Source organism: Arachis ipaensis, chromosome B6, assembly GCF_059453495.1.
Source record: "Arachis ipaensis isolate K30076 ecotype BB chromosome B6, ASM5945349v1, whole genome shotgun sequence".
Classification (NCBI taxonomy): Eukaryota; Viridiplantae; Streptophyta; class Magnoliopsida; order Fabales; family Fabaceae; genus Arachis; species Arachis ipaensis.
The window spans coordinates 48,932,442-49,076,620 of record NC_142441.1 but is presented as its reverse complement, the minus strand read 5'-3'; the positions used below and the strand labels follow the sequence as shown (position 1 = coordinate 49,076,620).

The 144,179-nt window shown below is 38.5% G+C and overlaps 1 protein-coding gene, 7 non-coding genes and 1 pseudogene across 8 annotated transcripts; 6 read left to right on the top strand and 3 right to left on the bottom strand.

The window, feature by feature from the left end:
* Positions 1-6,676: 6,676 nt before the first annotated feature.
* On the top strand, positions 6,677-6,784 carry LOC148555489 (small nucleolar RNA R71). Its single transcript, XR_015888284.1, has one exon. It is a non-coding gene; the product is annotated as a small nucleolar RNA R71 (small nucleolar RNA).
* Positions 6,785-14,659: 7,875 nt separating this feature from the next.
* On the top strand, positions 14,660-14,767 carry LOC148555488 (small nucleolar RNA R71). The gene has a single exon (XR_015888283.1). It is a non-coding gene; the product is annotated as a small nucleolar RNA R71 (small nucleolar RNA).
* A 13,103-nt stretch (positions 14,768-27,870) lies between these two features.
* On the bottom strand, positions 27,871-92,578 carry LOC148555485 (uncharacterized; annotated as a pseudogene).
* Positions 74,900-75,006, bottom strand: LOC148555487 (small nucleolar RNA R71). Its single transcript, XR_015887983.1, has one exon. It is a non-coding gene; the product is annotated as a small nucleolar RNA R71 (small nucleolar RNA).
* On the top strand, positions 86,563-86,670 carry LOC148555486 (small nucleolar RNA R71). The gene has a single exon (XR_015886936.1). It is a non-coding gene; the product is annotated as a small nucleolar RNA R71 (small nucleolar RNA).
* A 10,925-nt stretch (positions 92,579-103,503) lies between the features above and the next one.
* Positions 103,504-103,611, top strand: LOC148555484 (small nucleolar RNA R71). The gene has a single exon (XR_015888269.1). It is a non-coding gene; the product is annotated as a small nucleolar RNA R71 (small nucleolar RNA).
* A 14,358-nt stretch (positions 103,612-117,969) lies between these two features.
* LOC148555483 (small nucleolar RNA R71) lies at positions 117,970-118,077 on the top strand. Its single transcript, XR_015888116.1, has one exon. It is a non-coding gene; the product is annotated as a small nucleolar RNA R71 (small nucleolar RNA).
* Positions 118,078-121,774: 3,697 nt separating this feature from the next.
* LOC148555482 (small nucleolar RNA R71) lies at positions 121,775-121,882 on the top strand. The gene has a single exon (XR_015886454.1). It is a non-coding gene; the product is annotated as a small nucleolar RNA R71 (small nucleolar RNA).
* Positions 121,883-125,307: 3,425 nt separating this feature from the next.
* Positions 125,308-133,732, bottom strand: LOC107624651 (uncharacterized). Its single transcript, XM_016327107.3, has 21 exons — positions 133,422-133,732; positions 132,780-133,316; positions 131,684-131,755; positions 131,381-131,585; positions 131,117-131,225; positions 130,172-130,264; positions 129,865-129,957; positions 129,643-129,735; positions 129,447-129,528; positions 129,311-129,370; positions 129,164-129,216; positions 128,879-129,042; positions 128,286-128,496; positions 128,129-128,186; positions 127,911-127,967; positions 127,551-127,796; positions 126,387-126,451; positions 126,239-126,295; positions 126,048-126,141; positions 125,762-125,902; positions 125,308-125,571 (listed from the first exon to the last, which is right to left on the bottom strand). Exons 2-21 carry the CDS (start codon positions 133,299-133,301, stop codon positions 125,452-125,454), a joined length of 2,595 nt encoding a protein of 864 aa, XP_016182593.1. The 5' UTR covers positions 133,302-133,316; positions 133,422-133,732; the 3' UTR covers positions 125,308-125,451.
* Between the last annotated feature and the right edge of the window lie 10,447 nt (positions 133,733-144,179).

Here is a 144,179-nt window from a genome sequence, read left to right as displayed (position 1 = left end):
AATTTTTGAATCAAAACATTAATTGATGATGTTATTTTCGAAAATTAGGAAATAAAGATAAGAAAAAGATTTTTGAAAAATATTTTTAAAATTTTCAAAAATAACTAAAAAATTGAAAAAGGTTTGATTTTTGAAAAAGATTTTGAAAAAGATAAGATTTTCAAATTGAAAATTTGATTTGACTCATAAAAACAACTAGATTTTAAAAATTTTTGAAAAAGTCAAATCTAATTTTCGAAATTTTAAGAGAGAAAAAGGAAAACATATTTTTTTGATTTTTGAATTTTTATGATGAGAGAGAAAAACAAGAAAAATCATGCAATGCATGAAAGTTATGGATCAAAACAATGAATGCATGCAAGAATGCTATGAATGTCAAGATGAACACCAAGAACACTATGAAGATCATGATGAACATTAAGAACACATTTTTGAAAAATTTTTAATGCAAAGAAAACATGCAAGACACCAAACTTAGAATTCTTTAATGCTTAGACACTAAGAATTCAAGAATGCATATGAAAAACAAGAAAAGACACAAAACATGCAAATACAAAGATCAAACAAGAAGACTTACCAAGAACAACTTGAAGATCATGAAGAACACTATGAATGCATTAAAATTTTCAAAAAATGCAAGATGAGTATGCAATTGACACCAAACTTATAACATGACTCAAGACTCAAACAAGAAACACAAAAAATATTTTTGATTTTTTTGATTTTCTAATTTTTTTTGTATTTTCTTTTAATTTTTTTCGAAAATCATTTTGAAAAAGAAAAATAAGGATTCCAATATTTTTAATATGAATTCCAGGAATCTTATGCTCTTTAGTCTAAAGCTCCAATCAAAGGGTCAGGCATGGCTTAATAGCCAGCCAAGCTTTAGCATGTAATCCAGACATGACACGCCTGACATTCCCTACATACATGGCTTTACAGCCAGCCAGGCTTCAACATGCTTCATGAAACACTAGAATTCATTCTTAAAAATTCTGAAGAAAAATATATTTTTGAAAACATTTTTATTTTAAGAATTTTTTTCGAAAACAAAGGAGAAATTTTTGAAAAATTTTTGAAAATTTTTTGAAAACAAAACAAAAAGAAAATTACCTAATCTGAGCAACAAGATGAACCGTCAGTTGTACAAACTCGAACAATCCCCGGCAATGGCACCAAAAACTTGGTATGCGAAATTGTTACTCAGGTTGTGAATTATTGTTCGAAATTGATTCCCTGGCAATGGCACCAAAAACGGATGCACAGAACCATGGTCTAAACATATCTTCACAACTTCGCATAACTAACCAGCAAGTGCACTGGGTCGTCCAAGTAATACCTTACGTGAGTAAGGGTCGAATCCCACGAAGATTGTTGGTATGAAGCAAGCTATGGTCACCTTGTAAATCTCAGTCAGGCGGATATAAAATAGTTATGTAGTTTTCGAAATTAATGCTAAAATAAGGATAGAAATACTTATGTAAATCATTGGTGAGAATTTCAGATAAGCGTATGGAGATGCATTCATTCCTCTGAACCTCTGCTTTCCTGCTGTCTTTATCCAATCAGTCTTACTCCTTTCTATGGCTGGCTTTGTGTAAGGATGTCACCGGTGCCAATGGCTACTTTCAATCCTCTCGGGAAAATGGTCCAAATGCTCTGTTACAGCACGGCTAATCGTCTGGAGGCATCACCCTTGTCGTTGGTTGCATCCTATTCCTCTCTGTGAAAATGGTCCGATGCGCTGTCACTGCATGGCTAATCATCTTGGAGGTTCTCGATCATACTGGAATAGAATTTACTATCCTTTTGTGTCTGTCACTACGCCCAGCACTCGCGAGTTTGGAGTTCGTCATAGTCATTCAATCCCAGAGTCCTACTCGGAATACCACGGACAAGGTTTAGACTTTCCGGACTCTCATGAATGCCGCCATCAATCTAGCTTATACCACGAAGATTCTGATTAAGAGATCTAAGAGACACTCATTCAATCTAATGTAGAACGGAAGTGGTTGTCAGGCACGCGTTCATAGGGAATGATGATGATTGTCACGTTCATCACATTCAGGTTGAAGTACGAATGAATATCTTAGAAGCGAAATAAGATGAATTGAATAGAAAACAGTAGTACTTTGCATTAATCTTTGAGGAATAGCAGAGCTCCACACCTTAATCTATGGAGTGCAGAAACTCTACCGTTGAAAATACATAAGTGATAATGGAGTTCATTGGTCTCGGCCCCAGAGGGGAACCGGAGTAACCAAGATTAGACCAGACTAGCTACGAATACAATGATAAAAAGTTCTATTTATAATAAACTAGTCACTAGGGTTTACAGAAGTAAGTAATTGATGCATAAATCCACTTCCGGGGCCCACTTGGTGTGTCCTTGGGCTGAGCTTGAAGTCTACACGTGGAGAGGTCATTCTTGGAGTTGAACGCCAGCTTTTGTGCCAGTTTGGGCGTTGAACTCCACTTTGCAACTTGTTTCTGGCGCTGGACGCCAGAATTGGGCAGAGAGCTGGCGTTGAACGCCAGTTTGCATCGTCTAAACTTGGACAAAGTATGGACTATTAGATATTCTGGAAAGCCCTGGATGTCTACTTTCCAACACAATTGGAAGCGCGCCATTTTGAGCTCTGTAGCTCCAGAAAAACCATTTTGAGTGCAGGGAGGTCAGAATCCAACAGCATCAGCAGTCCTTCTTCAACCTCTGAATCTGATTTTTGCTCAAGTCCCTCAATTTCAGCCAGAAAATATGTGAAATCACAGAAAAACACACAAACTCATAGTAAAGTCCAGAAATGTGAATTTAACACAAAAACTAATGAAAACATCCCTAAAAGTAACTAGATTCTACTAAAAACATACTAAAAACAATGCCAAAAAGCGTATAAATTATCCGCTCATCACAACACCAAACTTAAATTGTTGCTTGTCCCCAAGCAACTGAAAATCAAATAGGATAAAAAGAAGAGAATATACTATAAATTCTAAACTATCAATGAAACATAGCTCCAATCAGATGAGCGGGACTTGTAGCTTTTTGCCTCTTGAATAGTTTTGGCATCTCACTTTATCCATTGAAGTTCAGAATAATTGGCTTCTATAGAAACTCAGAGTTTAGATAGTGTTATTGACTCTCCTAGTTCAGTATGATGATTCTTGAACACAGCTATTTTATGAGTCTTGGCCGTGGCCCTAAGCACTTTGTTTTCCAGTATTACCACCGGATACATAAATGCCACAGACACATAATTGGGTGAAACTTTTCAGATTGTGACTCAACCTTGCTAAAGTCCCCAATTAGAGGTGTCCAGGGTTCTTAAGCACACTCTTCTTTTGCTTTGGACCTTGACTTTAACCGCTCAGTCTCAAGTTTTCACTTGACACCTTCACGCCACAAGCACATGGTTAGGGACAGCTCGGTTTAGCCGCTTAGGCCAGGATTTTATTCCTTTAGGCCCTCCTATCCACTGATGCTCAAAGCCTTGGGATCCTTTTTATTTACCCTTGCCTTTTGGTTTTAAGAGTTATTGGCTTTTTGCTCTTGCCTCTTGGTTTTAAGAGTTTTGGCTTTTTCTGCTTGCTTTTTCTTTTTCTTTCTATTTTTTTTCGCTATTATTTTTTTTTCTTTGTTTTTTTCTGCAAGCTTTGTTCTTTGCTGCTTTTTCTTGCTTCAAGAATCATTTTTATGATTTTTCAGATTATCAAATAACATGTTTCCTAGTCATCATTCTTTCAAGAGCCAACATATTTAACATTCTTAAACAACAACTTCAAAAGACATATGCACTGTTCAAGCATACATTCAGAAAACAAGAAGCATTGTCACCACATTAATATAATTAAACTAAGTTCAAGGATAAATTCAAAACTCATGTACTTCATGTTCTTTTGAATTAAAACATTTTTCATTTAAGAGAGGTGATGGATTCATAGGACATTCATAACTTTAAGACAAAGTTACTAACTACTAATGATCATGTAATGAAGACACAAACATAGATAAGCACTTAACATATAGAAAACAAAAAACAGAGAAAGTAAGAACAAGGAATGAGTCCACCTTAGTGATGGTGGTGCTTCCTTCTTGAGGAACCAATGATGTCCTTGAGCTCTTCTATGTCTCTTCCTTGTCTTTGTTGCTCCTCCCTCATTGCTTTTTGATCTTCTCTTCCTTGTCTTTGTTGCTCCTCCACCAAACTTAGAATGTTGCTCGCCCTTGAGCAAAAGAAGAAAGAGTAGAAGGAGAAGAAGAAGAAGATATGGAGGAGATGGAGGGATGTGTGTATTCGGCCATATGGGTGGGATTGGGTGGAGAGAAGATGTTGAATTTTGAAGGTAGATGGGTGTATGGATGTGAGTGGTAAATGGAAAACAGAAGGGATGACCATGAATGGAAAGAGAGAGGGTGAGGTAGGTGGGGATCCTGTGGGGTCCACAGATCCTGAGATGATCCTGTGGGGTCCACAAATCCTGAGTTGTTCAAGGATTTACACCCTTGCACAAAATTAGGCATGCAAAATGCCCTTGCACGCAACTTTGGGTGTTCAGCGCCAGGTTGGTGCCCATTTTGGGCGTTCAACGCCCATTTGTTGCCCATTTCTGGCGTTGAACGCCAGAACCATGCTTGTTCTGGGCGTTCAGCGCCAGCTCCTCTCCAGGGTGCAATTCTGGCGTTCAGCGCCCAGATGATGCCCATTTTGGGCATTCAGCGCCCAGATACTGCCCATTTTGGGCGTTCAGCGCCAGAACCATGCTCTGTTCTGGCGTTGAACGCCAGACAGGTGCTTCCTCCAGGGTGTGATTTTTCTTCCGCTGTTTTTGATTCTGTTTCTAAATTTTTCGTTTATTTTGTGACTCCACATGATCATGAACCTAAGAAAACATGAAAAACAAAAATAAAATTAGATAAATAAACATTGGGTTGCCTCCCAACAAGCGCTTCTTTAATGTCAATAGCTTGACAGTGGGCTCTCATGGAGCCTCACAGATGTGCAGAGCTTTGTTGAGACCTCCCAACACCAAACTTATTGTTTGGATATGGGGATTTGACACCAAACTTAGAGTTTGGTTGTGGCCTTCCAACACCAAACTTAGAGTTTGACTGTGGGGGCTTTGGTTGACTCTGCTTTGAGAGAAGCTTTTTCTACTTCCTCTCCATGGATGCAGAGAGAGATCCTTGAGTTGTAAACACAAGGTTGTCCTTATTTAATTGGAGGATCAATTCTCCTCTGTCCACATCAATCACAGCTCTTGCTGTGGCTAGGAAAGGTCTTCCAAGGATGATGGATTCATCCCCTTCCTTTCCAGTATCCAGGACTACGAAATCAGTAGGGATGTAAAGGCCTTCAACCTTCACTAACACGTCTTCTACTTGTCCATAAGCCTGTTTTCTTGAATTGTCTGCCATCTCTAATGAGATTTTAGCAGCTTGCACCCCATAGATTCCCAGTTTCTCTATTACAGAGAGGGGCATGAGGTTTATCCCTAAACCAAGGTCACACAGAGCCTTAAAGATCATGGTGCCTATGGTACAAGGTATTATGAACTTTCCAGGATCCTGTCTCTTCTGAGGCAATGTCAGTTGATCCAGATCACTTAGTTCATTGGTGAACAAGGGAGGTTCATCTTCCCAAGTCTCAATACCAAATAGTTTGGCATTTAGCTTCATGATTGCACCAAGAAACTTGGCAGCTTACTCTTCAGTAACATCCTCATTTTCTTCAGAAGAGGAATACTCATTAGAGCTCATGAATGGCATAAGGAGGTTCAATGGAATCTCTATGGTCTCTAGATGAGCCTAAGAGTCCTTTGGTTCCTCAGAGGGAAGCTCCTTATTGATCACTGGACGTCCTAGGAGGTCTTCTTCCTTGGGATTCACGTCCTTCTCCTCTCTTGTGGGTTCGGCCATGGTAATTAATTCAATGGCCTTGCACTCTCCTTTTGGATTCTCTTTTGTATTGCTTGGGAGAGTACTGGGAGGGATTTCAGTGACCCTTTTACTCAACTGGCCCACTTGTGCTTCCAAATTTCTAATGGAAGACCTTGTTTTATTCATGAAACTTACAGTGGCCTTGGATAGATCAGAGACTAAGTTTGCTATATTAGAGGTACTTTGTTCAGAGTTCTCTGTCTATTGCTGAGTGGATGATGGAAAAGGCTTGCTATTGCTAAACCTATTTCTTCCACCATTATTAAAGCCTTGTTGACGCCTTTGATCCTTCCATGAGAGATTTGGATGATTTCTCCATGATGGATTATAGGTGTTTCCATATGGTTCACCCATGTAATTTACCTCTGCTATTGCAGGGTTCTCAGGATCATAAGCTTCTTCTTCATAAGAAGCCTCTTGAGTACTGTTGGATGCAGCTTGCATTCCAGTCAGACTCTAATAAATCATATTGACTTGCTGAGTCAATATTTTATTCTGAGCCAGTATGGCATTCAGAGTATCAATTTCAAGAATTCCCTTCTTCATAGGCGTCCCATTACTCACAGGATTCCTCTCAGAAGTGTACATAAACTGGTTATTAGCAACCATGTCAATGAGTTCTTGAGCTTCTGCAGGCGTTTTCTTTAGGTGAATGGATCCACCTGCAGAAGTATCCAATGACATCTTTGATAGCTCAGATAAACCATCATAGAATATATCCAGGATGATCCATTCTGAAAGCATGTCAGAAGGACACTTTTTGGTCAGCTGCTTGTATCTTTCCCAAGCTTCATAGAGGGATTCACCTTCTTTCTGTCTGAAGGTTTGAACGTCCACTCTAAGCTTGCTCAGCTTTTGAGGAGGAAAGAACTTGGCTAAGAAAGCCGTGACCAGCTTATCCCAAGAGTTCAGGCTGTCTTTGGGTTGAGAGTCCAACCACACTCTAGCTCTGTCTCTTACAGGAAAAGGGAAAAGCATGAGCCTGTAGACTTCAGGATCTACTCCATTAGTTTTAACAGTATCACAGATCTGCAAGAATTCTGTTAAGAACTGAAAAGGATCTTCAGATGGAAGTCCATGAAACTTGCAGTTCTACTGCATCAGAGAAACTAGCTGAGGTTTCAGCTCAAAATTGTTTGCTCCGATGGCAGGAATGGAGATGCTTCTTCCATGTAAATTGGAATTAGGTGCAGTAAAGTCACCAAGCATTCTCCTTGCATTATTGTTGTTGGGTTCAGCTGCCATCTCCTTTACTTGTTCGAAATTTTCAATAAGGTTGTCTCTAGATTGTTGTAATTTAGCTTCTCTTAGTTTTCTCTTCAGAGTCCTTTCAGGTTCTGGATCAGCTTCAACAAGAATGCCTTTTTCTTTGTCCTTGCTCATAAGAAAGAAAAGAGAAAAGGAAAAGAAGAGGAATCCTCTATGTCACAGTAAAGAGGTTCCTTATTGTTAGTAGAATAAGAAAAGGAATAGGGGTGAAGAAAAATGAAGAATCCAAACACAAGGGTAAGGATAGGAGCAGTGAAGTGAGATGAAGAGAAGTGTTAGTAGATGAATAAATAATTAGAAGGAGATGAAGGGGAAGGATTTTAGAAAATTATTTTTGAAAAAGGGTTAGTGATTTTCGAAAATAGTTTTTAAAAAAGGTTAGTAATTTTCAAAAATTAAAATCGAAAATTAAAATAATTAGTTAATTAAAAAGAATTTTTGAAAAAGAGGGAAGATATTTTCGAAAATTAGAGAGAGAGAGTTAGTTAGGTAGTTTTGAAAAAGATAAGAAACAAACAAAAAGTTAGTTAGTTAGTTGAAACAAATTTTGAAAAGATAAGAAGTTAGGAAGTTAGAAAAGATATTTTGAAATCATTTTTTTGAAAAAGGTAAGATAAGAAGATATTTTTGAAAAGATATGATAGAAATTAGTTTTTTTTTTTGAAAAAGATTTGATTTTTAAAATCTCAATTAATGACTTGATTCACAAGAAATCACAAGACATGATTCTAGAACTTAAAGTTTGAATCTTTCTTAACAAGTAAGTAACAAACTTGAAATTTTTGAATCAAAACATTAATTGATGATGTTATTTTCGAAAATTAGGAAATAAAGATAAGAAAAAGATTTTTGAAAAATATTTTTAAAATTTTCAAAAATAACTAAAAAATTGAAAAAGGTTTGATTTTTGAAAAAGATTTTGAAAAAGATAAGATTTTCAAATTGAAAATTTGATTTGACTCATAAAAACAACTAGATTTTAAAAATTTTTGAAAAAGTCAAATCTAATTTTCGAAATTTTAAGAGAGAAAAAGGAAAACATATTTTTTTGATTTTTGAATTTTTATGATGAGAGAGAAAAACAAGAAAAATCATGCAATGCATGAAAGTTATGGATCAAAACAATGAATGCATGCAAGAATGCTATGAATGTCAAGATGAACACCAAGAACACTATGAAGATCATGATGAACATTAAGAACACATTTTTGAAAAATTTTTAATGCAAAGAAAACATGCAAGACACCAAACTTAGAATTCTTTAATGCTTAGACACTAAGAATTCAAGAATGCATATGAAAAACAAGAAAAGACACAAAACATGCAAATACAAAGATCAAACAAGAAGACTTACCAAGAACAACTTGAAGATCATGAAGAACACTATGAATGCATTAAAATTTTCAAAAAATGCAAGATGAGTATGCAATTGACACCAAACTTATAACATGACTCAAGACTCAAACAAGAAACACAAAAAATATTTTTGATTTTTTTGATTTTCTAATTTTTTTTGTATTTTCTTTTAATTTTTTTCGAAAATCATTTTGAAAAAGAAAAATAAGGATTCCAATATTTTTAATATGAATTCCAGGAATCTTATGCTCTTTAGTCTAAAGCTCCAATCAAAGGGTCAGGCATGGCTTAATAGCCAGCCAAGCTTTAGCATGTAATCCAGACATGACACGCCTGACATTCCCTACATACATGGCTTTACAGCCAGCCAGGCTTCAACATGCTTCATGAAACACTAGAATTCATTCTTAAAAATTCTGAAGAAAAATATATTTTTGAAAACATTTTTATTTTAAGAATTTTTTTCGAAAACAAAGGAGAAATTTTTGAAAAATTTTGAAAATTTTTTGAAAACAAAACAAAAAGAAAATTACCTAATCTGAGCAACAAGATGAACCGTCAGTTGTACAAACTCGAACAATCCCCGGCAATGGCACCAAAAACTTGGTATGCGAAATTGTTACTCAGGTTGTGAATTATTGTTCGAAATTGATTCCCTGGCAATGGCACCAAAAACGGATGCACAGAACCATGGTCTAAACATATCTTCACAACTTCGCATAACTAACCAGCAAGTGCACTGGGTCGTCCAAGTAATACCTTACGTGAGTAAGGGTCGAATCCCACGAAGATTGTTGGTATGAAGCAAGCTATGGTCACCTTGTAAATCTCAGTCAGGCGGATATAAAATAGTTATGTAGTTTTCGAAATTAATGCTAAAATAAGGATAGAAATACTTATGTAAATCATTGGTGAGAATTTCAGATAAGCGTATGGAGATGCATTCATTCCTCTGAACCTCTGCTTTCCTGCTGTCTTTATCCAATCAGTCTTACTCCTTTCTATGGCTGGCTTTGTGTAAGGATGTCACCGGTGCCAATGGCTACTTTCAATCCTCTCGGGAAAATGGTCCAAATGCTCTGTTACAGCACGGCTAATCGTCTGGAGGCATCACCCTTGTCGTTGGTTGCATCCTATTCCTCTCTGTGAAAATGGTCCGATGCGCTGTCACTGCATGGCTAATCATCTTGGAGGTTCTCGATCATACTGGAATAGAATTTACTATCCTTTTGTGTCTGTCACTACGCCCAGCACTCGCGAGTTTGGAGTTCGTCATAGTCATTCAATCCCAGAGTCCTACTCGGAATACCACGGACAAGGTTTAGACTTTCCGGACTCTCATGAATGCCGCCATCAATCTAGCTTATACCACGAAGATTCTGATTAAGAGATCTAAGAGACACTCATTCAATCTAATGTAGAACGGAAGTGGTTGTCAGGCACGCGTTCATAGGGAATGATGATGATTGTCACGTTCATCACATTCAGGTTGAAGTACGAATGAATATCTTAGAAGCGAAATAAGATGAATTGAATAGAAAACAGTAGTACTTTGCATTAATCTTTGAGGAATAGCAGAGCTCCACACCTTAATCTATGGAGTGCAGAAACTCTACCGTTGAAAATACATAAGTGATAATGGAGTTCATTGGTCTCGGCCCCAGAGGGGAACCGGAGTAACCAAGATTAGACCAGACTAGCTACGAATACAATGATAAAAAGTTCTATTTATAATAAACTAGTCACTAGGGTTTACAGAAGTAAGTAATTGATGCATAAATCCACTTCCGGGGCCCACTTGGTGTGTCCTTGGGCTGAGCTTGAAGTCTACACGTGGAGAGGTCATTCTTGGAGTTGAACGCCAGCTTTTGTGCCAGTTTGGGCGTTGAACTCCACTTTGCAACTTGTTTCTGGCGCTGGACGCCAGAATTGGGCAGAGAGCTGGCGTTGAACGCCAGTTTGCATCGTCTAAACTTGGACAAAGTATGGACTATTAGATATTCTGGAAAGCCCTGGATGTCTACTTTCCAACACAATTGGAAGCGCGCCATTTTGAGCTCTGTAGCTCCAGAAAAACCATTTTGAGTGCAGGGAGGTCAGAATCCAACAGCATCAGCAGTCCTTCTTCAACCTCTGAATCTGATTTTTGCTCAAGTCCCTCAATTTCAGCCAGAAAATATGTGAAATCACAGAAAAACACACAAACTCATAGTAAAGTCCAGAAATGTGAATTTAACACAAAAACTAATGAAAACATCCCTAAAAGTAACTAGATTCTACTAAAAACATACTAAAAACAATGCCAAAAAGCGTATAAATTATCCGCTCATCACAACACCAAACTTAAATTGTTGCTTGTCCCCAAGCAACTGAAAATCAAATAGGATAAAAAGAAGAGAATATACTATAAATTCTAAACTATCAATGAAACATAGCTCCAATCAGATGAGCGGGACTTGTAGCTTTTTGCCTCTTGAATAGTTTTGGCATCTCACTTTATCCATTGAAGTTCAGAATAATTGGCTTCTATAGAAACTCAGAGTTTAGATAGTGTTATTGACTCTCCTAGTTCAGTATGATGATTCTTGAACACAGCTATTTTATGAGTCTTGGCCGTGGCCCTAAGCACTTTGTTTTCCAGTATTACCACCGGATACATAAATGCCACAGACACATAATTGGGTGAAACTTTTCAGATTGTGACTCAACCTTGCTAAAGTCCCCAATTAGAGGTGTCCAGGGTTCTTAAGCACACTCTTCTTTTGCTTTGGACCTTGACTTTAACCGCTCAGTCTCAAGTTTTCACTTGACACCTTCACGCCACAAGCACATGGTTAGGGACAGCTCGGTTTAGCCGCTTAGGCCAGGATTTTATTCCTTTAGGCCCTCCTATCCACTGATGCTCAAAGCCTTGGGATCCTTTTTATTTACCCTTGCCTTTTGGTTTTAAGGGTTATTGGCTTTTTGCTCTTGCCTCTTGGTTTTAAGAGTTTTGGCTTTTTCTGCTTGCTTTTTCTTTTTCTTTCTATTTTTTTTCGCTATTATTTTTTTTTCTTTGTTTTTTTCTGCAAGCTTTGTTCTTTGCTGCTTTTTCTTGCTTCAAGAATCATTTTTATGATTTTTCAGATTATCAAATAACATGTTTCCTAGTCATCATTCTTTCAAGAGCCAACATATTTAACATTCTTAAACAACAACTTCAAAAGACATATGCACTGTTCAAGCATACATTCAGAAAACAAGAAGCATTGTCACCACATTAATATAATTAAACTAAGTTCAAGGATAAATTCAAAACTCATGTACTTCATGTTCTTTTGAATTAAAACATTTTTCATTTAAGAGAGGTGATGGATTCATAGGACATTCATAACTTTAAGACAAAGTTACTAACTACTAATGATCATGTAATGAAGACACAAACATAGATAAGCACTTAACATATAGAAAACAAAAAACAGAGAAAGTAAGAACAAGGAATGAGTCCACCTTAGTGATGGTGGTGCTTCCTTCTTGAGGAACCAATGATGTCCTTGAGCTCTTCTATGTCTCTTCCTTGTCTTTGTTGCTCCTCCCTCATTGCTTTTTGATCTTCTCTTCCTTGTCTTTGTTGCTCCTCCACCAAACTTAGAATGTTGCTCGCCCTTGAGCAAAAGAAGAAAGAGTAGAAGGAGAAGAAGAAGAAGATATGGAGGAGATGGAGGGATGTGTGTATTCGGCCATATGGGTGGGATTGGGTGGAGAGAAGATGTTGAATTTTGAAGGTAGATGGGTGTATGGATGTGAGTGGTAAATGGAAAACAGAAGGGATGACCATGAATGGAAAGAGAGAGGGTGAGGTAGGTGGGGATCCTGTGGGGTCCACAGATCCTGAGATGATCCTGTGGGGTCCACAAATCCTGAGTTGTTCAAGGATTTACACCCTTGCACAAAATTAGGCATGCAAAATGCCCTTGCACGCAACTTTGGGTGTTCAGCGCCAGGTTGGTGCCCATTTTGGGCGTTCAACGCCCATTTGTTGCCCATTTCTGGCGTTGAACGCCAGAACCATGCTTGTTCTGGGCGTTCAGCGCCAGCTCCTCTCCAGGGTGCAATTCTGGCGTTCAGCGCCCAGATGATGCCCATTTTGGGCATTCAGCGCCCAGATACTGCCCATTTTGGGCGTTCAGCGCCAGAACCATGCTCTGTTCTGGCGTTGAACGCCAGACAGGTGCTTCCTCCAGGGTGTGATTTTTCTTCCGCTGTTTTTGATTCTGTTTCTAAATTTTTCGTTTATTTTGTGACTCCACATGATCATGAACCTAAGAAAACATGAAAAACAAAAATAAAATTAGATAAATAAACATTGGGTTGCCTCCCAACAAGCGCTTCTTTAATGTCAATAGCTTGACAGTGGGCTCTCATGGAGCCTCACAGATGTGCAGAGCTTTGTTGAGACCTCCCAACACCAAACTTATTGTTTGGATATGGGGATTTGACACCAAACTTAGAGTTTGGTTGTGGCCTTCCAACACCAAACTTAGAGTTTGACTGTGGGGGCTTTGGTTGACTCTGCTTTGAGAGAAGCTTTTTCTACTTCCTCTCCATGGATGCAGAGAGAGATCCTTGAGTTGTAAACACAAGGTTGTCCTTATTTAATTGGAGGATCAATTCTCCTCTGTCCACATCAATCACAGCTCTTGCTGTGGCTAGGAAAGGTCTTCCAAGGATGATGGATTCATCCCCTTCCTTTCCAGTATCCAGGACTACGAAATCAGTAGGGATGTAAAGGCCTTCAACCTTCACTAACACGTCTTCTACTTGTCCATAAGCCTGTTTTCTTGAATTGTCTGCCATCTCTAATGAGATTTTAGCAGCTTGCACCCCATAGATTCCCAGTTTCTCTATTACAGAGAGGGGCATGAGGTTTATCCCTAAACCAAGGTCACACAGAGCCTTAAAGATCATGGTGCCTATGGTACAAGGTATTATGAACTTTCCAGGATCCTGTCTCTTCTGAGGCAATGTCAGTTGATCCAGATCACTTAGTTCATTGGTGAACAAGGGAGGTTCATCTTCCCAAGTCTCAATACCAAATAGTTTGGCATTTAGCTTCATGATTGCACCAAGGAACTTGGCAGCTTACTCTTCAGTAACATCCTCATTTTCTTCAGAAGAGGAATACTCATCAGAGCTCATGAATGGCATAAGGAGGTTCAATGGAATCTCTATGGTCTCTAGATGAGCCTAAGAGTCATTTGGTTCCTCAGAGGGAAGCTCCTTATTGATCACTGGACGTCCTAGGAGGTCTTCTTCCTTGGGATTCACGTCCTTCTCCTCTCTTGTGGGTTCGGCCATGGTAATTAATTTAATGGCCTTGCACTCTCCTTTTGGATTCTCTTTTGTATTGCTTGGGAGAGTACTGGGAGGGATTTCAGTGACCCTTTTACTCAACTGGCCCACTTGTGCTTCCAAATTTCTAATGGAAGACCTTGTTTTATTCATGAAACTTACAGTGGCCTTGGATAGATCAGAGACTAAGTTTGCTATATTAGAGGTACTTTGTTCAGAGTTCTCTGTCTATTGCTGAGTGGATGATGGAAAAGGCTTGCTATTGCTAAACCTATTTCTTCCACCATTATTAAAGCCTTGTTGACGCCTTTGATCCTTCCATGAGAGATTTGGATGATTTCTCCATGATGGATTATAGGTGTTTCCATATGGTTCACCCATGTAATTTACCTCTGCTATTGCAGGGTTCTCAGGATCATAAGCTTCTTCTTCATAAGAAGCCTCTTGAGTACTGTTGGATGCAGCTTGCATTCCAGTCAGACTCTAATAAATCATATTGACTTGCTGAGTCAATATTTTATTCTGAGCCAGTATGGCATTCAGAGTATCAATTTCAAGAACTCCCTTCTTCATAGGCGTCCCATTACTCACAGGATTCCTCTCAGAAGTGTACATAAACTGGTTATTAGCAACCATGTCAATGAGTTCTTGAGCTTCTGCAGGCGTTTTCTTTAGGTGAATGGATCCACCTGCAGAAGTATCCAATGACATCTTTGATAGCTCAGATAAACCATCATAGAATATATCCAGGATGATCCATTCTGAAAGCATGTCAGAAGGACACTTTTTGGTCAGCTGCTTGTATCTTTCCCAAGCTTCATAGAGGGATTCACCTTCTTTCTGTCTGAAGGTTTGAACGTCCACTCTAAGCTTGCTCAGCTTTTGAGGAGGAAAGAACTTGGCTAAGAAAGCCGTGACCAGCTTATCCCAAGAGTTCAGGCTGTCTTTGGGTTGAGAGTCCAACCACACTCTAGCTCTGTCTCTTACAGCAAAAGGGAAAAGCATGAGCCTGTAGACTTCAGGATCTACTCCATTAGTTTTAACAGTATCACAGATCTGCAAGAATTCTGTTAAGAACTGAAAAGGATCTTCAGATGGAAGTCCATGAAACTTGCAGTTCTACTGCATCAGAGAAACTAGCTGAGGTTTCAGCTCAAAATTGTTTGCTCCGATGGCAGGAATGGAGATGCTTCTTCCATGTAAATTGGAATTAGGTGCAGTAAAGTCACCAAGCATTCTCCTTGCATTATTGTTGTTGGGTTCAGCTGCCATCTCCTTTACTTGTTCGAAATTTTCAATAAGGTTGTCTCTAGATTGTTGTAATTTAGCTTCTCTTAGTTTTCTCTTCAGAGTCCTTTCAGGTTCTGGATCAGCTTCAACAAGAATGCCTTTTTCTTTGTCCTTGCTCATAAGAAAGAAAAGAGAAAAGGAAAAGAAGAGGAATCCTCTATGTCACAGTAAAGAGGTTCCTTATTGTTAGTAGAATAAGAAAAGGAATAGGGGTGAAGAAAAATGAAGAATCCAAACACAAGGGTAAGGATAGGAGCAGTGAAGTGAGATGAAGAGAAGTGTTAGTAGATGAATAAATAATTAGAAGGAGATGAAGGGGAAGGATTTTCGAAAATTATTTTTGAAAAAGGGTTAGTGATTTTCGAAAATAGTTTTTAAAAAAGGTTAGTAATTTTCAAAAATTAAAATCGAAAATTAAAATAATTAGTTAATTAAAAAGAATTTTTGAAAAAGAGGGAAGATATTTTCGAAAATTAGAGAGAGAGAGTTAGTTAGGTAGTTTTGAAAAAGATAAGAAACAAACAAAAAGTTAGTTAGTTAGTTGAAACAAATTTTGAAAAGATAAGAAGTTAGGAAGTTAGAAAAGATATTTTGAAATCATTTTTTTGAAAAAGGTAAGATAAGAAGATATTTTTGAAAAGATATGATAGAAATTAGTTTTTTTTTTTGAAAAAGATTTGATTTTTAAAATCTCAATTAATGACTTGATTCACAAGAAATCACAAGACATGATTCTAGAACTTAAAGTTTGAATCTTTCTTAACAAGTAAGTAACAAACTTGAAATTTTTGAATCAAAACATTAATTGATGATGTTATTTTCGAAAATTAGGAAATAAAGATAAGAAAAAGATTTTTGAAAAATATTTTTAAAATTTTCAAAAATAACTAAAAAATTGAAAAAGGTTTGATTTTTGAAAAAGATTTTGAAAAAGATAAGATTTTCAAATTGAAAATTTGATTTGACTCATAAAAACAACTAGATTTTAAAAATTTTTGAAAAAGTCAAATCTAATTTTCGAAATTTTAAGAGAGAAAAAGGAAAACATATTTTTTTGATTTTTGAATTTTTATGATGAGAGAGAAAAACAAGAAAAATCATGCAATGCATGAAAGTTATGGATCAAAACAATGAATGCATGCAAGAATGCTATGAATGTCAAGATGAACACCAAGAACACTATGAAGATCATGATGAACATTAAGAACACATTTTTGAAAAATTTTTAATGCAAAGAAAACATGCAAGACACCAAACTTAGAATTCTTTAATGCTTAGACACTAAGAATTCAAGAATGCATATGAAAAACAAGAAAAGACACAAAACATGCAAATACAAAGATCAAACAAGAAGACTTACCAAGAACAACTTGAAGATCATGAAGAACACTATGAATGCATTAAAATTTTCAAAAAATGCAAGATGAGTATGCAATTGACACCAAACTTATAACATGACTCAAGACTCAAACAAGAAACACAAAAAATATTTTTGATTTTTTTGATTTTCTAATTTTTTTTGTATTTTCTTTTAATTTTTTTCGAAAATCATTTTGAAAAAGAAAAATAAGGATTCCAATATTTTTAATATGAATTCCAGGAATCTTATGCTCTTTAGTCTAAAGCTCCAATCAAAGGGTCAGGCATGGCTTAATAGCCAGCCAAGCTTTAGCATGTAATCCAGACATGACACGCCTGACATTCCCTACATACATGGCTTTACAGCCAGCCAGGCTTCAACATGCTTCATGAAACACTAGAATTCATTCTTAAAAATTCTGAAGAAAAATATATTTTTGAAAACATTTTTATTTTAAGAATTTTTTTCGAAAACAAAGGAGAAATTTTTGAAAAATTTTTGAAAATTTTTTGAAAACAAAACAAAAAGAAAATTACCTAATCTGAGCAACAAGATGAACCGTCAGTTGTACAAACTCGAACAATCCCCGGCAATGGCACCAAAAACTTGGTATGCGAAATTGTTACTCAGGTTGTGAATTATTGTTCGAAATTGATTCCCTGGCAATGGCACCAAAAACGGATGCACAGAACCATGGTCTAAACATATCTTCACAACTTCGCATAACTAACCAGCAAGTGCACTGGGTCGTCCAAGTAATACCTTACGTGAGTAAGGGTCGAATCCCACGAAGATTGTTGGTATGAAGCAAGCTATGGTCACCTTGTAAATCTCAGTCAGGCGGATATAAAATAGTTATGTAGTTTTCGAAATTAATGCTAAAATAAGGATAGAAATACTTATGTAAATCATTGGTGAGAATTTCAGATAAGCGTATGGAGATGCATTCATTCCTCTGAACCTCTGCTTTCCTGCTGTCTTTATCCAATCAGTCTTACTCCTTTCTATGGCTGGCTTTGTGTAAGGATGTCACCGGTGCCAATGGCTACTTTCAATCCTCTCGGGAAAATGGTCCAAATGCTCTGTTACAGCACGGCTAATCGTCTGGAGGCATCACCCTTGTCGTTGGTTGCATCCTATTCCTCTCTGTGAAAATGGTCCGATGCGCTGTCACTGCATGGCTAATCATCTTGGAGGTTCTCGATCATACTGGAATAGAATTTACTATCCTTTTGTGTCTGTCACTACGCCCAGCACTCGCGAGTTTGGAGTTCATCATAGTCATTCAATCCCAGAGTCCTACTCGGAATACCACGGACAAGGTTTAGACTTTCCGGACTCTCATGAATGCCGCCATCAATCTAGCTTATACCACGAAGATTCTGATTAAGAGATCTAAGAGACACTCATTCAATCTAATGTAGAACGGAAGTGGTTGTCAGGCACGCGTTCATAGGGAATGATGATGATTGTCACGTTCATCACATTCAGGTTGAAGTACGAATGAATATCTTAGAAGCGAAATAAGATGAATTGAATAGAAAACAGTAGTACTTTGCATTAATCTTTGAGGAATAGCAGAGCTCCACACCTTAATCTATGGAGTGCAGAAACTCTACCGTTGAAAATACATAAGTGATAATGGAGTTCATTGGTCTCGGCCCCAGAGGGGAACCGGAGTAACCAAGATTAGACCAGACTAGCTACGAATACAATGATAAAAAGTTCTATTTATAATAAACTAGTCACTATGGTTTACAGAAGTAAGTAATTGATGCATAAATCCACTTCCGGGGCCCACTTGGTGTGTACTTGGGCTGAGCTTGAAGTCTACACGTGGAGAGGTCATTCTTGGAGTTGAACGCCAGCTTTTGTGCCAGTTTGGGCGTTGAACTCCACTTTGCAACTTGTTTCTGGCGCTGGACGCCAGAATTGGGCAGAGAGCTGTCGTTGAACGCCAGTTTGCATCGTCTAAAATTGGGCAAAGTATGGACTATTATATATTTCAGAAAAGCCCTGGATGTCTACTTTTCAACGCAATTGGAAGGGCGCCATTTTGAGTTCTATAGCTCCAGAAAATCCATTTTGAGTGCAGGGAGGTCAGAATCCAACAGCATCAGCAGTCCTTCTTCAACCTCTGAATCTGATTTTTGCTCAAGTCCCTCAATTTCAACCAGAAAATACCTGAAATTATAGAAAAACACACAAACTCATAGTAAAGTCTAGAAATGTGAATTTAACACAAAAACTAATGAAAACATCCCTAAAAGTAACTAGATTCTACTAAAAACATACTAAAAATAATGCCAAAAAGCGTATAAATTATCCGCTCATCACTTGCTTCTTACTGTTCTAAGACTAGGTGGTTAGGGATCTTCCACTCCTCAGTTGGTTGGCTTGGCATTCTTCTCTTATCTGGTTGGACAAATGTGTCCAACCAGATAAGAGAATAGTGGTGAGTATTCTCACCTGTCACGTGAAAAGAGTATTATCGTCGGCTAGGAATTTCACACAAAATAATCCCGTTGATAGTATAGTTCCCAACCGACAAGAAATACTCAATCAAAGTTTAATTTGTGTTTGGTTGTCACAAGTCCAACCCCAATATAAAAGTAACCAAAGCATTTAAACCTCGGGCGTCTTCTCAAGGAGTTTCAGTGAGGTATGCGTATTATTGGTTATGGTATCAAAACGGGTGGGGTGGTAAAAGTGCAAGAAATGTAAATCAAACAATTAAAGAAACAATTACTAAAGAGAGACATTCATGGCAAGGGTTGAGAGTTAAGCTTTCTATCCTAGTCATTAATGATCATACAATATTTATCAAGAGCTTATCTTATTTAGTCATCTATAACAATGGAAGAAGGTACAAAATTATCTTCACATGAGAGAAAGTTAAATAAGACTAGTTAATCTCAATCCAAAAGTCCTAATCAACCTACTAATTGAATTAGCAAGAGATTAGAGTCGACGGAAATAATATTAACTAACAACCCTAGATCACCAATCTAAATTGGGTATTAATGACTCAAGATTGCCTAATTTCTCTTTCCAAGCTAAGAATGCTCAAAAAGCTACTCTAACATCCAACCAAGTATTTTGTCAAACACTTGGAAGGCATAAAAGGAAAGCATCATAAATTGCATGAATTAATGAAATCTACTACTACCCAATATAAGAAATCAACAACAACAACTAAAGGAAGCAAAATTAACATGAAGTATCTCAAATTGCATTAAAGGAAATTTAAATTGACAAGAGTGTTCACAACATAAAAATGGCCAAAATAAGAAATTAATAAGAAGACATAGGAAAATCAAGACACTACAACAAGGAATTGTAAAGAAAATAAGATGACGATAAAAAATTAACCCTAGATCTAAGAGAATTTAACCTAATCCTAACCTAATTCTAGAGAGAAGAGGAAACTTCTCTCTCTCTAGAAAACTAACTAAAGGCTCATCATAATTAATCTAAGTGCTCCCCCCTTTGTCCAATCTTCAATTCTGCATGAAATAGTCTCTGGAATCAGTTGCATTTGGGCCTGGGAAACTCAGAAATTACCCCAGTGTTTTCACTTTAATGAGGTCACATGCGAGCTACGACGTGTACGCATGGGTCATGCGTACGCGTCGCTTGGCATTTTGCTTCTCACGCGTACGCGTCATGTCACGCGTATGCATCGCCTGGCGACCTCATCTCCACACGTGCGTGTTTGTCACACGTGCGCGTCGATGAATACACTCCAAATCCTTGTTTTTCCATGAATTCTCCACTTTGCATGCTTTTCTCTTCACTTCTTCCATCCCATACTTGCCTTATGAACCTGAAATCACTCAACAAACACATCAAGGCATCGAATGGAATTAAAGTGGATTAAAATTGGCAAATTAAAGGCCTAAAAAGCATGTTTTCACACTTAAGCATGTTTTCATAATTTATTAAATGTAAACTAACTAGATGCAATCTATCTACATGCAATCTATCTAAATGGATGCAATTACTTGGTCAAAATAAATCCACTTCCAAGAAAACAAATGTAAGCATAAGGGCTAAAGCAATCATAATCAAATCTAATCCACAATTGAATTGAGTTATTGAAAGATTTTACAAACTTGCAAGAAAAGGGATGATCATAGGTGAAAACATGTAATTGAGCAATCGAACCCTCACCGGATGTGTATCCGCTCTAGTCACTCAAGTGTATACGGTTGATTCACTCAATTCTCCCCTAATCATGCTTTCCAAGATTTGTTTTTCATCTAACAATCAACAATTATTTCATGCATGCATACAAATATCATGAGGACTTTTCCATAGGTTGTAATGGGGCTAGGGTTAAGGGAGGATGCATATGGGTAAGTGGACTAGAGTTTGAATCTTTGATTAACCTAAGCTTCCCACCTAACCTATATAATAACCTATAAAATTCTAAACAAACCTAACTACCCATAATCCTCACTTTCTCACATACTCATGCATTCTCTTTTGATTACCACACATATGCATTGATTATTATTGAACTTCATTTTGGGGCATTTTTCCCCTTTTTATTGCCTTTTTTTCTTTCTTTTTTTATTTTTATTTTTTTCTTTTTCTTTATCATTTTTTTCTTTTCAAACTAAAATATATACAAGAGCATCAATGCATATGATTTAACATTCTATGCATGAGCATGTATCTAATTCCCAAAATTTTGACAAAAATACAAAAACACTCTTTTATCCCAACCAATGTTCCCAACTCTCCCAAACTTGAATAATGATAAACACTCTCACTAGTCTAAGCTAATCAAAGATCCAAACAAGGGACATTTATTATTTTTCACTTCAAGGCTTGTAATGTGCTAAAATTAAGAACAAATGGGTTGAACATAGGCTCAAAATTGGCTAACAATGGATCATAAAAGGTAAGGCTATTTACGTAAGTGAGCTCAATGAATAATGGCCTCAATCATATAAGTGCATTCATACACAAAATAATGGACATATAGAATCAAACAAATCAAAGATTACAATTATAGAAAGAGAATAATGCACACAAGAATGAAAATAAGTGGTTATATGATGTAACCATACAATTAGGCTCAAATCTCACATGCTTGTGTTCTTAGCTCAAAACATGATCCACAATATATGTAATTCAAGCAAGTTCTAAAAATTTTTTTTTCAATCAATTGGGGGGTGCCCTATAAGTAAATTTTTTGAAAATTTTGTTATTTTGACTAAGCTTATTATATATATATATATATATATATATATATATCCTAAATGCAATGTTGTGAATGAGAAAGGTAAAAATTCCTTAGTTTAATTCCTTTTTCAATCAAACCAAATCTCATATGCAAAAAGGGTAAACTAAGCTCAATAATTCACATTTTTTCCAATCACAACTAATAAACTCAAATAACTATATATATACAAACCAAAGTGTAAAATGCAACAAGCTAAAACAAAAGTATCCAAAATAACTAATATATACAACAATCCAAAAGTGCAACAAAATAGAGTGCAAATAAAAATAAAGGAAGAATGTTTGAAATGGTCACCAAAATGAAAATCCGCCGACGATGGTGACCTCCCCGCACTTAGAAGAAAGCATCGTCCTCGATGCTACAACTCAGGCTGGGTAAGAGGGTCAACGTCCGCATTTGGCTGAGGCTATGGCTCTGGCTGTGGCTATGGCTCCACAAAAGTCTGCTGTGTTTCTGTGGGAACCTGAGTCTGTGTAGGTGCCTCTGCCTGTTGGGCCTCCTCCTCCTGATCTTCCTCCATCGCCTCAGACTGGTCGGAAGGAGTATCGGTGTTGGAGGGCATGTCGGCGCCCACTGATGCCAGCATCTGACTCAAGTGCTCCTAGCATCGCTTGTTGTGACGCTCACTCAGATCCATGCGCTCTATGACGTGCTGCACGAGTCGGTAGGTCAGCTAGGGTGCTGATGGTGGTGGTGCTGGCTTGGTAGATGCGGCTGGTATTGTAGAGGGTCTGGCTGTAGCTGAAGAAGAGGACAGCTCAGATGCCGCTGCTGTGGAAGCTCGGTCTCTACGCGGGGCTGGTGGTCTGTCCCTCACCCAAGTCCCCCACAGAATAACCTTCTCCTTTTGTGGACTGCTGGTGGTGACTCATCATCTGGAAGCCAGTGTACTCCAGCCCGGTGAGCAAGCTCCGTGACCGAACTAGGAAAAGGGAGAGTACCCTGATACAGGCTCGCCACATGAACTTCCTGATAAGTCGGGGAAAGTATAGCTCCTTCCCCTCAATGATGCACCCAATCAGGACTAGCATGTCAACTGGGATCTCAGTGAAGTAAGTGCTAGGCATGACGTAGTGAGCAAGTATCTGCTGCCATACCTTAGCCTCCTTCATCAAATAATCAAACCTCATCCCCTTATGATTCACTTCCGAGGGATCCATCTCCCAAGGGGCATCCGGCTAGGCAACCACACTACGCAATGCATCATAGTCAAAAGTCATGTTATGCATCTCCTCCTCAGCCCTCTGAAAAGCATCCTTGTCAATGACTTTGGGCTGACAGTAGATGATCTCCTTAATATCTGCCTCCGTGACCATGATCTGTCTGTCTCTAAGGTGAACCGCGTCAAGGGCCGCTCTGAAAAAGCTACAGTAAAACTCGCGGACCCAAGACTCGTTCACTTTGGCTAGCTTTCTATCCAAGAAAGACTAGCCCCGATCCCTAATTTGAGGCTCAGTGAACTACCTCAAATCAGATGGGATAGCTAGCTTCTCTCCAAGTTGAGATTATGTCGCTAAAAGTGCAGAAACCAGAGCTCACAGTACAAATTAGCAAACCTCTCTGGGTCGGCAGGAAGCAGGAGCTGATCTGCCTTCTCTTTATCATAGAGATGCATCTGAGAATAACTGGAGGTCGCAGAATCAGTGGATGACCGGGATCTCTTCCTTTTTCTAGAGGTGACCTTGGCTTTTCCCTTGCCTCTATTAGAAATCCTGAAAACATAAATTACAGGATATAGCACATTAAACAGCAGAGGAGTGGAAAGCAAGGATATAGGCAACGGACAGAAAACAGGAAACAGAGGAAAATTGAGACACATTCATGAAGTAACTCAAAGAAATAAATTCTTGGAGTGCAAGAAAACAGAATTCAAACATCAATCAGAACACAAACCAAGATTTCATGCAATGATAGTAAAGATGTTTGTTTGTTAAGCAACAACAATTATCATGCCCAAAGGAAAATAAAAGAGTTAGTTTGAAAATTAACAAGAAAAGTTAAAAGGTCAATTAAGTCAAAAGGTTAGACAAGAATGTTAAAAATCAGTGGCATGGCAATTGTTGACTTAACCAAGAGAAGTTCAATAGAATTTAGGAAACAAGCATACTCACATTCATGAAGATGATGCAAGTCATTGATGATGAAATATGTTATGCACAAAAGCACAAAAGAGAAATGCAAGTCATCATCAATGTGTTTTTATAAAGATTGGCGTAAAAGAAATGAAATATGCACTTGGTGTAACCAAAAGAGGGCTGAAAACATTTTTTATTTTAAAAGTTTTATACTTGTGGAAAGCACCAATTATCACAAATGCAAGAACCTCAATTAAGAAGACGACAAGTTTAAATCAAATGGTAAAATAATGGAAATAGCTTCATTGGTTAAAGAAGGTGGAAATTGAACTTGAACCTAGAGGCCTAAAGGTTTTGGCTTGAACTTGAAATGTTAAAAACACAAAGAAGGTTCGCATTGACTTAGTTAATCAAGGTTCTATTGACACAGAAATCCGTCAAATAGTTCCTTGATTCTGTCAATCACCAATGCACATGAAAGGAAACTAAAATAAATGCAGAAACGCTGGCCAGCCAATTCATGAAGTGAATTTGGAAATAATCAAATAGGGCTTAAGTCAAAATGTGCCAAATTCAGTTCACAATTGGAAATTACTAGCATAAGGTTTTCAAAAAATTTTGGCAACATTCCGGCAGTAAATTGAACGTTCCCAGATATAAACAAGCAGCAAAACTCAGCCTATATGAACTGACAACAATTTAAACAAACTCAGCAATCAAAATGTCATATGAACTAAGGTGCATAAGCAACATAGCATCCATTTCAATCCATATGAACCTAAGTTAGAATTAAACAAGAGCTAAACACGATAAATTCATATGAATTGGCATTATGAATCAGAACAACAGCAAACAACAGTAATACCCAAAATTGGCAGCAGCAGCAACATGTAAAAATCCCAGAGCATCAACATCATCATCACCCAACAAAGCAGTTATAATCAGCCATTTCAGTCAGCATGAATAGCAAAAATATCATACCTAAATCCACTAACCAAAATCCTAAAACTACCTAACCACCTAGAATCAACTAAACATGCATCTCTACTAACCTGATTGAGCAGAAATTAAGCAATACTAACTAAATTAGTTAGACAGAGCAAAACAAGCGCAGAAAGGGAAAACAGGGGAACCTAGAAGGGTTCGGAAGCAGAAACAAAAATGCAAACTGGAAGGGGAGAGGGGAGAGCAGTGCTGAATAATGCCGCCACAGAAGCAGGGAAGGTGGCTCGTGGTGGTGACAGCAGTTCAGAGCCGAACAGAGGGAGCACGAGGAATGGTTGCAGCGCAAGGGAAGCACCGGATTCTGTCCTGGTGAGAAAATAGGGAAAAAAAGTGAAATGGGGGAAGAAAGCAGTTGGTGGTGGTTGGTGGTTCACCGGCGGCAATGTGTGGCTGCGGCGGTGGTTATGGCGATAGGGGTGAAACGGACAGAGGGAAGGAGAAAGAGGAGAAGAAGTATTGAGGCATTTCGATATTGCAAGTCACTAGTGAGCATCGATGGTATTCATTTATGACAAGTATGGAGGTACTTTGCTTCTGGATAACGCGAAAGATAGAAACTCGAATATCTTGCCCATTGCGTTTGCACTTGTGGAAGAAAAAAATGTAGAATTATAGTCTTTTTTCTTGACCAACATATGACAATATGTGACTCTGCAAGAGGGTATTTTTATATTTCTGACAGACACAATGGCATCAACGCGGCTCTGGAGACAATCTTAATTATAAATTACAAAATTACAAGTAGAAATATAATCTTTAATTAATTTATAAGTTTGAAATTATCTTAATTTTTTAGTTATTTTTTAGATTGAATTAAGACAATTTAGTCTCAATTTTAATACGCAGTAATATTTCCACTATTTTATGTTACGTCTAAAATTATTATTCAAATTCAATTATATTTTTTCTTAAACAATAATTTATATCTATTATTTTTTTTCAATAATCAACTTTTGTGGCCAAAATTTAAAAGATCTATATCCTTAACTACGACAAAAAAAATAATGCCATACAAAAATTTCTTCATCTAAAGAGAAAGAAAAAGTATAGGTAGATAATGTGAATACTAAACAATATGAACAATGAATATGTCGGATGTTTAATTCAATAGGTATTTAGATTATTATGTTCATTATTTTTAATTGGATAGGTGTTTCTTTTGATTCGATTTACTCATGCACAGTTAACAATGACTGGATGTTCAATTCACTAGATGTGCAGATAGTTATCCTAATGTTAAGGTTTAGGAAGCAATTTGGGAATGTAGTGTTTTTTACTTTATTGAGTTAATTCTAGATTCTATTGTTCATATTGTTTACAAAAGTCATTGTCTGCCTAATAAAATTCAAAAAGAAAACACATTCGTATATAGTTATCGATTGTTACTTCAAATCAAAGGGAAAACCATGGAAAAGGGAGCAAGAAAATTATAACAAAACCCCAAAAAAATCATGAATAATTTTATATTTTCTCTTTAGATATTAACGTGTGTAACAAACTTAATAGGCAAATACTACAAACTTTGAGTATGAAATGGACATATTCACCAGTAAACTAAGCTAGAATCTATTTCTTACAATACTACCCTTTGATTGAGAGCTCTAGTAACAATCGAAAAAAAAGTGTGAGTTAGATTCATACATTGTAATAAAAATATTTCTTAACCCCTTTTTTTATATGCCAAAATTTAATTTAACTTTTCTTTTGTTTCTCAATTTTTCATAAATATAATAAGTAATGCCTTTTTTATTTGGAAAATTTTTAAACATGCCTAAGCTGCTAAGGCTTGAGTATTCACTTGCAACACGTAGTATGATAACAGTATTTAATTTGTCTGTTATAATTCAAACTAATGTAATACTCGACTAATGCATTATTGATGAAATATTTTTTTGTAGCCTGATTATGAATGTTAGATTTTTTATCGCATAACCCTTGTACATTATTGTTATGAAAAGACCACATTTCCAAAAAAGAAAGAAGAAAAAAATTGACTCCCGAATAGTTTTTCAAAATACACTAAGTTGATTATACATTTATTTGAGAGTCAAAATATTCTTTAGTAGGTACCCATACTGCAATATTAAATCCAAGGAGTTGGGCCATATCTTAAAGTTTGGTATGTACTATATCTTAGTTCGAGTTTAGATACGACAAAACGGTATTTAAATAATGTTGGACACTATATTTAGTTGAAAGTATAGTAGTAACAACCTAGTCCACCATATAGTCGACAAAATGGCCAAAAACTTCACCACACATAGGATGTAGAGATTTTATTATTGCGGAGAGAGAGAGAGAGTTTTTCAAAATACACTAAGTTGATTATACATTTATTTGAGAGTCGGAATATTTTTTAGTAGGTACCCATACTGCAATATTAAATCCAAGGAGTTGGGCCATATCTTAAAGTTTAGTATGTACTATATCTTAGTTCGAGTTTAGATACGACAAAACAGTATTTAAATGATGTTGGACACTATATTTAGTTAAAAGTACAGTAGTAACAACCTCGTCCACCATATAGTCGACAAAATGGCCAAAAACTTCACCACACATAGGATGTAGAGATTTTATTATTGCGGGGGGAGAGAGAGAGAGAGAGAGAGAGAGAGAGAGAGAGAGAGAGAGAAAAGCACCCAAAAAAATGTTATTCTTATGAACTCCGCTTGGGAGACAATGAGGAATCTTGAAAATATATACAATAGGCTGGTTATTTAGTCCAATAGAGGTAAAACCACTCCACAAATTACCCTAAATCCAAAAATTCTCATTCAGTTATTTTACAAAAACAACCATCCAAACCCTTTCACCATCAAATCCTTCATCCTCCCAAGACGGCAGCCAACGCCGTCCTTCTTCATTGACCATCTAACCCTCAGCGGCGTTTAGCTTCGACCCCAGTCCATCCGCCTCTATTGCGTGCATGTGTCTCCGTCGCCAGCAGCCAACAGCTCAGACGGACACCTCCTTCCCGTTGTGGGTCTCCGTGTCATCTGCCAGCCACTGCATGGAGGTAGGCCATCGTTATTCCGGTCGTGCATCCTTGGTTCCTAGCTCGCCACTCTCTCCCACACCTGTACCCATCTTGGTGGTCGCGTCCTGCCTCTGCCGCCCTAGCATTGTAGATCGCCGCACTCATGGACGCTGAACAGCTCAGCCCCCTTGCTGCAATGACACCCATCCCCAGCCATTGTCGACCTGCTACCAAAGGTTAGTTGCTGAATATGTTTAATTGATAAATTTGGTTTTACTTGTAACTAGATGTTCATGCCAAGAATTTGTTTTCTTTCTTCTTTAAGACCTCTGATTTAATTCTACTCTTTTTCACAATATAGTCTCCGTCAACTCTCTCCACCCCGCAAATATGATGGATGTTCAATTTACTAGGTATGTAGATGGTTATTTTAATTCTTAATTAGATGGTTATTTTGTTCGATTCAGTTTAAGTATATACAATTAACAAATGTTGGATAGTCATTTCACTAGGTAGTGTAACACCCTACCATATAGAGCTTTACACCTAGGATGTAAAACAGAGGTGGAGAGACGCTACGACTTCTAAAAGAAAGAATTTATATACATAATATAATGAAAAAAATTTATAGCTAGAAGCCTTTGAAGAAAAGTTCAAATAAAAAATGGTAAAACGAAAAAGTGCAACACTCACACTACGTAAATGATAAACGGAAAATATAAGAGAAGTAAATATAGGTATAACCGAAAGAGAGTTCCAAGGTACAAATATCAAAACTCAAGACTCGGATCGTGAAGATAAACCGGCTTGAGCACATAAGTATATAACATATATATAAGAGAACCCCAAAATAAGCCCACAATACAGAGTTATAGAACTTATTTCTCCAAAATAACCTCCAAGAGGAAGTTAATACATCAAATACATAAGCAGTGGAGATAAAAGTATCTACATATATACATACATCCAAAATAAAGTCCCAAAGACAATGATCTCTGCTATCAGAAGCTTCCGGTATGCCTCAGTGAAGTGCCTCATGTCCTGCATTTGAAAATCACAAAATATGTATGAGATGAGAACCGGAGGTTCTCAGCATGATAACGGTGCCCACATAACTAACATATAAGGTCCCGGAAAAGCCAAAGGCAACCCTTGAACTTCTGACAATAGATTAAAACTTAAAACTAACATTTAAAGCCATAAACAGGGTGAGGTATCTAAGGCTTCTTGGTTCCATCTCAAATCCTAACTTAACCCCTAAGCTCATCATCCCTTTCTCTAATCCTCCGAAACGCCGATGCACAGACAAACAAAGCAAACAAGGCAAGCACAAGTAGATATTCAAATATAGCAAATATAACAATTAAGCATAGATATTCAAGTAAGCAAACACAAGTAGTGCAAAACCAAACAAGTCACATAAATGGATATGATGCATGTATTTCCTACTGGCCGTGAGCTCACATGTCGGTTACTTTGCCCGAACCTGACACATTCGGTAGCTAACCCAGATATCGTCCTCTTGAAAATCGGTGGGCGGTACACCACCACGAACCTCGCAAGATCTTCAATTGGAAAAACAATACACACATGTGGGGGTAAACCACCACGAACCCTACAAAGCATTTTCATTTAAAAACATGTGGGCGGTAAACCACCACGAACCTTGCCAGGTCAAGCTCAAAAGGATTTCATTTTCAAATTCATTATAAATCATTCATTCATATACATAACACATTTACACACTTCTCATTCATAATTCACCACTGCTCAAACATTCTTCATCTCCAAGTTACCACTTCTCTCCACCTTCTTCTCACAACTCAACATATAACTAAGGTTTAGGGGCTAAAAGAGTGAAAATAGAGGTTTAGAAGTTCAAAATTACATTTTAAAACACAAAATTTATATTTGCTGAAACAGGGGAGTGCGCTTGGCCCATCATGCATACGCATACACATGCCCGCATATGCATACATGCCAGGCAGAGATGACCCTTCGCGTATGGAGGGGTTCGCGTATGCATACGGTGCAGATCAGTCAAAAATGGCTAAGTCTACTGAATTTCAGCTTTACATACCGAACTTCTGACGCGCATAACTTCCTCGTTTTAAAACATTTTTCATCCGTTTTTCGAATGACGTAAACTTCACAGACCCAATTTTCATATGAAATAAGTTTAAAACAATTTGGGAATCCGGAAGCAGAGTTATAGCTCGCCGAAGTTTGGCCAAAAAATTAACTTTTCACAAAATTTTCACAAGATTTCTAAACCTCAATTTTCATAACACTTCAATTCCATCCCTTTCTAAACTTACCAAACCACATCAACCCAAGCCCCAACATTACTCAATATACCAATTTTACAAGTATGGTCACTTCCACACAATAATTCATTCTCAACAATAACATAATCCATACCAACAACTTACGTATACGTATATATATACATCATTAACACCATCAACTTTCTCATACCAAATGACAACTACTTAGCCAATCCACATTCAATTCAACACAATATACTACAAAATACATCACCATTATCATATCCAAGTCCAATATACATCACCACCAATATCATTATCATAACATCATAATTATGATTGTTCAACACACACTCAAGGTTAGTTCTCATCATTCACATCTTCCAATTCCAACAATCAAAATCATGCAACACAAATAATGAATACCATCATTCCTCACCCAAGTTCAAGATACTCAACATTTACTTTAAGGTCACTAACCACTAATCATACATACATGCTTCAACCTATTTTATGGTTATCTAACCCATGTTTTCACAAGATATTATATTTTAGTTATGAGAAACCGAAATCATACCTTTGCCGATTCCTCGGTAAACCCATAACACCTCTCTTATATACCACACCCCAAGCTTTGAAATTCCAGCTCCTTTCCAAGCAAAACCTAGCCTCTAAGGCTTGATCACAAGCTTGCAAATTATCAAATCGACTCCAATCAACAACCAATTTTAATCTAACAACACAATTATCATCACAATCAATGTAAAGCTCACTAACTCAACATTTCAAAAGGATCTGAGGGTACTTACCTGACCCATCGCTCCAATGAGCAAAACCCGACAATACCCGCAAGTTAATTCGAACCTAAACACCGAAATTAAACAAAATTCAACATAGATACTCATTGAATATCAAAATTTGGGGAGGAGAGTTCTGAAACTAAGAAGTGGGTTTCATACCTAATCAAGGACTGGTCTTTGTAGAGCTCGACGCTGCAGTCGCGTCGCCGCAAACGGTGCGGCGATCGGTGCTCCGGATTGAAAGTTACGATGAATTGAAAATTGAAAAGGGGTTAGGTTTTGGTGGCTTCTTCAATCTCTCTTCTCAGCGCTGGAAAGGGAACAATGAATGGAAAATTGGCTGAAGTGAAGTGTTATATATGTTGGACCTTGGACTCAGTCCAATCGGTTTGGCCCGTTTGGCCTAATATTGGGCCAAATTCTTTAAAATTAGTATTAAAGTTCTTATTTTAATTAGCTCTACCTCATTAAACTATAAAATTCCATTTTCTAATTTTTCTAATTAATAATTAATTTATTAGCTAATTATTTACTAATTTGCAGGTTTTACAGGTAGCCAAATGATTATTTTAATAACTACGTGGATGGTTGTTTGATGACGATCCCACGACGGTGACGGAGGAGGGGATTACAGGGGTGGCTGCTGGCTGGCAAGGAAGAGTGATTTGGGAGTGAAATATCTGAAGAAGTTAAATCACATGCGGAGAGGGGGAGGGGTTTGCAGTATACGTAACTGCCGCTGTTGTAAATCCTTATTTTTTTTAATTCAAAGTGAGAAATTATTAAAAATTAATTAAATTAATTATTATCTGATCTTAATTTCCTTTTTTACTCCTATTATACACATTGTACACTAAACTTAATATCTCCCTATATTTTTTCTATTCTTATTTTCTTTCGCTATCTCTACATTCTTTCATTAGGTATTAAAGTTACAATTTGGTATTGAGAAAATAAAAATTTTAATATTATTCATGTGGATTACTTGTTAGTAAAGACTTGATGATATTTCTAAGAAATGTCTCTACACATGAAAGCTTCAATGCTCAGCCCAAGCACACACCAAGTGGGCCCCGGAAGTGGATTTTTACACTAAACAACCTAGCTTACTCATTTTCTGTAACCCTAGGTCACTAGTTGATTATAAAAACCACTTTTAGTGATTTATTTTGTACCTCATGACACTCTACACGTTTCATATTGTATCTTCTACGGCATGAGTCTCTGAACCCCATGGTTGGGGGTGAGGAGCTCTGCTGTGTTTTGATGAATTAATGCAATTACTACTGTTTTTCATTCAATCACGCTTGCTTCTATTCTAAGATATTCATTCGCACTTCAACCTGATGAATGTGATGATCCGTGACACTCATCATCATTCTCACCTATGAACGCGTGCCTGACAACTAACTCCGTTCTACATGCAATCAAGCTTGAATGTGTATCTCTTGGGTTTCTAATCTAAGATTGGAACCTTCGTGGTATAGGGTAGAATTATTGGCGGCCATTCCTGAGGTCTGGAAAGTCTAAACCTTACCTGTGGTATTCCGAGTAGGATCTGGGAAGGGATGACTGTGACGAGCTTCAAACTCGCGAGTGTTGGGCGTGTGATAGACGCAAAAGGATCAATGGATCCAATTCTAACATGATCGAGAACCGACAGATGATTAGCCGTGCGGTGACAGCGCATTTGGAATATTTTCACTGAGAGGACGGGAAGTAGCCAATGACAACGGTGATGCCCAACATAAAGCTTGCCATGGAAGGAGCCTTGCGTGTGTGAAGAAGAAGATAGTAGTAAAGCAGAGATTCAGGGGACAGAGCATCTCCAAAACCTCAACCTATTCTCCATTACTGCATAACAAGTATTTATTTCATGTTCTTCTACTTTTTACAATTAAATATGAGAATTATTGATATCCTGAATGAGAGTTACAAGATAACCATAGCTTGCTTCAAGCCGACAATCTCTGTGGGATCGACCTTTACTCACGTAAGGTATTACTTGGACGACCCAGTGCACTTGCTGGTTAGTTGTGCGGAGTTACAAAAGTGTGATTGTAATTTCGTGCACCAAGTTTTTGGCGCCGTTTCCGGGGATTGTTCGAGTTTGGACAACTGGCGGTTTATCTTGTTGCTTAGATTAGGAATAATTTATTTTTGTTGGTTTAGAGTCACTAAAGTTGAGTCTTTTATTTGAGTTAGTTTCATATTTTAAGTTTGGTGTCAATTGCATGCTTTTATTTTCTTTTAATTTTTCGAATTTGCATGTTGTTAGTTCTTTCTTGATCTTTGAAAATTCTAAGTTTTGTATCTTCTTTGTGTTTTCCTTTAAATTTTCGAAAATTTGTGCTTGATTTTCTAAAAATTTTAAGTTTTGTGTATTTTGTGCTTTTATTTACTTAAGAATTTTTCAAAAATTTGTTCTTGGTGTTCATCTTGATCTTTAAAGTGTTCTTGGTATTCATCTTGACATTCAAAGTTTTCTTGTTTATTCTCTTTGTTTTGATCTAAAATTTCTAAGTTTAGTGTCATTTTGTTGTTTTTCTCTTTCCTCATTAAAATTTAATAATTAAAAAAAAATATCTTTTCCTTATTTTACTCATAAATTTCGAAATTTTGCATTAATTTAGTCAAAGATTTTCAAAATTATATCTTTTTTTAGTCAAGTCAAAATTCTAATTTCAAAAATTGATCTTTTCAAATCTTTTTAATTTCTTCAATCATATTTTTTCAATCATATCTTTTTTTTTTATAAATTGCAATCATATCTTCTCAGTCATATCTTTTTAAAATAATTTTCAATCATATCTTTTTGATTGCTAATTCCAAAATATTTTTAATTAATTAATTAATTTAGTTTTCAATTTTCTTTTATTTCATTATTTTTGAAAGTTTTATTTTATCTTCCATTTATTTTGTTTTATTTTTTTCGGTTACTTTTAATTAAATAAAAACAAAAATTTAAAAATATAATTTAATTGCAATTCATATCAATTCCCTTTTCTCCATCATGGACATAAGTGGAAATGAACAGTCCAGAAGGACTCTGGGGTCATATGCTAACCCCATTACAGCTGCATATGGGAGTAGCATCTGTATACCTCCCATCAAAGCAAGCAGCTTTAAGCTAAATCCTCAGCTCATCATCATGGTGCAGCAAAATTACCAGTATTCCGGTCTTCCACAGGAAGAACCTACTGAGTTTTTGGCACAGTTCTTACAAATTGCTGACACAGTACGTGATAAAGAAGTAGATTAGGATGTCTACAGATTATTACTATTTCAATTCGCTGTAAAAGATCAAGCAAAAAGGTGGTTAAATAACCAACCCACAGCAAGCATAAAAATATGGAGACAACTATCAGACAAATTCCTGAATCAATTTTACCCTCCAAAAAGGATAACACAGCTGAGGCTGGACATCCAAGGCTTTAAACAAGAGGATCATGAATCTCTTTATAATGCCTGGGAGAGGTACAGAGGGATGCTAAGAAAATACCCCTGTGAAATATTTTCAGAGTGGGTACAGTTAGACATCCTCTACTATGGGCTTACAGAAAAAGCTCAGATGTCTCTAGACCACTCAGCTGGTGGATCTATACACATGAGGAAGACAATTGAAGAGGCTCAAGAACTCATAGATACGGTGGCTAGAAATCAACATTTGTACTCAAGCAGTGAATCCTCTATAAAAGAAGAGGCTAGGGCAGTAACTACTGATCCTAATCCTCAAGAACAGATTGTTGAACTTAATCAGCAATTACTCCTTATGACAAAACAATTAGCAGAATTTAAAGAGATTTGATAAACCCCGATTTTGTGGTTTATCTTGTGCTTAATTTGGGGAATTTTATCACCTTTTCTCACATTTATTCAATGAAATAGCATGATTTTGTAATTCTCCCTTGATTTGTGCTTAAATGTGAAAACATGCTTTTTAGGCCCTAAAATTGGTAATTTTAATTCACTTTAATTCCATTCGATGCCTTGATATGTTTGTTGAGTGATTTCAGGTTCATAAGGCAAGTATTGGATGGAAGAATTGAGGAGAAAAGCATGCAAAGTGGGAGAACTCATGAAGAAATGAAGGAACCGTAAAGCTGTTAAGCCTGACCTCCTCACACTCAAATGACCATAACTTGAGCTACAGAAGTCCAAATGAGGCAGTTCTAGTTGTGTTGGAAAGCTAACATCTGGGGCTTCAAAATGACATAAAATTTGCTATATGTTGCTTTGCGTATAGGGGAGCACACGCGCCATGTACGCGTGCGCACCGATGCTGCACATGGCCCATTAAAAGTGAAATCGTGGCCAGCGATTTCTGAAGCATTTTGGGCCCAATCCAACTCATTTATGATGCTATTGAACCCAAGGATTGATGGGGGAATGAACCAAGTAGTCATAGTTTAGTTTTCATCATGTTTTAGGGTAGAATTCTAGAGAGAGAAGCTCTCTCCTCTCTCTAGATTTTAGGGTAGTTTAGGTTTAATTTTCTTACATCCAATTTTCAATTCTTGTTTTGATTTAGCTTTCTCTCTTAATTTTTTGTTATCATATCTTAATCTTCTTAGTTTCTCTTGTTCATTTCCTTTATTTTGTCCTCTTTTATGTTTATGAACTCATGTTGGATTTGATTTATTTCAAATGCAATTTAATGTTTGATGTTCTTTTAATTGTTGATTTAAGTTGTGATCTTACTTTCCTTGCAAATTGTAGTTGGTAGATTTTACTATTTCTTGCCATTTATTATGCTTTCCTTTATTACCCACCAAGTGTTTGACAAAATGCTTGGTTGGGCTTTAGAGTAGATTTTGAGCATTCTTGGCTTGGAAAGAGTAATTAGGCAATCTTGAGTCATGAAAACCCAACTCATGTTGGTGATCTAGAGTTGTTAGCTAATATTGTTTCCATTGACGCTAATCTTTTGCTAATTTAATTAGTAAGTTGATTAGGACTTTTGGATTAAGATTAGCTAGTCTTATTAGACTTTTTCTCATGGAAGATAATATGATACCTTCTTCCAATGTTGGAGATGACGTAATAAGATAAATTCTTGTTTATATTTGTGGCATGATTAATTAGTTTTGTTTGACTTTCTCCCTTTGTGTTGGAGTTGACTAAATAAGATGAATTGATCATTGTATGACTAGGATAGAAAGCCTATGATCTCAATCTTTGCCATGAATGTCTCTCTTTATTACTTGCTTTCTTTAGTTATTTGCTTGATTTACTTTTCTTATCATTTAATTTCTTGCCCTCTCACCAATCGAAACCCCCTTACCCCTTCATAGCCAATGATTATACACTTCATTGCAATTCCTTGTGAGAGGACCCGGAGTCTAAATACTTCGGTTATAAATTCATTTGGGGTTTGTTATTCGTGACAAAACCATATTTTAATTTGATGTGAGAGTTGTTTGTTGGTTTGGAGCTATGCTTACAACGAAGTAATTCTTTTCTATAAGAAGAAAATCTAGACCAACAACAATTTTTCCTATCAAGATGCTCCAAGACACTAAAAATGCTAACAAGAATATGGAAGCACAATTGAATCAGACAAGACAGCAGCTATCTAAACAGATAACAGAAGAATGCCAAGATGTCCAATTAAGGAGCGGGAAGACATTGAATAAATCAGCTCAAAGTAGCAGAAAGCCAAGAAAGGAACAACTGACAGAGGATGACCAAACCACTACCCAAAATCCCTCTGAGGATAGCAAGAGCCTAGAGAGGAATAATTCTGGCATTCAAACGCCAGAAAAGGGTGAAAGATTGGCGTTAAACGCCCAGTGGATGCCCACTTCTGGCGTTCAAACGCTAGAAAAGGGAGAAAATTTGGCGTTGAACGCCCATCCAGCACCCAATCCTGGCGTTCAAACACCAATGAGGGATCAGACACCTGCAAGTACTGATCATAACCCCTCTAAGAAGGCTTCTCCAACCACCTCTGTAGGGAATAAACCTGCAGCAACTAAGGTTGAAGAATATAAAGCCAAGATGCCTTATCCTCAAAAACTCCGCCAAGCGGAGCAGGATAAACAATTTGCCCGCTTTGCAGACTATCTCAGGACTCTTGAGATAAAGATCCCATTTGCAGAGGCACTTGAGCAAATACCCTCTTATGCTATGTTCATGAAAGAGATCTTAAGTCATAAGAAGGATTGGAGAGAAACTGAAAAAGTTTTTCTCACTGAAGAATGCAGTGTAGTCATTGTGAAAAGCTTACCAGAGAAGCTTCAAGATCCAAGAAGCTTTATAATACCATGCACATTAGAGGGTACTTGCACTAAGACAGCTCTATGTGACCTTGGAGCAAGTATCAACCTAATACCTGCATCCACTATCAGAAAGCTTGGCTTGATTGAAAAAGTCAAACCAACCCGGATATGTCTTCAACTTGCTGATGGCTCCATTAAATATCAATTAGGCATCATTGAGGACATGATTGTCAAGGTTGGGCCATTTGCCTTTCCCACTTACTTTGTAGTGCTGGAAATGGAGGAGCACAAGATTGCAACTCTCATTCTAGGAAGACCTTTCCTAACAACTGGACGAACTCTAATTGATATCCAAAAAGGGGAAGTGACCCTGAGAGTCAATGAGGATGAGTTCAAGTTAAATGCTGTCAAAGCTATGCAGCATCCAGACACATCAATTGACTGCATGAGCGCTGATATTATTGACTTCTTGGTGGAAGAGATCAATATAACTAAAAGTCTTGAATCAGAGCTAGAGGACATCTTTAAAGATGTTCAGCCTGGTCTGGAGGAATCAGAGAAAATAAAAGAACGTCTGAAAATTCCTCAGAAAGAGGAGAAACCTCCTAAACCAGAGCTCAAACCACTACCACCATCCCTGAAATATGCATTTCTGGGAGAGGGTGACACTTTTCCAGTGATCATAAGCTCTGCTTTAAATCCACAGGAAGAGAAAGCACTAATTCAAGTGCTAATGACACACAAGACAGCTCTTGGGTGGTCCATAAGTGATCTTAAGGGCATTAGCCCAGCAAGATACATGCACAAGATCCTATTGGAGGATGATGCTAAGCCAGTGGTTCAACCACAGAGGCGGCTAAATCCATCCTTGAAGGAGGTGGTGCAGAAAGAGGTCACTAAGTTACTAGAGGCTAGGATTATTTATCCTATTTCTGATAGCCCTTGGGTAAGCCCTGTCTAAGTTGTACCCAAAAAGGAGGGAATAACAGTGGTTCACAATGAAAAAAATGAACTGGTTCCTACAAGAACAGTTACAGGGTGGTGTATGTGTATTGACTACAGAAGGCTCAATACAGCCACCCGAAAGGATCATTTTCCTTTACCATTCACAGACCAGATGCTAGAGAGACTAGCAGGTCATGATTATTACTGCTTTTTGGATGGCTATTCAGGTTACAACCAAATTGCAGTAGATCCTCAAGACCAAGAGAAAACATCATTCACATGTCCATCTGGAGTATTTGCCTACAGAAGGATGCCTTTTGGTTTGTGCAATGCACCTCCAACCTTTCAAAGGTGCATGCTTTCTATCTTCTCTGATATGGTAGAAAAATTTTTGGAACTCTTCATGGATGACTTCTCAGTATTTGGAGACTCATTCAGCTCCTGTCTTGATCATCTAGCACTTGTTCTGAAAAGGTGCCAAGAGACTAACCTGGTTTTAAACTGGGAAAAATGTCACTTTATGGTGACTGAAGGAATTGTCCTTGAGCATAAAATTTCGAACAAGGGAATAGAAGTGGATCAAGCTAAAGTGGAGGTAATTGAAAAATTACCACCACCTTCTAATGTTAAGGCAATCAGAAGCTTTCTGGGGCATGCAGGATTCTATAGGAGGTTTAAAAAGGATTTTTCAAAAATTGGAAAATCTCTGAGTAATCTGCTAGCTGCTGACACGCCATTCGTGTTTGACACAGAGTGTCTGCAGGCGTTTGAGACCCTGAAAGCTATGCTGGTCATTGCCAGTCATCTCTGCACCAAACTGGACATTGCCATTCGAACTAATGTGTGATGCCAGTGACCATGCCATTGGTGCAGTGTTGGGACAAAGGCATAACGAGCTTCTGCACGTCATTTACTATGCTAGCCGTGTTTTAAATGATGCATAGAAGAATTACACAACCACAGAAAAAGAGTTACTTGCAGTGGTTTATGCCATTGACAAGTTTAGATCCTATTTAGTAGGATCAAAAGTGATTGTGTATACTGACCATGCTGCTCTTAAATACCTACTCACAAAGCAAGATTCAAAACCCAGGCTCATAAGATGGGTGTTACTTCTGCAAGAGTTTGATATAGAAATAAGAGACAAAAAAGGGACAGAGAACCAGGTAGCTGATCACCTATTCCGGATAGAGCCCGTAGCAAGGGCGTCCTTCCCTCCTACTGAGATTTCTAAAACCTTTCCGGATGAGCAAATCTTTACCATTCAGGAGGCACCATGGTTTGTAGACATTGCAAACTATAAAGCTGTACGGTTCATACCTAATGAGTACAGCAGGGTACAAAGAAAAAAACTAATTTCTGATGCAAAGTACTACCTATGGGATGAGCCATACCTCTTTAAAAGATGTGTAGACGGAATGATCCGCAGATGTGTACCTAGAGAGGAGGCACAGAAGATCCTATGGCATTGCCATGGATCACAGTATGGAGGACATTTCGGAGGTGAGCGAACAGCCATTAAGGTCCTCTAATGTGGCTTCTACTGGCCTACTATCTATAAAGATGCCCGAGAGTTTGTGCGTAACTGTGACAGTTACCAAAGAGCTGGTAACTTGCCTCATGGTTACGCCATGCCTCAACAAGGGATCTTAGAGATTGAGTTGTTTGATGTATGGGGTATTGACTTCATGGGTCTTTTCCCACCATCATACTCAAACACTTACATTCTGGTGGTTGTAGACTACGTATCTAAATGGGTAGAAACAATTGCCACACCCACTAATGATACTAAGACTGTGCTGAAGTTCCTCCAGAAATATATTTTCAGTAGATTTGGTGTTCCCAGAGTACTAATCAGTGATGGGGGCACTCATTTCTGCAATAAACAGCTTTACTCTACTATGGTCAGATATGGAATTATCCACAAAGTGGCAACTCTGTATCATCCACAGACAAATGGGCAGGCTGAAGTCTCTAACAGAGAACTAAAGAGAATCCTAGAACGGACTGTAATTACCCGTATAAGGGATTGGGCAAAAAGCTTGGATGATGCTCTGTGGGCATACAGAACAACATTCAAGACTCCTATAGGAACCTCTCCATACCAGCTGGTATATGGCAATGCCTGTCATCTGCCCGTGGAACTGGAACATAAAGCCTACTGGGCAACCAGATTCCTAAACCTGGATGCTAAGTTAGCTGGAGAGAAAAGACTGCTCCAGCTGAATGAGCTAGAGGAATTCAGACTCAGTGCTTTTGAAAATACAAAAATTTATAAGGAGAAAGCAAAAAAGTGGCATGACAAGAAACTGTCATCTAGAGTCTTTGAACCAGGACAGAAGGTTCTGTTGTTTAACTCTAGGCTCAAACTATTCCCCGGGAAATTAAAATCCCGGTGGAGGGGACCATATGTGATAACAGGTGTGTCACCATATGGATATGTTGAGCTTCAGGATTTTGACTCTGATAAAAAGTTCATTGTTAATGGACAGCGAATCAAACATTATCTTGAAAGCAATTTTGAGCAAGAATCCTCAAAACTGAGGCTTGAATAAAACTCAGTCAAAGTCCAGCTAAAGACAATAAAGAAGCGCTTGCTGGGAGGCAACCCAGCCATTAGCAAGTTATTTGTTTTAAGTAATACTAGCAGAAGTTTGAAATAAATTCTCTTTAAAGATTAATCATCAAAATTGAAGGAATTCACATAGTCACAGAAGGATTCAGCGCAAAAAGTAGAGAAAAGGAGATTACTGGCATGAAAATGCCAGTAAGGAGCATTTTGGGCATTAAACGCCAGAATTGCAGCATCCTGGGCGTTAAGAAAAATGCTCAGTAACAAAGGATTTCTGGCGTTTAACGCCAGCCAGGGCACCTGGCTGGGCGTTAAACACCCACAATGTCCAACTTATGGGCGTTAAATGCCAGAATGGATACTATTCTGGGCGTTTAACGCCAGAAAGACAGGGGGAGAGGATTTTGTTTTCCACTTCAAAATTTTTCAAATTTTCATGTTTTGACTCATAATTTTCTGCATAAACATGTTTCCAACTTGCATCATTCATCCTCAATTTTCAAAAATTTTCTAAATCTCTTTTCAAATTTCTTTCGAATCCTTCCCAAATCTTCCTCTTCAAAAAAAAAAAAAAAAAACTCAAATATCTTTTCAATTTCTTTCAAAATCTTTTCAAACTCATTATATCATCTCTTATTTCTTAGATGCATGACCAAATTTTCAGATTTAACCTCTTTACATCTTTTTCAATTAAAAATCTCATCTTTTTCATATCATAATTTTATTTTCTTCCACTAATTATATCTCTATGTCATATCTCTTTCAAAATTTTAGAAATTCCTCCCCTCCTCTTATAAATACACATTCAGCCATCCCCTCCTGTCCACCATTCGAATTTGCCTCTTCTCCTCTCTCTCTCCCCTTTCCTTTCTTTTGTTTGAGGGCAAGCAAACCTCTAAGTTTGGTGTGTTTTTCTGTGATCACTGAGCTAAAACTCATCAAGATCATGGCACCTAAGGGAAAACAAACCAATTCAAGAGGCAAGAAAGAGAATACTTCAGAGAGTCTTTGGAATCAAGAGAGGTTCTTAACCAAAGAACATGCAGACCACTACCACAAAATAATGGGTCTGAGGTCAGTGATCCCGAAAGTTAAATTCAATCTGAAAGAAGATGAATATCCAGAGATCCAAGAGCAAATTCGAAACAGAGGATGAGAAATTCTAGCTAATCCTGAAACAAAGGTTGGAAGAAATATGGTTCAGGAATTCTACTCAAATCTGTGGCTAACAGATAAGGAGAGAATAACTGGAACTGCCTTTCACACCTACCAAACTATGGTAAGAAGGAGGCTTATTTACTTTCATCTGGACAAAATAAGAGAGGTCTTCAAACTACCTCAACTACAAGATGATCCAGAATCCTTTAATAGGAGAATGGTGAGAGTAGATAAAGGGTTGGATCAAGTTCTAGAGGACATATGCCTTCCTGGAACTAAGTAGATAACCAATTCAAAAGGTGTCCCAAACCAACTCAAGAGGGGAGATCTCAAACCAGTCGCAAGAGGCTGGTTGGACTTCCTTGGGCGTTCTATATTGCCTACTAGCAACTGCTCTGAGGTCACTGTCAAAAGAGCAATGATGATTCATTGTATCATGCTGGGAAAAGAAGTGGAGATTCATCATTTGATTTCTTATGAGATTTACACAATTGCAAACAAGAACTCCACTGAAGCCAAACTGGCCTACCCAAGCTTAATTTCTCTGCTATGTAAAGATGCTGGGGTGAGGATGGGAGTAGATGAATTCATCCCAATCGAACACCCAATCACCAAGAAGTCAATGGAAGAACAAGTGCAAGGCAACTCCATCAAAAGGAGGGCGCAGGAGTTCCTCCCTGAAATTCCTGAAATTGACTACTGGACCCGCCTAGAAGCATCTGTCACCAAGCTGCAAGAAGCTATAGATCAACTTAAGGAAGAACAACAGAACCAAAACTGCATGCTCTGCAAACTGCTTAAGGAACAGGAGAAGCAGGGGCGTGAGCTACAGGAGCTGAAGCGCCAGAAGCTCTCCCTTGAAGGACCAAACACCCCACAGACTGAAGGAGCATCCACTGCTCAAAATCAAGGATGTTGAGTCCTAACTCTGTGATAACTTCTATTATTAGGAATCTATTTTAAGAGTCATTTATTTTTCTGTTTTTAATTTTCGGTCTTCTATTATTATTGGCTTGCTCTTATATTTATTTTTGAGTCTTATTTTTATTCCATGATTAATAAAATTTAAAGTTTATGTCTTAAAGTTATGAATGCCCTGTGAATCCATCACCTTTCTTAAATAAAAAGTGTTTTTAATTGCAAAAAAAAAAAGAAGTACTTGAATTTCAAATTTTAAAACGGATTAATTATTTTGATGTGGTGGCAATACTTTTTGTTTTTCTGAATGAATGCTTGAACAGTACATATTTTTGAATTTATTGCCCATGAATGTTAAAATTGTTGGCTCTTAAAAGAATAATGGAAAAAGGAGAAATGTTATTGATAATCTAAAAAATCATATAATTGATTCTTGAAGCAAGAAAAAGCAGTGAAAAGCATTCAAAATAAAAAAGAGAGAAAAAGCAAGCAGAAAAAGCCAATAGCCCTTTAAACCAAAAGGCAAGGGTAATAAAAAGGATCCAAGGCTTTGAGCATCAGTGGATAGGAGGGCCTACAGGAATAAAATCCTGGCCTAAGCGGCTAAACCAACCTGTCCCTAACCATGTGCTTGTGGCGTGAAGGTGTCAAGTAAAAACTTGAGACTGAGCGGTTAAAGTCGTGATCCAAAGCAAAAAGAGTGTGCTTAAGAGCTCTGGACACCTCTAATTGGGGACTCTAGCAAAGCTGAGTCACAATCTGAAAAGGTTCACCCAGTTATGTGTCTGTTGCATTTATGTATCCGGTGGTAATACTGGAAAACAAAATGCTTAGGGTCACGGCCAAGACTCATAAAGTATTCAAGAATCAACACACTTAACTAGGAGAATCAATAACACTATCTGAATTCTGAGTTCCTATAGATGCCAATCATTCTGAACTTCAAAGGAAAAAGTGGGATGCCAAAACTGTTCAGAAGCAAAAAGCTAATAGCCCCGCTCATCTAATTAAGACTGATCTTCATAGATGTTTTTGGAATTCATTGTATATTCTCTTCTTTTTATCCTATTTGATTTTCAGTTACTTGAGGACAAGCAACGATTTAAGTTTGGTGTTGTGATGAGCGGATAATTTATACGCTTTTTGGCATTGTGTTTAGTATGCTTTTAGTATGTTTTAGTTAGTTTTTATTATATTTTTATTAGTTTTTAATTAAAATTCAGTTTTCTACACTTTACTATGATTTTGTGTATTTTTTTGTAATTTCAGGTATTTTTTGGCTGAAATTGAGGGACCTGAGCAAAAATCTGATTCAGAGGCTGAAAAAGGACTGCAGATGCTGTTGGATTCTCACCTCCCTGCACTCGAAGTGGATTTTCTGGAGCTACAGAAGCCCAATTGGCGCGCTCTCAATTGCGTTGGAAACTAGACATCCTGGGCTTTCCAGCAATGTATAATAGTCCATACTTTGCCTGAGATTTGATGGCCCAAACCGGTGTTCCAGGTCAGCATAGAAATTTTGGCGTCGAAACGTCAGAACTGGCATAAAAGCTGGAGTTAAACGCCCAAACTGGCATAAAAGCTGGCATTTAACTCCAAGAAAAGTCTCTACACATGAAAGATTCAATGCTCAGCCCAAGTACACACCAAGTGGGCCCCGGAAGTGGATTTTTACACTAAACACCCCAGCTTACTTATTTTCTGTAACCCTAGGTCACTAGTTGATTATAAAAACCACTTTTAGTGATTCATTTTGTACCTCATGACACTCTACACGTTTCATATTGTATCTTCTACGGCATGAGTCTCTGAACCCCATGGTTGGGGTGAGGAGCTCTGTTGTGTTTTGATGAATTAATGCAATTACTACTGTTTTCCATTCAATCACGCTTGCTTCTATTCTAAGATATTCATTCGCACTTCAACCTGATGAATGTGATGATCCGTGACACTCATCATCATTCTCACCTATGAACGCGTGCCTGACAACTACCTCCGTTCTACATGCAATCAAGCTTGAATGTGTATCTCTTGGGTTTCTAATCTAAGATTGGAACCTTCATGGTATAGGCTAGAATTATTAGCGGCCATTCCTGAGGTCCGAAAAGTCTGAACCTTGTCTGTGGTATTCCGAGTAGGATCTGGGAAGGGATGACTGTGACGAGCTTCAAACTCGCAAGTGTTGGGCGTGTGACAGACGCAAAAGGATCAATGGATCCTATTCCAACATGATCGAGAACCAACAGATGATTAGCCGTGCGGTGATAGCTCATTTGGAACATTTTCACTGAGAGGACGGGAAGTAGCCGTTGACAACGGTGATGCCCAACATAAAGCTTGCCATGGAAGGAGCCTTGCGTGTGTGAAGAAGAAGATAGTAGTAAAGCAGAGATTCAGGGGACAGAGCATCTCCAAAACCTCAACCTATTCTCCATTACTGCATAACAAGTATTTATTTCATGTTCTTCTACTTTTTACAATTAAATCTGAGAATTATTGATATCCTGACTGAGAGTTACAAGATAACCATAGCTTTCTTCAAGCCGACAATCTCCGTGAGATCGACCCTTACTCACGTAAGGTATTACTTGGACGACCCAGTGCACTTGCTGGTTAGTTGTGCGGAGTTACAAAAGTGTGATTGTAATTTCGTGCACCAACCCTATATGTCCAATGTTTAATATGTTATATGCATGCGTATGATTGAGGCCATTATTTGTTTAGCTCACTTATCCCAAATAAACCTACCCTTTAAATTACCTTTGTCCGCCACTTTGAGCCTTTTTATCCCATTTGTTCTATATTTTACCACATTACTAGTCTTAAGCGAAAAAAACAATTAAATATCCCAATTGAATCCTTGATTAGCTTAAGATAGGAATGGTGTGATAATTAAGTATGGAAAGATTGTAGGAACAAGGGTTTATAAGGGGATGCTTCATGATAAAATAATGGGAATTTGGGTACCTACTCATGTGAAACTATGAAAATTCAAAATCTATGTGCATTGATAAGTTATGTTTCTTTTTTCTAATTAAAAAAATCCAAAAATATTCAATAAATAAGTAAATAAATAAGGGAAAAAAATACCCCAATGTTAAGTTAATAAAAAATCAATGCATATGTGATAAAACTAAAGAAAGGTTGATACATGAGTATGTAATGCAAAAGTAAAGACTATGGGTAGCTAGGCATGAATTAGAATTATATAGAGTATATGTATGTTAGGTGAAAGCTTAGGTTAATTAAGGATTCAATTTATAAAGCTCACTTAACCATATATATATACCATTACCCTTACCTTAGCCCCATTACAACCTTAAAAAGACCTCATGATATTTGCATTGGTATGTTAAATATTGTTGATTGGTTAGGTGAAGAACAAATTTTAGAAAGCATGATTAGAGAAGAGTAGAGTGATTACCCTATACACTTGAGAGACTAGAGTGCATATACACCATCAGTGAGGGTTCAATGCTTGATTCTATTTTTCCTGCTTTCATGAGCTGTCTTCTTACAATGTTGCCTGTATTTACTATATGAATTGAGTTAGTGAAATCTAATTTATATTTGTCTTGAAGAGCTTACTTACTTTTAACTAAGTAGACAAGAAGCATATAGTTGCATTTATATATATATATATATATATATATATATATATATATATATATATATATGTATATATATATATATGTATATATATATGTATATTTATATACATTTATATATATATATGTATACATTTACTTTATATATATATATATATATATGAATTGAGTTAGTGAAATCTAATTTATATTTGTCTTGAAGAGCTTACTTACTTTTAACCAAGTAGACAAGAAGCATATAGTTGCATTTACATATATATATATATATATATATATATATATATATATATATATATACATTTACTTTATATGTATATGTATATATATATATATATATATATATATATATATATATATATATATATAGGTTGCATTGCATTTCATGAGTTTTACACGTCCCTACTCATTTACTTTATCTCCTTCAACTAAGCATGATGACATGCTAATGTTTAAGCGTGGGGAGGTTGGTAAACCATTATTTTATGATTTATATTGTGTTTAATTATGTGATTTTATCAATTCTTTACCCACTTATTCATATGATAAGCATGTATCTACAATTCCATCCCAAAATCACTCCATGATTGAAAACTTGCTTCCTAGAGATTTTTAATTATATATTTTAATTCTCCTTTATCCCATTCGATGCCGTGATTTGTGTGTTAAGTGTTTCGGCTTCATAGGGCATGAATGACTTGGAAATTGGAGAGGAGGCTTGCAAAAATGGAAGGAACACAAGAAATTAAGGAGATGACCAGCGAGCAATGACGCGAGCGCATGGCCCACGCGAAGTGAAGAATTCGCAGCGACGCGGACGCGTGCTTGACGCAAACGCGTGGATTGGAGTCTGCACGCACGACGCGGACGCGTGCCTGACGTGAACGCGTGACAAGGAAAAACGCTGAGACGACGCGAACACGTGGACGACGCGTACGCATGACTTGCGCGATCTGCAAAAATAACAGAATACGCTGGGGGCAATTTCGACCGCCTTTTGACCCAGTTTTTGGCCCAGAAACACAGATTAAACCTAGGGAACATGCAGAGACTCAACAAGCATCCACACATATTGAGATTCATCACATTAAGATTACACTTAGTTTCATATCTGAGTTTTGAGAGTTACATTACATTGATAGTTTTATGCTTTTGCTTGGATTTTTGGATGCTGAAAGTCATTACCTCCGTTGAAGACATTACTTTAGTTTGTTTCCTTATTCCTTTAATTTTTAATTAGTTACTCATTGACTCTATTCAATTAAGTATGTTACATTTTGAATTTATTAATATATGAAGTTATTTTTATTTTAATTAATTTTAATTCTCTATTTTAATTTAATTAATCATGTCTTCTCATATTTTTATGATTATTAATTTCATGTCAATGGAGTAGAATTTCTACTTGACATGGGGGTTGATTAAGAGGTGATACTTGAGTTGAGATGCTCAAGTGCTTGGTTAAACTGGACGTTCTTAGCTAACTTCATACTTACTAACACTAGACCTCCCCAAGGGAGAGGGCTAGGATTTGAGAGTAAGAGTTAGTTCAATCACCATATGTTTCCTTATTTAGTAAGAAAAAATCGAGTGAGAACAACAACCTTTTTACACCACACTTGAGAAGATCCCAACAAGGATAGAAGTTCCACTTAATTATTCCCCCAGTCAAGGCCTTTTATTCAGAGTATCAATAATTATTCTTAGTTTATTTTTATTACCTCAATTCACAATTATTTTTAATTGCTCATTATCAAACTCAACTTTCTGGGAAATTTCTAATTAATAAATTAGCACTCTTTCCTGCAACTCATTGGGAGATGACCTGGGACTCATACTCCCAGTCTTTTATTTCTAAAATTTGTGACAACCCTTTTTAAATTGGTGAGGCAGATCTTAGCTGGTTAAGGGCTATACGTGCAACGCTGTCTCTTAATTGAATTCTCTAAATTGGTTAACTTCTGCCACGCATCAAAGTTCACTATCATTAATCCATCAAGTACAACAGAGCTCCCTCTCCTAATGAGAGGGAGTTTAGCTACTCATAGCTTAGAGAAAAGTACAAGAGATGGAAGAGATGAATTGAAGTGTAAAGGTGAAAGTGTAAAACTAACTATCAATTCCCAAAACTAACTAGCCAACCCACCAACCCCCTTTTCAGTAGTTCTAGGGGGTATTTATACTACTCCTATCACTAGAATTAAAAAGTACAAAAGAGAAAAGAAAATTACAACTGAAAATAAAAGGAAAAACTAATAGAAATGCACCATGTTCCTGGCGTGTGACTGCGTTTGAGTGGTGTGCCACGCCTGGCTTCAAGTGGCACGCCCCCTTTGTCCAGCCAACCTGGTGTGCCACGCCTTCGAGCTCAAGTGGCACGCCCAGTGTCTTTCCTTCCCTTTTCCTCTCTGGAATCTTGAACTGGCGTGGTGTGCCCATATCTGGCGTGCCACGCCCGTAGTAAACACTTCATCCTTCTTCTCTGGAAAGTAATACTAGCGTGCCACGCCCTTGATGATGCTTCATTCTTCTTCTCCAGAAAGTAATACTGGCGTGTCATGCCCAGTAGCTGGCGTGGCATGCCCTTGATGCATGAATAGGTCCCTCTTAGTCCAGTAAAATGGCATGCCATGCCCAGCATTCAAGTGGCACGCCCAGTCTTCTTCTTCCTTGTAAGCTTGTGCTGGCGTGCCACGCCTTCGAGCTCAAGTGGCACGCCCAGTGTTAGAGTTGCATCCTCCCTTTCTGGATTAGTAAACTGGCGTGCCACGCATTCGATCTCAAGTGGCACGCCCGGTGTTGGTATTTGAACTCTTTAAGCATCGCATGCCACGCCTAGAACACAAGTGGCACGCCCCAGATTCAAGAAAGGTTGGCGTGCCACGCCTTTGAACCCGAGTGGCACGCCCAGTTTTGAGCCTTCAACTCCCTTCTTTGGAACAATGAACTGGCGTGCCGTGCATTCGATCTCAAGTGGCATGCCCAGTATTTATAATGGAATTGACGTGCCACGCCCAGCCTGGCGTGCCATACCCCCTTGTGGTCTTCAAAAGTGCTCTTTGAAAATTACAATTGGCGTGCCACGCCTAGCCCTAGCGTGCCACGCCCATAATAAAGCTCCAATGATGATTCTCTGGAAAACATAGTTGGCGTGCCACGCCTGGCCCTAGCATGCCACGCCCTTAGTAAAGCTCCAAGGGTCTTCTTCTGAAATTGTCAACTGGCGTGCCACGCCCATTGAATTTGCTGGCGTTTGTACCAAGTGGCACGCCCAGCACACACGCCCAGCACACTTTTCTTGTTTCCTTCTTCTTTTGTTGCTCTTTTTACCTGGAATTCAAACAAAACTCATTTCAAAGCAATGTACCATAATATTCATCATTTAACTCATGAAATTTCATTGATTGAATGAGATTACACTCTTTTTATGGTCCTTTTAGATAGGAGAAAGAGGTAGATGATGCAAGTCAACATCGAGCACGATGAAAGGGACCGACTTGTACTTATCTAGATAAATAAATGTCTTCCCGAATCTCTCTTACTATCTCTATCTCTACTAAAAGATAGAACCTAACAAACTTCCAAGTTAAAGGGAACGGTTATCCACCAATAAAGGTGGAACTACTCCAATGAAGGTGGTTAATAACTCTACTATAATACACTAACAATCCTCAGGTATATTCACATTCTAATCTACTAAAAACTTGCATAAAATCCTTGCTAACTTAAACATCGGAATCTCTTGTAGGTACCATCCCCCATCTCCTTACGAGGAACTCAGACAGTGATACCTCGGCATCAGAACAAGTTGGATGCTTCCCTTAAAGTAGCTTGGGCCTCACATTTAGGTCCAAAAGCAACCCAGTTTTAAGTAACCCTCGGAACATTGGCAACGTTGCCAGGAACCTGGAATTTGACCCCTAATAATGGTGGACAATCAGTATGAAGATGGCCACACGACGTCTGAATCAGAACCTGAGCCCCACCCAGATGACCTCATACTCGCAATACCTCCACCACGAGAAAGAATGCATGTTCCTCACGGAGAAGGGACATCGAAAAACCCCAGCTGAAGCGAATTCAATCAGTGGTGCATCTGCTAGAAGATTAAGAACTACCACATCCAACGGAGATATTAGGTGTAGTCCATGGCCATCGTGGACGACTAAAGCAATTCTAAAAAGAAGCTGAGCATCCACGAGAAGCAGAACGAGAACTACGAAGGGAGGTATAACAATGAAAAGAGTTGGAAGAAAAGCTCTTAAAATTGGAAGCTGATCTCCAAAGACCGAGCAATCGAGGGAAGAAAGCCCTCTAGGGGGTGAAGATCCATTCGTAGAAGAGCATGCGGACCAAAATTTCAAGGAATTTCAAAACCCCTGACATGGATCTCTATGACAGAGTGACCGACTCGAGGCACCATCTTAGCGATTTCAAAATTCAGATGTACCTAGCCGATGCCTCTGATGCTACTTGTTGTAAAAAATTCCAGATGATTTTGACCAAAGCCTCAATGAAGTGGTTTGATAACTTATCTCCCAAGTTGGTAACTTGTTTTGACAACTTGGCAAGGAAGTTTCTCACTAGATTCTCAATTTAGAAGGATAAGATGAAGCACGCCCTGAGCTTGCTAGGAGTTACACAAGAAGTCGGTGAGACCCTACGAGATTATATGGGAAGATTTAATAAAGCATGCTTGGGGATCAAGCTAGTTTGGCAGACATATTATTTAAACCCGCTTTTGACAAATTCGGGTTGGAAGAAAAGGATCTAAAGACATATCAAAGATGTTAAGCATCGACTACATCGTAGTTGACGTCACTTTAGCATATAATGCCCTAATAAGTCAGACAACCGTGAACCGACTTCTAGCAGTTGTCTCTACGCCTCATCTATGCATGAAGTTTTCCACTACGGAAGGAATTGCTACCATAAAGGGAGATCAAAAGCTAGCATGCAAATGTTACAATGAAAGCCTCAATTTAAAAAGCAGTCCGGGAGAAAAAGAAGTCAACACTATTGAGGTTGGTGATGTTCGAACTCAAGAGGAACTACGCCCCCAACCTGGAGGAAAGGTAGAAGTGCAAATCGTAGATCAACGTGAGAAAATAGCAAATATAAGGGCCACTAAAAAAGCAGCTCATTGACCTTCTAAGAAAAAATTTTGATCTCTTCGCTTGGAAAGCCTCCGACATCGCTGGTATAGATCCCGACCTGTCCAGCAAAAGTGTCAAAAAGTTGGGCCAGAAAGGACACAGGTTGTGGAGGAACAAGTGCAAGCATTATTGGAAGCCAGATTTATAAGAGAGATAAAATATCCACTTTTGCTGGCAAATGTGGTTCCAGTAAAGAAGCAGAAATGAAATTGGAGGATGTACATAGATTACATTGACCTTAACAAAGCTTGTCCTAAGGATTTCTACCCTCCTCCAAGTATCGATGCTCTGGTCGATTTAGCCTCAGGGTATCGGTACTTGTCCTCCATAGACGTTTACTTGGGATATAATCAAATCTCGATGTACAAATCGGACCAAGAAAAAACCTCATTCTTAACTCCTAAGGCTAACTATTGTTACGTAGTAATGCCTTTTGGGTTAAAGAATTCCAGAGTCACATACCAGCGACTGATGAACAAGGTATTTTCTAAACTCATGGAAGTATATGTGGACGACATGCTTGTTAAAATCAAGGTTGACTCGGCACTCTTGTCTAACCTCTTTGAGGTGTTTTATACAATAAGGAAGCATGAAATGAGGCTAAACCCCTCAAAATGCATCTTCGCAGTAGAGGTGGGAAAATTCTTAGGCTTCATGCTAACTCAAAGAGGCATAGAAGCAAATCTGGACAAGTGTAGAGCTATACTAGACATGAAGAGTCCGACCTGCCTCAAAGAAATTCAAAAATTAAATGGAAGGTTGGAAGATCTATCCAGATTCATGGCAGGGTCAGCATTGAAATCACTACCCCTATACTCGATTCTCAGAAAGGGGAAGCAATTTGAGTTGACTTCAGAATGCAAGCAAGCCTTTCAAGACTTTAAAGCCTTTCTGGGTTAATGATGAGTATTTTGGAGGAAAAATAATTTTCTCCCAAAACACACAAATCTAACCGGCAAGTGCACCGGGTCGCATCAAGTAATAATAACTCACGGGAGTGAGATCGATCCCACAGGGATTGATGGATCAAGCAACTTTAGTGGGTGATTAGTTTAGTCAAGCTAACATTGATGTGAATTGTGTGAAATTGTAACCAACAGAAAGTAAATGACAATGAATTTAAAGTTGCAGAATGTAAATTGGCAAGTAACTTAAAGAGCAAGAAATGTAAATTGCAAGAATCTTAAATGACAAGAAATATAAATTGCATCAAATGTAAAGGGAATTGGGAATTGGATTTGCAGAAATTAAACAAGGAAAAGGTAAATTGCAACAAGCAGAGAAGTAAAAGATGGATTTGATTGATTCGAAACCAAAACAGAAATGTAAATAAACATGAAAAGCAATAAACAGAGAATGTAAAATTGGAATTAAGATCTCAGGACCCAAGAGACTAGATAACCAAGTCTAGATCTCAATGCCTTCCTAGATCCAACAAGAACAATTGCAAGAGAAATTAAAGAAAAGTAAATTGTAGAAGCCAAGAGAAGGTGAAGTAGTAAACAGGAATGGAAATTCAATTGTGCAGAGAAAGTAAACAAGAAAATTCTCAAGGTGAGATTGAAACAGAATTTCTTCAATTCTCAACCCAAGATTCAAAACGAAATTGAAAACTAAGAGAGAGCTCTCAAATCCTAATGCTCCCTAGTGGAGCCAGCCTCCTCACAAATATGAAAATGATGCCTTATATAGGCTTTACAAAATGAAATGAAAATGAAATTAAAAACAAATTACAATTAAATGAAATTCCTATTTTATCTATTTCTTGTGCCTTTGAGTGATGATCATTTGGGCCCTTGCTCTTGATGGAATTGGGTTGATAAAGGCCTTGGTTGATTGTTCTTGGAGTTTGAAGAGGAACCGAATTGAACCGGGTTGAGTTTGCAAAAGTTGGACCAAAAGTTGGAGCTAAAGTTAGGGGTCTAACTTTGGCTCCAACTTTTCATAGCAGCCCACAAAACTTGCTGGTATGAACGTTGGTGCCAACGTTAGGGGTCTAACTTTGACCCTAACGTTGGCCTCCCTTATGCACATTTATGGCGCCAACTTTGTCCTCTTGTCATGTTGCCAATTTTATGCCCAATATAGACTATCATATATGGTTGGAAAGCTCTGAATGTCAGCTTTCTAACCCACTTGGAATCACTTCAATTGGATATCTACAACTCAAGTTATGATCATTTGAAGAGGGCATGGTCGCTGGCTTTGGTGTGCAGCGTTTGAGGTAACGTTAGCCTCAAACGTTGGCGAAAACGCCAGTTCTGGAGGCTAAAATGTATTGTCCACCCCATACTATTATACATTGTTGGAAAGCCCTGGATGTCTACTTTCCAATGCCGTTGGGAGCACATTATTTGGAGCTCTACAGCTCGAGTTATACTCCTTTGAAGGTGCAGAGGTCAGTTGGCCTCACTGCAGGTTGCCACCATGTTCGTTTATGCACATTGCGGGGCAGTTTTCCCCCTCAATTTTAGTGTCCACCATGCAGTTCCATATATGCTTGGAAAGCTCTTGATTCCTACTTTCCAATGCTTCTTGAATCACCTCATTTGGAGCTCTGTAGCTCAAGTTATTCTTGTTGGAAGTATACCCCTTCAAGCTGTTGTGGTGTGTGGCGCCAACGTTAGCCTCAAAGTTAGGGGGCTAACGTTGGCGCAAACTTTTGCTCCTCTCCCTTGTAATTCATGTGCCAACGTTAGCCTCCAAGTTAGGGGGCTAACGTTGGCGCAAACGTGGGATGGCCAGGGAGGAAATTTCAAGTTCCAAAGTTAGCCTCCAAGTTAGGGGGCTAACGTTGGGGCTAACTTCTTGCTTCCTGGTTCAATTTCACTTATTCCATTGTCCTCTCTTCACTCCTAGCCATTCCTCTTTGCTTCAACCTTTCTCCAAGCTTTCTTCACCTATCATTAATCAACCAAACTCATCAAAGCTATGCTCAAAATCATGAGATATTCATTCTTTCATAATATGCAACAAATATAGCATAAAACCTCATGAAATAGCATGAATTCATACATGGTTGATTAAATCAAAGGAAACATGAAAATCTACCCAATTGGCTTGCTTATGGATCAAGAAAGTGCATAAAACCTATTGAAACCAAAGGAAAAAGGCATAGAAAAACATGACATGATGACATGTCATCACAACACCAAACTTAAACCTTGCTTGTCCCCAAGCAAGAAAAGAATCATGCAATAAAGATTGACAATCCAAGGTAAGAAGAATAGCAACTCAATGTTCATGGTAAGCTAGTTTTCTAAGCATGCTACAATCACAAAAGAAATGTAAATGATTGATGCTTCCATCTAGCTCAATTTATGAAATCTTTCTTTTATATTTCTTCCTTGAAACAAGCTTTTGATTTTTTTATTTAGCTTCTCCTTTTGGGTGCTTTGCCCCATGAGTTGATAACAAAGCTACGACTTCTAAATGCTTTGTTTTCAAGTATTACCACTTGATACATAATCACCACAAGCATTTGATTAGAGGACTTCATTAAGCTCATTTTTCTTTTCTTTTCTTAACTCTCTAATCATTGATGCTCAGAGCCTTGAGCTTTGAGGGAGTGCTTTTGCACTTTGAGCCTAGCCTTGACTTCTAAGTGTTTTGTTTTCAAGCATTTGGCTTGATACATAAACACCACAAGTACTTAGCAAATAAATTGCCATTGGTACTCAGAGCCTTCAGCTTTCTCATTTTTTCCCTTTTTCTTTTCTTGCTTTATTTTGCATTTGCTTCTTCAAGGTTTTCATGATTTTCAAAAGATTTCACAAAATGTCCTAGATGAAAACTTCTATTAAATAAAATCCAATGCAATTAAGCAACAATCAAACATACTAGCTTACCAATACTTTTATGCACATGCTAAAATCTTCTTTAATGCCTTGTTTGTTTATGATCATGATTCTTTGTTGCTTTTGAATTCACAAAACTCAAGTTGGAAATCATAATGACATAGCACCATGTTGCAATTTAGAAATCAAACTATGTCTTTTCAAACACACATGCATACAGAGAAGGTAAAGACAATCATGCAGTTTATAGTGCTTGAAACAAATGAGAGGAAAAGGAACTTTACAACCTTGTAGTTCATCTTCTCTATTGTTGTCATTTTCCTCCCATTCTCCTCCTTCCCATACCAAACTCAGAATGCTTGCTCATCCTCAAGCAACTATTAGAACCGTGGCTATGGGGCTAAGATGTATCATGAATGTCTTACATAATGAAATGTTAGTAGCACATGTGTTTTAAGCAAGCAAAATTAAAGATAATAATCAAGGCACAAGAGACAGAGACATTGTGATTGCAAACTTAAGAAGGTGAGCATAATACTTTGCATAAAAGATAAGTAGCACACCAAACTTAGTGTGACACTTTCACTTGGAATTAATGCAAGTATCTTGTAAAGATTTGAAGCAAATTGTGTTGCATAGCAACACCAAACTTAGAATGCAATCCTATGTCCATTTATTTGAATTAAAACTAAGCAAATGAAACTGTTCTTTATTGAATACAATCACTGAGCCAAGAATCTGTCATTAATAAAGCTCTCTTGGTGATGTATTAATAAACACAGCAAATAAGCAAACTAAAATGGAAGCATTAAAAACAAAGAATTAACTAAAGTAAACAGAATAACAAAATATCAAACCAAAAGAAAATTAACACTGCAAAGACATTATGGTTATGCAGACAAGTGGTGTTGCTGAACGATTTGCATAGAAAAATAGGTGGCACACCAAACTTAGAATCTTGGTGTGTCGCTTTACATTTTTGATTTGATGCAATCATCCAAAAAGATTTGAAAATAATTTGTTGCAAGGCAACACCAAACTTAGAATGTAACCATATGCCAATTTATTGAATTTGAAACAAAACAAAGAATGAAAGCAAAGCAGAGAAGAGAATTTGTACCTACTGTTGACATGTTGTTTACTTTCTTCCTCTTCTTCCAATTTGTTAAGAGGAATGACTTCAAGAGAGGAGAAGATTCAGCTATTACCCCTTGTCTTGGTCTCTCCTCAGCAAGCTTTCTTTTGTACATGGCTTGATTGAGCTTGCTTGCTATTGGTCCAGGGGTTGGATTGCTTGTGGTTGACCTCCTCTTGAATGTTGTCCTTGGTAGTTTGGTCACAATCATCTTTTCGGTGCTTTTGTCAATTGCCTTCACTTCTTTGAATCCAAGTCTTGGTGGTTGTGTGATTTTTGGAGTTTTGTATTCATCCAGAGCCTTTTGTATTGGTGGTTCCATGAACTCCTCCTTTATGTACTTCTCTGCCTCACTTGAGTTTGGAATGACTTCTTCACTTTCTTGCTCCTCCACTTCCTCTTTTACACCCAACATTTGTTTCAATCGCTCTATCATGGGGGAGGTTTGTCGATCTTCCCAACATTTCTTCATCTCCTCGTCATACCTTTCAATCATGGATTCAGATGTTGAGGCATTTTGGTCCAGGGAGGTTTGTGAGAGTTGTGAGTTTTCATGTTCTCTTGTCATCTCAAGTGCAGTTTCAGGTTCAACCACCTCATTCTTCATTGAAAGTTCACTTGATGCTGTGGCCTCCTTATCTTGCTTTTCCACTTCCTCACCCACACATTTGTCTTCATCCTCACTGGTTGATGGTTCTAAGTTTCCCCTTGTTTGCTCTAAGGACCCATTTATCTGCTCGAGGATGGTTTCTTCCCAAGATGGGGATTTTGTGTAAAATTCCACTAGTTTTCTCTGTATTTCAATGCCTTCACGGTATTCCTCGTCTGTTAATTCAATGCCTTCAAGGTATTCCTCATCTTTTAATTCAAGAGATGAAGGTCGAGAGTAATTTTGGTGAAGTGAATGTGTTGTGGTGAAGTTGTGTTGAGGGGTGTGGAATGAGTTGTGTGATCGATGGGATGACTGGTATGGATTTTGGAGGAAACTTTGTGTTGAGGCATAATCAAGTGATGAAGAACTTTCAAATGAGAAACTGGGACGTGAGGGTGGATGCTTTTCCATTCTTTGGCGATGCTTCCATCTTCCATGAGGATAATGATATGAATCATTTTGTGGTGGTGGTTGGTATCCCATATGATTTTCTTTCTCATCTTGTGGTTCTGAAGCATAGCTCCATGAATTGGAGTGCCCAGAATTTGAAGTTTCTTGGTGATATCCCCAGCCATCATTAGAGATTGGTGATGGTGGGTGATATCCCATAGAATTTGTTTGATCATAAGATGAGTTGAACTCCATTTGAGTTTTGTAAAACACACAACCAAGGAAAATTGAAATTACTCATATCAGAGATGAGAATTTCTTAGTGAGGCAAAAACTCAAACACCTTGGTTTCACTTTGAAACAGAAAACAAAAATAAAGAAAATGCTTGATCTAGACTTCTCACCCACATAATCATTGTTGGTCTAATCAATCTCCGGCAACGGCGCCAAAAACTTGATGAGTATTTTGGAGGAAAAATAATTTTCTCCCAAAACACACAAATCTAACCGGCAAGTGCACCGGGTCGCATCAAGTAATAATAACTCACGGGAGTGAGGTCGATCCCACAGGGATTGATGGATCAAGCAACTTTAGTGGGTGATTTGTTTAGTCAAGCTAACATTGATGTGAATTGTGTGAAATTGTAACCAACAGAAAGTAAATGACAATGAATTTAAAGTTGCAGAATGTAAATTGGCAAGTAACTTAAAGAGCAAGAAATGTAAATTGCAAGAATCTTAAATGACAAGAAATATAAATTGCATCAAATGTAAAGGGAATTGGGAATTGGATTTGCAGAAATTAAACAAGGAAAAGTTAAATTGCAACAAGCAGAGAAGTAAAAGATGGATTTGATTGATTCGAAACCAAAACAGAAATGTAAATAAACATGAAAAGAAATAAACAGAGAATGTAAAATTGGAATTAAGATCTCAGGACCCAAGAGACTAGATAACCAAGTCTAGATCTCAATGCCTTCCTAGATCCAACAAGAACAATTGCAAGAGAAATTAAAGAAAAGTAAATTGCAGAAGCCAAGAGAAGGTGAAGTAGTAAACAGGAATGGAAATTCAATTGTGCAGAGAAAGTAAACAAGAAAATTCTCAAGGTGAGATTGAAACAGAATTTCTTCAATTCTCAACCCAAGATTCAAAACGAAATTGAAAACTAAGAGAGAGCTCTCAAATCCTAATGCTCCCTAGTGGAGCCAGCCTCCTCACAAATATGAAAATGATGCCTTATATAGGCTTTACAAAATGAAATGAAAATGAAATTAAAAACAAATTACAATTAAATGAAATTCCTATTTTATCTATTTCTTGTGCCTTTGAGTGATGATCATTTGGGCCCTTGCTCTTGATGGAATTGGGTTGATAAAGGCCTTGGTTGATTGCTCTTGGAGTTTGAAGAGGAACCGAATTGAACCGGGTTGAGTTTGTAAAAGTTGGACCAAAAGTTGGAGCTAAAGTTAGGGGTCTAACTTTGGCTCCAACTTTTCATAGCAGCCCACAAAACTTGCTGGTATGAACGTTGGTGCCAACGTTAGGGGTCTAACTTTGACCCTAACGTTGGCCTCCCTTATGCACATTTATGGCGCCAAATTTGTCCTCTTGTCATGTTGCCAATTTTATGCCCAATATAGACTATCATATATGGTTGGAAAGATCTGAATGTCAGCTTTCTAACCCACTTGTAATCACTTCAATTGGACATCTACAACTCAAGTTATGATCATTTGAAGAGGGCATGGTCGCTGGCTTTGGTGTGCAGCGTTTGAGGTAACGTTAGCCTCAAACGTTGGCGAAAACGCCAGTTCTGGAGGCTCAAATGTATTGTCCACCCCATACTATTATACATTGTTGGAAAGCCCTGGATGTCTAGTTTCCAATGCCGTTGGGAGCACATTATTTGGAGCTCTACAGCTCGAGTTATACTCCTTTGAAGGTGCAGAGGTCAGTTGGCCTCACTGCAGGTTGCCACCATGTTCGTTTATGCATATTGCGGGGCAGTTTTCCCCCTCAATTTCAGTGTCCACCATGCAGTGCCATATATGCTTGGAAAGCTCTTGATTCCTACTTTCCAATGCTTCTTGAATCACCTCATTTGGAGCTCTGTAGCTCAAGTTATTCTTGTTGGAAGTATACCCCTTCAAGCTGTTGTGGTGTGTGGCGCCAACGTTAGCCTCAAAGTTAGGGGGCTAACGTTGGCGCAAACTTTTGTTCCTCTCCCTTGTAATTCATGTGCCAACGTTAGCCTCCAAGTTAGGGGGCTAACGTTGGCGCAAACGTTGGATGGCCAGGGAGGAATTCATGTGCCAACGTTAGCCTCCAAGTTAGGGGGCTAACGTTGGCGCAAACGTGGGATGGCCAGGGAGGAAATTTCAAGTTCCAACGTTAGCCTCCAAGTTAGGGGGCTAACGTTGGGGCTAACTTCTTGCTTCCTGGTTCAATTTCACTTATTCCATTGTCCTCTCTTCACTCCTAGCCATTCCTCTTTGCTTCAACCTTTCTCCAAGCTTTCTTCACCTATCATTAATCAACCAAACTCATCAAAGCTATGCTCAAAATCATGAGATATTCATTCTTTCATAATATTCAACAAATATAGCATAAAACTTCATGAAATAGCATGAATTCATACATGGTTGATTAAATCAAAGGAAACATGAAAATCTACCCAATTGGCTTGCTTATGGATCAAGAAAGTGCATAAAACCTATTGAAACCAAAGGAAAAAGGCATAGAAAAATATGACATGATGACATGTCATCAGTTAACCCCCATACTTACGTGACCTATAGAAGGAGAAGAGTTTGTTTTCTACCTTGTAGTGGTGAGCCGAGCTATAACTTCGGCCTTGATCAGAGAAGATGAGAACGGATAGCAACCCGTCTACTTTGTCAGCAAAGCTTTACAAGGAGCAGAATTACACTAACAAAAGATAGAAAAATTTGCATATGCTCTTATCCTCACCTCCCGAAGGCTCTGACCTTATTTCTAGGCTCACACTATAAAGGTCTGTACTAATTAACCAACGAAGCACATTCTACAAAAGATGGACCTAGCAGAAAGGATGTTACAGTTGATGAGTGGATATTTTATATACTTTTTGGCACTATTTCCTTAGTGTTTTTAGTATATTTTGTTAAGTTTTATTATGTTTTAGTAGGTTTGAGTGCAAAAATCACTTTTTGGATGCTACTTTGAGTTTTTGTGGTTTTTCTATGATTTTATGTGATTTTTGGGTGAATTTGACAAGTTTTGGCAAAGTTTGATTCAGAGGCATAGAAAGGGTAGCAGATGTTGTCAGATCCTGACCTTCGTGCATTCAACCGAGTATTTCTGGAGCTACAGAGGTCCAATTGACGCTTTCTCAATGGTGTTAGAAAGCTAACTTCCAGAGATTTTCATCAATATATAATAGTCTATAACTTTCTTTGGAAATGGCTACCCAAACTGGGAGTTGAATGCCCAACTTACCCTCTCTTTGGCATTCAACGCCCCAAGAGGATCAAAGCCAGCGTTGAATGCCCAAGACTGGCGTTCAACGCCACCAAGGTTGCATCAAGGCAGCGTGGACACCCCCTAGTGGGCGTTTAATGCCCATTCCTCCAAGTTGGACGCCAAGCTTAACCCAAACACTCACCAAGTGGGTCCAGAAGTGGATTTTCGCACCTTAGCTTAGTCTATTTCATTTTTATAATTTTTAATTATTGTTAATTTCTTTTTAGGTCTTGTTATTAGTATAAATAAAAGGAAGATCACCTTAGTTAGGGAATTTTTTTATCTTCAGCTTCTTAGAACTTATCTTTTCTGTAAATTATGAGCAGCTAAACCTCCTAGGTTAAGGATAGGAGCTCTGCTCATTCCTATGGATTAGTCTGATTATTTTTCTACTTTAATATATGTTTGATTTCATTTTATGGTGTATTTTCGTTCTTCATCTTCATGAATATGGGGTGGAACAACAGTATGACCCCTTATTCTACATGAATTTTTTACGAGTCCTGACCCGGATAGTATTGAGCTATAACATGAGAGTACATCATAGGTTCCAACAAGTTACTTGGGCTAATTGGGATATGTGACATGAAATCTTGTTAGTTAGGGTAATTAACGTTCCTATGGCTCCAAGACTAGAATCATAGAGCTTCATTCTCCGATCCGGAAGATCTGACCTTGTTTGTGGTGTTTTCAGTAGGATCATCAGAGATTAAATTGCGTGAGCTTCACCCTCTACCAGATTGACTGACCTATTCGGGTGTTTGGTTTGGATCCGAGGAGATTAATGACCACAACCCAAGGCTTAATCACTCATCGTTAATGTAGTCAGTAAGAAGCACCAATCCGGCAGAATAAGCATCTCCGAGGCCTTAACTATTTTCTTACTATTGTTTCTACATCAATTCTTTATTTCTTTTGTTATTGTTTTGTTTATGCACCTACAACAATAACAATTAACTTTCTATTTGCCTGACTAATATCTACAAGATAACCACAACTTGCTCAATCCGGCAATCCTCATGGGATTCGACCCTCACTCATCTGAGGTATTACTTGAACGACCCAGTGCACTTGCCGGTTTAGTTGTGCGAGTTCATTTTTGCGCACCAAGTTTTTGGCGTTGTTGCCAGGGAACAAACCCGGGTCATTCGCGTGATGATAAACCCCAATTTTGTGGTTTATCTTGTGTTGATTTTAGGGGATTTTATCAACTTTTCTCACATTTATTCAATGAAATAGCATTATTTTGTAATTCTCCCTAATTTTGTGCTTAAGTGTGAAAACAAGCTTTTTAGGCATTTAATTTTCTAATTTTAATCTACTTTAATTCCATTCGATGCCTTGATGTGTTTGTTGAGTGATTTCAGGTTCGTAACGCAAGTATGGGATGGAAGAAGTGAAGAGAAAAGCATGCGAAGTGGAGAATATATGGAAAAACAAGGATTTGGAGTGCATTCATCGACGTGCACACGTGATAGACGCACACGCGTGACAGACGCGCACGTGTGACATGACGCGTACGCGTGACCCATGCGTATGCGTTGCAGCTCGCACCTGACCTCATTAAAGTGAAAACGCTGGGGGTGATTTCTGAGCTTTCTAGGCCCAAATCCAACTGATTCCAGAGACTATTTCATGTAGAATTGAAGATTGGACAAAGGGGGGAGCACATAGATTAGTTCTAATGAGCCTTTAGTTAGTTTTCTAGAGAGAGAAGCTCCCTCTTCTCTCTAGAATTAGGTTAAATTCTCTTAGTTCTAAGGTTAATTTCTTGTTTTCATCTTATTTTCTTTACAATTCCTTGTTGTAGTGTCTTGATTTTCCTATGTCTTCTTGTTAATTTCTCATTTTGGCCATTTTTATGTTGTGAACACTCTTGTCAATTTAAATTTTCTTTAATGCAATTTGAGATACTTCATGTTAATTTTGCTTCCTTTAGTTGTTGTTGTTGATTTCTTGTATTAGGTAGTAGTAGATTTCATTATTTCTTGCAATTTATGATGCTTTCCTTTTATCCCTTCCAAGTGTTTGACAAAATGCTTGGTTGGATGTTAGAGTAGCTTTTTGAGCATTCTTTGCTTGGAAAGAGAAATTAGGAAATCTTGAGTCATTAATACCCAATTTAGATTGGTGATCTAGGGTTGTTAGTTAATATTGTTTCCATTGACTCTAATCTCTTGCTAATTCAATAAGTAGGTTGATTAGGACTTTTGGATTGAGATTAACAAGTCTTATTTGACTTTCTCTCATTTGAAGATAATTTTGTACATTCTTCCATTGTTAGAGATGACTAAATAAGATAATCTCTTGATAAATATTGTATGATCATTAATGACTAGGATAGAAAGCTTAACTCTTAACCCTTGCCATGAATGTCTCTCTCTTTAGTAATTGTTTCTTTAATTGTTTGATTTACATTTCTTGCACTTTTACCACCCCACCCCTTTTGATAGCATAACCAATAATACGCATACCTCACTGGAACTCCTTGAGAAGATGACCCGAGATTTAAATTCTTCGGTTACTTTTATATTTGGGTTGGACTTATGACAACCAAACACAAATTAAACTTTGATTGAGTATTGCTTGTCGGTTGGGAACTATACTATCAACGGAATTATTTTGTGTGAAATTCCTAGCCGACGTTAATACTCTTTTCATATTTTTGGCGCCGTTGCTGGGGAGTTACAATGTGTGCTTGTTGTTGGTTATTGTACATATGTTGATATTTTAAATATCTTGATTTTTGGTTGGTTTGCTAGTTTTGTTAGTTGTAGGACTTTGTCTTTATTTGTTTCTTATTAGTTTTGTTTTTATTTCTATTTTCACTATGAATTCTCACTCCTTTGGAAATGAGTTTGGTTCAAGTTATGTTGTAGGAAATGGAAACTACAGTGACAACATGCATCAAAGATGGAACAACCAAAGATGGGAGGAGCCTCAAGGAATTGATCACTCTTCGTGGCAACAACCTCCGGTTCCTTATCGGTATAACTCCACCCCTAACATATATCAGTCCAATGGATGTGGTGACCCTCGTTGTAGTTGTCAACAACTACCACCATATGCCTGTGAACTACCTCCTCAACCTAGTTTTGAACCACCATACTCACAAGCTCCATACCACCAAACACCTCCATATTACCATGATTCTTATCCACCATACCAACCACATTTTGAGCCGTATGAACCATACATAGAACCACCACCATTTCAACACAATTACTCCCAAGAACCACCTCAACACACACCACCTTCCAACAATGAACCCTTTTCCCCAAACGATGAACCCTTTCTTACACCACCTCCAATGGATGAGTCTCTCCATGCTTTCAAGCTAGCACAACAAAGAGATATTAGCTCTTACCTCCAAAGGCAAGAAGAGACACAAAAGGAGTTCAAGAAGATAGAAGCCGTGATTGCCACCATAGTGGTAATCGTTAGCAACATGGTATCCTCCCGCCTAAGCCTATACGATCAAGTCACTCCCATTGTTGAATGTAGAGAAGCAATCAAGGAGCATAGTGAGGGAGTGAATTTGAAGCTTCAAGGTGAAGAAGAGGAGTTTAAGCAAGATTTGCATCAAGAGGAGGAAGCCGAGGTTATCGATGTTAAGGAAGTGGATAGAGAGTTAAGGGAAATTGATCAATAATTGGATTCCATCATTAGTGATTTTTTATCCACATTGATCAATCCCCTTGATGATCTTGTTGAGCCTTCTTCCACTGGACTAGAAAGTGGTGTTAAGAAGGATGTGCAACCTCCAAGGCATTTGTTAAGTAATGAAGGATTGGAAGAAGTTGAGCAAGTGACAAGTCTTGTTATTAAAGATAATTCTGCACCAACCAATGTATTATTGAAGATTATTGAATCGCCCTCATTGTGTTGTGAATTTGATGTTGAGGAGGCTAATGCACAACCTCCGACACATGACTTAAGCAATGAGGGATGTGAAAAAGAGGTTGGTGAACAAGGAATTGAAATTGAGGATGCTTGTCAAGAGGTGGAGGAATTTAAAGAAGAGCACAAGGGAGAAGACCTTGCATTGTCAAAGTGTGGGGAGGTCCTCCTTCCTAAGTCACCATTATCCTTTACACCATTCAAGTGGGTAAATCTCTTAACTCCAAGCTTTATCATTCCACTTGAATATGGGTTGCTTGAAACGGGTGGTCAACTTAGAGCCCTCTGTGGATTGAGGAGTAAAGGAAGGTTGTGTAGTGGTTGGCAAAATAATGTTAAGCTCATTAAGGTTGAACCCCCAAGGCTTAGGCCCCACGGTTGGAGGATTCTTAAATTGAATGGGTCTAGGAGGATGTTTCGGTGTTCACTTGAGAATTGGAATCACTTGCCACCCAAATGGAATTGTCTTGATCAACATAAAGATGGGTGTAGAAACAAGGTTTGGGGTCGGGGAATATGTGAAGATCAACTTCGGGAGCCCTTAGCTTGTGTGGAACTTCATCAAAGCTTGGTGCAAGTGATTTTGAATTTTAGAGCCTATTGGAAGTCCAAGCATTCGTGGAAGTTTTAGAGACACCCCACTATGGTAACTTCTGTCCATTCTCCTGTAGATATAATCAATGAATGAATTGAGTTATCATTGTAAGTAGTTGTCCTTATTTTCTATACTCTTTACATTGCTTTGATTGATAAGTTGTTTGTTGGATTTATGTTTTGATTAGAATAGTTGTTGTTAAATTGTGTTTTGCTTGGAGTGTAAGTTGTATTTGTTTTGTATTGAAAATTTAAAAAAAAAAGTAAAAGATTTGCTGTTATATTTGAATTCTAGTTGCTTTAGAATGGTTATAGTCCTTTTCTTTTATTCTTTTGTATGTTTTGTTTTGGTTGCTAGGTTGTTTGTTAGTTTTATATTTTGAATAAGGATGATTCTTTGAATTTGAGTTTTTTCTTGAGTTGCAAGTTTTCTCAAATTTGTGAAAGTCCTCAAAAACTCAAAAATTGTGTTGATTTGTATTTTGGTTAGTTTGGAGTCGTAGATAGTGTTAAGAGAAATTTTAAGCTCTGTTTTGGTGTTTCTATTAAAAAAAAGTATGGGCAGTCACGTGTACGCGTGACCGATGCGTACACGTCGATACGTCAACGCAAACCCCATACATTTTCCCGAGAGTTATGCGAAACTGGTGCTGGAACTGTGCGTCCAGCACAACTTCACACCACGCGTACGCGACATCGTGCTTTCCCTCCCTTCACGCGTCAGCGTCGACGATGCGTACGTGTCGATACTTGTTTGTCCTATCCACGCTCACGTGTGAACGACGCGTTCGCGCCAATCCCCTTTTTGTTCCACCCACGCGCACGCATCATGGACGCGCACGCGTGGATTTGAATTCACCAATACCCCTGACGCGTGAACCCTAATTGTTTTGCATTAATCATCCCTTCTCCTCTCCAACGTTCCATTTCTCTTCTCCCTCCAAAACCTAAAAAAACCGCCATAGCCTCCCTCAAGCTTCTGCCAACCACCACCACCCTCTCCCTTTTTCTTTATCTTTCGGTCCTCTGTATTAGATATCTAAGGATACTCATTCTAGCTTGTTTGCATGTAGAACGGAAGGGTTTGTCAGGCACGCGTTCATAGGTGAGAATGATGATGAGCGTCACATAATCATCACATTCATCATGTTCTTGGGTGCAAATGGATATCTTAGAGAAGGAATAAGCTTGAATTAAATAGAAAAACAGTAGTACTTTGTATTAATTCATTAGGAACAGCAGAGCTCCACACCTTAATCTATGGAGTGTAAAAACTCTACCGTTGAAAATACATAAGTGATAAGGTCCAGGCATGGCCGAATGGCCAGCCCCCCCAAACGTGATCAAAGGATCAAAAGATAATCCAAAGATGTAAATACAATAGTAAAAAGTCCTATTTATACTAAACTAGTTACTAGGGTTTACAGAAATGAGTAAATGATGCAGAAATCTACTTCTGGGGCCCACTTGATGTGTGCTTGGGCTGAGCATTGAGCTTTACACGTGTAGAGGATTTTCTTGGAGTTGAACGCCAGTTTGTAACCTGTTTCTGGCGTTTAACTCCACTTTGCAACCTGTTTCTGGCGTTTAACTCCAGAATGCAGCATGGAACTGGCGTTCAACACCAGTTTGCATCATCTAAACTTGGGCAAAGTATAGACTATTATATATTGCTGGAAATCCCTGGATGTCTACTTTCCAACACGATTGGGAGAGCGCCATTTGGAGTTCTGTAGCTCCAGAAAATCCACTTTGAATGCAGGGAGGTCAGAATCCAGCAGCATCTGCAGTCCTTCTTCAACCTCTGAATCTGATTTTTGCTCAGGTCCCTCAATTTCAGCCGGAAAATACCTAAAATCACAACAAAACACACAAACTCATAGTAAAGTCCAGAAATGTGAATTTTAATTAAAAACTAATAAAAATATACTAAAAACTAACTAAATCATACTGAAAACTATATAAAAACAATGCCAAAAAGCGTAAAAATTATCCGCTCATCACAACACCAAACTTAAATTGTTGCTTGTCCCCAAGAAACTGAAAATCAAATAGGATAAAAATAAGAGAATATACTATAAATTCCGAAATATCAATGAAACTTAGCTCCAATCAGATGAGCGGGACTTGTAGCTTTTTGCCTCTTGAATAGTTTTGGCATCTCGCTTTATCCATTGAGGTTCAGAATGATTGGCATCTATAGGAACTCAGAGTTCAGATAGTGTTATTGATTCTCCTAGTTCAGTATGTTGATTCTTGAACACATCTACTTTATGAGTCTTGGCCGTGGCCCTAAGCACTTTGTTTTCCAGTATTTGATGCCAGGGCATCTTGGCCAGTTTCACTGACCTTTTCTTTACTGTTTTTAAGGTAGTTTCATGCATTTCTTTAGGAAATAAGCTAGTTTTGGATAGATATTCACCTACACCTTGATTCAAGCATACATTGTGCATTTTACATTATTTCATGAGGATTTTACATAAATTTAGTGACAAATTGTATGTTGCATTACCCATGACTTGGACTAGAACTTTGATGCACTCTGTTGCTTGATTTCAGGACCAAAGGAAGTAAGGAAAGGGAGGTAACTTGCAAGGTTAATGAGAAAAGTGATTGCCAATAACACTCTCAAAGCCATCATTGCCCACGTTAAGAGTCACGTTAACTAAGTTAACGTGCACTCTAACGTGGAGAAGGGAAGTTGAGCCAACGTTAGTGACACTTAACATCGTCACTAACGTTGGAAGCTAACATAAGAAGTGAGAGTTGTCGACAACGTTAGTGACACTCAACATCGTCACTAACGTTGGAAGCAACCACACAACCCCCCAAGGAGCCACGTTAACTTCCACATTAACTTAGTTAACGTGGAAGCTAACGATGAGGAATGAATGATGAGCCAACGTTAGTGACACTCAACATTGTCACTAACGTTGGGATGGCTAAGAATGGCCACGTTAGAAGCCACATTAACCTAGTTAACATGGACTCTAACGTGAGATCTAGGGGCACATTGGAACGTTAGTGACAATGTTGAGTGTCACTAACGTTCTCGAAGTTTGGCAAGGCCACGTTAGAAGCCACGTTAACCTAGTTAACGTGGGCTTTAATGTGAAGCAAAAAGGGGCACACTAGAACGTTAGTGACAATGTTGAGTGTCACTAACGTTCTCGAAGGTTGGCAAGGCCACGTTAGAAGCCACGTTAACCTAGTTAACGTGGGCTCTAACGTGAGGCAAAGGGGTGCATTGGAACGTTAGTGAAAATGTTAAGTGTCACTAACGTTCTCGAACTTATACTTTCACTAAATGTTAACACCCCTAACGCCCTGAGCTAAAGTCTCTGCCCACTTAGCACTTTCTCTCTGCAAGTAAAGCCAAGCCCAAATGAAGAAAAGAACTGCTTCAAACTCAAGATCCAAAGGCCCAAGACTTGAAGAGCCAACTAGAAGCTGAGAGAAATAGTATATATAGGAGTAGCTTTGAATTATTAAGGAGTTCTGGAAGTTGGAAAAAGAGAATTACTCTCTGTATTTTACTTTCTCTGCAATTTCTAGTTCTATGATGTATTCTCCATCTTTGTTTTCATTTTCAAGAGCTATGAACAACTAAACCCCTTTCATTGGGTTAGGGAGCTCTGTTGTAATTTGATGGATCAATACTAATTTTCATTATTCTTCTTCTATCTTTTCTCTTGATTTTACTTGAAAGCTTTCGATCTTCATCCAATTGGGTAGTTATCTTGGAAGAGAAGCTATTCAAACTTGGATCTCTTTTGAACCTTGAAAGAGGAATGAAGAGATCAAGCTAGAAATGCTTTCTCATGCTGGACCAAATTGGGTTTGGATGGGTATGTGACTATAACCCTCTCAATACTTGATTTGGAAAATGCATGTTGTATAATCAGTGACCATACTTCATCTCTTCTCATGAGCAATTGACCAAGGAATTGGCTGTTGATTAAGATTTGAGAGATTGAATTGCAAGAAATTGTAATTCAATCACTTAAGATTGCCAAGGAGATCAATGAGTGCATTGATTGAGGAAGAGATGAAAATGAACTTGATCCGGAGAATTGCAACATCTCCTAAGCCCAATGAACTCCCCATCTCTGATCTTACCCATTCTCTTTAATTTCTGCCATTTACTTTTATGAGCAAATCCCCCATTCCCATTTATAATTTTGCAATTTATTTTCAGTCATTTACTTCCAGTCCTTTAATTCTAGCATTTACTTTTCTGTTATTTACATTCCCGCCATTTTATTTTCTGCAACTCTCAACCCAAATTCTGGATTCGCTCAACTAGAATATTCTTCTAATTAAAGTTGCTTGATCAATCAATCCCTGTGGGATTCGACCTCACTCTATTGTGAATTTTTACTTGACGACAAATTCAGTACACTTGCCGAAGGGAGATTTGTTGTGAGACAAGTTTTCCGCGTATCAGTATTACCACCGGATACATAAATGCCACAGACACATAACTGTGTGAACCTTTTCAGATTGTGACTCAGCTTTGCTAAAGTCTCCAATTAGAGGTGTCCAGGGTTCTTAAGCACACTCTTTTTTTTGCTTTGGACCTTGACTTTAACCACTCAGTCTCAAGTTTTCACTTGACACCTTCACACCACAAGCACATGGTTAAGGACAGCTTGGTTTAGCTGCTTAGGCCAGGATTTTATTCCTTTAGGCCCTCCTATCCATTGATGCTCAAAGCCTTGGATCCTTTTTATTACCCTTGCCTCTTGGTTTTAAGGGCCATTGGCTTTTTGCTCTTGCCTTTTGGTTTAAAGAGCTTTTGGCTTTTTCTGCTTGCTTTTTCTTTTTCTTTCTTTTTTTTTCGCTATATTTTTTTTTTCTGCAAGCTTTTGTATTCATTGCTTTTTCTTACTTCAAGAATCATTTTTATAATTTTTCAGGTTATCAAATAACATTTCTCCTTTTTCCTTATTCTTCAAGAGCCAACATATTTAACAATCATAAACATCAACTTCGAAAGACATATGCACTATTCAAACATTCATTCAGAAAACAAAATAACTAAACTAGTTTCAATCATGAATTCGAAACCATGTACTTCTTGTTCTTTTGTTTTTAGAACAGTTTTCATTTAAGAGAGGTGATGGATTCATATTCCTAACTTTAAGGCATAGACACTGATGAGCGGATAATTTATACGCTTTTTGACATTGTTTTTAGTATGTTTTTAGTAGGATCTAGTTACTTTTAGGGATGTTTTCATTAGTTTTTATGTTAAATTCACATTTCTGGACTTTACTATGAGTTTGTGTATTTTTCTGTGATTTCAGGTATTTTCTGACTGAAATTGAGGGACTTGAGCAAAAATCAGATTCAGAGGTTGAAGAAGGACTGCTGATGCTGTTGGATTCTGACCTCCCTGCACTCAAAGTGGATTTTCTGGAGCTACAGAACTCGAAATGGCGCGTTTCCAATTGCGTTGGAAAGTAGACATCTAGGGCTTTCCAGCAAAATATAATAGTCCAAACTTTGGCCAAGAATAGACGATGTAAACTGGCGTTCAATGCCAGCTTTCTACCCAAATCTGGCATCCAGCGCCAGAAAAGGAGCCAAAACCAGAGTTGAACGCCCAAACTGGCACAAAAGCTGGCGTTCAACTCCAAGAAGGACCTCTACACGTGCAACACTCAAGCTCAGCCCAAACACACACCAAGTGGGCCCAGGAAGTGGATTTATGCATCAATTACTTACTCATGTAAACCCTAGTAGCTAGTTTACTATAAATAGGACCTTTTACTATTGTATTAGGTATCTTTGGTCTCAATTTTAATCCATTGTTCATCTTAGGAGACTATTGATCATGTTTTAGGGGGCTGGCCATCTCGGCCATGCCTGGACCTTCACTTATGTATTTTTAACGGTAGAGTTTCTACACTCCATAGATTAAGGTGTGGAGCTCTGCTGTTCCTCAAAGATTAATGCAAAGTACTACTGTTTTCTATTCAATTCATCTTATTTCGCTTCTAAGATATCCATTCGCACCCAAGAACGTGATGAAGGTGATGATTATGTGTGACGCTCATCACCATTCTCCCCTATGAACACGTGCCTGATAAACACCTCCGTTCTACATGAAATAAGCTAGAATGAATATCTCTTAGATCTCCTAACCAGAATCTTCGTGGCGTAAGCTAGAATGATGGCGGCATTCAAGAGAATCCGGAAGGTCTAAACCTTGTCTGTGGTATTCCGAGTAGGATTCAATGAATGAATGACTGTGACGAGCTCCAAACTCGCGATTGCAGGGCGTTAGTGACAGACGCAAAAGGATAGTAAATCCTATTCCAGCATGATCGAGAACCGACAGATGAATAGCCGTGCCGTGACAGGGTGCGTGAGCATATTATTCACTGAGAGGATAAGATGAAGCCATTGACAAGGGTGATGCCTCCAGACGATTAGCCATGCCGTGACAGGGCATTGGATCATTTTCCCGAGAGATGACCGAAAGTAGCCATTGACAGTGGTGATGTATCACATAAAGCCAGCCATGGAAAGGAGTAAGACTGATTGGATGAAGATAGCAGGAAAGCAGAGATTCAGAGGAACGAAAAGCATCTCCATTCGCTTATCTGAAATTCCTACCAATGATTTACATAAGTACCTCTATCCCTATTCTATTATTTATTATTCGAAAACACCATTATCAATTTATATCTGCCTGACTGAGATTTACAAGGTGACCATAGCTTGCTTCATACCAACAATCTCCGTGGGATTCGACCCTTACTCACGTAAGGTATTACTTGGACGACCCAGTGCACTTGCTGGTTAGTTGTATCGAAGTTGTGAACCATGGTATTGGCACCATGTTCTTGGCGCCATTGCCAGGGAAAGAAAGAGCCATGAATTTTACATAATCAAAGTGTAATCACGATTGCGCATACCAAGTTGCTCACGTTGCCAGGGATTGTTTGAGCCTGGACATCACAATTTCGTGCACCAAGTTTTCGGCGCCGTTGCCCGGGATTGTTCGAGTTTGGACAACTGACGGTTCATCTTGTTGCTCAGATTAGGTAATTTTCTTTTTGTTTTCTTTTCAAAAATTTTTCAAAAAAAAATATTTCTAAAATATTCTCATCTGTTTTCGAAAATAATATAAAAATGTTTTCAAAAATTTTATTCAAAAATTTTTAAGAATGAATTCTAGTGTTTCATGAAGCACGTTGAAGCCTGGCTGGCTGTAAAGCCATGTCCTATTCCTTTGGGAATGAGTATGTCAGGCATGTCATGTCAGAATTACATGCTGAAGCTTGGCTGGCCATTGGCCATGTCTAGTGTTTTGGACCGGAGCTTTCATTGAAAGCTTGGCTGGCTAGTGAGCCATGTCTAATTCCTGGACTGAAGCTTTAGACTAACATGGCAAGATTCCTGGAATTCATATTAAAAATTTTGGAATCCTTATTTTTCTTTCCTTCTAAATAATTTTCGAAAAATATAAAATAAAAATCCAAAAAAATTAGAAAATCATAAAAATCAAAAAAATATTTTGTGTTTCTTGTTTGAGTCTTGAGTCATATCATAAGTTTGGTGTCAATTGCATGTGCATCTTGCATTTTTCAAAAATTTCATGCATTCATAGTGTTCTTCATGATCTTCAAGTTGTTCTTGGTAAGTCTTCTTGTTTGATCTTGATGTTTTCATGTTTTGTGTCTTTTCTTGTTTTTCATATGCATTCTTGAATTCTTAGTGTCTAAGCATTAAAGAATTCTAAGTTTGGTGTCTTGCATGTTTTCTTTGCAATAAAAGTTTTTCAAAATTGTGTCCATGATGTTCATCTTGACATTCATAGTGTTCTTGGTGTTCATCTTGACATTCATAGCATTCTTGCATGCATCACATGTTTTGATCTAAAAAAAATTTCATGCATTGCATCTTTTTAGTGTTTTTCTCTTGCATCATAAAAATTCAAAAATCAAAAAAATATCTTTCCCCTTTTCTCTCATCAAATTCGAAAATTTGAGTTGACTTTTTCAAAAATTTTAAAATCAAGTTGTTTCTTATGAGTCAAATCAAATTTTCAATTTGAAAATCTTATCTTTTTCAAAATCTTTTTTCACAAATCAAATCTTTTTTAAATTTCTTAGTTATTTTCGAAAATTCTAAAAATATTTTTCAAAAATCTTTTTCTTATTTTTATACCAAATTTTCGAAAATAACAATAGCTATTAATGTTTTGATTCAAAAATTTCAAGTTTGTTACTTACTTGTTAAGAAAGATTCAAACTTTAAGTTCTAGAATCATATCTTGTGATTTCTTGTGAATCAAGTCATTAATTGTGATTTTAAAAATCAAATCTTTTTCAAAACTAATTTCAATCATATCTTTTCAAAAATATCTTCTTATCTTATCTTTTTCAAAAATATCTTTTCAAAATATCTTTTCTAACTTCCTAACTTCTTATCTTTTCAAAATTTGTTTCAACTAACTAACTAACTTTTTGTTTGTTTCTTAACTTTTTCAAAACTACCTAACTAACTCTCTCTCTCTAATTTTCGAAAATATCTTCCCTCTTTTTCAAAATTTCTTTTTAATTAACTAATTATTTTTATTTTTTATTTTTTTATTTCAAAAATTTTCGAAAATTACTAACATTTTTCAAAAACTATTTTCAAAAATCACTAACTCTTTTTCAAAAATATTTTTCGAAAATTATCCCTCCCCCATCTTATTCTATTTATTCATTCATATCCTAACATCTCATCTCACATCTCTGCCATCCTCACAGTTGTGTTTCTTCCATTATATTACATTCTTTGTCTCCCCCTCTTCTTCTACTCACACAGGGATCCCTACACTGTGGTATAAAGGATCTCTATTATTATTATTAATTTTCTGTGCCTTCTTCTTTGTCATATGAGCAGGAGCAAGGATAAGAACATTCTTGTGGAAGCAGATCCAGAACCTGAAAGGACTCTGAAGAGAAAATTAAGAGAAGCTAAAATACAACAATCCAGAGATAACCTTTCAGAAATTTTCGAACAGGAAGAGGAGATGGCAGCCGAAAATAATAATAATGTAAGGAAGATGCTTGGTGACTTTACTGCACCTAATTCCAATTTACATGGAAGAAGCATCTCCATTCCTGCCATTGGAGCAAACAACTTTGAGCTGAAACCTCAATTAGTTTCTCTGATGCAGCAGAACTGCAAGTTTCATGGACTTCCATCTGAAGATCCTTTTCAGTTCTTAACTGAATTCTTGCAGATATGTGATACTGTTAAGACTAATGGAGTAGATCCTGAAGTCTACAGGCTCATGCTTTTCCCTTTTGCTGTAAGAGACAGAGCTAGATTATGGTTGGATTCTCAACCCAAAGACAGCCTGAACTATTGGGATAAGCTGGTCACGGCTTTCTTAGCCAAGTACTTTCCTCCTCAAAAGCTGAGCAAGCTTAGAGCTGATGTTCAAACCTTCAGACAGAAAGAAGGTAAATCCCTCTATGAAGCTTGGGAAAGATACAAACAGTTGACCAAAAAGTGTCCTTCTGACAGGCTTTCAGAATGGACCATCCTGGATATATTCTATGATGGTTTATCTGAGCTATCAAAAATGTCACTGGACACTTCTGCAGGTGGATCCATTCACCTAAAGAAAACGCCTGCAGAAGCTCAAGAACTCATTGACATGGTTGCTAATAACCAGTTCATGTACACTTCTGAAAGGAATTCTGTGAGTAATGGGACGCCTATGAAGAAGGGAGTTCTTGAAGTTGATACTCTGAATGCCATATTGGCTCAGAATAAAATATTGACTCAGCAAGTCAATATGATCTCTCAGAGTCTGCATGGAATGCAAGCTGTATCCAACAGTACTCAAGAGGCTTCTCATGAAGAAGAAGTTTATGATCCTGAGAACCCTGCAATAGCAGAGGTGAATTACTTAGGTGAACCTTATGGAAACACCTATAACTCATCATGGAAAAATCATCCAAATTTCTCATGGAAGGATCAAAAGCCTCAACAAGGCTTTAATAATGGTGGAAGAAACAGGTTTAGCAACAGCAAACCTTTTCCATCATCCACTCAGCAACAGACAGAGAACTCTGAACAAAATACTTCTAATCTCGCAAACTTAGTCTCTGATCTGTCTAAGGCCACTGTAAGTTTCATGAATGAAACAAGATCTTCCATTAGAAATTTAAAAGCACAAGTGGGTCAGCTAAGTAAAAGGATCACTGAAATCCCTCCCAGTACTCTCCCAAGCAATACAGAAGAGAACCCAAAAGGAGAGTGCAAGGCCATTGACATAAGCACCATGGCCGAACCTACAAGGGGAGTGGAGGACGTGAATCCCAAGGAGGAAGACCTCCTGGGACGTCCAGTGATCAATAAGGAGCTTCCCTCTGAGGAACCAAGGAACTCTGAGGCTCATCTAGAGACCATAGAGATTCCATTGAATCTCCTTATGCCCTTCATGAGCTCTAATGAGTATTCCTCTTCTGAAGAGAATGAGGATGTTACTGAAGAGCAAACTGCCAAGTTTCTTGGTGCAATCATGAAGCTGAATGCCAAATTATTTGGCATTGATACTTGGGAAGTTGAACCTCCCTTGTTCATCAATGAACTAAGTGATCTGGATCAACTGACATTGCCTCAGAAGAGACAGGATCCTGGAAAGTTCATAATACCTTGTACCATAGGCACCATGATCTTTAAGGCTCTGTGTGACCTTGGTTCAGGAATAAACCTCATGCCCCTCTCTGTAATAGAGAAACTGGGAATCTATAGGGTGCAAGCTGCTAAAATCTCACTAGAGATGGCAGATAATTCAAGAAAACAGGCATATGGACAAGTAGAGGACGTATAGTAAAGGTTGAAGGCCTTTACATCCCTGCTGATTTCATAGTCCTGGATACTAGAAAGGAAGAGGATGAATCCATCATCCTAGGAAGACCTTTCCTGGCCACAGCAAGAGCTGTGATTGATGTTGACAGAGGTGAAATAGTCCTTCAATGGAATGAGGACTCCCTTGTGTTTAAAACTCAAGGATCTCCCTCTGCAACGATGGAGAGGAAGCAGAAAAAGCTTCTCTCAAAGCAGAGTCAACTAGAGCCCCCACAGTCAAACTCTAAGTTTAGTGTTGGGAGACTGATGCCAAGGCATCTTAGGCTAGTTTCACTAGCATTTTTCTCTTAGTTTTAGTTGTTTTATGCATTTTCTTGAGCTTAAAGTAACCAAGAATGGTTAAATGAATAACAAAGCAATGAACCATCCAAACAGTATGATTTTGATGCAAATTCCATGAGTTTTTAGTTATATTACTTGAATGCTATGAATGGAAGATTTCTCATGAAATTTTGCAAGACTTTGATGCAATTGTTTGGATGATTTCAGGGAAGAAGAGGCTAGGCAAGGAAGCAACAAAATCAATAAAGGAAGCTTGAATATCACATGTGGAGTTTAAGTTCCAGTTTAAGCTTAAACTGGAACTTAAACTACCAAGCCATATAATGCTGGAAATGGCGTTTAAGTTCCAATTTAAGCCTAAACTGGAGCTTAAACGCCAGAATCATGAAGGCTAAGAAATGCTGGAACTGGCGTTTAACCTCCAGTTTAACCTTAAACTGGAAGTTAAACGCCAGAATGAGAATTTCACCAGGAAGCATTTCCACGTTTAACCTCCAGTTTAACCTTAAACTGGAGGTTAAACGCCAGAAGTAAGAAAGGCACCAGGAGCATTTCCACGTTTAAGCTCCAGTTTAACCTTAAACTGGAGCTTAAACGTGTTCGAATATTTCTCTCCTCCAGGGTTGCTTTCTCATTTCCACGTTTAAGCTTCAGTTTAACCTTAAACTGAAGCTTAAACGTGTTCGACCCAATTGCTCCTCGAGGGTTGCTTTCTTCATTTCCACGTTTAAGCTTCAGTTTAACCTTAAACTGAAGCTTAAACGTGTTCGACATTTCACACTCCTGGGTTGCTTTCTTCCATTTCCACATTTAAGTTTCAGTTTAACCTTAAACTGAAACTTAAACTTCAACTTAAACGCCACTTTTTGAAAGGGGTTTCTGGGCCAAATATATTGAAGTTTAAGTTAGCATTTGAGCACAAACATTAACTTAAACGTATTATGGTATGAAACCCAATTGAATATCATGGTTTATGGGATTGGGCCTGAAGAATTGATGAGTCTGGAGCTTCAATTTGTTGAGTCTTGTGTCATTACTTGTTTATCACTAAGTTTGCTCAATGAATGTTACAGAATTGGATCACAGCCTCATCAGGATTATGGACCATAAACCCAAAGCAAAAGGAAATCAGGGAAAGGCCTCAAAGCCCAAGAAACACAACAGAAGCTCAATTTAGAAAGTGTATAAATAGGATAGAATTTAAGTTAGTAGAAAACTTTTTTTTACACACGGAGAACTTTGGATCATTTTCTTTTAGTTTTGTAATTGAATTCAGAGCTATGACTCACTAAACCCCTTTCATTGGGTTAGGGAGCTCTATTGTAATTCAGTGAATCAATAATAGTTTTATCTTCTTCTTCAATCTTTTCTCTTGAATTTTGTTAGAAAGCTTCTCGATCTAATTCCATTGGGTAGTTGTCTTGGGAAAGAAACTACCCATAATTAGAATCCTTCGGAACCTTGGGAAAGGAATGGAGGATTCATGCTAGAGAAGCTTTCTCACAGTGAATTGGATTGGGGTTTGGATGGATATTGTGACATGTAATCCTACCAAATTGTGGTTCATGAAACTGTGTGGTATAATCAGTGATCGAGCATCATCTCTTCTAATGAACATTTAAACCAAGGGATTGGGAATTTGTTTGTTTTTAGAGAGAATTGGTGAGCCAAGGGATTGGGATCCAATCATATAAGATTGCCAAGCAAAATTCAATGAATGCATTGGTTGAGGAAGGGATAAAAGTTGTTTTGATTCGGAGATCTCAATATCTCCTAACACCCAATGAACTCCCCATTCCTGATTTACCACTTTCTCTTTACATTCTGCAATTAAATTCATGCAATCACCCCCATCCCTTTTAATTTCAGCAATTTAGCTTCTCGCTCTTTAATTCATGCAATTTTACATTCCGCAATTCTCATCTAAATCTTGATTCCGCTCAACTAGAACATACTTCTAATCCGAATTGCTCACTCAACCAATCCTTGTGGGATTCGACCTCACTCTATTGTGAGTTTTTACTTGACGATAACCGGTGCACTTGCCGGAAGGAATTTTGCCGATCGTGCAATTTCCTAAATCGTAGCATATCAAGTTTATGCACATCAGAGGCCACAACCAAACTCTAAGTTTGGTGTTGAACTCCCATATCCAAACTCTAAGTTTGGTGTTGGAGAGTCTCAACAAAGCTCTGCACATCTGTGAGGCTCCATGAGAGCCCACTGTCAAGCTATTGACATTAAAGAAGCGCTTGTTGGGAGGCAACCCAATTTTTATTTATCTAACTATATTTTTCTTAGTTATATGTCTTTGTAGGTTCATGATCATGTGGAGTCACAAAATAAATATAAAAATTGAAAACGGAAACAAAAACAGCAGAAGAAAAATCACACCCTGGAGGAGCATCTGCCTGGCGTTCAAACGCCAGAACAGAGCATGGTTCTGGCGCTGAACGCCCAAAATGGGCAACATCCTGGCGCTGAACGCCCAGAAATGGCAACAAATGGTTGTTGAATGCCCAAAATGGGCACCAACCTGGCGCTAAACGCCCAGAGTTGTGTGCAAGGGCATTTTGCATGCCTAAATTGGTGCAGGGATGTAAATGCCTTGACACCTCAAGATCTGTGGACCCCACAGGATCATCTCAGGATCTGTGGACCCACAGGATCATCTCAGGATCTGTGAATCTCACAGGATTCCCACCCACCACTCACATCCACCACTCACATCCATACACACATCCCTCCATCTCCTCCATATCTTCTTCTTCTTCTATTCCTTCTTCTTTTGCTCGAGGGCGAGCAACATTCTAAGTTTGGTGTGGTAAAAAGCATAGCTTTTTTTGTTTTTTCCATAACCATTGATGGCACCTAAGGCCAGAGAAACCTCTAGAAAGAGGAAAGGGAAGACAAAAGCTTCCATCAAAGGTCTATAGCTCAGTGGTAGAACATTTGACTGCAAATCAACAGATCCCTGAGATACCTCAGGGGATACATTTTCTTCCACACAATTATTGGAAGCAACTAAGGGTGGAACATCAAGAGCACTCCATCATGCTTCATGAAATAAGAGAAGATCAAAAAGCAATGAGGGAGGAGCAATAAAGACAAGGAAGAGACATAGAAGAGCTCAAGGACATCATTGGTTCCTCAAGAAGGAAACGCCACCATCACTAAGGTGGATTCATTCCTTGTTCTTATTTCTTCTGTTTTTCGTTTTCTATGATATGTGCTTATCTATGTTTGTGACTTCATTACATGATCATCAATAGTAGTAACTATGTCTTAAAGTTATGAATGTCCTATGAATCCATCACCTCTCTTAAAAAAAATGTTTTAAATCAAAAGAACAAGAAATACATGAGTTTCGAATTTATCCTTGAACTTAGCTTAATTATATTGATGTGGTGACAATGCTTCTTGTTTTCTAAATGTATGCTTGAACAGTGCATATGTCTTTTGAAGTTGTTGTTTAAGAATGTTAAATATGTTGGCTCTTGAAAGAATGATGACTAGGAGACATGTTATTTGATAATCTGAAAAATCATAAAAATGATTCTTGAAGCAAGAAAAAGCAGCAAAGAACAAAGCTTGCAGAAAAAAAAAAAAGGTAGGCGAAAAAAAAAATAGAAAGAAAAAGCCAATAACCCTTAAAACCAAAAGGCAAGGGAAATAAAAAGGATCCAAAGGCTTTGAGCATCAGTGGATAGGAGGGCCTAAAGGAATAGAATCCTGATCTAAGCGGCTAAACCAAGTTGTCCCTAACCATGTGCTTGTGGCGTGTAGGTGTCAAGTGAAAACTTGAGACTGAGCGGTTAAAGTCAAGGTCCAAAGCAAAAAAAAAGAGTGTGCTTAAGAACCCTGGACACCTCTAATTGGGGACTTTAGCAAAGCTGAGTCACAATCTGAAAAGGTTCACCCAATTATGTGTCTGTGGCATTTATGTATCCGGTAGTAATACTGGAAAACAAAGTGCTTAGGGCCACGGCCAAGACTCATAAAGAAGCTGTGTTCAAGAATCATCAAACTGAACTAGGAGAATCAATAACACTATTCAAAATCTGAAGTTCCTATAGATGCCAATCATTCTGAACCTCAATGGATAAAGTGAGATGCCAAAACTATTCAAGAGGCAAAAAGCTATAAGTCCCGCTCATATGATTGAAGCCATGTTTCACTGACAGTTTGGAATTTATAGCATATTCTCTTCTTTTTATCCTATTTGATTTTCAGTTGCTTGGGGACAAGCAACAATTTAAGTTTGGTGTTGTGATGAGCGGATAATTTATACGCTTTTTGACATTGTTTTTAGTATGTTTTTAGTAGGATCTAGTTACTTTTAGAGATGTTTTCATTAGTTTTTATGTTAAATTCACATTTCTGGACTTTACTATGAGTTTGTGTGTTTTTCTGTGATTTCAGGTATTTTCTGACTGAAATTGAGGGACTTAAGCAAAAATCAGATTCAGAGGTTGAAGAAGGACTGCTGATGCTGTTGGATTCTGACCTCCCTGCACTCAAAGTGGATTTTCTGGAGCTACAGAACTCGAAATGGCGCGCTTCTAATTGTGTTGGAAAGTAGACATCCAGGGCTTTCCAGAAATATATAATAGTTCATACTTTGGCCAATAATAGATGACATAAACTGGCGTTCAACGCCAGCTTTCTACCCAAATCTGGCGTCCAGCGCCAGAAAAGGAGCCAAAACCAGAGTTGAACGCCCAAACTGGCACAAAAGCTGGCGTTCAACTCCAAGAAGGACCTCTACACGTGCAACACTCAAGCTCAGCCCAAACACACACCAAGTGGGCCCAGGAAGTGGATTTATGCATCAATTACTTACTCATGTAAACCCTAGTAGCTAGTTTATTATAAATAGGACCTTTTACTATTGTATTAGGTATCTTTGGTCTTAGTTTTAATCCATTGTTCATCTTAGGAGACTATTGATCACGTTTTAGGGGGTTGGCCATCTCGGCCATGCCTGGACCTTCACTTATGTATTTTTAACGGTAGAGTTTCTACACTCCATAGATTAAGGTGTGGAGCTCTGCTGTTCCTCAAAGATTAATGCAAAGTACTACTGTTTTCTATTCAATTCATCTTATTTCACTTCTAAGATATCCATTCACACCCAAGAACATGATGAAGGTGATGATTATGTGTGACGCTCATCACCATTCTCCCCTATGAACACGTGCCTGACAAACACCTCCATTCTACATGAAATAAGCTAGAATGAATATCTCTTAGATCTCCTAACCAGAATCTTCGTGGCGTAAGCTAGAATGATGGCAGCATTCAAGAGAATCTGGAAGGTCTAAACCTTGTCTGTGGTATTCCGAGTAGGATTCAATGAATGAATGACTGTGACGATCTCCAAACTCGCGATTGCAGGGCGTTAGTGACAGACGCAAAAGGATAGTAAATCCTATTCCAGCATGATCAAGAACCGACAGATGAATAGCCGTGCTGTGACAGGGTGCGTGAGCATATTATTCACTGAGAGGATAAGATAAAGCCATTGACAAGGGTGATGCCTCCAGACGATTAGCCGTGCCGTGACAGGGCATTGGATCATTTTCCCGAGAGATGACCGAAAGTAGCCATTGACAGTGGTGATGTATCACATAAAGCCAGCCATGGAAAGGAGTAAGACTGATTGGATGAAGATAGCAGGAAAGCAGAGGTTCAGAGGAACGAAAAGCATCTCCATTCGCTTATCTAAAATTCCTACCAATGATTTACATACGTACCTCTATCCCTATTCTATTATTTATTATTCGAAAACACCATTATCAATTTATATCTGCCTGACTGAGATTTACAAGGTGACCATAGCTTGCTTCATACCAACAATCTCCGTGGGATTCGACCCTTACTCACGTAAGGTATTATTTGGACGACCCAGTGCACTTGCAGGTTAGTTGTATCGAAGTTGTGAACCATGGTATTGGCACCATGTTCTTGGCGCCATTGCCAGGGAAAGAAAGAGCCATGAATTTTACATAATCAAAGTGTAATCACGATTGCGCGTACCAAGTTGCTCACGTTGCCAGGGATTGTTTGAGCCTGGACATCACAATTTCGTGCACCAGACACTTAGACACTAATGATCATATAGTAAAGACACAAACATAATTAAACATGAAGCATGGTAATCGAAAACAGAAAATAAATAGACAAGGAGATTAAGGAATGAGTCCACCTTAGTGAGGGTGGCGTCTTCCTCTTCTTGAAGAACAAATGGTGCTTTTGAGCTCCTCTATGTCTCTTCCTTGTCTTTGTTGCTCCTCCCTCATAGCTCTTTGATCTTCTGTAATTTCATGGAGGATGATGGAATGCTCTTGGTGCTCCACCCTTAGTTGTCCCATATTGGAACTTAATTCTCCTAGGGAGGTGTTGATTTGCTCCCAATAGTTTTGTGGAGGAAAGTGCATCCCCTGAGGCATCTCAGGGATTTCATGGTGAGGAATTTCCTCATACTCTTGTTGAGGTCCATGATCTCTTGTTTGCTCCATTCTTTTCTTAGTGATGGGCTTATCCTCTTCAATGAGGATGTCTTCCTCTATGTCAATTCCAACCGAATTGCAGAGGTGGCATATGAGGTGAGGAAAGGCTAACCTTGCCCAAGTGGAGGACTTGTCAGCCACCTTGTAAAGTTCTTGAGGTATAATCTCATGAACTTCCACCTCCTCTCCAATCATGATACTATGGATCATGATAGCTCGGTCTATAGTAACTTCAGACCGGTTACTAGTAGGAATAATTAAGCGTTGAATGAACTCTAGCCATCCCCTAGCCATTGGTTTGAGGTCATGCCTTCTTAGTTGAACCGGCTTGCCTCTTGAGTCAATTTTCCATTGAGCTCCTTCCTCACATATGTCTATGAGGACTTGGTCCAACCTTTGATCAAAGTTAACCCTTCTTGTGTAGGGGCGTGCGTTCTCTTCCATCATTGGCAAGTTGAACGCCAGCCTTACATTTTCCGGACTTAAATTTAAGTATTTCCCCCGAACCATGGTAAGCCAATGCTTTGGATTCGGGTTCACACTTTGATCATGGTTCCTAGTGATCCATGCGTTTGCATAGAACTCTTGAACCATTAGGATCCCGACTTGTTGAATGGGGTTGGTGAGAACTTTCCAACCTCTTCTTTAGATCTCAAGTCGGATGTCCGGATACTCATTCTTTTTGAGCTTGAAAGGAACCTCAAGGATCACTTTCTTCTTGGCCACAACTTCATAAAAGTGGTTTTGATGGACCTTTGAGATGAATCTCTCCATCTCTCATGGCTCAGAGGTGGAAGATATTGCCTTCCCTTTCCTCTTTCTTGAGGTTTCTCTGGCCTTAGGTGCCATTGATGGTTATGGAAAACAAAAAGCAATGCTTTTTACCACACCAAACTTAAAATATTTGCTCGTCCCCGAGCAAAAGAAGAAAGAAATAAGAAGGAGAAGAAGAGAAATGGAGGAGAGGGAGAGAGAGGTTGTTTCGGCCAAGGGGGAGAAGAGAGGTTTGTGTTGTGTGAAAATGAAGAAAGAATGAGGGGTTTATATAGGAGTGGAAGGAGGGTTAAGGTTCGGCCATTAGGGTTGGGTTTGGGAGAGAAAGTAGTTTGAATTTTGAAGGTAGGTGGGGTTTTTGGGGAAGAGAGGATGGATGTGAGTGGTGAAGAGGTGATGGAGAATAGTGATTGAGTTGATTGGTGAAGGGTATTTGGGGAAGAGAGTTATGAAAAGGTGTGAAAAGGAGAGAAGAAAAAGTGGGGGTCCTGTGGGGTCCACAGATCCTGAGGGGATCCTGTGGGGTCCACAGATCAAGTGGGGTTAAGGACTTAACATCTCTGCCCCAATTAGGCGTGTAAAATGCCCTTGCTGTGCAATCCTGGCGTTTAACGCTAGACTGCTACCTGTTTGTGGCGTTAAACACCCAAATGCAGCTTGTTTCTGGCGTTTAACGCCATGTAGATGCTTGGTTCTAGCGTTAAACGCTAGCTTGGTGCTTGTTTCTGGCGTTAAATGCCAGACAGATGCTTGTTTCTGGCGTTTAATGCCAGCATGCCTCTCCTCCAGGGTGTGCTATTTTTAATGCTATTTTTCATTCTGTTTTTGATTTTTTCATGGTTTTTGTGACTCCACATGATCATCAACCTAATAAAACATGAAATAACAAAGAGAAAATAAAATAGATATAATTAAATAATATTGGGTTGCCTCCCAACAAGCGCTTCTTTAATGTGAATAGCCTGACAGTGAGCTCTCATGGAGCCTCACAGATAATCAGAGCAAGGTTAGAACCTCCCAACACCAAACTTAGAGTTTGAATGTGGGGGTTCAACACTAAACTTAGTGTTTGGTTGTGGCCTCCCAACACCAAACTTAGAGTTTGACTATGGGGGCTTTGGTTGACTTTGCAGTGAGAGAAGCTCTTCATGCTTCCTCTCTATGGTTACAGAAGGAGATCCTTGAGTTTTAAACACAAGGTTGTCCTCATTCAGTTGAAGGACCAACTCTCCTCTGTCCACATCAATCACAGCTCTTGCTGTGGCTAGGAAGGGTCTTCCAAGGATGATGGATTCATCCTCTTCCTTCCTAGTGTCTAGGATTATGAAATTAGCAGGGATGTAAAGGCCTTCAACCTTTACTAGCATGTCCTCTACTAGTCCATAAACCTGTTTTCTTGAGTTGTCTGCCATCTCTAATGAGATTCTGGCAGCTTGCACCACAAAGATTCCCAGTTTCTCCATTACAGAGAGTGGCATAAGGTTTATCCCTGACCCAAGGTCACATAGAGCCTTCTCAAATGTCATGGTGCCTATGGTACAAGGTATTAAGAACTTTCTAGGATCCTGTTTCTTCTGAGGCAATGTCAGTTGATCCAGGTCACTCAGTTCATTGATGAGCAAGGGAGGTTCATCTTCCCAAGTATCATTACCAAATAACTTGGAATTCAGCTTCATGATTGCACCAAGGTACTTGGCAACTTGCTCTTCAGTAACATCCTCATTCTCTTCAGAAGAAGAATACTCATCAGAGCTCATGAAGGGTAGAAGGAGGTTCAATGGAATCTCTATGGTCTCTAATTGAGCCTCAGATTCTTTTGGTTCCTCAAAGGGAAACTCCTTATTGGTCACTAGACGTCCCAGGAGGTCTTCCTCACTAGGATTCACATCCTCCTCCTCCCTTGTAGGTTAGGCCATGATGGTTAAATCAATGGCCTTGCACTCTCTCTTTGGATTTTCTTCTGTATTGCTTGGGAGAGTACTAGGAGGAGTTTCAGTGACTCTTTTACTCAGATGGCCTACTTGTGCCTCCAAATTCCTATTGGAGGACCGTGTTTCATTCATGAAACTTACTGTGGCCTTAGATAGATCAGAGACTATATTTGCTGAGTGGATGATGGAAAAGGCTTGCTATTGCTAAACCTGTTTCTTCCACCATTATTAAAGCCTTGTTAAGGCTTTTGTTGATCCTTCCATGAGAAATTTGGATGATTTCTCCATGAGGGATTATAGGTGTTTCCATAGGGTTCACCCATGTAATTCACATCTGCTATTGCAGGGTTCTCAGGATCATAAGCTTCTTCTTCAGAAGATGCCTCTATAGTACTGTTGGATGATTCCTTCAATCCATTCAAACTCTGAGAGATCATATTGACTTGCTGAGTCAATATTTTGTTCTGAGCCAATATGGCATTCAGAGTATCAATTTCAAGAACTCCCTTCCTCATAGGCGTCCCATTACTCACAGGATTCCTTTCAAAAGTATACATGAACTGATTATTTGCAACCATGTCAATGAGTTCTTGAGCTTCTGCAGGCATTTTCTTAAGGTGAATGGATCCACCTACAGAGTGGTCCAATGACATCTTTGATAGCTCAGACAGACCATCATAGAATATATCCAGGATGGTCCATTCTAAAAGCATGTCAGAAGGACACTTTTTGGTCAGTTCTTTGTATCTCTCCCAAGCTTCATAGAGGGACTCACCTTCCTTTTGTTTGAAGGTTTGAACATCCACTCTAAGCTTGCTAAGCTTTTGAGGAGGAAAGAACTTGGCTAAGAAAGCCGTGACCAGCTTATCCCAAGAGTTCAGGCTATCCTTAGGTTGTAAGTCCAACCATATTCTAGCTCTGTCTCTTACAGCAAATGGGAAAAGCATAAGCATGTAGACCTCGGGATCAACCCCATTGGTCTTAATAGTATCACAGATCTGCAAGAATTCAGTTAAGAACTGAAAAGGATCTTCAGATGGAAGTCCATGAAACTTGCAGTTCTGTTGCATCAGAGAAACTAATTGAGGTTTAAGCTCAAAGTTGTTTGCTCCAATGGCAGGGATTGAGATGCTTCTTCCATGTAAATTGGAATTTGGTGCAATAAAGTCACCAAGCATCTTCCTTGCATTGTTATTATTTTCAGCCATGTCTCCTTCCTTTTCGAAAATTTCTGTCAGATTTTCTCCAGAGAGTTTAGCTTTAGCTTCCCTTAGCTTCCTCTTCAGAGTCCTTTCAAGTTCAAGATCGGCTTCAACAAGAATGTTCTTATCTTTATTCCTACTCATATGAAAAAGAAGAGAACACAAAAGAAAATATAGAATCCTCTATGTCACAGTATAGAGATTCCTTATGCAAGTATAAGAAGAGAAGAATGTAAGAAGGAGAAGAGGAAAAATTCGAACACAGAGAGGGGGATGGGGTTCGAATTTTTGGGTGGAGGAGAAGTGTTAGTAGATGAATAAATAAATAGAAGGAGGTGAGGAAGAGAAGAATTCGAAAATTTAAACAAAATAAAATAAAAATATTTTAAAATTAAAGTTAAGATTCAAAAATTAAAATTGAAATCAAATTAAATTGAAACAAAACAATTAGTTAATTAAAAAGGAAATTTGAGAAAGAGGGAAGAGATTTTCGAAAATTGGAGAGGGAGTTAGTTAGGTAGTTTTGAAAAAGATAAGAATCAAATAAAAAGTAAAGTGGTTAATTGAAAAAGATTTGAAAATCAAATTTGAAAAGATAAAAAGTTAGAAAAGATTTTGAAATTAAATTTTGAAAAAGATGTGATTGAAATTTAATTTGAAAAAGATTTTAAAAAGATTTGATTTTGAAAATTAAAGTTGATTACTTGACTAATAAGAAACAAAAAGATTTGATTTTAAAATTTAAAGATTGAACCTTTCTTATTAGGCAAGTAACAAACTTAATATTTTTGAATCAATCACATTAATTGTTAGCATTGAATTCGAAAATATGGAATAAAAATAATAAGAAAAAGATTTTGAAAATAAGAAAAAGATTTTGAAAAAGATTTTGAAAATAATAAACTTAATATTTTGAATCAATCACATAAAAATAAGAAAAAGATTTTGAAAATTAATTTGAAATGTTCGAAAATATGAAAGAAAAATTGAAAAAGATCTGATTTTTGAAAAAAATAGAATTTTTAAATTGAAAATTTGATTTGACTCATAAGAAACAACTAAATTTTAAAAAGTTTTGAAAAAGTCAACTCAAATTTTCGAAAATTTATGAGTGAAAAAGGGAAAGATATTTTTTTTATTTTTGAATTTTAATAAGGAAAGAGAAAAACATCAAAAAGACTCAACGCATGAAAATTTTGGATCAAAACACATGATGCATGCAAGAACACTATGAATGTCAAGATGAACACCAAGAACACTTTGAATGCCAAGACGAACACCAAGAACTTATTTTTAAAAACTTTGAAGAAGAGAAAAACATGCAAGACACCAAACTTAAAGATTTTTAATATTTTGACACTAACAAATTAAAAATGCATATGAAAAACAAGAAAAGACACAAAACAAGAAATTTTAAAGATCAAACAAGAAGACTCACCAAGAACAACTTGAAGATCATGAAGAACAAATGCATGAGTTTTTCGAAAATTTTAAGAAAAATTAAAAAGATGCAATTGACACCAAACTTAAAATTTGACACAAGACTAAAACAAAAAACACAATATTTTTGGTTTTTTTTTTTTTGAAAATTATTTTGGGAAGAACGAAAAAGAAGAAATTTTTTTTGTATTTTTCGAAAATAAGAAATAAAAAGCTTAAAATTAAAATAAAATTACGTAATCTGAGCAACAAGATGAACCGTCAGTTGTCCAAACTCGAACAATCCCCGGCAACGGCGCCAAAAACTTGGTATGCGAAATCATGATCTTCAACAATGGCGCCAATGGCTTGGTGCTCTCAAATGTGAATCACACTTAGTCACAATTCCGTACAACTAACCAGCAAGTGCACTGGGTCGTCCAAGTAATAAACCTTACGTGAGTAAGGGTCGATCCCACGGAGATTGTCGGCTTGAAGCAAGCTATGGTCACCTTGTAAATCTCAGTCAGGCGGATTCAGATAGTTATGGAGATTTGATAATTAAAACATAATTGAAATATAAACTAGGATAGAGATACTTATGTAATTCATTGGTGAGAATTTCAAATAAGCGTATAGAGATGCCTTTCATTCCTCTGAACCTCTGCTTTCCTGCTGTCTTCATCCAATCATTCCTACTCCTTTCCATGGCAAGCTTTATGTAGGGCATCACCGTTGTCAATGGCTACATCCTATCCTCTCTGTGAAAATGGTCCAATGCGCTGTCACTGCATGGCTAATCATCTGTCGGTTCTCGATCATACTGGAATAGGATTTACTATCCTTTTGCGTCTATCACTACGCCCAGCACTCGCGAGTTTGAAGCTCGTCACAGCCATCCCTTCCCAGATCCTACTCGGAATATCACAGACAAGTTTTAGACTTTCCAGATCTCAAGAATGGCCGTCCATCGGTTCTAACTTATACCACAAAGATTCTAAAATTTCGGACTCGGTCCTCTGTATTAGATATCTAAGAGATACTCATTCTAGCTTGTTTGCATGTAGAACGGAAGTGTTTGTCAGGCACGCGTTCATAGGTGAGAATGATGATGAGCGTCACATAATCATCACATTCATCATGTTCTTGGGTGCGAATGGATATCTTAGAGAAGGAATAAGTTTGAATTGAATAGAAAAACAATAGTACTTTGTATTAATTCATGAGGAACAGCAGAGCTCCACACCTTAATCTATGGATTGTAGAAACTCTACCGTTGAAAATACATAAGTGATAAGGTCCAGGCATGGCCGAATGCCCAGCCCCCTAAACGTGATCAAAGGATCAAAAGATAGTCCAAAGATGTAAATACAATAGTAAAAAGTCCTATTTATACTAAACTAGTTACTAGGGTTTACAGAAATGAGTAAATGATGCAGAAATCTACTTCTGGGACCCACTTGATGTGTGATTGGGCTGAGCATTGAGCTTTACACGTGTAGAGGCTTCTCTTGGAGTTGAACGCCAGTTTGTAACCTGTTTCTGGCGTTTAACTCCACTTTGCAACCTGTTTCTGGCGTTTAACTCTAGAATGCAGCATGGAACTGGCGTTCAATGCCAGTTTGTGTCATCTAAACTTGAACAAAGTATAAACTATTATATATTTTTGGAAAGCCCTGGATGTCTAATTTCCAACGCAATTAAGATCACACCATTTGGAGTTATGTAGCTCCAGAAAATCCACTTTGAGTGCAGAAAGGTCAGAATCTAGCAGCATCTGCAGTCCTTCTTCAACCTCTGAATCTGATTTTTGCTCAGCTCCCTCAATTTCAGCCAGAAAATACCTGAAATCACAGAAAAACACACAAACACATAGTAAAGTCCAGAAATGTGAATTTAAATTAAAAATTAATAAAAATATACTAAAAACTAACTAAATCATACTGAAAACTATGTAAAAATAATGCCAAAAAGCGTATAAATTATCCGCTCATCAGCCAGCTTTTATGCCAGTTTGGGCGTTTAACTCCAGCTTTTATGCCAGTTCTGGCATTTTGACACCAGAATTTCTACATTGACTTGGAACGCCGATTTGGGCCATCAAATCTCGAGCAAAGTATGAACTATTATATATTGCTGGAAAGTCCAGGATGTCTACTTTCCAACGCAATTGAGAGCACGCCAATTGAGCTTCTGTAGCTCCAGAAAATCAACTTCAAGTGCAGGGAGGTCAGAATCCAACAGCATCTGCAGTCCTTTTTCAGCCTCTAAATCAGATTTTTGCTCAGGTCCCTCAATTTCAGCCAGAAAATACCTGAAATCACAGAAAAAGACACAAACTCATAGTAAAATCCAGAAAAGTTAATTTTAATTAAAAACTAATAAAAATATAATAAAAACTAACTAAAACATACTAAAAGCATACTAAAAACAATTTCAAAAAGTGTATAAATTATCCGCTCATCAAGGGTGAAACAAAATAAAGATCACAATTATAGATAAGCAAACACACAAGAATAAAATAATTATGGTTAAATAATGTAACCATGTAATTAAGCTCAAATCTCTCAGGTTGTGTGTTCTTAGCTTTTTTTAAACTATGTTCCAAATACAACTTCAAACAAGTTTACACAACGATTTTGATTTAAATTAGTGAATTTTTTCAAAAAGTAGGGTCTTAGAAGAAACTTATTATTTTCAATCAAGTAGAACATGCATGTGAATAACCTATTTCTATGCAATCTATCTTATTATACAAAAGAAAATTTGACTAAATATCCTATTTTATTGGTGTTTTAAGGAAAAGAAATTACCTCCGGAGGTCAGGTACTGACCGACCTCCACACACTTAAGGCTTTGCACCGTCCTCGGTGCCATCCGTCAAGAACAGAGGGGGACTGGTAGCAGCATCTCCACCATCGGGACCGTCATGGCTCCCTGTGCTGGTAAATGAGGTGGATTCCGAGGTGTCTGGGTCTTTGTAGTTTCCTAAAAGTAGCTCCTTGAGATATGTGAATCGGCGCTTGTTACGGCGCTCTCTTATCTTTGCTTTGTGTTCCTGCCGATCCAACCTTTCAAGTATCTGATGGAGCAGTTTGTTTGTTGTAGGTGCTTGTGGTGTTGAAGGAGGAATGTCTTCAGCCGGTTCTGTAGGCTGGCTTGTAGTGGCTGCTGGTGGTCTGATATATTTCCCGTTAGGGACATACTGATCATCTCGGGGAAGGAAGGCTTTGGTGTCCCCAGCTCTGTAGGAGACTCCGGCTGCTGAGACGAGATCTAAAACCAAGGCGGGAAAAGGTAAGTTTCCCGCTATCTGTATGTGTCCCATTGCATTCCGGATGTGTCTTGGTAAGTTTAGGTGTTGGTCTGTAAGGATACACTAGAGTAAAACAGCCAGGTCTGCAGTAAAGGAGGACTTGTGAGTGCTCGGAAATACATAATGGGACATGATTTGTGCCCATACTCGAGCCTCCAAGGTAAGTGCAGAAGCTGAGATCCCTTTTGGTCGGGATCGATGATATCCGTAGATCCATCTGCTGCCAGGTTGTGCTATAATTCTGAGAACGGTGTCCCAGTCAAATTGGTATGTCTGGCGCTTGAGTGAGGCTTCTTGGAATGCGTCCAATCCTTCTAGAGCAGGGGGAAGATCTAAAGCTTGTTGAATGGCCTCTTCAGTTATGGGGACTTGCTTCTGATGGACATAGACAGACTGCATGGTTGGCATGTAAAAGTTGGAGTAGAATTCTACTACCCATGAGAGATTAACCTGCCGTGGCTGTCTTCGTAGAAATTCCCATTGTCTTCGTTTAATTTGCGGCTCAACAAATTAAGCAATGCAGGTTGGGAGGATAAGAAGGTATTCATTGTTGTAATTCCTCTCTGCCAGGATGGGAAACATCTGCTCACAGTAGCGGTTAGGAAACCGCGCAGTGTCCTTTGCTGGAAAAGCTTTTTCTTTTTCATCGACCTTGATGATCCTCTTGATTCTTTTTGTTGAGGGCTTTACTGCTGTTGAAGGTGGCTCTGCCACTAATGCTCTTTTTGTTCCTCTCCTTGCTGTTGGTTTGGGGGTAACTTTCTCTTTTCCTCTCTTGGTGGCCATCCTGAAAAAGGTAGGAGAAAGTAATGTGTAAAGTGAAGGGTTCGAGCAAGGGAGCAAATATTATGAGTGGTAATCAATGCACGGTAAAGAGGGATGTCGTTAACACATGGTCTACACTACATGTGAAAAGTTCATCATAGGTAAGATAGTACGTGCATGTGATGACAAATAAATGCAAGATGTTTATTGGCATGCCGACAAAGGCATGAGTAGCATAGATCAAGCATTCAATGTCCAAGTTAGATTACCAAGTCTTTCAAACTAATAACCTGTTTGTATTGACAATTAAATTAAATTAATAAAATATAAAAGGGGTTTTGTGAAAAGCAGGCATTAAGGTAGTATGATAACATGAAGGTAGTCCATGATGCCATACAGGCTTTTTCACAAACACAAAGCATGCATGGTAAATATGTTTTTGAAAATATGAAGTAGACATGCAAGTAACCCTTTAAAGATTGATAAGAATTGTCAAACAAATCCATGATAATCCACAAGCAAAATATAGAAAATAAAGACTGAAATAAATTTTCAACACCAATTAAAAGGAATTAAAAGAAAGAAGAATAAGGGGAAATATAGATAATGAAGGTGAAAAGAAAAATTTAAAACATAAATAAAATTGATAAGGGAAAGTAAAAAGTAAAGAAAGAAAGAAAAGAACCTTGATGATGGGTGTGAAAAATAAGGATGGAGAAGGTAAAAAGTGAGAATGAATAGAGAAGGAAGAAGGGGGAAGAAAGAAATAACAAAGGAAAAGAAAAATAAGGATTTGGGAGAAGAAAAGATAAGATATTTTGGCTGATCTGAGTATTCTGTGCGCTACATGTGACGCGGACGCGTGGGTCACGCGGTCGCGTGACTTGAATTGTGCGAATGGCGCGAGAGGAGCCGCGCGTTCGAGCGACTCTCTGTTTCAAACTCTTTTTGCCAAATTTTTTAGGGTGACACGATAGTGTGGTTGACGCGATCGCGTGAATGGTGATGTTTTGAAAACGACGCGACCGCATGGGCATGCGGTCACGTGATGTAGCTGGTGCTTCTAGCATCAGTCCAGCCCAACTCCATTGCAACATGCTGCCATACACTGATTTACGTCGAATTTTTAGGGTCACGCATTCACGTGGGTGACGCGAACGCGTGGGAGGTTTATTTTCCAAATGACACAGCCGCGTGGGCGACACAGACGCGTGGGCATATTTGTGCCTAAGGCGCGCCTCCAGCCATGCTTTCGCGTGACTTACTGGTCAACTTCCTTTTCTTCATATTGCACTGGTGACGCAGACGCGTCAGCGACGCTGCCGCGTCGCGTGCGTGATTTTTTTTTTTTTTTTTTGGAAAACTATTATGTAAAATGCACATGCAAACTGTATGCAGCTAAATGCAGGGATGATGAGAAGAGTCATTAACATCTTAAAAATAAAGTAAAATTAAAACTAAGACTGAAACGGAATGATCATACCATGGTGGGTTGTTTCCCACCTAGCACTTTGCTTTTACGTCCTTAAGTTGGACGCTCGTTAGGCTCATTCAGCTTCTCTTGGTGGATCTTCCAAGAGGAAGATCTCTAGCTCCTTTTGATTCTTCATCTTCTCACCATGGTAAAACCTTAGGCGATGTCCATTAACCTTAAGAAATTTGGAGTTAACAGGATGACGCAGGTGGAAAACTCCATATGGCTCTACCTTCTCTACTCTGTATGGACCTTCCCATCTTGATCTCAGTTTACCTGGCATGAGCCTCAGTCTGGAGTTATAAAGTAGAATTAACTCCCCTGGTCTGAATTTTCTCCTTTTTATGTGTTTGTCATGGATAGCCTTTATTTTCTCCTTGTAACGCCTGGAGTTGTCATATGCTTCTAGGCGAAGAGTCTCTAGTTCTGCTAGTTGCAGCTTCCTTTCAACACCAGCTCTTGTAGGATTCATGTTACATTCCTTCACAGCCCAGAAAGCCTTGTGTTCTACCTCTATGAGGAGGTGGTAAGCCTTTCCGTAAACCAAGCAGAAGGGGCTCATCCCAATGGGTGTCTTGTACGCTGTTCTATAAGCCCAGAGTGCATCTTGTAGCCTGGCACTCCAGTCCTTCCTGTGAGGTTTTACTATCTTCTCTAGAATACGTTTAATCTCTCTGTTAGAGACTTCTACTTGCCCATTGGTCTGGGGATGATAAGCTGTTGCTACTTTGTGAATTATCCCATGCTTCTTCAGTAATCCTGTTAGTCTCCTGTTACAAAAATGGGTGCCTTGATCGCTCACGATTGCTCGTGGTGATCCAAACTGACAGATAATATGGTTTCTAACAAAGGAAACAACAGTGTTAGCATCATCAGTGCGGGTGGGAATTGCTTCCACCCACTTATAAACATAATCAACTGCTAACAGTATATAAGAGTAACCGCTAGAATTTGGAAATGGACCCATGAAGTCAATGCCCCAAACATCAAAAATTTCACAGAAAAGCATAAACTGTTGAGGCATCTCATTCCTCTTGGATATATTACCAAACCTTTGGCATGAGGAGCAAGATTTACAAAATTCAGCAGCATCTTTAAAAAGAGTAGGCCACCAGAATCCACAGTCTAGAATTTTTCTAGCTGTTCTTTGAGGGCCAAAATGTCCTCCACTCTCAGATGAGTGGTAGGCCTCTAAAATAGACTGGAATTCTGATTGAGGCACACACCGTCTAATTATCTGGTCAGCACCACACCTCCATAAATATGGATCGTCCCATATATAATATTTGGACTCACTTTTCAGCTTGTCTCTCTGGTGCTTAGTAAAATTTGGAGGAAAAGTGTGGCTAACTAGATAATTAGCTACAGGTGCATACCAAGGAACTACTTTAGATACTGCTTGTAAGTTATCAAATGGGAATTTATCATTTATAGGAGTGGAGTTACCCTTAATGTGCTCAAGGCGACTCAGGTTGTCTGCCACTAAATGCTGGTTACCACTCCTGTCCTTTATTTCTAAATCAAATTCTTTTAACAGTAGTATCCAACGTATTAGCCTTGGTTTGGACTCCTTTTAAGCTAATAAATATTTTAGAGATGCATGGTCTGAGTACACTACTACCTTAGTACCAAGTAAGTAGGCTCGGAATTTATCCAGAGCAAAAATAATAGCAAGAAGCTCTTTTTCAGTAGTAGTATAATTAGACTGAGCAGCATCTAAAGTCTTAGATGCATAAGCAGTTACAAAAGGGTCCTTACCTTCGCGCTGAGCCAGCGCTGCTCCTACCGCATGGTTGGAAGCATCACACATGATTTCAAATGGCTGGCTCCAGTCTGGTCCTCTCACAATTGGAGCTTGAGTCAGGGCGGTTTTCAGCTTATCAAACGCTTGCATACAGCTGTCACTGAACTTGAACTCAATTTCCTTCTGCAGCAATCTGGATAAAGGTAATGCTACCTTACTGAAGTCCTTAATGAATCTCCTGTAAAAACCTGCGTGGCCAAGGAATGAACGGACTTCCCTCATGGAAGAGGGATAAGGTAAACTAGAAATAACATCTACCTTTGCTGGATCTACAGAAATGCCAGTATTAGATACAACATGTCCTAATACAATTCCTTGTTTGACCATAAAGTGACATTTTTCAAAATTTAACACAAGGTTTGTATTAACACATATGTCTAACACTCTAGATAAACTATCCAATCAAAGGCTAAATGAATCACCATATATGCTGAAATCATCCATAAAAATCTTCATACAGTTCTCAATAAGATCAGAGAAAAGACTCATCATGCATCTTTGGAAGGTAGCTGGTGCATTGCACAAGCCAAAGGGCATTCTCTTATAAGCATAAGTTCCAAAGGGACATGTGAAAGTGGTCTTCTCCTGATCTTCAGGAGCTATATAAATTTAAAAGTATCATGTATAACCATTTAAAAAACAATAATGAGATTTACCTGACAGGCGATCAAGCATTTGATCAATGAATGGCAAAGGGTAATGGTCCTTGCGAGTGGCTTGATTGAGACGCCTATAGTCAATGCAAACTCTCCATGAGTTCTGTACTCTAGTTGTCAGAAGCTCTCCATGCTCATTCTTTAATGTTGTGACTTCAGACTTCTTGGGCACTACTTGTACTGGGCTGACCCATTCACTATCTGAAATCGGGTAAATGATATCTGCTTCAAGTAGCCTGGTCACTTCCTTCTTGACAACTTCTAAGATGGTAGGATTCAATCTTCTTTGAGGCTGACGGACAGGCTTTGCTCCCTCTTCTAAGAATATTCTATGTTCACAAATTTGGGAACTAATGCCTACTATATCCGCCAAGCTCCATCCGATTGCTTTCTTATGTTTTCTCAGCACTCTGAGTAGTTGTTTTTCTTGTTGAGAAGTGAGTTCCCTTGCAATGATGACTGGAAACTTCTACTTGTCCTCAAGGTAAGCATACTTGAGGTGTGGAGGGAGGGGCTTTAACTCTAATTTCTGCTCATAGTTAGGTGATGAGACGCAGAAGCTGGTGAATTAAAAATTATTAAAGTGGTTACGTTGCAAGTATAGTTCTTAACTCACCGAAAATCTGCCTATCAATTTAGAAATATGTCACAGAGAATTAAATTAAAAATTACTGGGAGTTTTAAGTCCCAGGTCGTCTCCCAACGAGTTGCAGAAAAGTGTGCTATCTTATTAATCAGATGTTCCAAGAAGTTGAGCTAAGTAAATTGGAATGTAAATTGAGGAAATTTAAATAATATGAATAAAAGCCTTGACTGGGAGTTAATTGGTTGGAATTTTTATCGTTGGTGGAGTGATTGTAAGATTAATTTATAATTAATGGTTGTTCGGTTTGGTTATCTGGTGCACGAAATTGTGATGTCCAGGCTCAAACAATCCCTGGCAACGTGAGCAACTTGGTACGCGCAATCGTGATTACACTTTGATTATGTAAAATTCATGGCTCTTTCTTTCCCTGGCAATGGCACCAAGAACATGGTGCCAATACCATGGTTCACAACTTCGATACAACTAACCAGCAAGTGCACTGGGTCGTCCAAGTAATACCTTACGTGAGTAAGGGTCGAATCCCACGGAGATTGTTGGTATGAAGCAAGCTATGGTCACCTTGTAAATCTCAGTCAGGCAGATATAAATTGATAATGGTGTTTTCGAATAATAAATAATAGAATAGGGATAGAGGTACTTATGTAAATCATTGGTAGGAATTTCAGATAAGCGAATGGAGATGCTTTTCGTTCCTCTGAACCTCTGCTTTCCTGCTATCTTCATCCAATCAATCTTACTCCTTTCCATGGCTGGCTTTATGTGATACATCACCACTGTCAATGGCTACTTTCGGTCATCTCTCGGGAAAATGATCCAATGCCCTGTCACGGCACGGCTAATCGTCTGGAGGCATCACCCTTGTCAATGGCTTCATCTTATCCTCTCAGTGAATAATATGCTCACGCACCCTGTCACGGCACGGCTATTCATCTGTCGGTTCTCGATCATGCTGGAATAGGATTTACTATCCTTTTGCGTCTGTCACTAACGCCCTGCAATCGCGAGTTTGGAGCTCGTCACAGTCATTCATTCATTGAATCCTACTCGGAATACCACAGATAAGGTTTAGACCTTCCGGATTCTCTTGAATTCCGCCATCATTCTAGCTTACGCCACGAAGATTCTGGTTAGGAGATCTAAGAGATATTCATTCTAGCTTATTTCATGTAGAACGGAGGTGTTTGTCAGGCACGTGTTCATAGGGGAGAATGGTGATGAGCGTCACACATAATCATCACCTTCATCACGTTCTTGGGTGCGAATGGATATCTTAGAAGTGAAATAAGATGAATTGAATAGAAAACAGTAGTACTTTGCATTAATCTTTGAGGAACAACAGAGCTCCACACCTTAATCTATGGAGTGTAGAAACTCTACCGTTAAAAATACATAAGTGAAAGGTCCAGGCATGGCCGAGATGGCCAGCCCCCTAAAGCGTGATCAATAGTCTCCTAAGATTAATAATGGATTAAAACTGAGACCAAAGATACCTAATACAATAGTAAAAGGTCCTATTTATAATAAACTAGCTACTAGGGTTTACATGAGTAAGTAATTGATGCATAAATCCACTTTTTGGGCCCACTTGGTGTGTGTTTGGGCTGATCTTGAGTGTTGCACGTGTAGAGGTCCTTCTTGGAGTTGAACGCCAGCTTTTGTGCCAGTTTGGGCGTTCAACTCTGGTTTTGGCTCCTTTTCTGGTGCTGGACGCCAGATTTGGGTAGAAAGCTAGCGTTGAACGCCCGTTTACGTCATCTATTCTTGGCCAAAGTATGGACTATTATATATATCTGGAAAGCCCTGGATGTCTACTTTCCAACGCAATTGGAAGCGCACCATTTCGAGTTCTGTAGCTCCGGAAAATCCACTTTGAGTGCAGGGAGGTCAGAATCCAACAGCATCAGCAGTCCTTCTTCAACCTCAGAATCTGATTTTTGCTCAAGTCCCTCAATTTCAGTCAGAAAATACCTGAAATCACAGAAAAACACACAAACTCATAGTAAAGTCCAGAAATGTGAATTTAACATAAAAACTAATGAAAACATCCCTAAAAGTAACTAGATCCTACTAAGTTTTCACTTGACACCTACACGCCATAAGCACATGGTTAGGGATAGCTTGGTTTAGCCGCTTAGACCAGGATTCTATTCCTTTAGGCCCTCCTATCCACTGATGCTCAAAGCCTTGGGATCCTTTTTATTTCCCTTGCCTTTTGGTTTTAAGGGTTATTGGCTTTTTCTTTCTATTTTTTTTTTCACCTACCTTTTTTTTTCTGCAAGCTTTGTTCTTTGCTGCTTTTTCTTGCTTCAAGAATCATTTTTATGATTTTTCAGATTATCAAATAACATGTTTCCTAGTCATCATTCTTTCAAGAGCCAACATATTTAACATTCTTAAACAACAACTTCAAAAGACATATGCACTGTTCAAGCATACATTCAGAAAACAAGAAGCATTGTCACCACATCAATATAATTAAGCTAAGTTCAAGGATAAATTCGAAACTCATGTATTTCTTGTTCTTTTGATTTAAAACATTTTTTTTTAAGAGAGGTGATGGATTCATAGGACATTCATAACTTTAAGACATAGTTACTACTATTGATGATCATGTAATGAAGACACAAACATAGATAAGCACATATCATAGAAAACGAAAAACAGAAGAAATAAGAACAAGGAATGAATCCACCTTAGTGATGGTGGCGTTTCCTTCTTGAGGAACTAATGATGTCCTTGAGCTCTTCTATGTCTCTTCCTTGTCTTTGTTGCTCCTCCCTCATTGCTTTTTGATCTTCTCTTATTTCATGAAGCATGATGGAGTGCTCTTGATGTTCCACCCTTAGTTGTCCCATATTGGAACTCAATTCTCCTAGGGAGGTGTTGATTTGCTCCCAAAAATTTTGTGGAGGAAAGTGCATTTGAGGCATCTCAGGGATCTCATGGAAATGAGCTTCTTGCGCCTCTTGAGCTCCATGACTGGGCTCTCTTGCTTGCTCCATCTTCTTCTTAGTGATGGGCTTGTCCTCTTTAATGAGGATATCTCCCTCTATGTCAATCCCAGCTGAATTGCATAGGTGGCAAATGAGGTGAGAAAAGGCTAACCTTGCCATAGTGGAAGACTTGTCAGCCACCTTGTAGAGTTCTTGAGGTATAATCTCATGAACTTCCACCTCTTCTCCAATCATGATGCTATGGATCATGATGGTCCGGTCTATAGTAACTTCAGACCGGTTGCTAGTGGGAATGATTGAGTATTGAATGAACTCCAACCATCCTCTAGCTACAGGCTTGAGGTCCAATCTTCTTAGTTGAACCGGCTTGCCTTTGGAGTCAACCTTCCATTGAGCTCCTTCTACACATATGTCCATGAGGACTTGGTCCAACCTTTGATCAAAGTTGACTCTCCTTGTGTAGGGGCGTGCATTCTCTTCCATGTTTGGCAAGTTGAACGCCAACCTCACATTTTCCGGACTAAAATCTAAGTATTTCCCCCGAACCATTGTAACATAGTTCTTTGGATCCGGGTTCTTACTTTGATCATGGTTCTTGGTGATCCATGCATTGGCATAGAACTCTTGAACCATTAGGATGCCGACTTGTTGGATGGGATTTGTTAGAACTTCCCAACCTCTTCTTTGAATTTCATGTCGGATCTCCGGATACTCATTTCTTTTGAGTTTGAAAGGGACCTCGGGGATCACCTTCTTTTGATGGGCTTTGGAGATGAATCTTTCCATCTCCCATGACTCGGAGGTGGAAGCTTTTATCTTCCCCTTCCCCTTTCTAGAGGATTCTCCGGTCTTAGGAGCTATCAATGGTAATGGAAAAAACAAAAAGCTTATGCTTTTACCACACCAAACTTAAAATATTGCTCGCCCTCGAGCAATAAACAAAAGAATAGAAGAAGAAGAAGAAGAAATATGGAGAGGGAGAGGGAGATGTGGTTTCGGCCAAGAGGAGTGTAGAGGGATGTGTTGTGTGAATTTGATGAAGAATGGAGGTCTTTATATAGGGAAGGGAGGGGGGAAGGTTTCGGCCATATGGGTGGGTTTGGGTGGGAAATTGGTTTTGAATTTTTGAAGGTAGGTGGAGTTTATGAGGTAGGTTTATGGGGAAGAGTGGATGGATGTGAGTGGTGAAGAGGTGATGGGGAAGAGAGTTTGAGGTGATTGGTGAAGGGTTTTTGGGGAAGAGTGTTTATGGGGTTGTGTGAAAGAGAGTGGTGAGAAGAAGTGAGTGGAGGTAGGTGGGAATCCTGTGGGATCCACAGATCCTGAGGTGTTCAAGGATTTACATCCCTGCACCCATTAGGCATGTAAAAATGCCTTTGCACACAACTCTAGGCGTTCAGTGCCAGGTTGGTGGCCATTTTGGGCGTTCAACGCCCATTTGTGTGCCATTTCTGGCGTTGAACGCCAGAACCATGCCTGTTCTGGCGTTCAGCACCCAGAAGCTGCCCATTTTGGGTGTTCAGCGCCAGCACCATGCTCTGTTCTGGCGCTGAACGCCAGACAGATGCTCCTCCAGGGTGTGATTTTTCTTCTGCCGTTTTTGATTCCGTTTTCAATTTTTATATTTATTTTGTGACTCCACATGATCATGAACCTACAAAGACATATAACTAAGGAAAATATAGTTAGATAAATAAAAATTGGGTTGCCTCCCAACAAGCGCTTCTTTAATGTCAATAGCTTGACAGTGGGCTCTCTTGGAGCCTCACAGATGTGCAGAGCTTTGTTGAGACTCTCCAACACCAAAATTAGAGTTTGGATATGGGAGTTCAACACCAAACTTAGAGTTTGGTTGTGGCCTCCCAACACCAAACTTAGAGTTTGACTGTGGGGGCTCTGGTTGACTCTGCTTTGAGAGAAGCTTTTTCTGCTTCCTCTCCATGGTTGCAGAGGGAGATCCTTGAGTTTTAAACACAAGGGAGTTCTCATTCCATTGAAGGACTATTTCACCTCTGTCAACATCAATCACAGCTCTTGCTGTGGCCAGGAAAGGTCTTCCTAGGATGATGGATTCATCCTCTTCCTTTCCAGTATCCAGGACTATGAAATCAACAGGGATGTAAGGGCCTTCAACCTTTACTAACACGTCCTCTACTTGTCCATAAGCCTGTTTTCTTGAACTGTCTGCCATCTCTAATGAGATTTTAGCAGCTTGTACCCCATAGATTCCCAGTTTCTCTATTACAGAGAGGGGCATGAGGTTTATTCCTGAAACAAGGTCACACAAAGCCTTAAAGATCATGGTGCCTATGGTACAGGGTATTATGAACTTTCCAGGATCCTGTCTCTTCTGAGGCAATGTCAGTTGATCCAGATCACTTAGTTCATTGATGAACAAGGGAGGTTCAACTTCCTAAGTATCAATGCCAAATAATTTGGCATTCAGCTTCATGATTGCACCAAGAAACTTGGCAGTTTGCTCTTCAGTAACATCCTCATTCTCTTCAGAAGAGGAATACTCATCAGAGCTCATGAAGGGCATAAGGAGGTTCAATGGAATCTCTATGGTCTCTAGATGAGCCTCAGAGTCCTTTTGTTCCTCAGAGGGAAGCTCCTTATTGATCACTGGTCGTCCCAGGAGGTCTTCCTCCTTGGGATTTGCGTTCTCCACTCCCCTTGTAGGTTCGGCCATGGTGCTTATGTCAATGGCCTTGCACTCTCCTTTTGGGTTCTCTTCTGTATTGCTTGGGAGAGTACTGGGAGGGATTTCAGTGATCCTTTTACTCAGCTGGCCCACTTGTGCTTCCAAATTTCTAATGGAAGACCTTGTTTCATTCATGAAGCTCACAGTGGCCTTGGATAGATCAGAGACTAGATTTGCTAAATTAGAAGCATTTTGTTCAGAGTTCTCTGTCTGTGGCTGAGTGGATGATGGAAAAGGTTTATTATTGTTAAACCTGTTTCTTCCACCATTATTAAAGCCTTGTTGAGGCTTTTGATCCTTCCATGAGAAATTTGGATGATTTCTCCATGATGAGTTATAGGTGTTTCCATAAGGTTCACCTAAGTAATTCACCTCTGCTATTGCAGGGTTCTCAGGATCATAAGCTTCTTCTTCATAAGAAGCCTCTTGAGTACTGTTGGATGCAGCTTGCATTCCATGCAGACTCTGAGAGATCATATTGACTTGCTGAGTCAATATTTTATTCTGAGCCAATATGGCATTCAGAGTATCAACTTCAAGAACTCCCTTCTTCATAGGCGTCCCATTACTCACAGGATTCCTTTCAGAAGTGTACATGAACTGGTTATTAGCAACCATGTCAATGAGTTCTTGAGCTTCTGCAGGCGTTTTCTTTAGGTGAATGGATCCACCTGCAGAAGTGTCCAGTGACATCTTTGATAGCTCAAATAAACCATCATAGAATATATCCAGGATGGTCCATTCTGAAAGCATGTCAGAAGGACACTTTTTGGTCAACTGTTTGTATCTTTCCTAAGCTTCATAGAGGGATTCACCTTTTTTCTGTCTGAAGGTTTGAACATCAGCTCTAAGCTTGCTCAGCTTTTGAGGAGGAAAGTACTTGGCTAAGAAAGCCGTGACCAGCTTATCCCAAGAGTTCAGGTTGTCTTTGGGTTGAGAATCCAACCATAATCTAGCTCTGTCTCTTACAGCAAAGGGGAAAAGCATGAGCCTGTAGACTTCAGGATCTACTCCATTAGTCTTAACAGTATCACATATTTGCAAGAATTCAGTTAAGAACTGAAAAGGATCTTCAGATGGAAGTCCATGAAACTTGCAGTTCTGCTGCATCAGAGAAACTAATTGAGGTTTCAGCTCAAAGTTGTTTGCTCCAATGGCAGGAATGGAGATGCTTCTTCCATGTAAATTGGAATTAGGTGTAGTAAAGTCACCAAGCATCTTCCTTACATTATTATTATTTTTGGCTGCCATCTCCTCTTCCTGTTCGAAAATTTCTGAAAGGTTATCTCTGAATTATTGTAATTTAGCTTCTCTTAATTTTCTCTTCAGAGTCCTTTCAGGTTCTGGATCTGCTTCCACAAGAATGTTCTTATCCTTGCTCCTGCTCATATGACAAAGAAGAGGGCACAGAAAAAATAATAATAATAATAATATGGATCCTTTATACCATAGTATAGGGATCCCTTTGTGAGTGGAAGGAAAGAGGGAGACAAAGAGTGTGATGTAAAGAAAGAAACACAACTGTGAGGATGGCAGAGATGTGAGATGAGATGTTAGTAGATGAATAAATAAATAGAATGAGATGAGAGAGGGAGAATTTCTCGAAAAATATTTTTGAAAAAGAGTTAGTGATTTTTGAAAATGGTTTTTGAATAATGTTAGTATTTTCTGAAAAATTTTAAAATCAAAAATAAAAATAATTAGTTAATTGTTAAGAAATTTTTGAAAAAGAGGGAAGATATTTTCGAAAATGAGAGAGAGAGAGTTGGTTAGGTAGTTTTGAAAAAGTTAAGAAACAAACAAAAAGTTAGTTAGTTAGTTGAAACAAATTTTGAAAAGATAAGAAGTTAGGAAGTTAGAGAAGATATTTTGAAATCAAATTTTTGAAAAAAGATAAGAAGATATTTTTGAAAAGATATGATTGAAATTGTTTTTGAAAAAGATTTGATTTTTAAAATCACAATTAATGACTTGATTCACAAGAAATCACAAGATATGATTCTAGAACTTAAAGTTTGAATCTTTCTTAACAAGCAAGTAACAAACTTCAAATTTTTGAATCAAAACATTAATTGATTATGTTATTTTCGAAAATTTGGTATAAAAATAAGAAAAAGATTTTTGAAAAATATTTTTGAAACTTTCGAAAATAACTAAGAATTTTGAAAAAGATTTGATTTTTGAAAAAGATTTTGAAAAAGATAAGATTTTCAAATTGAAAATTTGATTTGACTCATAAGAAACAATTTGATTTAAAAATTTTTGAAAAAGTCAATCCAAATTTTCGAATTTGATGAGAGAAAAAGGGAAAGATATTTTTCTGATTTTTTGAATTTTTATGATGAGAGAGAAAAATAACAAAAAGACTCAATGCATGAAAATTTTGAATCAAAACCATGAATGCATGCATGAATGATATGAATGTCAAGATGAACACCAAGAACACTTTGAATGTCAAGATGAACATCAAGAACATATTTTTGAAAAATTTTTTATGCAAAGAAAACATGTAAGACACCAAACTTAGAAATCTTTCATGTTTAGACTCTAAAAAACGAAAAATGCACATGTAAAACAAGAAAAGACACAAAACAAAAAATCATCAAGATCAAACAAGAAGACTTATCAAGAACAACTTGAAGATCATGAAGAACACTATGAATGCATGATATTTTCGAAAAATGCAAGATGCACATGCAAATGACACCAAACTTATGACATGACTCATGACTCAAACAAGAAACACAAAAAATGTTTTTGATTTTTATGATTTTCTAATTTTTTTGGATTTTTTCGAAAATTATATGAAAAAGAAAAAATAAGGATTCCAAAATTTTTAACATGAATTCCAGGAATCTTGCATTCATAGTCTAAAGCTTCAGTCCAGGAATTAGACATGGCTCACTAGCCAGCCAAGCTTTCAATGAAAGCTCCGGTCCAAAACACTAGACATGGCCAATGGCCAGCCAAGCTTCAGCATGTAATTCAGACATGACACGCCTGACATACTCATTCCCAAAGGCATTAGACATGGCTTTACAGCCAGCCAGGCTTCAACATGCTTCATGAAACACTAAAATTCATTCTTAAAAATTTTGAATAAAATTTTTAAAAACATTTTTATATAATTTTTTTTTCAAAAACAAAGGAGAAAATTTTGAAATATTTTTGAAAATTTTTTTGAAAAGAAAGCAAAAAGAAAATTACCTAATCTGAGCAACAAGATGAACCGTCAGTTGTCCAAACTCAAACAATCCCCGGCAACGGCGCCAAAAACTTGGTGCACGAAATTGTGATGTCCAGGCTCAAACAATCCCTGGCAACGTGAGCAACTTGGTACGCGCAATCGTGATTACACTTTGATTATGTAAAATTCATGGCTCTTTCTTTCCCTGGCAATGGCGCCAAGAACATGGTGCCAATACCATGGTTCACAACTTCGATACAACTAACCAGCAAGTGCACTGGGTCGTCTAAGTAATACCTTACGTGAGTAAGGGTCGAATCCCACGGAGATTGTTGGTATGAAGCAAGCTATGGTCACCTTGTAAATCTCAGTCAGGCAGATATAAATTGATAATGGTGTTTTCGAATAATAAATAATAGAATAGGGATAGAGGTACTTATGTAAATCATTGGTAGGAATTTCAGATAAGCGAATGGAGATGCTTTTCGTTCCTCTGAACCTCTGCTTTCCTGCTATCTTCATCCAATCAGTCTTACTCCTTTCCATGGTTGGCTTTATGTGATACATCACCACTGTCAATGGCTACTTTCGGTCATCTCTCGGGAAAATAATCCAATGCCCTGTCACGGCACGGCTAATCGTCTGGAGGCATCACCCTTGTCAATGGCTTCATCTTATCCTCTCAGTGAATAATATGCTCACGCACCCTATCACGGCACGGCTATTCATCTGTCGGTTCTCGATCATGCTGGAATAGGATTTACTATCCTTTTGCGTCTGTCACTAACGCCCTGCAATCGCAAGTTTGGAGCTCGTCACAGTCATTCATTCATTGAATCCTACTCGGAATACCACAGACAAGGTTTAGACCTTCCGGATTCTCTTGAATGCCGCCATCATTCTAGCTTACGCCACGAAGATTCTGGTTAGGAGATCTAAGAGATATTCATTCTAGCTTATTTCATGTAGAACGGAGGTGTTTGTCAGGCACGTGTTCATAGGGGAGAATGGTGATGAGCATCACACATAATCATCACCTTCATCACGTTCTTGGGTGCGAATTGATATCTTAGAAGCAAAATAAGATGAATTGAATAGAAAATAGTAGTACTTTGCATTAATCTTTGAGGAACAGCAGAGCTCCACACCTTAATCTATGGAGTGTAGAAACTCTACCGTTAAAAATACATAAGTGAAAGGTCCAGGTATGGCCGAGATGGCCAGCCCCCTAAAGCGTGATCAATAGTCTCCTAAGATGAATAATGGATTAAAACTGAGACCAAAGATATCTAATACAATAGTAAAAGGTCCTATTTATAATAAACTAGCTACTAGGGTTTACATGAGTAAGTAATTGATGCATAAATCCACTTCCTGGGCCCACTCGGTATGTGTTTGGGCTGAGCTTGAGTGTTGCACGTGTAGAGGTCCTTCTTGGATTTGAACGCCAGCTTTTGTGCCAGTTTGGGCGTTCAACTCTGGTTTTGGCTCCTTTTCTGGCGCTGGACGCCAGATTTGGGTAGAAAGCTGGCGTTGAACGCCAGTTTACGTCGTCTATTCTTGGCCAAAGTATGGACTATTATATATTGCTAAAAATCCCTGGATGTCTACTTTCCAACGCAATTGGAAGCGCGCCATTTCAAGTTCTGTAGCTCCAGAAAATTCACTTTGAGTGCAGGGAGGTCAGAATCCAACAGCATCAGCAGTCCTTCTTCAAGTCCCTCAATTTCAGTCAGAAAATACCTGAAATCACAGAAAAACACACAAACTCATAGTAAAGTCCAGAAATGTGAATTTAACATAAAAACTAATGAAAACATCCCTAAAAGTAACTAGATCCTACTAAAAACATACTAAAAACAACGTCAAAAAGCGTATAAATTATCCGCTCATCATTATCCTTTACTAAGTAAGGGAAAGTCAAACAAGCTGGAATGCCAGATCTGTTCACAAGTTGCAACCCACTTAATTCAAAGGGATTGGCGTTGGTTACAGGATAGCAATCCAACATTTAACCCAATTACCAATTTTTCTTTCAATCCTTCCAACTCAAGAGTCCTTTTAATCAACTACCCATCAAGTAAGGAAACTACTCATGCATTGTAAATAAAGAATCCATAGCACATAAAAGGGAATTAAAAGAAGACATGATTATTGGAATTGAAATTAAATTAAAAAGAAATAATCCTTGCATTAAATAATCATAAAAGTATCTAAATGACAAAATTGAACAAAGCAAAGGACATGGAAGAATGAACCCAAGTTAAGAAAACAAACTAGAATGATGAAGTCTTGATGAGGAAAATAACTCTACTCAATGTTCCAATGCTAAGACCAATTGAAAATTAAAATTCTAAAAACCTCGAGAGAAAAACCTAAGAGAGTGAAAAACTAGATCTCAAACTGTCTCTGAATGAATGTGTTATTTGTTTCTGCATGTTCTCTGACTCTAGTTTGCTGTTCCGGGTCGAAAACTGGGCCGGAATAGGGTCCAAAATCGCCCCCAACGAATTCTGCAGATCGCACATGTCACGCAATCGCGTCATCCATGCGGACGCGTCATTCGCGCTTTTCCTCGCCACGCGTTCGCGTCGTCCACGCTACCGCGTCGCCAGAGCTTTTCCAATCCGCGCGGCCGCGTGAGCCATGCGACCGCGTCACTTCTCGCTGGTTATCTCCTCAAATTCTTGTGTTTCTTCCATTTTTGCTAGCTTCTTTTCCAATCTCTAACTCATTTATGCCCTGTAAAGTCTGAAACACTCAACACACAGATCACGGCATCGAATGGAATAAAGGAGAATTAAAAATAAATAATTAAAGTCTCTAGGAAGCAGTTTTCAAACACATAATAAATTCAGGAAGGAAATCTAAATGCATGATAATTTAATGAATAAGTGGGTAAGGATCATGATAAAACCACACAATTAAACACAATATAAATCATAAAATAGTGGTTTATCAACCTCTCCACACTTAAACATTAGCATGTCCTCATGCTTAATTGAAGGAGATAAGGAAATAAGTATGAACATGTAGAAACTCATGAAATGCAATGCAAACCTATATATATATATAAATGCAACTATATGATTCTTGTCCACTTGATCAAAAGTAAATAAGCTCTTCAAAACAATTACAAATCAAATTCCACTAATTTTATCATTACACAATAAAACAGAGAAAAGTGCAAGATAGCTCATGAAAGCAGGGAACTTGAAAATTCAAGTATTGAACCCTCACTGATAATGTATGTACGCTCTAATCTCTAGTGTATAGGGTGGTCACTCTATCCTTTTCTAATCATGCTTTCTAACTTTTGTTCTTTTCCTAACCAATCAACAATAGTTAATACACCAATGCAAACATCATGAGGTCTTTCCAAGGTTGTAATGGGGCTAAGGTATAGGTGGGGGTGTATATTTGGTCAAGTGAGCTAATAAATTGAATCTTTAATTAACCCAAGCTCTAACATAACTTGTATACACTTAATGTCATCTTTAAAGTTCATACCTAGCTACCCAGAATTCTCACTTTTGTATAATTTCCATACTCATGTACCAAATTTTTCTTTAATTTTTATCACATGTGCATTGATCTTTTATTAAACTTAATATTGGGGTAATTTTGTCCCCTTATTTATTGATTTTTCATATTTTTTTTTTGAATAAATAAAGCTTATCAATGCACATAGATTTTTTTCATTCTTATATTTTCACATGAGTAGGTATCCAAATTCCCCTTAAATTTTTATGACACATTCTCTTAACAACTTTTGTTCCCACAATTTCCCATACTTAACTAGCACACACAATTCTATCTTAAGCTAACCAAAGATTCAAATTGGGGTATACAATTGTTTTTCGGCTTAAGGTTAGTAATGTGGTAAAATATCGAACAAATGGGAATTAAAGGCTCAAAGTGGTTAACAAAGGTAATTGAAAAGGGTAGGCTTAATTTGGATGAGTGAGTTTAAACAAATAATGGCCTCATTCATGTGCAAGCATGCAAATATAATAACTATTGGACATATAAGATAAAACAAAATATAGATTACAATCATAGAGAAGTAAACACACAAGAATGAAATAATTATGGTTAAATAATGTAACCATTCATAAAGGCTCAAATCTTTCACAGGTTGTGTGTTCTTTAACTCAAATATCATGTTCCAAATACAACTCAAGCAAATTTATCATAAGAATTTTCGAAAAATTAGTGAAATTTTGTTCTAAAGATAGATTTTTAAAAGAAACTTATTGTCTTTTCAATCAAGTAGAACATGCATGCAACTATCCTAACCTATGCAATTTATTCTATTCTATAAAGAAAAGAAAATCTAACTAAAATATCCTAATTATTGGTGCTAGAGAAGAGAAATTACCTTCGGAAGTCAGGTACTGACCGACCTCCCCACACTTAAGGCTTTGCACCATCCTCGGTGCCATCTGTCAGGAACAGGGGTGGGCTGGTAGCAGTATCTCCACAGTCGGGGCCGTCATGGCTCCCTGTGCTGGTAAAGAAAGTGGAGTCCGGGGTGTCTGAGTCTCTGAAGTGTCCCTTGAGTAGCTCCTTGAGGTGTTTGAATCGGCGCTCGTTACGGCGCTCTCTCATCTTTGCTTTCTGTTCTTGCCGGTCAAACCGTTCGATTATCTGCTGGAGCAATTTCTCAGTTGTAGATGCTTGTGGTGTTGAAGAAGGATTATCTTCAACTGGAGCAGTAGGAAGGCTTGTAGTGGCTGCTAAGAGTCTGAGGTATTTCCCGTTAGGGACATACTGATCATCCCGTGGAAGCATGGCTTTGGTGTCCCCAGCTCTATAGGAGACTCCGGCTGCTGAGACAAGATCTGAGACCAAGGCGGGGAAAGGTAGGTTGCCCGCAATTTGTACGTGTACCATAGCATTCCGGATATGTCTTGAGAGATTCATAGGTTGGTCTGTAAGGATGCACCATAGTAGAACAGCCATGTCCGCAGTGAAGGAGGACTCATGAGTGCTCGGAAAGACGTAATGGGACATGATCTGCGCCCATACGCGAGCCTCCAAGGTAAGTGCTGAAGCCAAGATTCCCTTAGGGCGGGTACGGTGGTATCCGTAGATCCAACGGCTGCCAGGTAGTGTGATGACTCCGAGAATGGAGTCCCAGTTGAATTGGTATCTCTGGCGCTGAAGGGTGGCTTCTTGAAAAGCGTCCATTTCTGCTGGAATAGGGGGAAGACTCAGAGCTTGCTGAATGGCCTCTTCTGTGATGGGGACTTGCTTCTGCCGGACATAAACAGACTGCAGGGTCGGCATGTAGAAGTTAGAGTAGAACTCAACTACCCAAGAAAGGTTGACCTGCCTCGGCTGTCTCCGTAGGAAACCCCATTGTCTTTGCTCAATTTGCGGCTCAACAAAGGTGGCAATATTGGACGGGAGGATAAGAAGGTATTCATTGTTATAGTTCCTTTCTGCCGGGATAGGGAACATCTGCTCACAGTAGCGATTGGAAAATCGCGTAGCGTCCTTTGCTGGAAAGGCTTTCTCCTTTTTCGTCAACCTTTATTATCCTCTTAATTATTTTTGTTGAGGGCTTGACTGCGGTGGCAGAAGGCTTTGCCACTAATGCTCTTTTAGTTCCTCTTCTTGCTGGTGGTCTGGAAGTTGCTTTCTCCTTTCCTTTCTTGGTGGCCATCCTGAAAGAAGGGGAGAGAAAGAAAATTAAATTTAAAGGGATATACAGCAAGGAAGGAAACGGAAAAGAGGGTGAATGATGCACAGCAAAATGTAGATGACATTAACACATGCTCTCGAGTACATATGAAAAGCCATCAATGGAAAGTAGCTAGTGCAGATAAAAACAAGTGAATGCAAGGTGTTTATTGGCATGCTGGCAAAGGGCATGAGTAGCATAGACCAAGCATTACTTCGTAATAAACCATTACGTTTGTATTGACAATTGTATTCAATTAATAAAATAATAAGGGAAAGTTGTGAAAAGTAAGTATTGAATAGTATAGCAACATAGAGAAGTGCATAATGCCACATGAGCTTTTTCACAAACACATAGCATGCATGGTAAATAGGGTATAGAAAATATGAAGATGAACATGCAAGCAATCCCTTAAATAGGAGAAAAATAATTGTCAAACAATTTGCAATAATCCACAAGCATATAATGAGGGATGATGACTCAAAAATTTTCTAGTACCATGTAAAAAGGGAAAGAAGAAAATAAAATACAAAAGTGAAAAGAAAAAAAGAAAGAAAAAGAAAATAAAAATGTATATAATATAATAAGAATGATGAAAAAGAGAAGAAGGAAGAAGAAGGTAAAACCTTGTTAATGGTGGTGAGAGGGATAGAGAGTGAAAGGTGAGATAGAAAGGGGAAGGGGGAAGGAAGAAATAAGGAGGGAAAAGAAAATTAGGATTTGAAAGAGAGAAAGATAAGATAATTGGCAATTTAGGTTGAGCTGTGCGGCGCATGCGACGCGGCCGCATGGGGCACGCGTTCGCGTGGGTGCGCGTCAGGTAGGGGGACGCGATCGCGTCGGTCACGCGGTCGCGTGACCCATGTTACGCTGCTGGCGCGAGTGCAGCCTCACTCCAGCACAACTCTCTGTTCGATTTATTTTAATTGCCAAATTGGGGTGACGCGATCGCGTGGCTCATGCGATCGCATGAGGGTGCATCAGGAAATAGATGACGCGGCCGCGTCGGCGACGCGGTCGCGTGATAAGGATTGTGCTTCCAGCACTAATCCAGCACCACTCTCGCACAATATGTCATTGTGCACCCTTTGACATCGAAAATTCAGGGCACGCGGCCGCATGGGGCACGCGGTCGCGTGGGGGGCCATGATTCCCATGCGACGCGAACGCGTCAGGGACACGGTCGCGTGGGCCGAGTTGTGCCATTGGCACGCCTCCAGCCATGCTCCAGCCGAACTCTCTGTTCATTTATTTTTTTTCTCCACCCCCTCTACGACGCGGACGCGTCGCTGATGCGATCGCGTCGCGTGGCGAAATTTTTTTTTTTAAAGAAATATAAAGACATGTAAATGAAAGAGCACGAAAGCACTAATAAAGAGAAGAGTTATTAAAGAAGAAAAACTAAAAGTGAAGAAAAGAACGATCATACCGCGGTGGGTTGTCTCCCACCAAGCACTTTGCTTTAACGTCCGTAAGTTGGACGCTCCACTAGCTCAATCTGCTGCGATGTGGGGATCTTCCAAGCGGAAGATCTCCAGCTCTTTATTTTTCTGCACCTTCTCACCATGGTACAGCTTCAGGCGTTGTCCATTAACCTTAATAAGTTCAGAGCTTGAAGGATGGCTTAGGTGATAAACTCCGTACGGTTCAGCCTTCTCTACTCTGTATGGACCTTCCCATTTTGATCTCAACTTACCGGGCATGAGCCTTAGTCGAGATTTGTAAAGGAGGACAGAATCTCCAGGTTGAAACTCTTTCTTCTTGATGTTTGATCATGCACAGCTTTCATCTTTTTCTTGTATATTCTGGAGTTCTCATAAGCTTCTAGGCGAAGGTTCTCCAGTTCTTGCAGTTGCAACTTCCTTTCAGCTCCGGCATTCTCAATTCCCATGTTGCACTCCTTAACTGCCCAGAAGGCTCTGTGTTCTATTTCAACTGGGAGATGACAAGCTTTTCCATAAACCAAGCGGAAGGGACTCATCCCAATGGGTGTCTTGTATGCTGTTCTATATGCCCATAGTGCATCTTGTAGCCTGGTGCTCCAGTCTTTTCTATGAGGCTTTACTATCTTTTGCAAGATACGCTTGATTTCTCTATTTGACACCTCGGCTTGCCCATTAGTTTGGGGATGGTAAGCGGTTGCAACTTTATGGATTATCCCATGCTTCTTCATCAATCCTGTTAGTCTCCTGTTACGAAAATAGGTGCCTTGATCGCTCACGATCGCTCGTGGTGATCCAAAGCGACATATAATATGGTTTCTTATAAAGGAAACAACAGTGTTAGCATCATCAGTGCGGGTAGAAATTGCTTCCACCCATTTGGAAACATAATCCACAGCTAACAATATATAAAAATATCCATTAGAATTTGGAAATGGACCCATGAAGTCAATGCCCCAAACATCAAAAATTTCACAGAAAAGCATATATTGTTGAGGCATCTCATCCCTCCTGGATATATTACCAAATTTCTGGCATGGGGGGCAGGATTTACAAAATTCAGCAGCGTCTCTAAAAAGAGTAGGCCACCAGAATCCGCAGTCTAAGATCTTTCTAGCTGTTCTTTGAGGGCCAAAATGTCCTCCACTCTCAGATGAGTGACAGGCCTCTAAAATGGACTGGAATTCTGATTGAGGCACACAACGTCTAATTATCTGGTCAGCGCCACATCTCCATAAATATGGGTCATCCCATATATAATATTTAGACTCGCTTTTCAGCTTGTCTCTTTGATGTTTAGAAAAATGTGGAGGAAATGTGCGGCTAACTAAATAATTAGCAACAGGTGCATACCAAGGGGTTACCTCAGATACTGCTTGTAGGTTGTCAAAAGGAAAATTATCATCTATAGGAGTAGAATCATCCTTAATATGTTCATTGCGACTCAAGTGGTCTGCTACTAAATTCTGATTACCACTCCTATCCTTTATTTCTAAATCAAATTCTTGTAACAGTAGTATCCAACGTATAAGTCTTGGTTTGGATTCCTTTTTAGCTAATAGATACTTTAGAGCTGCATGGTCCGAATACACTACTACTCTAGTACAAAGTAAATAAGCCCGGAATTTATCCAGAGCAAAAATAATAGCAAGGAGCTCTTTCTCAGTAGTAGTATAATTGGACTGGGCAGTGTCTAAAGTCTTAGACGCATAGGCAATAACAAAAGGATCCTTACCTTCACGCTGAGCCAGCGCTGCTCCTACTGCATGGTTGGAAGCATCGCACATGATTTCAAACGGCTGACTCCAGTCTGGTCCTCTCACAATTGGGGCTTGAGTTAGAGCAGTCTTCAGCTTATCAAACGCTTGTTTGCAATCCTCACTGAACTCGAACTCAATATCCTTCTACAGTAATCTGGATAAGGGAAGTGCGACCTTACTAAAGTCCTTAATAAATCTCCAGTAGAAACCTGCATGGCCAAGGAACGAACGGACTTTCCTCACAGAAGAGGGGTAAGGCAAACTAGAAATAACATTTATCTTTGCTGGGTCTACAGAAATGCCATTATTAGATACCACATGTCCTAATACAATCCCTTGTTTTACCATAAAGTGGCATTTTTCGAAATTCAATACAAGGTTTGTATTAACACATCTATCTAATACTCGAGATAATCCATCTAAGCAAAGGCTAAAAGAATCACCATAAACGCTAAAATCGTCCATAAAAACTTCCATACAGTCCTCAATAAGATCAGAGAAAAGACTCATCATGCATCTTTGGAAGGTAGCTGGTGCATTGCACAAGCCAAAGGGCATTCTCTTATAAGCATAGGTCCCAAAAGGACATGTAAAAGTAGTCTTTTCCTGATCCTCAGGAGCTATATGAATCTGGAAATAACCTGTGTAACCATCTAAAAAGCAATAATGTGACTTACCTGACAGGCGATCCAGCATTTGATCAATGAATGGAAGTGGGTAGTGATCCTTATGGGTAGCTTGGTTGAGACGCCTGTAATCAATGCAGACTCTCCAAGCATTCTGAACTCTAGTTGCTATGAGCTCTCCATGCTCACTCTTCACTGTAGTGACTCCAGATTTCTTGGGCACCACTTGTACTGAGCTTACCCATTCACTGTCTGAAATGGGATATATGATACCTAATTCTAATAATCTGGTCACTTCCTTTTTGACGACTTCCAAGATGGTGGGATTCAATCTTCTTTGGGGTTGACGGACAGGTCTTGCTCCCTCTTCTAGAAATATTCTGTGCTCGCATACTTGAGGGTTGATTCCTATTATGTCTACCAAACTCCACCCAATTGCCTTCTTATGCTTCCTCAGTACGTCAAGTAACTGCTCTTCTTGTTGAGAAGTCAGTTCCCTTGCAATAATAACCGGAAGCTTTTGTTCATCCTCAAGATAAGCATATTTGAGATGTGGGGGGAGAGGTTTCAATTCTAACTTTTGATCATGAGCGGGCTCTGGATTATCTGGGGCTTGTGAATATGGCGAAGTGCTCCCATTGTCAGTTAAGAGGGTCCCCACACTGGGACCTTGTCCAGTGTGCCTCTCTTCAAACTCTTCCTTTTGAACTTCAGCCACACTTTCGTCTATGACATCACACTGGAAGATAAAACGATCTTCTGGGGGGTTGTCAATGACTCCATTCATATTGAAGATTACTATGCGGCCATCTATTTGAAAGGAGTATGTTCCTGAAGAAGCATCCAATTTGAATTTTGATGTCTTCAGGAATGGTCTTCCAAGTAGGATTGATGATGGCTTATCTGAATCATTGTGGGGCATCTCCAAGATATAAAAATTAGTGAGAAATGTGAGCCCTTTAATATTCACCAAAACATCTTCAGCAACTCCAGCCACTGTAATAATGCTTTTATCTGCTAACACAAAACGAGCTGTCGACCTTTTTAAGGGAGGGAGTCTCAAAACATCATATATAGACAAAGGCATTATACTGACTCATGCTCCTAAATCACACATGCAATCATAAATTACTACACCACCAATAGTACAACTAACTGTGCAAGGACCTGGATCACTACATTTTTCAGGTAATCCTCCCATTAAAGCAGATATAGAACTACCTAAAGGAATAGTTTCTAATTCATTAATTTTGTCTTTATGGATACATAAGTCTTTTAGAAACTTTGCATATTTAGGTACCTGCTGAATAACATCAAAAAGGGGAACAGTTACCTCAACCTTTTTGAATATCTCTACCATTTTAGGATCGGGTTCCAGCTGCTTCCTGGGCTTTCTTGCAAGTTGTGGAAATGGAATAGGAGTGGTGTTTTCTGTGGTGCATGCGCTTTTTGGTGCTTCCTCCTGTGGTTGAGCTATTTCTTCTTCAGCTATGTCCTGTATATCCTCTTCCTCTTCAACATCTTCGATTTCTACCACCTCTTCAGCTGAGGCGTATTTTGGTGAGCTTGGTTCCTCCTGAATCCTCTCCTGCAGTGTAGTTCCGGACCTCAGGGTGATAGCATTAATGCCTCCCTTTGGATTGGATAATGGTTGAGAGGGGATTCCAGTGGTGCTTGAAGGTTGGTTACTGGAATTTTGTGCTGATCCAAGCTGTGTCATAAAAGCTTGCAGAGTAGAGGTGAGACCATTTAGACCGGCGTTAATACTATTCATGATGTTGTTTTCCATCGTCTGTTGTCTTTTCTCAAGAGATTGTAGTAGATCTTCATTAGAAGATAACGAAGAATGAGTAAATTGAGAGGTCTGCTGCTGATTGTTCTGTGGTCCTTGGTTCTGCCTCAGGTGAGGTGCTCTGTAAGGTTAATTTTGCTACCTGTTGTTGTTATTGTTCCACCTCTGATTTCCCTGATTATCTCTGCCTCCTCTGTTATTGTTGTCCCTCCAATTCTGGTTTGAATTGTCCTGCCATCCATGGTTATTATTTTCACTTTGATTGTACCCTTGGTTGGGGCGGTCATAGAAGTTGTGAGTGGATGCCACCATGTTGTTTTCTTGTTGGAGCTGCGGGCATTCATCGGTGTAATGGCTATAATCAGCACAGATTCCGCAAATTCTTTGTGGGACTAGTTGTTGGTTTTGCTGTGGTGGAGGAGGTTGAGCTTGCTAAGCTTGTTGATTCAACTGCATTTGTTTTAGCAAGTTGGTCATTTCATAAATGCCTTGAGTTAGAGCAGCAGTCTCTCTGCTGGAAGATACTTCTGCAACAGCTTGTAAACGGCCTTGCTTTTGTCTGTGGTTCCTAGTGGATTCAGCTAAATCACTGATCAATTGCCAAGCTTCATCAGTGGTCTTGTACTTCTTCATAGACCCATTGCTGGCACTTTCCAGTATGGTCTTATCTTGGGGTCTCATACCCTGTGTAATATAGCTGAGTAGCATAATCTTGTCAATCATGTGGTGGGGGCATGCTTCCAGAAGATTATTGAAGCGCTCCCAGTATTCAAAGAGAGTCTCATTGTCATCCTGAACAATTATGGAGATATCCTTCCTTAGCTTATCAGTAACTTCAGATGGAAAGAATTTCTCCAGAAACTCCTTTCTGAGTGTATCCCAGTTGGATACATTTGCTAGAGGTTGAGTGTAGTACCACTCTCTTGCTTTTCCCTAAAGAGAAAACGGAAAAGCTTTCAACAAAATTGAAGTTTCATCAGTGCCATCACGTCTGACAGTAGAACAGGCTGCCTGGAAATCTCTCAAGTGCTTGATAGGCTCTTGAGCAGGTAGGCCATGAAACTTGGGCATCAAATTTAGCAGTGCGGGATTTATTTCAAAATCTGTAGCCACCGCCGGATGATGCGCTTGAAACGGTTGCATTGTAAAATCAGGGGCTCCTTCCTCCTGGATGGTAACTCTCCTAGCTACCATGTTTTCTGCGCGTAAAACAAGCGAATCAGTAGAACGGGGGCTGGTTTCTTCCTCAGATTCACTTTCAGATCCGCCCTCAGAGCGGGCTAACCGACGTTTTTCTCGCCTTATTCGTGAAATTGTCCTTTCAATTTCAGGATCGAATATTAGCAAGCGCGGATCAGGAAGTGAACGCGTCATTTGACGGAAGAAACATGCAGCTCATAGTAGAAAAATAAAATAAAATGCAAATAAGTAAATTCTAATTAATAAAATTAGCACTCTATTGCAACTCCCCGGCAACGGCGCCAAAAATTGATGAGACGCAGAAGCCGGTGAATTAAAAATTATTAAAGTGGTTACATTGCAAGTATAGTTCTTAACTCACCGAAAATCTGCCTATCAATTTAGAAATATGTCACAAAGAATTAAATTAAAAATTACTGGGAGTTTTAAGTCCCAGGTCGTCTCCCAACGAGTTGCAGAAAAGTGTGCTATCTTATTAATCAGATGTTCCAAGAAGTTGAGCTAAGTAAATTGGAATGTAAATTGAGGAAATTTAAATAATATGAATAAAAGCCTTGACTAGGAGTTAATTGGTTGGAATTTCTATCGTTGGTGGAGTGATTGTAAGATTAATTTATAATTAATGGTTGTTCTGTTTGGTTATCATTTACTAAGTAAGGAAAAGTCAAACAAGCTGGAATGCCAGATCTGTTCACAAGTTGCATCCCACTTAATTCAAAGGGATTGGCGTTGGTGACAAGATAGCAATCCAACATTTAACCCAATTACCAATTTTTCTTTCAATCCTTCCAACTCAAGAGTCCTTTTAATCAACTACCCATCAAGTAAGGAAACTACTCACGCATTGTAAATAAAGAATCCATAGCACATAAAAGGGAATTAAAAGAAGACATGATTATTGGAATTGAAATTAAATTAAAAAGAAATAATCCTTGCATTAAATAATCATAAAAGTATCTAAATGACAAAATTGAACAAAGCAAAGGACATGGAAGAATGAACCCAGGTTAAGAAAACAAACTAGAATGATGAAGTCTTGATGAGGAAAATAACTCTTCTCAATGTTCCAATGCTAAGACCAATTGAAAATTAAAATTCTAAAAACCTCGAGAGAAAAACCTAAGAGAGTGAAAAACTAGATCTCAAACTGTCTCTGTATGAATGTGTTATTTGTTTCAGCATGTTCTCTGACTCTAGTCTGCTGTTCCGGGCAGAAAACTGGGCCGGAATAGGGTCCAAAATCACCCCCAACGAATTCTGCAGATTATGCAGATCGCACATGTCACGCGATCGCATCATCCATGCGGACGCGTCATTCGCGCTTTTCCTCGCGACGCGTTCGCGTTGTCCACGCTACCGCGTCGCCAGAGCTTTTCCAATCCGCGTGAGCCATGCGGCCGCGTCGCTGCGATTTGCTCTCCTTCGCGCGGTCGCGTGAGCCATGCGACCGCGTCACTTCTCGCTGTTTATCTCCTCAAATTCTTGTGTTCCTTCCATTTTTGCTAGCTTTCTTTCCAATCTCTAACTCATTTATGCCCTGTAAAGTCTGAAACACTCAACACACAGATCACGACATCGAATGGAATAAAGGAGAATTAAAAATAAATAATTAAAGTCTCTAGGAAGCAGTTTTCAAACACGTAATAAATTCTAGAGGGAAATCTAAATGCATGCTAATTTAATGAATAAGTGGGTAAGGATCATGATAAAATCACACAATTAAACATAATATAAATCATAAAATAGTGGTTTATCACTAGGCTCTGTATCATCTGGGACTGGTGATAATGGTAAAGTTTTCTCATTATTTTCAGAAAGTGTCCCCACACTTGGGCCTTGCTCCATATACTTCTCTTCTAATTCTTCCTGGTGAACTTCAGCTACAGTTTCATTAATAATGTCACATTGGAAGATAGAATGATCTTCTGGAGGATGCTTCATAGCTTCATTTAAACTGAAACTCACTGTTCTGCCATCTATCTCAAAGGAGTAAGTTCCTGAGAATGCCTCCAGCTTGAACTTTGAAATCTTCAGGAATGGTCTTCCAAGCAGGATTGATGAACAGTTACCTCGACCTTTTTGAATAACATCAAAAAAGAGGAATAGTTACCTCGACCTTTTTGAATATTTCTACCATTTTGGGGTCAAGTTTCATCTGTTTTCTGGGCTTCCTTGCAAGTTGTGGAAATGGAATAGAAGGGGCACAATTTGTAGCTTCAGCATCCCTTGGTGCTTCATTCTGCGGCTGAGCTTCTTCTTCTTCAACTATGTCTTGTACGTCCTCTTCTTCTTCAGCTTCTTCTACTTCCACCACATTCTCTGTTGGCACATTTTCTTGTGGGCTTGGCTCCTCATGGTTTTTCTCCTGTAATGTGGTTCCGGACCTCAAAGTGATGGCGTTAATGCCACCTTTGGGATTAGGCAATGGTTGAGAAGGAATTCCATTAGAGCTTGTAGGTTGATGTGTGGAATTAAGCGAGGAATCCATCCGAGAGACGAGAGCTTGTAAAGTGGCAGTTAAGCCATTCAAACTAGAGTTCAGCTGAGCATGCATGTCTTGTTGTCCTTGTGCAAGAGAACGGAGCATCTCATCATTTGATAAGGAATTAGAATAAGCAGTCTGAGAAACTTGTTGTTGGGTTTGCTGGGGTCCTTATGATTGTCTTAGGTGAGGTGCTCTGTAAGGTTGGTTCTGATTCTGCTGTCTGTTATTGTTATTATTGTTCCACCTCTGGTTTCTATTGTTGTCTCTGCCTCCTCTGTTAAAGTTATCCCTCCAGCCATGGTTAGAATTATCTCTCCAGCCTTGGTTGGGGTTGTCTTACCATCCATGGTTATTGTTGCCACTTTGGTTGTAGTTGCCACCTTGATGATTATATCCTTGATTCGGGCGGTCATAGAAATTGTGAGTGGCTGCCACAGTGTTGTCTTCCTGGAGTTGCGGGCATTCATCAGTATAATGACTATAATCAGCACAGATTTCGCATATTCTTTATGGAACTAACTGTTGGCTCTGTTGTGGTGAAGGCTGAGCTTGTTGTGCTTGTTGTTGATTCAACTACATCTGCTTAAGTAGGTTGGTCATTTCACATATACTCTGTGTCAGAGCAGTAGTTTCTTTGCTAGAGGAAATCTCTACAACAGTTTTGGGGTTGTGCCTCTATCTGTGGTTCCTAGTGGACTCAGCTAAGTCGCTGATCAGTTGCCATGCTTCATCTGCAATTTTGTACTTCTTCAGAGAACCATTACTGGCACCTTCTAGTGTAGTCTTATCCTGGGGGTTCATGCCTTGAGTGAAGTTGCTAATCAATACTAGTTTACCAATCATGTGATGGGGACATGCGTTCACGAGATTATTGAAGCGCTCCCAATATTCATAGAGAGTTTCTGATTCACCTTGAACAATGCAGGAGATCTCTTTTCTTAGTCTATCTGTGACTTCAGCTGGGAAGTATTTTTCCAAAAATTCTCTCCTAAGTGTATCCCAGTTGGTAACAGTTGCTTCAGGTTGGGAGTAGTACCACTCCCTCGCCTTTTTCTCAAGAGAAAACGGGAAAGCGGTTAACAGAATAGAAGTTTCATCTGCATCATGACGCCTAACAGTAGAACAGGCTGTCTGAAAATCCCTAAGGTGCTTGATAGGCTCTTGAGCAGGTAAGCCATGAAACTTGGGCATCAAGTTGATCAGTGCGGCTTTTAGTTCAAAATCTGCAGCTGCAGTTTGGTGATGTACTTGATATGGCTGCAGTGTAAAATCTGGGGCTCCTGCCTCCTGGAGAGTAATCTTCCTCGGTGCTGCCATGTTTCCTGCATGTAAATCAACTGGATCAGTAGTAAATGAGCTTGTCTCGCTCTCAGATGGCGGTTCAGATTCGCCCTCAGATGAGACTGGTGAATTAATAATAACCACTTCACCACCCTCGGAGGCTAACCGACGTCGAGTTCGTCTAATATGTGAAAGAGTTCTTTCAATTTCAGGATCAAATGGGATTAAACTCGGATCAGGCAATGAATGCGTCATTCAATGAGAAAGACATGTAACTCATGGTAACAGAAATAAAAATAAAATATGAAAATAAAAATAAAATATATACACTAATTAATAATTTAGCACACTATTACAACTCCCCGGCAACGGCGCCAAAAATTGATGCGTGGCAGAAGTTAACCAATTTATAGAATTCAATTAAGAGACAGCGTTGCACGTATAACCCTAAACCAGCTAAGATCTGCCTCACCAATTTAAAAAGGGTTGTCACAAATTTTAGAAATAAAATACTGGGAGTATGAGTCCCAGGTCGTCTCCCAACGAGTTGCAGGAAAGAGTGCTAATTTATTAATCAGAAATTTCTCAGAAAGTTGAGTTTGATAATGAGCAATTAAAAATAATTGTGAATTGAGGTAATAAAAATAAACTAAGAATAATTATTGATACTCTAAATAAAAGGCCTTGACTGGGGGAATAATTAAGTGGAACTTCTATCCTTGTTGGGATCTTCTCAAGTGTGGTGTAAAAAGGTTGTTGTTCTCACTCGATTTTTTCTTACTAAATAAGGAAAGATATAGTGATTGAACTAACTCTTACTCTCAAATCCTAGCCCTCTCCCTTGGGGAGGTCTAGTGTTAGTAAGTATGAAGTTAGCTAACAACGTCCAGTTTAACCAAGCACTTGAGCATCTCAACTCAAGTATCACCTCTTAATCAACCCCATGTCAAGTAGAAATTCTACTCTATTGACATGAAATTAATAATCATAAAAATATGAGAATATATGATTAATTAAATTAAAATAGAGAATTAAAATTAATTAAAATAAAAATAACTTCATATATTAATAAATTCAAAATGTAACCTACTTAATTGAATAGAGTCAATGAGTAACTAATTAAAAATTAAAGGAATAAGAAAACAAACTAAAGTAATGTCTTCAACGGAGGTAATGACTTTCAGCATCCAAAAATCCAAGCAAAAGCATAAAACTATCAATGTAATGTAACTCTCAAAACTCAGATCTAAAACTAAATGTAATCCTAATGTGATGAATCTCAATGTGTGTGGATGCTTGTTGAGTCTCTGCATGTTCCCTAGGTTTAATCTGTTTCTGGGCCGAAAACTGGGTCAAAAGGCGGCCCGAAATTGCCCCCAGCGTATTCTGTTATTTTTGCAGATCACGCAGGTCACGCGTACGCATCGTCCACACGTTCGCGTCATTCAGCGTTTTTCCTTGTCACGCGTTCGCGTCAGGCACGTGTCCGCGTCATGCATGCAGACTCTAATCCACGCGTTTGCGTCAGGCACGCGTCCGCGTCGCTGCGAATTCTTCACTTCGCCCGTTCGCGTGGGCCATGCGCTCGCGTCATTGTTCGGTGGTCATCTCCTTAATTTCTTGTGTTCCTTCCATTTTTGCAAGCCTCCTCTCCAATTTCCAAGTCATTCATGCCCTATGAAGCCTGAAACACTTAACACACAAATCACGGCATCGAATGGGATAAAGGAGAATTAAAATACATAATTAAAAGTCTCTAGAAAGCAAATTTTCAATCATGGAGTAATTTTGGGAAGGAATTGTAAATACATACTTATCATATGAATAAGTGGATAAAGAATTGATAAAATCACACAATTAAACACAATATAAATCATAAAATAATGGTTTATCAAACTTTTTTTTCTCTTCATCTTCTCTTTGATTTTCTAGAAGGAATTTCGTTCTTCATGTTAGTGTTCAATCATCTTAGGAAAGAGGTTGAATGCAAAATGGGTTTCATAGGAACCTTGAAAAAGAAAACATGAAACCATGCTTGAAATCCCTTCTTACACTTGAGTAGATCTGGATTTTGGGATTGGATATGGTGACATGAAATCCACCCACTATTTGGATCTATGAGGATGTGTGGTATAATCAGGGACCAAGTATATCTCTCTTCATGAGCAATTAGACTAAGGAATTGGCTGATTATTAAGATTTGAGAGATTAAATCACCAAGGGATTGGGGTTCAATCAATCTTGATTGCCAAGAGGTCAATGAGTTGCATGATTGAAGAAGATATGATCTAGATCTAATCCAAAGAGAGCAACATCTCCCAATTCCAATGAATTTCCCCTATTCTTATCTTCCTTATTCTTTATAGCTCCTTTAATTTTTGTCATTATCCATTCCCCATTTACTATTCAGTCATTTATGTTCCAACACTTTACATTCTTGTCATTTACTTTTCTGCACTTTATTGCTTTCCTTTACTTTTAAGTCATTTACATTTCTGTTAATTTGAAATTCTACACTCAACAATCTCTATTGCTTAGCTTGACTAATTCACCCATTGATTAAAGTTGTTCAATCTACCAATCTCTATACAATTCGATCCCACTCCTAGTGGGTTATTACTTGACAATACTTTCGTGCACTTGCCAAGGAACGGATTCATTATATAGTGAGTGAATTCCGATCATCACTCGACCTCTTTAAAAAAGTTAGGTATGAGTAGAGATCACCCCCTTTTAGGTGGATCTTTCATCCTTATTGAATCTGGCTTTATGTTTTCAGCCAGGATATGAACAATTAGTAACCTAATAATCCGAATAAAGAAATTCAAATCGAAGATATTGGAGCTAAGAAAACAATATTCAAATGTAAAATAATTTGTGTTTGCAAAGCATCCAAATTCTGAATCATAAAAGAAAAAGCTGCTCATTATATAACCTGCATCGTATATTATCAGTTTGGATAGTGTTTCCCCATTGCTAATATTTTCTGTGATTGGAAGAATGACAAAAAGGGGTGATAGTCATGATCAAGATAAGGAACTTGTGTTTGCTAAACTTGGGAACAAAACTACGTTAGGACTTGGGAGTTAGGAGTTAGGAACCGTATCACCATAAATTATGAATATTTTATGAATCAATGGGCAGGAAAGGGATCATGATACATGTACAAAAACAGCAGAATGTGAAAAATGAAACGCAAAAGCAAAGGGGTTTTCTCTTTTCATATTTGACTTTTAAATATCAGATTGCCATGATTGATTGTGGATGATCCGGCAGGGAGGCACCGTTTTATGAAGCATATTTGTACCTTTGAATGTCACCATCTGATGGCAATTCTTTCTGTAGCTGATAAGCTGCAGCACAAGGTTAAACCGAATCAGAATTTTTTATCCCATTTTGGAGGCTGAGGTTCCATTCTCATAATGCAGCAGGCTAAAATAATGGGTCAAAGAAACATAGATGTAGCTCTCAACTCAAAAATGCTATTTGAAGAAGCTGCAGATTTTAGCTACCAACCAAAAAGTAGTAAAGCAGAATAAACACCTGGTCTGGTATCATCTTGCTAAATCCAAATTTATCTGTCCATATCGATTCTGCTTCTTCTGCAGCTGGTAGCACAAGGTTCTTCACATTCAAGAAAGAAAGCAGCCTCTCAATGCAAGAGAAGAGTGTTTGGAAGTAACCCTGACATACCAACCAAATATATAATTAATGCGCTACAGACAAGTACAATTGATCACAATGCAAAGCTATAAATCAAAATGATATAGCATAGATCATGTCAGCAAGAAGACAGAGTAATGATGCAACCAAAACTACAGTCTTGCACCTTTCCGTGGTCCTTGTTAGTGGTTGCAACCAAGGGGAGTTCGGCAATATCTTTGCCAAAAATTCGAAGCATGCCCACAGATACCACATATGAACTTCAAGGTCAAAATACAGAAAGGAAAACTGTAAACAGTAATTTAAAAATGAAATACCAATAGCAACCACAATGAAGAAGAGAAAATAAAACCTTACTTGACCGTTAATACTGCACAATACATTCCTCCAAACTCCTGCCCCCGAACATTCCTTCTATAAGAAGGATGCATTATTTGGGATGAAGGGAAAATAGAAACTGTACAAAAAACGAGTTGAAAACATTGTTGTAAAGGAGTATTCATACCCATAAACCATGGCTGGAATAAAGTCCCGTCCACTAATTGCATCAACTATGGGACTGAAACATTCCTGAAATGTGCATGAGATATCTCAGACTCTACATATCATAAGTCCAATAAATGCATCAAATGATCTCATTGAACACTCAAATGTGGTAGTCCAAGGTGATATCTTAGTACTAGAGAGATCACGTTGTAACACATTAAACACAATTAATGCCCCATGCAAAGCATTTGTAAATGCAGCACACTAGGGAACAACCTGTACGCAAGTTGAGCAATGACATATGTTAATGGATAAGGATCCTTTTATGTCCAGAGCTAACAAGACATTTTCATGTTCTGAATCCTGTCACAACCAGTGGCTTAATATTACACATCCACGGCGGCTTCACTCTATCAACACTGACCCAGCGGTATCTATCTCTTCACCGTCAATCAGTATTTGGTATTCACCTTAATCCAAGCCTATAGGTAGCCATTGTTAAGTATCTAAGGAAAGTGGAAAACCACACCTTAAAAGCTAGCTGATAAGGTGGAAGAACCACTCTCCTTATATACAACATCAAGCACCCCATACTACCCGATGTAGGACTTTGGCACCCCATAATACCCAAGTCCCTAACATATACTCACCTCCAAGGTTCAGTATTTTTCAAGGATAAATAAGGGGAGGCAAAAGATTGATTTAATAGTGTTTAATAAATGAGTGCAGATGTTCAAAATTAAACTGTCGTTATATTTTTAAAATAATGAGACTATGGGAATGCGAACATGACAATGTCATATGATAATTCCCGTATGATGAGATCTTGATCCTATATTAATATCCAACTGGCAACTAGTTAATAAACTACTAAATCTTGTCAAGGGAAATCCACCAGAAATTTTGGCAACATGAGAGAAGCATCAAATCATGCCAACAAAAGCACGATCTCATAATTTTTCCAGTTATCGCTAAATCACAAGATACAGCCAAAATAAACATACAAGAATTAACTCAGAAAGTGTATAACTAAAAACAAAATACAGAAATGTAGTTTTCCAAGGGTTAAGAAGCAAATTATTTCTATGATTTGTTGGGGAATCCGAAAGGATAATAACCTCCATCCACTCAAGGGAGAAGCACAAAAGGTTATAAACAAATTCAGAAGATGGCCAGCACTTACGTGGAAGATTGAAACAGCCTCCAAAAGCAATGGCCTGGTTTCACGAGAAGCAATTTTGCCATTAAGAAGCTTCCATCTTATGTCAATATCATTGAGGGGTTCCAGTCCTTTCTCCTCTTGCTTTTTCTTTATAATGCCCAGTAGAGATTCAGGGAGTCTCTCAGCACCCATGGCCAGAAGGTTCTCCAAAGTAGAATGTATTCTTGTACAATCATTACAACAAAGCCACTTCCCCACTGGCAATTCCTGTCGTTGGGTTCCAGAGATATTAGGTCCAATACACAAGAGAAGTGGCATCAGAGGAATCCAAGGCATCCAAATGAATGTTCACATATAAAAACAGATCAACAAATTGCATACCTTCAAATATGCCATCTTATGTTCCCTCAAACAGCCAACATGATATTCCTTTTCACACTGCAGCAAACAATGGGGATAGCAAATAAGAACTAACTTTTGATTACTTCGATCAAGAACTAATCACCAATCATTAAACACTTCTACGAGCAAAGAAAACTAGACTTGGATGTTAGCAGTGCCAAGTAAAACCAAAATCAAAACAGAACTAGAATCGACACCTGGTCACATAGTATTATGGTGCGTGGGCCAAAGCCGGATCTGCTGAAGTCAACACCTCTGCATGAACAAAAAATTCTCTTCGGTATTATATAACTAAGTGCAAGTCACAAATAAATGAAATCAAATAAATGAAATGGTTTCCAGTATTTATGACACCTGCATAAAGCACATGCACCAAGGTCAGCTTCAACATCTTTGACTATGCGTATGCATCTGTTTGTTATCTCTTGGATAGGATCAACTCCTTCAACCCTTCCAGCTGCAACAGCATTGGAATTGTACGCCACAAACTTCTCTCTCTGAAACATGTTTTGGCAAAATTCACAGTACCAGTCACCGCGTGGAATACTTGATAGAGATGCACATTCTGTACAATTCAAAACATAAGTACATGAAAGACCAGTTAGAAGATGTCAACATGACTATTTTGTAATTTATCAAAGAGAAAATATTCTTTGTGATCCAGTACATCTTGAAACAAAATTTCAGGCACCAAAAGCAAAGAGCCATATATGTGAAATTGAAAATTAAAATAATTTTGCAAAGATACATCACATTAAAGAAGTCCACGTACAATAATGACTCAGAGCAAGACCCAAGGAGTAAACTACATTCTATAAAAGCTGAGGAAAGAGAGGATAAAAAATGACGAATAAAGATGATTCCACATTTCACAATTCACACAGTTACAGAGCAGATATTTGCCAACAGATATTTGCCCCTCAAATTTTTAATATTGTATATCTGACCTTTATGAAATGCTCTTGGGCATCCATCACAAAGCAACAAATTTCCACCATCCCAACAAACAATGCATAGATCATCGTCTGTTGCCAAATATTTTCGATCTTTGGAGAGAGATATTGCTAACTCATGGAGAGATACACCATTTGATGTATAAATGTAAGCATAACTGCTCAAAAACATTGCAATATCCTTAAAATACATAAGCACAGTTAAAAAGCATTCCAAAAAGCTGCTTTACATCCTGCCTACACACATAACCAGTAAACACAAAGGAAACAATGACTCACGGTTTCTTGCGAGAAGCGCAACCTGCATGGGCCTCAAACTGTGAAGGGCTGACCTGCACCACATGTGGAATTGAAAGCATTATGTTTACAACTTACAGAACCTAGAGGAATGTCTATAATTATACAACCATGTGAAAGGAGCAAAACCTCAGAGTCGCAGCATCTGCAAACAATTCCAGAGCCCATTTTAAAGCCTTCAAGCAATCTCTGTCATCCACAATGTACATGTTAACAGAATAATCAACAAACAGTAGCTTCTACTAGAAATACACATACAAACAACCTTCCCACGGGCATAATAACCAACTTCAGTTCCATCAGGTAATCCATTCTCTTCAAAAACTAACTTATGCAACCGCTGATCCCTTGAAAAGAATAAATTGTATAAAGAAATGATGATTATCATCACTAAAGAATAAAGGATGACAAAAAACAACTCTACAGCTGGATAGGTCATATAAAGGTGAGTGGGGACTAACTTCTTAGTTATTTTCCATTTGCTCTTATTTTGTGGGGATAAATACTTTGCATTTGAAGTAACTTCCAGAATCTTTGAGTTTCCTGACAGCTTCCTAGTAATAATATAAATTCGTTAGAATAAAGTGGAAATGATTTGGTTGTAAAAAATGCAGCTCCAAACATATTATCTTAGAAACTTTGAAGATATCGATAACAATAAATAAATAAATGCGAACACTCACTTCTTTCTCATTTTCCATGAAGTCGTCATCTTTGGTAGAATAGGAATAGAAGCACTCTTGGAAGACTTCGACTTGTTAGCCCATTTTGATGACCTTAATAACACAGTTGAAAGCATGTATTAAAAAATTTTAATAAAATAAATAATCTGGAAAGAAAGCAGAACATGCGATGATTATTTTGAAAAAAATAGCAGTTCATTATATGCATTAAGTTTGGAACCACAACCACAGAACATTGGTTAATGCAAAATGGAAGAAAACAAAAAATCTACAATAAATAGGACAGAAAATAGATAAAAGTACCAACTTTGTTCTTTTCTTCCTTTTTCTTTTATTTTCTGAAGCAATAGACAGCTCAGGAGCATTGGATGGATTGGAGACAGACATTGGTCTGGGGGACCTGAAATATTATACCATGATAAAAGAAAACTAAAATTAAAGGGGACGGAAATGAGGGCTCAAAACAAAGTCACTCAGCTTCCATAAGCTTTTGAGCTTACATTTTGAACTAAACTTTGACTTACATTTTCAACAGTGACAATATGTCACTTAATATGAATATATTACCAGCCCTAGCTTTCAGAAAATAAATGGCAAAAATTAAGTTATTACAGTTGTCTACAAATTTCCATTTGGACAGTCCTCTCACACAAACGTAATTAATGGAGGCTCACAAATTGCAACTATTATTTGCAACTGGCAGACAACAGCATGATAAAATTTATGGCAATTTTACACTCATTTTCTCCAAGATTTGGTAAAGTTCAACCTGATTCCCTTCTATTTGCAAAAACATACATAAACAGCTGCCCCTGAATACTACATTCACTATCATGTATCTGGTAAAATGTAAGACTATACATGCAGCACTAACATCTGATAAAGGGAGGTTTTGGGAAGATCAGCATAATCCAGACACATTGTGACCTTGGGGGAAGTTATTATAATATATCCTAAAATTTAAATACTAGGTTCCCTGGAACATATATGGACTAACTGCTGGCTAGAATGATTCAAAACCAACAGAGCTGAATGGCAGCGGACAGAAGGCCGTCAAATAGAATTCCCAACAAACCAATTTAACCCCCTCCCAAACCCCCAAAACAAAATGTTTCACTTTTCTGTATTAGCCTGCTGAAATTAGGTCAACTGAGAAATTAGATTCAAAAGTCAGTTTTTATCCTTAAGTTCAAAAAGACGCAGGCCGTCAAACATGACCATAACCAATAAGTTATGTGGAATGAATGAATACCTGACTCTCTTGCTAACAGCGTTATCAGAACTGTCTTCAGATTTCCTCGATTCAACACAATAACAGCATATGGGCCCCACTCTTCCCGCACATGAGAAAGGGAAACACCCTATGGACAGATCATTACGCTAATGCTAAGAATTACAAGGCAATCAAAAAGGTGAAATACTAAAAGAAAAGAAAAACTCCATACTTGATTTCCTATGTTTCTAAACTCACAGAAACCAAAATAGAACGAATCTGAGTAGCAGAAGCAAAGCTCACCTTTGCATCTTTTACAAGTAAAATGTTTTTCTTCATGCGGAGAACCAAGAAAGTTTTGAACTGTCGCCTCCAAATCATACAGAGGAACTCCCCTGCACGTTCTCAATAGATCAAGCAAGCTCTTCCCATTTTCAAGGCAGATATACTCTGCTGCTCTCCTGTATTGTCCACAAGCATGGACCTCGAATTTGGAAGGCGGAATAATCTACATAAGCAGAAGAAAGTAACAAGGAAAAAATAAATGACGGGACAGTATCAGAACAACGGAACAATTATTTACGCAAAGACAGAATAACGACTCACCCTGCGTTCATTGCACAGAGAGCATGAGCACAATATTCCTAGATTTCTGATAACACCCCGTAATCCTGAAGCCTGTAATAAGAACGTACCAGTACTAAAAATGCGTGGCCACTAGCCCACTACATACATTAGGGAGAGAATAATATTACTCCAAAATTGATAATATCATTTTAATCTGATGAAATTTTACTATAAATGTGATTTGTATTAAAGAGTCACATTATCAATTTGAGAGTGAAATCCATGTACTAAAATAAACTATCGTTTTGGATGTGAAAAGGCATAAATTAACCGCCAGGAACTAGCTATAAGGGATAATTAAGAAATGAGAAATCTTTGTTTTATCTGTTATACATGAGGTCAATGGATCTTATATCTAACGGTTAACAAGATAACTATGAATAATCTTAAACGGACAAAAAATTAGGTTTTGCCAGGTAGTATTGAATCTAATAACCTTGGTTATATTAGTCGTTATTATCTCCTTTTTTTCTCATATTTATGCTAACAACTCAAATGTTATTCAGTATTAGACAAGAGCATAATCTAATTGTATTTGAAAAGTTAAAACATGTATTTAACTATTTATCAACTTCTAATCATATTTGAATATACAGATTATAACATTTAAAAATGAATTTAATTTCCTACTGTTAAAATGTTTTACATAAAAATTCAATAGTGTATTGAAATATTAATTAAAAGTAACTAAACTTAAAATTCTAAACAGATAAATTTAATTAAAAGACTATATAAAAAAACTCGTTAAAAATAATCGAAAACATCTATATTTTTATATTTCTCATAGAATCCTCCAATAGGCCAACCACTAATTTATTGTAACTCTGAACTCTATTTAAAATTTGTTGTTGGCCACCAAATACACAAAGTAAAATTTGAAATCCATTATTACCTAAAAGGACAAGTAAACTATCGACTATATTATATTTGTACCTAAATATGAAAATGCTTTTTTTTAGTCCTTCTTCTCATAAAATCTTCTTAAGTAAAGTTTCTAACCAGATAGTCCAAAAAAGGAATAGAAGAATAACCTGAGTCATATTTGATATTTCACAAAATCACAAACATAACGAACCTTCTTAATACCGCCCATGTAAACCACCGAGACCCCATCAAGAAGACCAGTGTGGAAGAGCTCCTTCACCGTCATGGGCGTCTTGTTGACCACAATCTTCTTCGACATCTTCATTTCCAACTTGTTCCTCGATATCCCGCTCACCTCTCCACCATCATCATTCGAAACGACTTTCCCTTCCAGTGCCGCCGACCGTCGTGTAAACCGCTTAAATGGCCTAACCATTGAAACGCTGAGCTTGAGTTTCGGTTCGGAACACTCGTTCTCCTTTCCCGCCAAAATTTTTTTTCCGTTATTTTCTTTCATTGGAAGCTTGGCATTCGGTTCTACGTCTTCGCGAATCCTGAACTTCGTAGATTCATTGGTATTGGAAATTTCGTTACATAAATTCCGGTTTCCCCTATTAGCTCTGGTGTAAACAATGTAACCGTTCACCATGGAAACGTTCCTCGTGTTGCTGCTGCTGCCGCCGCCGCCAATGAAATCCGGCACCTCAGCTGGAACGAGCGGAGACTGATCCATCGGTTAGTTCAGTAACTGCAATGAAAACAAAATTTAAAGGCAAAACAAGAAATATCAAAAAGAATTGTGAAGTTGTAGGCGGAGAAAGGGAAATGAATGAGAAAGGAGAGTGAAATATACGAATAGCAGACACAGCGCATTGGAAGTGACGAAAATTGAGGATAATTGAGAGTGAGAATCAGTGTAGGGTTTTTGGAGCAGAGTTCTGTCTCTGTTCAGTTTCCAACACTCCAAGTCAATAGCTAAGTCGGCAACTCTGAGGGATAAGAACGGTTATCACTGGTACACGGGACACCCTGGTACACATCGAACAGAAGATGATTGAGAATTGGGGGAAAGAGAGGAGAGAGAGGGGAGGGGGGGGGGGGGAGTAGTTTTAACATCCGAAATTTATCTTATTTCACACCACTTTAATTTGGTGGGGACAAGACAAGACGATCTTTGTCTCTTTGGTATCTCTATCTAGACTATTTTTTCTCTGAACTTTAGTAAATATTCAATTAACAGACACAAATCGTATGATTAATTTACTTCTTATACTTATTGCATATAATAATAATAATAATAATAACAAATATTAAATTATTTAAAATAGTAACTATTTATATAATGTGAAAAAATAAAGAACAAATAGAAATCAATGAAAATAAGGTGAGAAGATGACCACCGAGAGTTGATGAGAAAGATAAAGTAGATCACATGTACAATTAAGAAAAAAACCTGAAATTTAAGAACAGAGAGAATAAAAAAAAAAAGAGAATGTTTAAGAAAAAGGTAGACTCACATTATATAGTTCTCAAATAGTTTTATTCTTTGGTGAATTATATGATAAAAATATAAGTTTATAGATTTTCTTTTTATGGGATGTATTTTTGTGTGAACAACCTAGACGTAACTTCGGCTGCAGGAGTTGACGTCGAGTGGTGCACAAATCTTCACACTTTCGTGCTGTACCAGCAAGTATACTAGGTCGTCCAAGTAATACCTGAGCGAGTCAGGGTCGATTCCACGTAGATTGTAGTTTGAAACAAGTTATGGTTATCTTGCAGGTCTTAGTCAGGCGAATCAAAATTCAGTTGGATTGATGCAAGGGCAATTAATAATAGGAATATATTGTATAAATTAAAATCAGTAATAGGAATATAGTTGAGGATAGGAGTTGCTTTGTCTTTCTGAATTAACTTTGGTAGTACTGTCTTCTTTGCTTGTGAGTGATCTCTTCTATGGCAGGCTGTATGTGATCAATGCCATGGGCTATGGTCATCAATCTCCTCTGCTCCAAATTAAACGCCATTGGCCGTGGTCATCCAATCTGACGGAGGGTGAAGCTCTAGCAGATCATTCTCTTGACGATCCTACTCAAAACACCACAGACAAGGTCGAATCTTCCGGATCAGAGAATGATGCTTCTTTGGATTCTAGCCTATACCACGGAGACCTAATCTCCCCGGAAATCAGCTGAACTAGTGTCTCGAGAAGTCTCCAACGAAGTCGTGGATTAGCCGTCTGAGGGATGAATAAACAGAGCTGGCGGTTCGTACTTTTCAGTCACGTATTCACACGAATCCAAGTAGACACGTGTGTTTGTTAGGCACGTTCGTCTTAGTATGATGAACAGAGTTGATTGTCACTGATCATCCTATTCACCTTGTTGAACAGCGAGTATACATCTTAGTATTAAACCAAACACGGATCGAAGAAAAACAGTAATACTTTTATTAATTCATAGGATTCAGCAGGGCTCCTTCCCTCAACCTAGGAGGTTTAGAAACTCGTACTGAAGGGAAAATGCAATGTAAAACGAAAATAATGCTGAATGATAGGCGTCCCCCCTGATGGGGAATGTAAAAGTACTTTAAATACTAAGTTAATAACTAGGGATTATATAGAAAAGGGTAAAATAGTCTTTTGGTGCTAAAATCCACTTCTGGGGTCCACTTGGTGAGTGCTTGGGCTGAGTTTTGATGAGATCCACGTGCTATGAAGCTTCTAGGGTATGAAACGCTGGCTAGGGGGTCCTCTCTGGGCATTTGGACGCTGGTCTCTGCTCTTTGGGCGCTGGATGCCTGGAAGGGGGTAGAAAGCTGGCGTTGGACGCCAGTTTTGAGCCTTCTAATCTAATTCAAAGTATAAACTATTATACATTGTTGGAAAGTTCTAGAAGTCAGCTTTCTATAGCCGTTGAGAACGCTCCATTTGGACTTCTGTAGCTCTAGAAAAGCTCTTTCTAGTGCAAGGAGGTCAGATCCAGACAGCATCTGCAGTGCTTTCTCTGTCTCTGAATCAGACTTTTGCTCCAGCTTCTCAATTTCATCCAGAATTTAACTGAAATTGTACAAAAACACAAAAACTCATAGTAGAATAAAAAAAATGTGAATTTAACACTAAAACCTATAAAAACTCAATAAAAACTAAGCAAAACATACTAAAAACTATATGAAAATGATGTCAAAAAGCGTATAAAATATCCGCTCATCACAACACCAAACTTAAACTGTTGCTTGTCCCCAAGCAACTAAAAATATAGTAGGATAAAAAAGAAAATTAAGATACAATAAATTTCTAAGTTTCCAATGAAGCTCAGTTACAATTAGATGAGTGGGACTTAGTAGCTTTTTGCTTCTGAATAGTTTTGGCATCTCACTATCCATTGAAACTTAGAATGGTTGCCATCTTTAGGAACTTAGAATTCAGATGATATTATTGACTCTCCTAGTTCAGTTTTTTTTTATTCTTGAACATAGCTTTTAGAGTCTTGGCCGTGACCCTAAGCACTTTGTTTTTCAGTTTTACCACCAGATACATAAATGTCACAAACACTTTAACTGGGTGAACCCTTTTGGATTGTGATTCAGATTTGCTAGAATCCCCAGATAGAGGTGTCCAGAGTTCTTAAGCACACTCTTTTTGCTTTGGATCACGACTTTAGCCGCTCAGTCTCAAACTTTTCACTTGACACCTTCACGCCACAAGCACATGGTTAGGGACAGCTTGGTTGAGCCGCTTAGACCAGGATTTTATTCCTTTAGGCCCTCCTATCCATTAATGCTCAAAGCCTTGGATCCTTTTACCCTTGCCTTTTGGTTTAAAGAGTTATTGGCATTTTGCTCTTGCCTTTTGGTTTAAAGAGCTTTTGACTTTTTCTACTTGCTTTTTATTTTTTTATTTTTCGCCACTTTTTTTTCGCATGCAAGCTTTTCTTTTTCTTTTTGCTGCTTTTTTTTGCTTCAAGAATCAATTTTTGGATTTTTCAGATTACCAATAATACTTTTCCTTTTTTCTTATTCTTTTAGGAGCTAACATTCTAAGGTTTCAACTTCAAATATGCACTGTTTATTTCATACATTCAGAAAATAAAAGCAATGCCACCACATTAACATAATTAAACTATTATTATTTTAAATTTGAAATTCATGTATCTCTCAATTCTTTTAAATAAAAATTTTCTTTTAAGAAAGGTGAGAGATATATGGAACATTTTACATCTTTAAGATATTAATGCAAATGATCATGCAACTAGAACAAGAGAATAGACAAAACATAACAGAAAATAGAAAATAAAAGAAAATAAGGTAAAAGAGAACGAATCCACCTTTAATGGTGGCGTCTGGTGCTCCTCCTTGAGGATCTAATGTGATGCTTGATCTCTTCAATGTCACTCCTTTGCCTTTGTTGTTCTTCCCTCATAGTCCTTTGTTCTTCTCTAATGGCTCTTTGATCTTCTCTTATTTCATTGAGGGTGGTGGAATGCTCTTGATGCTCCACCCTCAATTGCTCCATATTAGTGCTCAGTTCTCCAAGAGAAGTTTGCCATCGATCCCAATAGCTTTGAGAAGGAAAATACATCCCTTGAGGCATCTCAGGGATCTCATGCTGAGGTGGATGCACAAGCTCTTGTGCATGCTCTCTAGTTTGCTCCATCCTCTTTTTGGTGATGGCCTTGTCCTCCCCAATGAAGATATCTCAATTTATGACAATTCCAACTGAATTGCATAGATGACAGATGAGGTGTGGGAATGCCAACCTTGCATTGGTGTGAGGCTTCTCAGCTACCTTGTACAATTCTTGAGGAATCACCTCATGTACTTCTACCTCACTTCCAATCATGATGCAATGGATCATGATAGCTTTGTCAACAGTCACTTTTGACCGATTGCTAGTAGGGAAAATGAAACATTAGATGAACTCCAACCATCCTCTAGTTATGGGCTTTAGGACAAGCCTTCTTAGTTGAATGGGCTTGCCTTGGGAATCCCTTTTTTACTGTGCTCTTTCCACACAGATATTTGAGAGCACTTGATCCAATCTCTTATCAAAGTTGACTCTCCTAGTATAAGGATGAGGGTCTCCTTGCATTAGAGGCAAGTTGAACACCAATCTCACACTTTTCGGTTGAAATCTAAGATTCTCCCTTAGACCATGGTGCTCCAATTCCTTGGATTTAGATTCACGCTAGTGTCATGGTTTTTAGTAACTCATGCATTAGCATAGAACTCTTACACCATTAAAATCCCAACATCGTGAATGGGATTGGTTAGGACTTTCCAACCTCTTCTCCGAATCTCTCTTCGGATTTTCAGATACTCATTCTTCTTGAGCTTGAAAGGGACCTCAAGAATCACTTTCTTCTCCGCCACTACTTCATAAAAGTAGTCTTGGTGAGCTTTGGTGATGAATTTCTCCATCTCCCAAAATTCAGAGGGAGTGGCTACTGCCTTTCCTTTCCTCTTTCTAGAGGGTTCTCCAATCTTGGGTGCCATGAATGGTAATGGAAAGAAAAAAAAAGCTATGCTTTTCCAACACCAAACTTAAAACTTTGCTCGTCCTCGAGCAAAAATAAAGAAAAGAGAAGAATGAAGTAGAAGAAGAAGATAATAGAGGAAGATAGAGGGAGAGAGAAGGCTCGGTTGTGGGGTGGTTTGTGGGGTATGAGAGGTGAGTGTATGAAGGGTTATGAAGAGTAATATTTATAGGAGTGGGGAAGGGGTAGGTTCGGCCATGGGTGGGGTTTTGGGTGGAAAATTTGATTTTAAAGTGGGTGGGGTTGGTGGGAGTTATGATGGATTTGGGAAAGTGATATGGATGTGATTGGGTTAGGGTTTATAGCGAAGTGTGAAAGTAGGTAAGAATAAGTGGGGTAGGTGCAAGATGCTATGGGACCCATGGGTCCTGAGAGGCTAGAGAATCCAGATTCCCTGCTTCTCTGCACTGGCTGGTGGTGCATGGCAGAAGTTAGGCCAACTAAGAAATTTTTAAATGAGAGAATAGCATTGCACGTATAATCCTTCTGGAGCAGGGGGAAGATCTAAAGCTCGTTGAATGGCCTCTTCAGTTATGGTTGTCCCTCCAGCCATGGTTAGAATTATCTCTCCAACCTTGGTTGGAGTTGTCCTGCCATCCATGGTTGTAGTTGCCACCTTGGTTGTAGTTGCCACCTTGTTGATTGTGTCCTTGATTCGGGCGGTCATAGAAGTTGTGAGTGGCTGCCACAGTGTTGTCTTCCTGGGGCTGTGGACATTCATCAGTATAATGACTATAATCAGCACAGATCCTGCATACTCTTTGTGGAACCAACTGTTGGCTTTGTTGTGGTGGGAGAGACTGAGCATGTTGTGCTTGTTGTTGATTTAACTACATCTGTTTCAGTAGGTTGGTCATTTCACATATACTCTGTGTGAGAGCGGTAGTCTCAATGCTAGAAGAAACTTCAGCAACAGCCTTGGGATGGTTGTGCCTCTGTCTATGATTCCTAGTGGACTCAGCTAAGTCGCTGATCAGCTTCCATGCTTCATCTGCAGTCCTGTACTTTTCAAAGAACCATTACTAGCACCTTCCAGTGTAGTCTTATCCTGGGGGTTCATGCCTTGAGTGAAGTAGCTGATCAATACTAGTCTATTAATCATGTGATGGGGGCATACGTCTAGGAGATTGTTGAATAATCATTGAATAATCATTATTCGTAGAGAGTTTCGGATTCACCTTGAATAATCATTGAAATCTCTTTCCTCAATCTATCAGTAACTTTAGCTGGAAAGTATTTTCCAAAAATTCTCTTCTAAGCGTATCCCAGTTAGTAACAGTCACTTCAGGTTGAGTGTAGTACCATTCCCTCGCCTTTCTCTCAAGAGAAAACGGGAAAGCGGTTAACAGAATAGAAGTTTCATCTGCACCATGGCGCCTAACAGTAGAACAGGCTGTCTGAAAATCCCTAAGGTGCTTGATAGGCTCTTGAGCAGGTAAGCCATGAAACTTAGGCATCAAGTTGATTAGTGCAGTCTTCAGTTCAAAATCTGCATCCAGATTTGGGTGACACACTTGATACGGTTGCAGGGTGAAGTCTGGGGCTCCTGCCTCTTGGAGAGTAATCCTCCTAGGTTCTGCCATGTCACCTGCACGTGAATCAACTGAATCAGTAGTAAATGAGCTTGTCTCGCTCTCAGATGGCGGTTCAGATTCGCCCTCAGAGGCTAACCGACGTCGAGTTCGTCTAATATGTGAAAGAGTTCTTTCAATTTCAGGATCAAATGGGACTAAGCTCGGATCAGGCAATGAACGCGTCATTCAATGAGGAAGACATATAGCTCATGGTAACAGAAATAAAAATAAAATAAAATATGCAAATAAAAATAAAAATATGTACACTAGTTAATAATTTAGCACACTATTGCAACTCCCCGGCAACGGCGCCAAAAATTGGTGCGTGGCAGAAGTTAGGCCAATTAAGAGATTTTTAAATGAGAGAATAGCATTGCACGTATAGCTCTTAACCAGCTAAGATCCGCCTCACCAATTTAAAAAGGGTGTCACAAATTTTAGAAATAAAAATACTAGGAGTATGAGTCCCAGGTCGTCTCCCAACGAGTTGCAGGAAAGAGTGCTAATTTATTAACCAGGAGTTTTCCAGAAAGTTTGAGTTGAATGATGAGCAATTTAAAATAATTGTAAATAAGAGCGATGAACTAAGAATTATTATTAATATTAAAAAGTCTTGACTGAGGGAATAATTAATTGGAAGTTCTATCCTTGTTGGAATCTTCTCAAGTGTAGTGTAAAGAGGTTGTTGTTTTCATTTAGTTAACCCTTACTAAATAAAGGAAAGTCAAGTGATTGAGCTAACTCTTACCCGCAAATCCTAGTCCTCTCCCTTAGGAAGGTCTAGCGTTAGTAGGTACAGAATTAGCCAACAACGTCCAATTTAACTAAGCACTTGAGCATTCCAACTCAAGTGTCTCCTCTTAATCAACCCCCATGTCAAGTGGAATTTCTACTCCATTGACATGGATTTAATAATCATAAAAATATAAGAAGACATAATTAAATAAAATAAAATAGAGATTAAAATTAGTTAAAAATAAAAGTAACTCTATATATTAATAAATTCAAAATGCAACATAATTATCTGAACAGAGTCAATGAGTAACTAATTAAGAGTAAGGGAATAAGGAAACAAACTAAAGTAATGACTTCAACGAAGGTGATGACTCTTCAACATCCAAAATCCAAGCAAAAGCATAAACTATGAATGTAAAAGCAATTCTAGATTCAGATCTAAAACTAAAAGTAATCCTAATATTACTGTATCTGAATGTGAATGGATGCGTCTTGAGTCTCTGCATGTTTTCTAGCTTTAATCTGTATTTTTGGGCCGAAAACCGGGTTAAAACGCGGCCTGAAACTGTCTCCAGCGTATTCTATAATTTCTGCAGATCGCGCAGGTCACGCGTATGCGTCGTCCACGCGTTCGCGTCATTCAGCGATTTTCCTTGTCACGCGTTCGCGTCGTCCACGCATTCGCGTCATTCGTGCAGACTCCAATCCACGTGTTTGCGTCAGGCACGCGTTCGCGTCGCTGAGATTTCTTCAATTCGCGCGTTTGCGTGAGCCATGCGCTCGCATCAGTGTTCGCTGGTCATCTCCTTAGTTTCTTGTGTTCCTTCCATTTTTGCAAGCTTCCTCTCCATTCTCTAAGCCATTCCTGCCCTATGAAGCATGAAACACTTAACACACGGATCACGGCATCGAATGGTATAAAGGAGAATTAAAATACATAATTAAAAGATCTCTATGAAGCAAGTTTTCAACCATGGAACAACTTTGGGAAGGAATTGTAAATACATGCAAATCATATGAATAAGTGGGTAAAGACTTGATAAAACCACTCAATTAAACACAATATAAATCATAAAATAATAGTTTATCAGCTGGCGTTCAACTTTAACACTCCATCCAGAGTGTTCTGTTTTCACTGTTGTGAATTCTGTCTCTGTTCTGACTGCTGCATATGATTATGAACCTAAAATGAAAATTAAAGAAAAACAAAATAGAAGGAAATAAAATTAATTAATTAAGCTTGGATTGTCTCCCAATAAGTGCTTCTTTAACGTCATTAGCTTGACAGGTAGCTCCTTACGGAGGTGAGTATGGGCTCAGATTTTAGCCCCTTATAGTGAACTTTCTTCCCATCTTCTCATGAATGAGCTCCACATGCTCTAGAAATAGGACATGACTCACTATATGTGGTAGGACTAGATTCTTGGTGAAGACAACTCTTATGCCAGTTGAGAGACCTTCAGTTGGGACTTTCTTGTCCTTCCAGCCTTTAGGTACTTTCTTCTTAGTACCTTTGTGCTTAGAGCTTGTTGATGGCTGCCCAACACCAAACTTAAAATTGATGTTTGGGGGCTCTGCACAGAAAGAGAGGGTTGGAACACTAGGTGTTGCACAGTTATCTCTCTTCTGTCATAGGGAGAATTAGGATAAGGCATCTTGAGTAAGATGTGATCCTCTCCTAGTTGTAGAGTCAGTTCTCCCTTAGCTACATTAATGATAGCATTAGTAGTAGCTAGGAAAGGTCTTCAAAGGATGACAGAGTCATCCTCATCCTCTCCAATGTCCAAGACTATGAAGTTTACAAGGATGTAGTGGTTTTCAACCTTTACCAAGACATGCTCTACTAAGCCATATGGCTTCTTCATTGTCTTGTCTGTCATCTCTAGTGAGATGTTTACAGCTTGTACCTCAAGGATGCCCAGCTTCTCCATTACAGAGAGTGGCATGAGGTTTATGCTTGACCCTAGGTCACACAGAACCTTTTCAAAGGTCATAGTGCCTATGGTGCAAGGGATCAGAAAGCGTCCAGGATCTGGAAGCTTCTGAGGTAGCCTCTGCTAAACTAAAGCATGGAGTTCTTTGGGAAGCAGTGGAGGTTTTTCCTCCAATGGCTTTGTACCAAATAACTTGGTATTCAGCCTCATAAGAGCTCCTAGGTACCGAGCAACTTGCTCTTCCCTAGTGTCTTCATCCTCATCAGAGGATGAGTAGTCATCAGAACTTATGCACTGCAGAAGTGCATTCAAAGGAACCTCTATGGTTTTTACATGAGCATAGGCTTCCTTTGGTTCTGGGATAGAGGGTTCTTGAGTGGGTTTTGACCACTCAGAGGGTGTGCTTTTACTGGATTTTAACGCCGCTCTGTGAGCTCTTTGGGCGTTAAATACCCTTGCTATCCACCCTTACTGGCGTTAAACGCCAGTCCCTCTATGCTTTTGGGCGTTCAACGCTCAACAGGAAAGTCCTTGCTAGCGTTCAACGCCAGCTTCCCTGGGTATGTCGGCGTTGAATGCCCAGTGGGGGGGTTCCTCACTGGCGTTGAGCGCCAGAATGGCTGCCTATTTGGGCGTTGAATGCCCAGTGAGGGGTTCCTCACTGGCGTTCAGCGCCAGAGTTCCTGGATGTTTGGGTGTTGAACGCCCAGCCAGTGCTCCCTGGCTGGCGTTCAACGCCAGCTCTGCTGCCAGGATGGGCGTTGAACACCCAGTGAGGGGTTCCTTATTGGCACTTAGCGCCAGGCTTGATGCCAAATTGGGCATTGAACGCCCAGTGATACGTCTTTCACTGGCGTTCAATGCCTTCCGAATCTCCTCAGTTTTGGCCTCTACCTCCATGGTTATGGCCTTGCATTCTTCTCTTGGATTCACCTCAGTGTTATTAGGAAGAGTGCCAGGAGGAGTCTCAGGGATCCTTTTGCTCAGTTGACCAACCTGTACCTCCAAATTTTTAATGGAGGACCTTGTTTCATTTATGAAACTATGGGTGGTCTTAGAAAGGTTGGAAACCAGAGTAACTAAGTCAGAGAGGCTCTGCTTAGAGGTTTCCATATTCCCTTTAGAAGATGGGAATGGTGGTCTGTTGTTGAACCTATTCTGGTTCCTTCTACTTTGATTGTTACTGAAACCTTGCTGAGGTTTCTGTTGATCCTTCCATGAAAGGTTAGAATGATTCCTCCATGAAGGGTTGTAGGTGTTTCCATAGGGTTCTCCCATGTAATTCACCTCCTCCATGGTGTGCTGATCAGGATCATAAGCTTCTTCTTCAGAAGAAGCTTCCTGAGTACTGCCAGCTGCAGTTTGCATTCCAGTTAGATGCTGGGAGATCATATTGACTTGCTGAGTCAAGATCATGTTCTGAGCCAATATGGCATTCAGAGTATCAATCTCAAGAAATCCTTTCTTCTGAGAAGTCTCATGGTTTACAGAATTTCTTTCAGAAGTGTACATGGACTGGTTGTTAGCAACCATCTCAATGAGTTCTCTAGCTTCTGCAGGTGTTTTCTTCAAGTGGAGTGATCCACCTGCAGAACTATCTAATGATATTTTGGATATCTCAGATAGACTATCATAGAATACGCCTATGATAGACCATTCTGAAAGCATGTCAGGAGGACATCTTCTGATCAATTGCTTGTATCTTTTCCAAGCTTCATAGAAGGATTCACCTTCTCTTTGTCTGAAGGTTTGAACTTCCACTCTAGTTTTGCTCATTCTTTGATGGGGAAAGAATTTAGCTAGAAAAGCATTAACCAGCTTTTTCCAAGAGTCA

What these genes read in the sequence shown, in the direction of transcription:
- LOC107624651 (XM_016327107.3), bottom strand. Translation starts at nt 133,301, where the DNA reads ATGGATCAGTCTCCGCTCGTTCCAGCTGAGGTGCCGGATTTCATTGGC. An exon ending in TGCGCTTCTCGCAAGAAACC is followed by an intron (nt 129,043 to 129,163) that starts GTGAGTCATTGT and finishes GTTTTTGAGCAG; the next exon opens with TTATGCTTACATTTATACAT. An exon ending in CCCAAGAGCATTTCATAAAG is followed by an intron (nt 128,497 to 128,878) that starts GTCAGATATACA and finishes TGAATTGTACAG; the next exon opens with AATGTGCATCTCTATCAAGT.